Source organism: Cucumis melo, chromosome 6, assembly GCF_025177605.1.
Source record: "Cucumis melo cultivar AY chromosome 6, USDA_Cmelo_AY_1.0, whole genome shotgun sequence".
NCBI lineage: Eukaryota > Viridiplantae > Streptophyta > Magnoliopsida > Cucurbitales > Cucurbitaceae > Cucumis > Cucumis melo.
The window spans coordinates 8,539,119-8,683,297 of record NC_066862.1 but is presented as its reverse complement, the minus strand read 5'-3'; the positions used below and the strand labels follow the sequence as shown (position 1 = coordinate 8,683,297).

Here is a 144,179-nt window from a genome sequence, read left to right as displayed (position 1 = left end):
GGCCTAATTGAATCGAACATCGTGTAAAGACACTGGCTTCTCTAGGGGCTATGGACATGTCTCATAGGAGTTTGAGAGGGTTGAGTGATTTCTGTTGTATAAAACAACAAATCATAGGAGAAACAAGTTAAAATAATTATGAGTTAAAGTACCAAGAGACTCACCCAAATGTCACCCATTGAGGATGGCCCTCCCGTAGTGTTTAAATCCTCATCGAACTCGAGGAACATCACATCTGTCTCCTCGAAACCGCTCGAAAATGATGACATAATACCTATGGACATAGAGAAACAAGCATTAATTGAGCAAATACGAATACCAACTCAGATTGGAAATATAAACTAATCAAATATGTGGATACATGGTTCGTCACTATCATTCGTCGTCGCTTGATCCACTTTGATGTGACAATTGTTCATCACCATCGTTTATGAAGTCGTCAGCGACATGATGTACAACTGATCTTTCAACGACTGTAAGATCAACGTCAAGCTTGCACAGAGTGTCATCCTCAATGTGTTCATCAACTTGGTGGCTGACAACCATTTCGAGTACATTCAGTTTCTCATTCTCAACATCGTCCACTTCGGGCACGTCCCATATATGCTTATTCTAGAACACTTGGACAACTTTCTAATTAGTACCATTTTTAGGTTATCTAGGTAAAATACTTGATATACCTGCATCACAAGAATGATCTATTCCTCGGTGAACAAAAAACGGGACGTTTCTTTGTACCCTAATTCCACATGTGTCCTTTGGTTTTTGTTGATGTCAGTGGCATACCACCTACACTTAAATAGCCTAACACTTCTTCCTATCGAATATTGAACGTGCAACACTTCAACACTTAAATAGGTGTTCTGGATGAAGTGTTGACCAATTAAGTCAAAGTCAAACTTTGACTTTTTTAATCAAAGTCAACTTTTTGACTTTTTACTAATTTTCTCGTCTTGACTAATTCTAACCTCCCGAGTATGAATCCACATTCATTTTTCTAAAATTCAAACAAATTTGAATATAAACCCGGTCAAAGTTTTGTTTCTCAAATTTAAATATCAACAAGTTGACTTTCACAACTTTAACCGTTTCAAAACTTTTCAAGCTTTTAAATATGAATCTATATTCATATTTATTTAAATCATATTTAAACAAAAAGCTTAAAGTTTATTTCTACCGACTTATATCTTATATATTTGTCGGTTTCTCTTTCTTATCTTAATTCGAACAATTCGAGTTACTTCAACATTCTTGTTCTTAGTTGAATCCATATGAGCTAGTAGGGGAACCTAATGGACCTATAGATCATGGGCTCCAACAATCTGAGATTAACTGGCTAAACTCTTTTAGACCAAGCTTAATCAACATTTGTTAACTAAAGAGTCATTCCACTAAAGACTCTTAGTTGCACTCTCCTCACTATAGATATATTTCTGTCCACCTGATATAACCATAATGGGTAAGTCGATCATTCACAGGTTGTTCATAATCTTGGCTGGGTCAAAATACCGTTTTACCCCCAAGATTACATCTTGCTTCTTAAAACCCACTGATCCACTATTGAACAATTAGTTTAAGGTCCAACCTATAAACCATAATCCTTCTCCGGCCAATAAGAAGGTAGGGCCCCTTGTTCAAGACTTGGATTCAGTCCTTAAGGGAACAACCTATCTACTATCCCAGAAGTGGGTAGGAGTGAATTCCATCTTTCACCCTATGTCCCTAGCTATCCACTCGGTCTTACCTCTAAAATGGGAGGCTTATTAGGCCAGGGATATTGAGCTGCCCTCACCTATGCAGATCTAAGAATACTACCAAATGAACAGAAGTTCATAGTTAGCTCAGGATTAAGATCAAGTTGCCTAGGTCATCATAATTAAAATAGTCAGTTTATAGTTTACGGTGTTATAACTAAAAGTGACTACTTCGTGGTTACAGTCTTATGTAAACCATTTACATAGGACGCCCCCACTCCCATGTCTCTACATGAACAATTCAGGATTACATCATTTGTACTAACTACGAAGTGGGCCGCATCCATAGTGTTTATCCTGAATAAGGTGCCCAACCTTATTCATACACTATAAACTATTTGGGCTATTAAATTGAACTTAATCCATGTTTATGTCTTAACATAAAGTTCAAGTGCATTTGATAAACTCAATAAAATAGTCTCGAGACCTAAATTTATTGGTTTTTAAGATTATGACATTCAATAATAAATTTTATTAAATAAAATAACAAAGTACGAGTTTTAGGACACAAATTCCAACATCAACATCTTTAACCAAAATCTTTAAAGACCAAATCCACAAATCCCTTTAAACCGTAAATCTCTAAAGATTTCTTTTCCATATCAATCCAAGATGCATGAAGATAAGAGATTAAAAGAAGACTTTAATAATTGGATATTTCAATTATCTAAATCAAGGGAGTCTGATATCTTCAAAAGGTTTAAATATAGAAGTCATATATAGTATCTAGGGTAGCGTCATCTAAATTAATATAGAGGTATATATATAACATTCTTATAATATTGTACTTATTTAAATCTTGATTAATATATCTCTTTATTTGAGCTCAAAAGCTACGGAGTAGTTGATATTCATCGCAGCGGATTATCAATGTTTATTTTACTCATTGTTCCCTTAATTAACGATCTAACATTAACTAAAGTAACAACCTAAAAAGTAAAATAATTTATTCTACTTTTTCAATTGGTATTAGAGCAGATTGAAAAATTTGATAAGATGTCCAAGGATAGATGTTGGGTTGTCCAAAAATGCAAATAAGTACTTTTCCTGATCGTCTTAAATTAGTTTATAACATAGGAACATAAACATAAAGTTCAAGGGAGATTAAACTTTAACTTAACCTATACGTATTTGTATCCTACTTGGTATGATATTGTGGATCAATAGCCTTAAAAGCGAATGCTTCCATTTGGGTCTGTGTCTTAAGAGTACATTTGGACAAAGGAATTTCAGATATAGGAAGATTTCTCACTACCTAATTCAGTAGTTGCTCCCCAAACAAATCACCTTTTCCAAAAGCGTTAATCATTGTTCTAGTTTCAGTGCTCTTGCTAAATGTCAATCCTATACCTTTCATGAACAATAGCATCTGCTCAATAGGGTCCCCCTCTCAAATAATATAGCTCTGCCCTCTAAAAATCATTGGCTTCATATCCTTCATCATCTCTTCTAACTTCTCTCTTAACTTCAATTGCCACTATAACAAGTCGGGGTATTTCCGACGCATTAAAGCGTCGGAGTCGACTAAAATACTTTGGGAATTGATTTCTCAACGCAGAAAGTGACATCGAGAAGCCTGTCAAGAGCAATGCATCGGGAGATCATTCCCAACGCGCTACCAGCATGGTGTCGGGAGTGAATGTCTCTCGATGTCCTATTGCTGACATTGGTATGACGTCAAAAAACGACGTTCCCCGACATCATCCTGATGCAACGTCAAAAACTGTTGTCTTGACGCTATTCTAAGTGCGTCAGAACGATTTCCAATTGTCAACGCATATGCTGCGTCGGGAAAGATTTTAAAAATAAGTATTTTTAATTTTTTGAAATGTTTTTTATTCAATCGTATTATTCTTTTTCGATTCTAATTCAACTTAAATTGAATCAAACTATAGAAAAATAAGCAATAAATTAGTAAATAGTTATATAAAATACCAAATCCGAATTTTTTTTCATATGTTTACGAATGTTCGAAAAAGTACATAATATAGTAAATGTTCGAAAAAGAATACATAGAAATAAAAAAAAAAAAAACTACGTATGCCTTCTAACAGCCGCGTACGCCATATTACAAAACTGCTTGAGCCCGTAGGGAGATACTCTTTCTCTCTTCCGACAGACATTTTGTGCGTGAGAACATGTTCTTTCTTGTAGTGCTAACGTATACACTACTGTAGTATTTTAATAATTTTGTTACATACAAACAATATGTCTCTAAAGATATTTGAGTAGAATAAAACTATGTTATGTTTAATTTAAGAATTCGCTCACATTAATTTATTTTAATATAATAGGTCTAATTGTGATCCTAGTTGGTTATGAAAATGCAGGTTCAATTCTGAAGTAAATTTGAACAACTACTTTAAATCATGTTGAAATATAGATGATGTTCAAGACTTAGAAAATTAATGTTCTTATATGAAGACAAAGCATCAAATGACGACATCAATATTTAACAAAATTCTTCAAAAGACAACTTGACAAACTTATTTACAAAGGCACTAGCGACACCAACATTTGAAAAAGCCAGAGCACAACATGATAAATGCGACAACTCGAACAACTTAAGTGATGTACTCATCTGAGGGAGTAGAGATAATACGATATTTTTCCCCTTGACTATGCTTGTTAATTTCCATTGTCTTTTCCAAGCAAGGTTTTTAGCGAGAGTTATTAAAGTATATAAAATGATGTACTCTTTTTTTTCACTAGGATTTTTCTCACCATGTTTTTTTCTAGAAGGTTTTAACGAGACATTTATTTTATATAAAATGAACATCTAAAGAAGGACTATTATGAATATTTTAAATTATAGTGGAATATTATTAGATATTCATAACTTTCTTAGATTACATAAATTCAGTTACATTTTCTAAAAATTTTAAAATAGTTTCTTTTTATTTAAACAAAGACAAAATATTTTCTTTTATATTTAAGGAAAGATAAAAGATCATCCTTATTTTAGGATCTTTTTAAGTATCTTTTATCTTTAAAAAGATATATACCATATGACTTCAAGAAGGAAAAATATGATTATATCATTTCATCATCTAGTCCTTCTAGAAATGCTGCTAAAGTTGAGTTTTATGTTTTATTCACAAAGGGAGAGAAAGCTTTTGTTGTTGCTACTGGTTGAGCGGCTGATAGTTGGAAATATTTATATGGTTATTGGAAATTTTAATGTTTGTTTTTGGGATGATTAATGAAGACTTGTTTATTTTGAAGACTTGTGTTATCTGAAGAGATATGTTTTGAAGTTTGCTTTCTGTGTTATTCAAGATCTTGATATTCAAGATCATCAAATGTTGCCCATACAAAGAAAACTATTCATCCTTTATCAAAAGGGGAAGTTTGTTACATCTTTTTCAAATATTAAAGTATTTAAAAGATTTCTTCTGTACATCTTAGTAAAAAAGTTTCAAATTTACCGAGTATCTCTCTCCCTCAACCGGTTTCCTGTCCATCATCCATTGATTGTCTCTCCCCATTATAAAATGATAAGGTATTTTCCATTCACATTATTCTTACAAGACGTTTTCCAAGCTATAGAGATTGGTAAAGAATCTTTGCAAAGCTAGAGGAAAATTATTTTATTTTCAACAAATTCATTTGTGGATTTTCCAACAAGACCAGGATTGGGATTTCAATAACAAATTGGTAAGCTATTAGAGGTAATATTTTAACTAATGATTTTGATGGATAAAATTATTAAAGTAAAGGTATTATGTTTAGGATGTTGATTTAGAACTTGAAATAAGAAGCAAAGGATTTAAACTCAAATTTGAGGCAAGGGTTTTACTATTGGATTCACGACCTGAGTAAGATTAAGATTGATTATGTATTGAGTTGGTTTGAAATGCGTTAACAAATAAGTGCATCCTCGGATTCACTTTTGATTGATGATGTAATCGATCTTACGAAATCACTACTCTTTATAGTACAAGAGTATGACCTAGTGAACCAAGTTGTGGTCCCTTTCCGACTATTTTATGTATGCACCCTTCAGAAAAAGACGAGTTAAAAGAAAGCCAACAAGGGAAAAGAACTCGTGATGCTACCATTGGAACTATCATGATGATGCTTCCACTACCTATTTTATTTTTTAATGTTTTAACCTATTGATAGTTTTATTTTAAATTCATAATTTCTTTTTATGTTTCAATTAGGGTGCCTAATAAATTATTTCTTTAGTGATTTTTTAATGCATTTTGCTAAATATTTGGCTTTCTACGTCAATTGTTTTTATTTTTATTCCTTATTTAATAAGATGAGTTAAACTTTGTATAGTTTTTAAGTTTTAAAATGTTAATCATTTTTGTATAAATAGTGACCTCAACTTAAGTTGAAAAGTTAAATCGTTACAATGATTATTAGCCATTTTTTCTACCATTAGATGTATGAAAGAAAAGTATGCCAAAATTCTATATGTAATGAGTATTAGAAAGTGTGCAGATTTTCTTATCCACATCAACAGTTATTACGAGACAATTACACATTGTGACATCAATGGTCTCATTGAATAATTTGTCATTTTTTGGTACATTAAATTAATCAAAATGTACAGATAATGAAAAAAATAAATCATCTAGACAGAGTACAAAGTTAGAACAACACTGCAAAAAAATGGATCATGAACTTAGGAGGGGGGGATCCAAAAGAAGACTTGAGCTGCACATGATATATATATATATATATATATATCATACATATCTAGAAAGGTTTAATGTATTAGGTTATGAGTAATGTTACTTCTGTTGTTGTATTACCAAGACAGAAGTTCTTGTATTGATATCTAGTGATGCAATCAAGTCCCCAAGAATTCCAAGCTCTGGAAATTCATTCCATTCACTGAGACCAGAAGTTTGAGGTGATGATTCCATTCCCTTTCTTCTTCCTACAATCATAAGATCAAAATCATTTACCAATTCTCTAAGTCTCAATGCTGTTTGAGGTCCATCTTCACTCACTTCCTCTAAAAATTTCACTCTCCCATCTCCCAAACATGTCATTTTGAAATCTTTAATAACTTCTGAATCAAGCATTTTCTCCCATTTACTTGTCCCATTATCCTCCACAGAACTCCCAAGTTTCAATACTGTTAGTTCAATCTTTATGTCCTTTGCTAAGCGCTTTGCAAATGAAATTGCTTCTCTATCATCACTCCCTCCCATGTATATCACACACACCGTATACTCACATTTCACTCCTGAAGATGCCATTGAAGCAATGCTCCCTAAATGCCCTTTATCTGCTAAGATGGCTACTGAACAAGGCGCTTTCTCGATCACACAGCAATTCAAATTCCTCATTGTGTTGTCTTCTTGGTCTATAAGTCCATCACTTGTCCATGTTATGTGGAAAGGCAATATTATGAGAGATGTGATCTTGTCCATTGCTAATTTGCATATGTCATTGTGCATGAACTTGTGTGGTGAGATTGAAGTGAAGCATTCAGCATAAACTGACCCTGAATTATCCTTCTCAAAGTGGTCAAATGAAAGTAGCATATTTTCTGAGTAAGTTTGGTCTCCAATTGGCTTGTTTTCTATTCTATGAGAAATGAAAACCGGAGTCGTTCGCCCCACCAACTCGATCAGATGGAGAGCATAAACCGCAACCGGATTTTCTAGTGTTGGACATGAGATGTTGAGAAGATGAATGAAGCCATAGATGTTCTCATTCTTGTGAACACAAGCAAGGACTCTGAACTCTGAGTTTTGGCTCAAATGCATGATGTTCCTGTTCTGATTGCTAGCTTGTAACTTTGAAATATCATTCAAGCATTTCAACATTATTGGCACAAAGGTTGCAATTAGTAATAAGAAAACTGTGAACCATGCTAGAATCCCCCGACTTATAATCTGCAAACAGAACAAAAAAGCACAAGAAGGTTTTAACACTATTAACAACTAAAAGAAAAAAAATTAAAACTTGGAATATAATTTTTCTAATAAGTCTTTAAACTTGTAATTAACTGCGGTGAAGAGAAAGAAGGAAAAAAGAAAGGGGAGGAAGAGAGAATACATTGTATTCAGTGAAAAGTGTGCAGAAGGACAATTCAACAACTCCTTTGGAACCGAGAATGAGAGATAGCATCAAGGAATCTCTAAAGCTCAACTGGCAATACAATGAAGTAAGAAAGGTACAGAAGAATTGGGTGACATAAGTTACAAATGCAAGAATGATGTTAACTCTCGTAAAATCATCCACAACTGCAACTAATAATATCTGGGACAGATCAACCTGTAAAGCACAAGTAATCACAAAAACAGGCATGAAAAAGTCTGAAACAAAGCATTCCAATTTCTCAATAAGAGAGAATCCCATTGGTCCTCCATCAGTAAGTGACAATCCCAACAAATAAGGTCCAACAACTGCTGGCTGTCCCAACAAAGTAGATGTAACAGCAGAAAGAAGAACCACAAGAAAAACTGTTTGAGTTGTACCGCGACTCGCTGGCTTCCCTTCTGGTGTTTGTTTCATAATCCAAAGCACTGCAGGCCTGAACAAAAATGATACCATAAACACCTGCACGCATAATCCTCCAATTGAATAATACCCTTTTCCAGCATTCTTTCTTGATATTCTTATTTGGTTCGCAATGGCTACTGCACATTGGCTGAACATGTCTGCAACTAATGCCGAGGACAGCCCTAAACGACCGAGTTCTGTGCTTACAATCTTTAGTTCATTAAGAAGACAAGCAATGACTGGAAATGAGATCATACTTTGCATTGAAACCATTAAAGGTAGCTTTCTTATCTCTGAAATTGTTAGCCCTTCTAGTAGAAAAGAACTCACCAAAAGACCACAAGTTAGAGGCATAAGAATTGAAGGTAGTCCAATAATCCATGCTCTTTTCCCTGTTTTCATTGTCATGCTCACATCCATTTTCACCGCTGTTATGAACATAAACAGCATGTATGCAAAATATGAAAACAATCCTAAGATCTCTTCACTCTCTACTCTAAAAAGTTTGAACTTTCCTTTGTCCAACTTGCCCCATGAACAGCCAAATATCAAACCAGTCTGTTTTCCATTGGAAATATCAAACCAGATGTTAGTTAGTATTATATGTATATATATCAAATAATTAGACAAGAAATGGGAAATTGTACATACAATGATTTGAGAAGAAATTTTGGAGACGCCAGAGCGCTTGAGAAGAAAATGAATAATTGCCATGAAAAAACAGAACAAAACCAATTGTAACTCCAAGAGAGGCAAGGAATTGTTGAGCCACCATTCATGCCTATTAATGTTTGTCCACAAACCATCTGAGTTTACGAAAGGTGGATGAAATGTACAAGTTACAGTTGTCAAATTGAACTCCGAATTCGATTCCATGCCTTGTTTTGATTCCATCTTCTTCTTCCTCTTCTTCTTCTTGTTCTTTTTTTTTTTTTTTTTTTCTTATTCTTCAGGTAATAATTAAACACAGAGAAGATAAGAAGGAAGAGCAAGAAGACGAAGAAAAAAGAAAAAAAACTTTATGCTATTTGGTTTCGAAGTTGGCAAACTTTCCAATTTGGTTTGCTAGACAAGCAGTTACCTATAACCAAACAACGCGTCAAGGGGAAAAAAAGAAAACAAGACCAAAGACAAAAGAGAAAGATTTAGATGTAAGCTAAGATAGTTGCGAAAGAGGTTTCTTTTCAGTTAATTGATTATATACCTAAATTTGGACATTATTCAAACATGAACACTTGTTGCATTTTGCCTTAATTTGTCTTTTTTTAGTAGTTCGTTACTCTAACAAAATATACATATCACTAAGGTTTAACAAAAAACTTCAGAGGTTTGAATCAATGATTCTTAGATATATGTTATCAAGATTCTGGTAATTGATTTCCATGGTTATCTAGATGTTTTATTTGGTACCAAATAATTGGTTCAAACACTAATTAAGGTATAACATAAGTGAGTGTGTATATTGTAGCTAAACAAATGGGTTATGCTATCATGTTTTAGATTGTAATGTCTAATTAAATTAGTTGAATGATTCATTGCTAAACAGACATTGATTTGAGATAATGATACTAATTATAACTAATTAACAGTCTTTGAAATCATCAACTTACCATATTTTTTGTGCGAGGGGTTGATAATAAATTTGAACTTTTTAGCTTTAATTGATGTTATTAATAAGGTTTAAAATGCTCTTCATGGTATAGAAATGTAGATGGACGTGTCAATGAAATATCGATGCAACGGATATTTTTAGAAAAATCGTAAAACAAATTTTTTAAAAATAAATTATTGGTATATAAACATAAACGGTTTATCATTTTGATATAAGTTAACATGTTTATTTATTTATTTATTTATTTATTTTCTTTGAGTAGAATAGGGAATAACATTGAATCCATCTCACATTGACATTTATTATTTATTCTTTATATTTATATTAGTGACAGTTCATTGTTTACCTTTTATTTCTACAATATATAATGAAAATGTCGATCCAACTATTATGTAGATTTTGAATCTCTAGAAATGTAGAAATATTGAGATGCGGACATAAGTTTAATACCATAGCTAGATGTGTAATTTAAGAAATCACTTCTTTATCATTACAACAATCACTCATTAATTTATATAGTCATATATTTACAGTCAAAAGTAATAATCAATTTATAGGTCTAAGCACTCCAATAATGTTTATGTTTCTTTTTTTTTAAAAAACTTACATAAATGTAACAAAACTATAAACTATTTACGGCTCGTATAACAAGCTCATTAACGCAAATTATCTTTTCAGAATTCCTTATTTGCTCTTAATCTTTTATAACGATCTTTCCAATATGATTTTCTTCTTCTTCCCAATTTTTTCATGATTTTCGTTTTCCAGTTATTCATTTCGTCTTTTATATATCTTTCATCTTGATATTCTTTGTCTTTTTCGTAATTTTCGACAACATTCGCTCTCATATCCATCATCTTCGATAACATCGTTTCTCTTCTTGTCATATTGGACAATCAAGATCGTGTATATTGCTTTGTTAATATCGTCTCAGTTATTTAGTTTTCGGTGAGTATTCTAAATATTGTTTTTTCTTTGAACTATTTAGTTGATTATAAAATTTCGTTCAGAATTATATATTTCGACGTGAAGATAGAATGTTTAGAATATGTAGGTATTACTGTAAGACATCCTGCATTTAGTTATGAAGATCGTTGAAGATTTTGATTACTGTTTACGTTGATTTAAGAATTTATATTTTAGTATGAATATCGTTTGAGTTTTCTGTTGCTTGTAAGAATTTAAGGGTTTTTTTTTTTTCGTTTTGAACTTTTAAGAATCACTGTAAGAATTGTGTATTTCATTATGAAAATTGATAGTTTGAAGTTTTTCAGGATAATTTTCATTGAATTACTTGATCGTTTACCTCTATCAACATGATCGTTTAACAATATACAACCAATCGTTTTGTTATATGAACACGATCATTCATCTTTATGAACACAAAAATTTTCAATATTTTGTTTGATTAGCGTCTTTAATCGATCGTGTATCAAATTTAATACGATTGTTTAAACGATCAGCGTCTTTAAACGATCGTGTATCAAATTCAATACGATTGTTTAAACGATTAGCGTCTTTAAACGATCGTGTATCTAATTCAATACAATGGTTTAAACAATCAGTATCTTTAAATGATGGTGTATCAAATTGAATACGGTGGTTTAAACAATCAGTGTCTTTAAACGATCGTCTATAGCTTATTCTATATGATGATTTTATTTATTACATACGATCGTCTATTGGTGTTAAACGATAGTTTAGTATTTATTAACTTCTTTGCATGATCGTTTAGTATTCTTTTATTACATCTAAATACTTAATTATATTTTCTTCTTTTCTAGATTAGAATGTCTATTCCTATTATTGTTTCTTATGGAGGTCAATGGAATGGCTGCAATGTTTATGAGAATTACTTAGTGTTCAGAATTTTGATAGATATGCGAGTCAGCTTGTATTCTTTGGTTGCTTTGACATGTGAACAAATTGAGTTGGATGAATCAGTAGAATTATATGTTTTACTTGATTTTGGTAAAAGTAATGTTCAAACTGTGGTGTCGATAAACAAGGATAATGATGTTGCTTGGTATTTAGCTTTTGCTAAAGATGCAACTAGTAGACATCCATTAGTTGCCCATGTAAGTGTTAATTGTTTGGGAACGTCTTCTTCATCTAGTAGTGTAGGGGAGAATGTTGATACGTCACTGAATATAGGTTTTTCTTCTTCTGTTTCAAATGATGAAGTTATAAGAGACATCTCTTATTATTCTGATTTGAAGGAAAAATTTATTTGAAAGTAAAGAAGTGCTTTCAAAGTGTTTTTACATAATAGCAGTGAAGAACAACTTTCAATTTAGGACTACAGTATCAAATTTGAGGTCTCTTTAATTTAGATGTCTGAAAGAAGGCTGCAAATGGTATGTAAGGGCATCTCGTTATAAGAAGAGTGATTTGTGGATGCTACAAAAATACACTTATGACCATGATTGTTCATTGAGTACTGCCCAAAGTTCTCACATGCAAGCTTCTTCAATAGTAATTGGCAATTGTTTGATAGATAATTTTAGATTCATGTCTACTGATCGTTCCATTCCTAAAGAGATTGTGCATAAGGCTCGTACAAATCTTGGAGTTAATATAAGTTACCAGAAAGCTTGGAGGACAAAAGAACATATGGTAAAGATATTACATGATGACACTGTTGAATCGTATGCATTGATTCAAAGATTCTTTGATAAGTTGGTTGAATCTAACCCAGGTATGATCATTTTTTTATATCAAAATTAAATTGATTTGCAAATAGATGTGGATAGACTAATATCACAGTTTATCTAGATAGACCAATATTGGAATCTTTCAGATTCTTTCTGTTCTTTTTTATTTGTGTTGATAGAAATATGTTTTTAATTATTATAGGTACATGCACTGCTTTAGAAATGAATGATCGTGGTCATTCAAGTTTTGCTTTATGGCTTTTGGTGCATCAATTGAGAGGTGGAAATATTGTAGACCTATTATTTCTGTTGATGGAACATTTTTAAAGTGTAAGTTTGTGGCATCCTATTAACACCCTCATCACAAGATGATAACAATCAAATCTTCCCTCTTGCTTTTGCCATTGTAGATTCTGAAAATGATGTAACATGGACATGGTTTTTTGAGAAGATACGAGGTAGTTTTTCAGAGCAGGCTAATTTAGTCATTGTTTCTTATAGGCATCTTAGCATCCTCAAAGGAGTTTTAAGAGTGTTTCTTGATGTTGAGTATTGTGCATGCACAAAACATCTTTTAAATAACTTGAAACTCCATTTTAAGGATCCACTACTTGATAAATATTTCTTTAGCTGTGCTTATGCCTACACTGTTGAAGAATTTGAGTACCACATGAGATGCATGGAGTCCGTTTGTTCAAATATTAGAGATTATCTTAGTAATGTTGGTTTTGAGAAGTGGTCTCGAGCTTATTCACGTAGACGAAGGTATAGAATGATGACATCAAATTGTGCAGAAAGTGTAAATTCAGTGTTTAAAGATCTTAGATAACTACATCTGGCAATGATGCTTTGTTCAATTAGGGATGTATTGAAAAAGTGGTTTTATGAACAAAGTAAAGCTGCTTCTACAACGAGTCATTTGACTTCTTGAGTTGAGAACGTTCTGCGTCTAGAACATGAAAAGTCGAGAAGATTATTAGTAAGATTTTTTTTTTTATCTCGGACAGTTAGAGATAGATTGCTATCTTTGTCTATCCAATAAATAAAGATAGCAATTTATATCTGATGTATACAGAGATTGAAATCTATTTCTTCTTATTTTATTAATTGTCCTTATTTGTGTTATGTATTAGGTTGATCCAGTAAGTACAACTGAATACCAAGTAACGGATGAAAATGAACAGTTTATTGTGAAGTTAAACGTGGGATGTTATAGTTGCCAAGTATGGGATGTTGAAGAAATTCCTTGTGCACATGCTCTTGCTGTTCTACAAATGCTTAATTTAGATACCTATTCTTATGTATTTGAGTTTTATTATAGAGAAACACTATCAGCAACATACAATGGTTGTATTCAACCAGCTGTTGGATCTCATTTTGATTGGAAAGTTGTAGATTCTGTCATGAAAATATTACCTCCAGTCTTGAAACGGCAAGCTGGAAGACCAAGAAAACAAAGAATTTCATATATTGGCGAATTTAGTAGTTCAACCAGATGTTCCAATTGTAATCGTAAAAGACATAATAGTAGGAATTGTAAGCAAGGCAAGGTTTAAACAATTAATGAAAATGCATACTCTCTCTCTTTTATTATTATGCATACACGTTTGATATTAAATTTGATGGAGAGTTGATATCGTTTAGACATTAGATATATAAACGATCGCTTAATATTGTTAATGTGTATTAAGAAGATCGTTTAGACTTTACTAAACGATCACTTAAAGATATATGCACAATCTCTTACATTAGTGTGATACATAAAAGATCGCTTAATATTCGATACATGCACGTTTAGGAAATCGCTTAATATTCTTTTAGATATTACTGTGGTTTATAAAAAATCGCTTAATATTGTTAATGTGTATTAAGAAGATCGTTGAGACCTTACTAAACGATCGCCTTAAAGATATATGCACAATCTTTTACATTAGTGTGATACACATAAACGATCGCTTAATATTCTATACATGCACGTTTATAAAATCGCTTAATATTCTTTTAGATATTACTGTGGTTTATAAACGATCGCTTAATATTTTTTATGTGTACTAAGATGATCGTTTAGACCTTACTAAACGATCGCTTAAAGATATATGCACGATCTTTTACATTAGTGTGATACACATAAACGATCGCTTAATATTTTTTGTGTATTAGGAGGATCGTTTAAACTTTACTAAATGATCGCTTAAAGATATATGCACGATCTTTTACCTTAGTGTGATACACATAAACGATCGCTTAATATTCTATACATGCACGTTTAGGAAATTGCTTAATATTCTTTTAAATATTATTGTGGTTTATAAACGACCGCTTAATATTTTTTATGTGTATTAAGATGATCGTTTAAACTTTACTAAACAATCGCTTAAAGATATATGCATGATGAACATTTTTCTATACGAATGTTTTTATATCTTTATACAATTGTTTTATGATATCTATCTAAACGAATACAAACATTCAGTCAAAAGTACAAGAACTAAATAAACATTTATTTACCAAAAGTATTTATTTATCCAAAGTTCCAGTACATACTGTTGTCTAAACAGTTTCATGTTTTCCACAGTTAGACAATCATGGTCAACATTTGTTACAAGACATTCAATAAATTTTGAACAAAAAATGCTACAATCTAATGAACAACCTTTCTGTAATGTGGTACTGGATCTGACTACTGACCAAGGACTATATTTGAAGTGTTTTGAATGGAGATTCATTCCAATTACAATTGCGAGTGAGGGAATGCATCGTGCAGGCATTTCAAGAGCTTCATCAACAAGTTTTTTCTCAAGATAATTTGGCATTGAGTCGAACACGTAGATCTTGCATTTTCTCATATCAGCTGCAATAGTCAACCAGTGTTCTCTTATGTTGATACAGCCAAACACGTAGTTGGCATCTCCCCACCCTTCCTTGTCTTGGAAATCACCAAAAGCTGTATTAAAATAGTATTCCAAATCTTGATCATTCCATTGCTCTAAGTGTGTTGTTGTAGTTGTCCATTCAGCTTTCTTATTGTCTGCTGTCAGCACATGACTATCAAAAAGTCGTTGTCAAACTATGCAGTGTGGTTTATTGATTCAAGTCTTGAAGAACAAGTAGAAAAAAATTTAGTCAAAATATAATTATACAGTTTAACTTCTATAGAAAAAAATTAAAGAATAACAACTTACTATAAATGTCGAATCTATTATTCTAAAAGTATACTTGCAAAGTTCCTTGATATGCAACATTTTTTCTGCAAGTGGGACAATAGCAAATCCATGGTCTACAAAAAAAATTAAACGATCGTTTAGTGAATAGAAACGAGAGTTTAAGCGATCGTTTAGCAAATACAAGTGATTGTTTACTTACCAAGCGATCGTGTAATATATATAAACGATCGTTTAGTGAATAGGAGAGATCGTTTAGCAAATACAAGTGATCGTTTACAACATTCTTTTCCTTACTAAGCGATCGTGTAATATATATAAACGATCATTTGGTTAGATAAAGTATGTTGTACTCGATCGTGTAGTTTTATATTTAAAATGAAATTTGGAAAGAGTACTGACGTCTCCTATTATCCATGTGTTTTCTTCAAGCTTTTTGAAAAATACTTTCTTTCTGGTTGTGGAGACTACTTGCCTTTGTTCATGAGTTGTTTTCTTTTATCTTTTCCAAGATAAGTATGCCTTCCATAATTTTGGATCCACTTGCCACATGGGATCATATCTATCTACATCTATGATTTCGACATCTAGGACAGTTATTGTAGGTTCTGATATGACCTCAGTAGATGTTTTGGGTGGCTTAACTTGTTGATCTTGATGAGGCACCTTTTTATGTGCTATTTTACATAGTTTCCTTCTCTTCATTGGTTTTTGTTGTTCACTTATTTCCTATAATGCACAATGTTGTTAACTAAGGAAAAAATAAAAAAACAATAATAATTGATGCAAAGTACTTCAGAGTTCTTTTATATACATACCAATAGAGATTCTAAATCAATTGTAGAACTTTCTTTCTCCGTTACTGGTTCATTTTCAACCAAAGTAACTGCTTCATCATTTTTTTTAATCTTAACCTGTTGTTTTGGTCTTTCCTATAATGTATGATATTAGACAATTAAAAAACTATTAATTTAAAGGACTACACATTTTGTTGTGTATACATACTAATTGAGATTCTATTTTTGAAGTTGAGGTAGCTTGCTGCACATTTTCAATTGTTTGATCCTCAGTTACTTGTTGATTTTCTTTTTTTGTCTCAGCTAAAGTAACTGCTTGATCATTTTTTTGTATTTCCTACAATGCATAATATTATATAAGAAACAAACTCTTAATTCAAAGGACTACATAGTTGTTATGTATACATACCAGTTGAGATTCTTCATTTACAATTGAAATTGATGGTGGCAGTTCATGAATTGTACAATTTGATCCAATGGAGCCATTGCAAGTTGTTTGAGAGTACTACTTGATGATGGTAGTATCTCACGAAGTGGAAGAGGTTGGCTCATAAATGGAAGGGTAGTAATCATTTCTGACAGGTCTTTTTCTTTCTGACTTTAACTATTTATATTATTCGATAAATGTCTTATAGTCAATAGCAAGTCTGCATCCCTGCCATCTATGCTAATATCGCTACCTGATTTCTCTTGATGTTCCCTAAAGAAAATGAGAAGAAAATGAGAATAAGAAAAAATACAATTACTTATCTAGAATATAAGCAATTTTCAACATATAAAGCAGTAAACAATGAATGAAATGTTAACCTTTGGGTTTCCTCTTGATGTTCAGTATGTTGTTCTTCAACATATGGCTAGTCATTGGTGATCATATCTTCTATATTCTGATGATCATCATTGTCATTCTGATAAGTATGATCATTCCCTTGATTTTGATTTTGATTCTAATAAACAAATAAAAACGAAAATAAAATTAAAAAATAATAAATTGTTAAACGATAGTGTATATAAAAGTAAATGATGATGTATCATATCTAAACGATCGTGTAACTTTGATAAACAATCGTTGAAGTGTGATAAGTGATCGGATATTTTAGTTAAACGATCGATTATTTAAACAACTGATAAGCGAAATACTTTTTGAAAACAAAGTTTACCTAGACCAATCTCTCCAGCATTTGCTTCATTTCAGACAGCTCTAATGACTGCCTTTCTGATTGTGTCATCCATCCTATAGACTATAGAAGTCAGTATGGATAAATCCTTACAAACTTCTTTTATTTCCTTCTTCAGTTTTTTATAGGATTGTGAATGACTTTGTTGTTCTGTAATGCCCAAAAATTTCAAGGTATATTCTCAACATATTTACCTTATTTTATGGAAACTATTTTTATTTTTCTTGTTTGATGAATGCTATTTTATGTGAGTTTGTTAAGAAAAAGGAAAAGAAAAAATAAAGGAAAATTATATTGGTGATAAAATAAAATAATGATGTAATGAAATAATATAATTATATTATATTATTATTACTATTATTATATTTTTATTTTTATTTTATTAAAAACCTAAATGTCTCATCCCTCTTCCTCATTCAGCAGTCAGCCCCCCTCCCCTCACTTTATCTTCTCCTCATTTTTCACGTGAAGCAGCCATCCCTCTCCCCATCGTCTTCTTCTTCTTTGTGCTTCCTCAACCGCCACTACCTCTAGTCTCTTCTCCTTCTTCTTCGTGCTTCCTCACATCAGCCTACGCCAGCCACGCACCATCCACAATCGAACGCACGCTCCTCCATGAGAATCACCAACATTCTTCGTCCCTCCACGACAAGCCGCACGCTGTTGCAATTTTCTCTTTGTCTGCCTCCCTCTCGCGAATGTCGGTCGTCTCCACTCGTCGTTGCTTCATCATCTTCCACAGAACTGTCAGCTGCTGCTTCCTCCAAGCACGTGTGAGCCAGCCGTCTTTCTCCAAGCCGATCCAAGTGCCAGGCTGTCTTTCCCTGAGTGAGCCAACCCTATTTTCCAGCCAAGTCTTACCTGTTTCTTCCTGATTCACCGTCTTCTGAATCACTAGGTATTCTGCCGCTTCTTGCCTCATTGTAAGTTTCGAGGTAAGAACGAAATCGTGAGTTTCTTAGCATTTTTCTAGCTGAGTTAAGTTTAATTGTTGGATTAAAATGCTGGATTAATTGGGCCCATTGTCATGGACTTTCTTCAAGGTTTGGAAGTAGTTTTCTTAGAACCTACGGCAGCATTGTTTAGAGCTTGATTCTCCATTCTACTTGGGTAAGTTGTGGAGTTTGTAAATTGAAAAGTTCGTTTGAGCAACTTGCTCGTTTTTGTATTTAAACTCCTTATGTTATGTTTAGGTTGATTTGTTGGATCCTAGTTGATTAAGGAACCTAGCTAAATCTCGAAGTAAGGGTTCCACTACTAGACTCAAATTTGAGATTTGAACGTAATGCATGATACGAAAGTATATGTTAGAAGTTGCATTACATTGATGTTTATATGCTCACATAAAAGTAGTAATAATTTATTCTTGACTTGTTTTGGACAACACAATTGATAAGTGTAGTTTTGATTTACATTGATGGGTCATGTTGTTGGCTTATTATAGATAATGAGAAATTGACTGTTATTTGTAACTTGGGTTGTTGTTTGTTTGTGCTGCCATTAGATTAGTGTTACCTGGATGTTCTGTGTAACTTATGCATGTTGTTGAGTTGTATTGTTGGTGGACTATGGATTTCGGACCGTCATGTGTAGGTTGTATATCTACAAAATGGAATATGCTGCAGACTGAATTAGACGTTATGCATAGTGTAGACCACTTGTAGTTTGTGTTAGTGTTTGGGTTGAGGCGATGTTATTGTCAAGTGTAACTACTCGATGATGAGTTAACTTACTGATTAAAAGTAGACTGTCTGACTGATTATACTTAGAGACTGGACTATTAGTTGAGATTGTTATGATATGATAGACTGTTTAGACTGGACTTGGGAATAACTGTTAGCTTTATCTATGGGGTAGTGTACCTTGAAGGCACGGTGTCCTACGGGATCACCACATGTTGTGCATTCTTCGGGATCACTCGACTGATATGTATATTCGACAGAATCACTAGACTAATATGTGTATCCGACGAGATCACTAGACTGATATGTATGTCCTTCGGGTTTACTAGACTGATTGATCTGTGCGTCCTACGGGACCACGAGACTGTTATGTATAGGGTACCCCTTAATAGAAAGCTAATCGTTATTACCCTGTCAGGACCAGTAGTGGTTCTCTTACTGGGTATATTTTATACTCGCTCTTTTCATGATTAACTCTTTTTTAGGTAAAGGTAATGTACGAGGCAGACCGGCGAGGGGCAAGAAGGATGTGTGAAGGCCATACGGGAATGTCGAGTTTTATTGCTTCCGCTAAATTTCTTTGTTATTTTCGTTTTAAGGATTTTAAATTTAATTTTTGGTTAGAACCTTTATTCATTTGTTTCGTTTGAAGTTTCGTCAACTATGTTTTAAAACTTTTGAAATTCATTTGAATTAGGGCTTGAAGACGATTTTATTATATCTTGAGTTTTAATGAATTTTGAACAGGGTCTTTATTGAGTTTTTACGATTGTATGCCGTGACTTAATAGTAAGTAATGACCTCAGATTAGACTGAAAGTTGGGTCGTTACAGTTGGTATCAGAGCCTAAGTTTTAGGTTCTGTAGACTGACTTATGATGTAAGTCTATGTTTTTGTGTCCTTATGGCCAAAACGATCCTTTACCACTCATCAGGTACCCTTTCATGAATTATATATATAACTCTATATGTATGACCTTCCCTAAGTTAAACTAAGAAGTGAATTATTGTTTGGGACTAAAGGAATCACTGGTGATTATTAGGAAAATGCTACCAAGGAGAGGTGTCTGTAGCGGTGGTCGAGGAGGTCGAGGAAGAGGAGCAGGTCGTGTCCAACCTGAAGTGCAGCCTGCCGTTCAAGCTACCAATCCTACTGCACTAATCACTCATGCAGACCTCGCTGTTGTGGAGCAGAGGTTCAGGGACTTGATTATGCAAACACGGGCACCGCAGCAGCCTGGCCCTCCAGCTCCTACTCAAGCTCTAGTCGAACCCCATAGCATGTCGGACTAGCTGTCAGTAAAGGCTACACATTGTAGGATTTTAGAAATAGAATCTTAAGTCATTTGATGGCTCTTTGGAGGACCCCGTCAAGGCTCAGATGAGGTTTTCTTCTGTGTGTTGGGTTTTATGTCCTAAAACTCGTAGATAGTAAATATAATCAATTGACCGTCATTAATAAAGTATTTTATTATTTAATTTCAATAAGTGTTATTGATTATTTTATTAGTTTTGTCTTAATAACCCAAATCCAATAAACTAACATCCTAAGCTGTTTGATGAGTCTTGAACAGTATGTAGAGACATACAGGGATTAATGTTCAAGATCAGCTTAAAGAGTCTATAGTACAGGGTTAAGGTTGGGTACCTTATCCTATTAACACTATGGATACGACTCACTTTGTATTTGATACAGACACATTGATCAAATGCGTTCATGTATGTGACATGCGAGTGAGGGTATCCTATGCAATGAGTTTGCATAAGACTGGACCACGAAATAGTAATCACTAGATGTAACTCCGCTAACTAGTTGGATTGCTATTTCATTAGGATGACCTAAGTAACTTAGTCTTAATCCTGAGTGTATTATGAACTCCTGTTTGCGAGGGATTTTCCTTTGATTTATACGAGTGAGAGTGGCCAGATTGCCGACTCAATATTCTTATCATTTTGGGGACAAGACCGAGTGGAGAGCTGGGAACATAATCACACAAGATGGAATTCACTCCTTCCCACCTTTAGGGTAAGTAGATAAGTGTTCCCTTAAATGGTGTCTCCGAGACTTGAACAAAGGGCCCTACCCTCTCAATGGCACGAGAGGGGTTTCTGTTTAGTGGTTGGACCATAAACAGGTTGTTCATTAGAGGAGCACTGGTATTTAAGGACTAGAGGTAACCCAGGGGTAAAACGGTAATTTGACCCAGCTGGAGTTACGAACACTTGTGAAGGATTAACTTACTGGTATTGGTCTATATCCGTGGACACAGAAATATATCTACAGTGAGAAGAGTTCAGCTATGAGTCTTTAGTGGAGTGTACACACAGTTAACGAATATTGATTAATGTGGTTAATGAGTTTAGCCAATTAATCTCATATCGTTGTAGCTTCTGATCTGTAGGTCCATTAGGTCCCCTTCCTAGCTCTTAAAGAGTAATGAGATTTATTTATATTGGTTGTAATTTGAAATGTTCAAATTTACTTTGGGAATTAATATAATGTATATTGATACATTATAATATAAAGTTTATATTTTAATTAGACTTTATTATATAAATTTAATTTTGGATATGATTCAAAATTAAATTATGAGAGTAAAATATTTGAATAAGTTCAAATATTAGTTTAATGTGAATTAGATTCATATTAAAACTATAAGTTAAAATTTAATGTGTATGTGATACATATTAAAACTATAAGTTATGAGATAAATTTATATTTGAATATGATTCAAATTATGGATTAAATTAAATATAAGATATTTAATTTAGAAATTAATTAATTGGAGAATTAATTATTAGTTTTGTTTAATTTGATTTAATTAAATTAATTAAATTAAAACTATAGGTTATGTGAGAGATATTCATTAAAATATGATTTATATGAAATATTAATTAAATATGATTTAATTATTTAATTATTTATTTAATTAATATAATTAATCAATTAATTTAATTTAATTTATATTAATTTATTAAATTAATAAGGAACGTGGGTGATTTTCCCACGTTCCCAATTATTCTCTCTAACTTCCCTCTTCTTCCGACTGAAGAAGAGGGAATTTTTTGCGTAACAAAAATTTTTTTTTTGAACGGGAGAGAGTTCTGCGAAGAAGTCTATCCATTCTCTCTAAAAAAAAAAATTCTCTCAATTCCCTTATTCCAATTTTGGTTCCCACAAACCATCTCAATCAGAGAATAGAAAGGTTTTCAAGTGGTGGTGCCCCAAAATTTGGTGATTGGTAGATTCAGAGTCGTCAAGGAGCGTAAGTTTTCTTCTCTGTAATTTTTTAAAGCATGTTTAACCAATATTTTTTTGCCAATGTATTGGTATTTTTAAGGTTCTAATTAAAATTGAGTTTCTGTATATTTTCCGCTGTAAAGGATTTTCATCCCTTCACTGTGGATACCATATTTTGGTATATGAAGTGTCTTGACAATCAGAAGGTGTAGTGTGCCATATTTATGTTGATAGATAGAGGCACCACTTGGTGGGAGACAGTAGAGAGGATGTTAAGGGGTGATATGAATTGGATCACCTGGAAGCAGTTCAATGAGAGTTTCTATGCGAAATTCTTCTCTACCAGCGTAAAGTATGTCAAGCAGCAAGAGTTTTTAAACCTAGAGCAAGCCGATATGACGGTGGAGCAGTACGATGCAGAGTTTGATATGTTGTCTCGTTTTGCCCTTGATATGATAAGAGATGAGGCTACTAGGACTGAAAGGTTTATTAGAGGCCTCAGGCTAGATATCCAAGGTCTCATTCGAGCCTTCCGACCAGCCACCCACATCGAGGCACTACGCCTGGCAGTGGATATCAGTTTACAGGAGAGAGTTAACTCGTCCAAGTTAGCAGTAAAAGGGTCGACTTCAGGAGAGAAGAGGAAGGCTGAGCAGCAGCCTATTATAGTGCCATAGAGGAACTTAAGATCAGGAGGCGACCTTTACCGCTTTCAGTAGAAATCTTTTGAGGCAGGGGAAGTTGCCAGGGAGAAGCCTTTGTGTCCCACCTGTGGGGAGCACCATCTAGGTCGTTATTTGTTTGGGACCAGGACTTGCTTCAAGTGTAGGCAAAAGGGGAATACAACTGATAGATGTCCCATGAGGCCTATTGAGATTACTCAGAACCAGGGAGCAGGTGCACCACAATAGGGTAAGGTCTTTGCTACAAACAAATCTGAGGCAGAGAAAGCAGGCACTATCGTGACAGGTACGCTTCTAGTGTTGGGGCATTATGCCTTAGTTCTATTTGATTCTGGTTCATCGCATTCCTTTATCTCTTTTGTATTTGTATCACACGCATGCTTAGAAGTAGAACCCCTAGACCATGTTTTATCAATGTCTACTCTAGGGAGAGTTTATTGTTAAAAGAAAAGATAAAAGCATGCTAGATTGAGATAGTGAGTCACACGATAGATGTAACATTGTTAGTTCTGAATATGCACGACTTTGCTGTAATCTTAGGTATGGATTGGCTAACCGTTAATCATGCTAGTATAGATTGTTTCCGTATGGAGGTGGTGTTTAATCCTCCTACAGGGACTAGTTTTAAGTTTAAGGGAGTAGGAACCGTGGTCCTGCCCAAGGTGATCTCAGCTATGAAAGCCAACAAGCTACTTAACCAGGGTACTTGGAGTATCTTGGCCAGTGTAGTGGATACTAAAGAGGCTGATGTTTCTTTGTCATCGGAGCCTATGGTGAGGGATTATCCAAATGTTTTTCCTGAAGAACTTCCAAGATTACCCCTTCACAGGGAGATTGATTTAGCTATCGAGTTGGAACCTGGTACTGTTCCCATATCTAAAGCTCCTTACAAAATGGCCCCAGCAGAGTTGAAAGAGCTGAAAGTGCAGTTGCAAGAGTTACTTGACAAAGGTTTCATTCAACCGAGTGTGTCACCTTGGGGTGCACCAGTTTTGTTCGTTAAAAAGAAAGATGGGCTGATGCGCCTGTGTATTGACTGCAAGGAGTTGAATAAGGTAACTGTTAAGAACAAGTATCCTTTGTCCAGGATTAATGATCTATTTGACCAGTTGCAGGGAGCTACAGTGTTCTCTAAGATTGACCTTCGATCATGATACCACCAGTTGAGGATTAAGGATAGCGATATACCGAAAATAGCTTTTCGTTTGAGATATAGCCATTATGAGTTCATTGTGATGTCCTTCGGATTAATGAATGCTCCAGCAGTGTTTATGGATTTGATGAACAGAGTGTTTAAGGATTTCTTAGACACTTTCGTGCTTGTATTCATTGACGATATCTTGGTGTATTCCAAGATAGAGGCAGAGCATGATGAGCATTTACGCATGGTTCTAGAGACCCTTCGAGCCAATAAATTATATGCAAAGTTTTCAAAATGTGAGTTTTGGTTGAAGCAGGTATCTTTTCTAGGTCATGTGGTTTCTAAAGATGGTGTTTCTGTGGATCCAGCTAAGATAGAAGCTGGTTGGCCCCGACCTTCCACAGTTAGTAAAGTTTGTAGTTTCATGGGTTTAGTAGGCTATTACCGAAAGTTTGTGGAGGATTTTTCTCATATAGCTACTCCCCTCACTCAGTTGACCAGGAAAGGAACTCCATTTGTTTGGAGCAAGGTCTGTAAGGATAGTTTTCAGAATCTTAAACAGAGGCTTGTTACTACACTGGTTCTTACTGTACCGGATGGTTTAGGGAGTTTTGTGATTTACAGCGATGCTTCTAAGAAAGGTTTGGGTTATGTTTCGATGCAGCAAGGTAAGGTTGTCGCTTATGCTTCCCATTAGTTGAAGAGTCATAAGCAGAACTACCCTACCCATGATTAGAGCTGGCAGCAGTAGTTTTTGCACTAAAGATCTAGAGACACTATTTGTATGGTGAGAGGATCCAGATTTTCACTGACCATAAGAGCTTAAAATACTTCTTCGCTCAGAAGAAGTTGAATATGAGACAGCAGAGATGGCTTGAGTTAGTGAAAGATTATGATTGTGAGATATTATATCATCCAGATAAGGCGAATGTGGTAGCTGATGCCCTTAGTAGGAAGATATCACATTCGGCAGCACTCATCGCCAAACAGATCCCTTTACATCGAGACTTTGAGAGAGCTGAAATAGTAGTATTAGTGGGTGCAGTTACCTCGCAGTTGGCTCAATTGTCAGTACAGCCGACTTTGAGGCAAAAGATCATTGTTGCTCAGAGTAATGATTCATATCTAGTTGAGAAGCGTTGCACAGTTGAGACAGGGCAAGCTGATGGATTCTCTTTATCCTCTGATGGTGGACTTTTGTTTGAAAGGCATTTATGTGTGCCAGCAGACTGTGCAGTTAAGACAGAATTACTGACTGAGGCTCATAGTTCCCTATTTTCCATGCACCCAGGTAGTACAAAAATGTATCAAGACCTAAAACGAGTTTCTTGGTGGTGTAATATGAAGAGAGATGTGGCTGAATTTGTCAGTAAATGCTTGGTGTGCCAGCAGGTTAAAGCACTAAGATAGAAGCCAGCAGGTTTACTACAACCTTTGAGCATGCCATAATGGAAGTGGGAGAATGTGTCAATGGATTTCATAACAGGACTGCCTAGGACTCTGAAGGATTTTAAAATGATTTGGGTTTTCGTTGACAGACTTACAAAATCAGCACACTTCATCTCGAGGAAATCCACTTATACTGCTAGTAAGTGGGCACAGTTATATTTGACTGAGATTGTGAGACTGCATGGAGTGCCAGAATCGATTGTTTCTGACAGAGATGCCCGTTTCACTTTTAAGTTCTGGAAGAGACTTCAAACGGCAATGGACATGAGATTAGATTTCAGTACAGCCTTTCACCATCAGACTAATGGTCAAACTAAGCATTTGAACCAAGTTTTAGAGGATATGTTGCGAGCTTGTGCATTAGAGTTTCCAAGTAGTTGGGATTCTCACTTACATTTGATGGAGTTTTTGTATAACAACAGCTTCCAAGCTACCATTGGCATGAAACCGTTTAAGGCTCTGTATGGCAAATATTGCAAATCCCTTGTTTGTGGGGATGAGGTTGGTGAACAGAGATTAATGGGTCCTGAGTTAGTGCAGTCTACTAATGAAGCGATACAGAAAATTAGAGCACGTATGCAAGCAGCACAGAGTAGGCAGAAAAGTTATGCTGATGTGAGACGGAAAGATCTTGAGTTTGATGTGGGAGACAAAGTGTTCTTGAAAGTAGCACTTATGAAAGGTGTTTTACGATTTGAAAGGAAAGGGAAGTTGAGTCCTCGTTTTGTTAGACCGTTTGAAATTCTGGAACAAATTGGCCCTGTGGTGTATCGTTTGGTATTGCCACCATCACTCTCTGTTGTTCATGACGTATTCCAAGTTTCGATGTTGAGAAAGCACGTGGTAGATCCATTTCATGTAGTGGATTATGAGCCGTTGGAGATTGATGAAAATTTGAGTTATGCGGAACAACCCATTGAGATTTGGCTAGAGAGATAAAGATGTTGAGGAATAGATGGATTCCTTTAGTTAAAGTCTTATAGAGGAATCACAAAGTTGATGAGGCTACATGGGAAAGAGAAGACGCCATGGAAAAATTTCAACGATTAGAACTTTCGAGGATGAAAGTTCCTTAAGGAGGGAAAGATGTAACGTCCCAAAAATTTCAAGGTATATTCTCAACATATTTACCTTATTTTATGGAATTTTTTTTTTATTTTTTCTTGTTTGCTAAATGCTATTTTATGTGAGTTTGTTAAGAAAAAGGAAAAGAAAAGAGAAAGGAAAATTATATTGGTGATAAAATAAAATAATGATGTAATGAAATAATATAATTATATTATATTATTATTCCTATTATTATATTTTTATTTTTATTTTATTAAAAACCTAAATGTCTCATCTCCCTCTTCCTCATTCAATCACCAGCCCCCCTCACTTCATCTTCTACTCCTTTTTCACGTGAAGCAGCCGCCCCTCTCCCCATTGTTTTCTTCTTCGTGCTTCCTCAACCACCACTACCTCCAGTCTCTTCTACTACTTCACCGACCAGCAGTCTCCATCCGCGCCGTCGCCGACACCAACCACGCACCATCCACAATTGAACGCACGCTCCTCCATGGACATCACCGGCGTTCTTTGTCCCTTCATAACGAGTCGCACGTCGTCGTGATTTTCTCTTCGTCCGCCTCTCCCTCGCGAACGTCGATCGTCTCCACTCGTCGCAACTTCGTCGTCTTCCATGGAACTGCCAGCCGTTGCTTCCTCCAAGCACGCGCAAGCCAACCATCTTTCTCCAAGCCGATCCAAACACCGGGGCGTCTTTCCCCAAGTGAGTCGACCCTATTTTCCAGCCAAGTCTTACCTGTTTCTTTCTGGTTTACCGTCGTTCGAATAACTCGCTATTCTGTCGCTTCTTGCCTCATTGTAAGTTTCGAGGTAAGAACGAAATCGTGAGTTTCTTAGGATTTTCCTAATCGAGTTAAGTTTAATTTTTGGATTAAAATGTCGGATTAATTGAGCCCATTGTCATGGACTTTCTTGAAGGTTTGGAAGTCATTTTCTTAGTACCTACGGCGGCATTATTTAGAGCTTGATTCTCCATTCTACTTGTGTCACACCCCCTCCCAGACTATCTGCTACCTTAGACCAAAAGATGGCGTGAAGCCGACGAACAACGCTTTTCTGTACCTGTATCTGTCGACTCTGCTTAAAACTTTCATGTGATGAACTTGCCAATCTAGTATATAAACTATTATACATGCAACAAAACACAGTGGATCCTAGGCTAGTCAAACACATACATGAAGTGTACCTCAAAATTTACCGATTTCACGAGTAAACCTAAAGATACCTTAATCAAAATATAACCAACAAAATTTACACAACTACAGCTCCTAAAGCTTATACAAACTGTGGAGTATCTATAACATACAAGGGTGTATATACATCACAACACAACAGACTCTATGCCCAACTCAAAACACGTACTGGTAATTGATAATGAAGCTTCCGCAGACTAAGGCAGTCTATCAGGCACCAGGAACTCGATCTCTACCTGGACAATGGGTAAAACATTTTGGAAAGGGTGAGCTATGAAGCTCAGTGAGTGACGCAGTTTAAAACTATGAATTTAAAGATAAGAGCACGTGAAAACTTTACACATATAAATCTGTTTATACAAGTCGTAAATGTAAATGTGTAGTAGTAAGAATAGCTTCCTTAAATACTCAGCATGTTCATCATTGAAATCTAGCAAGGCATATCAAGTATATCGAAGCATTTTAACTAACATGACGAATCTACGTTGTGTAGGGTACACCTAGTACAACAAAGTTTACAAGCACTACGATGTAGTGGGGCCCGCCCAACACTCCCATAGTCTTTGTCGTAGTGGGGCCTGTCCAGCACTCACGACAGCATCGTTGTTACGGAGTACACTCAACGTCAACAACGGAATCTAACCAGTGTGCACACGGTAATCTCTAGCCTCAGGCTCAAGATCTCAGTCATGTAGTTAATAAAAATTTCATAAATCATCTTAAAATATTAAAACATGCCTGCTTATAAATTTTACACAAAGCTCGAACTTTACTCAGCTCTTTCGTGGAAAATTGTAGTTCTTAAAACAAAACTTCATACTAATTCATGCTTTGCTTAAAATATTGTGGTTTAAATACTTTCCAAACATTTAATATCTACGTGCTAGCATAAATTTCTTTAAGAAATCTAGTCTCCAAATGTATACTTGAAAATAGTCATGAAATTCAAATACCTTTCTTGGCTTCGTAAATAAACATTTATCGCATTCAATCATAATAACAGTTATGGAAAATATTTCAAAGTTGGTTTTTTCACTCACAGTCTTGGGCTAGATCCTTGGTCTATAAGCTCGGTTTAATTCTTCTCGGCCTGCCAACAACCCAACCGAGTATTAAAACTCTAAACATTCTGATTTCCTAAAGATATACATAACATGTCGCACCAAAGATGACGCTCACGAAAACAAAGCTTAAGAAATAAAATCCTATTTCAACAATTCTCTAAATTTTCCAGATTTCTAACATAAACTTCAAAGGACTATAATTTTCTCAATACTTAACCAAAATGAGTGTTCTTTATATCACAATCTTCATTTTGAGATCCTCTAAAACTTACCTGAAGACATATAAATCTGATTCCCCATTCATAAACACATATAACCCTCAAAACAGAACCACTTCCAGAATCGCGCGCACACGACCTTTTTACCTTTTCCCTAAAATTTAACTGCTTTTTAGTCGTTTTTGGTTTACAATTTCTTCATTAAAGTTGTAATAAATTGAGTAAGCTTTCCAACCATACCAAATAGAGATTCTAACTCCACCGATACACTCTGAAATACAAGAAAAACCAGAGACCTCCTGATTTCGAGTGAAAACCAACTGCCCTGTTTTCTTCATCAAAAAGCGCCAAATATATATCCAAATTTGCTCCAACGTTCTTCATAAAGTTTGTTTGAAAATGAGTTAACTTTCAGTAATCTCACCTCTTAATTCCTTTTGAAGAGTTCAAACCGAATTAAAAACCAGTGATGTGCAGAATGAACTAAAATTCAGCCATGGATACACTTTGCTTGAGTTCTCCTCTTCTTCAACCTCAAAATTCTAGTAAAATTTATCTTCTTCTTCCAAACTCTCTCTTAGAAGTTCTCTGCAAATTGAAGAAGGAAAAAAAAATGGAAGTTGGATGTCTTCAAAATTCTTGGCGGTGAAGGGAAGAGAAGAAGAAGAAGAAAAGAAAAAATGAAATTTTCTTCTCCTTTTCTTCTTTTTATCCTTTCTTTTCTTTCTTTTCTTTAATTTATTTAATAAAACTATTTAATATATAAATATATATATATATATATATATATATATATACATATATATATATATATATATTTACACTTAATTTCCATTTTCTTTTTCTTTTTTTTTCCACATTTAAAGAAATTAAACCAAGAAAATATCGGGTTTACAACTTGGGTAAGTTGTGGAGTTTGTAAATTGAGAAGTTCGTTTGGGCAACTTGCTCGTTTTAGTATTTAAACTCCTTATGTTATGTTTAGGTTGGTTCGTTGGATCCTAGTTGATTAAGGAACGTAGCTAAATCTCGAGGTAAGGGTTCTTACAACTGCACTCAAATTTGAGATTTGAACATAGTGCATGATACGAAAGTATATGTTAGAAGTTGCATTAAATTGATGTTTACATGCTCACATAAAAGTAGTAATAATTTATTCTTGACTGGTTTTGGACAACACAATTGATAAGTGTAGTTTTGATTTACATTGATGGGTCGCGCTGTTGGCTTATGATAATGAGGAATTGACTGTTATTCGTACTTGGGTTATTGTTGGTTTGTGCTGTCATTAGATTAGTGTTATCTAGATGTTCTGTGTAACTTATGCATGTTGTTAAGTTGTATTGTTGATGGACTAAGGATTTGGGACCGTCATGTGTAGGTTGTATATCTACTAAATGGACAGCGCTGCAGACTAAATTAGACGTTATGCATAGTGTAGACCACTTGTAGTTTGTGTTAGTGTTTGGGTTGAGGCGATGTGATTGTCAGGTGTAACTACTCGATGATAAGTTGACTTAATGATTAAACGTAGACTGTCTGACTGATTATACTTAGAGACTGGAATATTAGTTGAGATTGTTATGATATGATAGACTTTTTAGACTGGACTTGGGAATAACTGTTAGCTTTATCTATGGGGTAGTGTACCTTGAAGGCACGGTGTCCTATGGGATCAACACATGTTGTGCATCCTTCAGGATCACTCGATTGATATTTATATCTGACAAGATCACTAGACTGATATGTGTATCTGACGGGATCACTAAACTGATATATATGTCCTTCGGGATTACTAGACATATTGATGTGTGCGTCCTACAGGACCACGAGACTGTTATGTACAGGGTACCCCTTAATAGGAAGCTAATCATTATTACCCTGTTGGGACCAGTAATGGGTCTCTTACTTGGTATATTTTATACTCACCATTTTCATGATTAACTCTTTTTTGGGTAAAGGTAATGTACGAGGCAGACCGGCGAGGGGCAAGAAGGATGTATGAAGGCCATACAGGAATGTCGAGTTTTATTGCTTCCACTAAATATCTTTGTTATTTTCGTTTTGAGGATTTTAAATTTAAGTTTTGGTTAGAACATTTATTCATTTGTTTCGTTTGAAGTTTCGCCGACTATGTTTTGACACTTTTGAAATTGAATTTGAATTAGGGCTCGAAGACGATTTTATTATATCTTGAGTTTTAATGAATTTTGAACAGGGTCTTTATTGAGTTTTTATGATTGGATTTTGTGTCTCAGTAGTAAGTAATGACCTTAACTTAAACTGAAAAGTTGGGTCGTTGCATGTTCTTTGTCATTGGACTTCTTTGATCTGCAACGTTTCTTGTTGGTAATTGGATGCATTTCAGACTGGCAGCCACTGTTTGACTTTGTTTCCTTCTTGGAGATGAGTCTGATTGCTCAAATGATTAATTGTTCATTGCATGATCAGAAGTATTAGTATCACTGTTGTTAATATCTAGAATGGATCCATCGTCCTCCATTTCCATGTTATCATCCCCTCGAATTCAACTCTCCATGAAAGCTTTCTCTTGGGTTGATAGCTTCAGTTTAGGTTTAACAACAGTCTGCAAATGTTACAATCAAAGAATTATTAATATAAATAATCGTTTATAAAATAATATGATACTACATATGGTATTCAATATAAACGATATTGCATTAAGCTAAACGATCGTATATGTTAAAATGTAAACGATTGTGTAATTGTATTAAATGATCGTGTAATTGTATTAAATGATCGTGTAATTGTATTAAATGATCGTGTAATTGTATTAAATGATCGTGTAATTGTATTAAATGATTGTGTAATTGTATTAAACGATCGCTGACAAGTTTTACTTACATTTTTGTTGTCGAATATGTTCTTCTGCAGCATTTTGTAAGATGGAGCTTGTGTACAATTCCAACTCAATATCCTAGGGATTGATCCCTTATTGTTTTTTGTGGCCAGGTGCTACTTGCAGTTGAGAGTACTTCATAAGCCCACACCTAAAACATTTAAACAAATATGTTAAACGTTGATGTTTAATTTGCACTTAATTAAAGTGTATAAACAAATAAAAATCACCTGAAAAGCAAGCACGTAGCCTTTGATGTTGTAGTATGTCATCGCTTTGGAACTTTTAGTCTTCTTTAGCTCGTATGCTTCTTTTTTCCCTTGTAGACTTGTCTTTAAACTCTTGAGCAAACGAGTGTAGAAGAAAGTTGACCAATCAAAGCTCTTAAATACTTCTTCATCATAAACTCTTCCTAAAATATCCATGTCAAACTGTGTTTTCTTATCCTTCCCGACCATCACAGTTTCTATAAAGATGGCCAAGCAACCTTCACAGCATCATGATCATTTGTAAACTCAAAATTCTTGAAAATTTCCTCAACTTCCAAGCATGTTATTATTTTCTTGTTTTCTAATCCGAATAGAAGGCTTTATAGGCGCTTATTATCATAATCTTTCTCCAATGTTATATTGGTTGGCCACAATCCCGTTATGATGTTAAATTCATTTTTGGGTGAAACGGATACTTTTTCCCAAAACTGAAAAACAGATTCCATTTGTGTTGGCTTCTTCAAGTATTTGCCTCAGCAAGAAATGATGGATCAACTAGCCGCTGAAGACCATATTGACATTCAGCAATGGACCAAAAATTGTTTTGTCGAACATCTGCAGCTGTTCCTTGGTCAGTTTATCCTTAATAAGACTGTCAATCTTATGCACTTGACATGAGACAGTGGGAGGAAAGTACTTGTCGCTAGGTACAGCCATCCTGAAAATAATGATCATAATATATTTTCGTTATGTACACGACCGTTTATAAAACACTAAACCATAAACCCTAAAATTAAATTATCGTTTACTTGATGTAACAGATTGTGTAATCCAAACAGAAAGACATTCCTAATATAGTTAATCGGTAAGTAATGATAAATTGAAACATTTAACGATCTCTAGAATAGAAGTTTAAATGAATCTAAAAATCTAAATGCTTGAGAATAACAATTTAAGAACAGAACGATAGATTTCAAGACAGAAATTGAAACGTTTGAAATATAAAGAAGACGAAGCGTAACGTTATAGTATGAAAAGTTCAGCAAAATACCTTTTGACATTAAAGAGAAAAATGGACTGAGAGAAAAATGGAATAGGAAATCTTTGAGATGAAATGTTGAGTGATCAATGCGTTTGTGTATTGCGAAGTGACGAAAAACGAAGAAGGCGATACGTATATATTAGTTGTTTTTACTAAAGAGGCAATATTGTAAATTCGTGTGCTTTTTTTAAAATGTTGAATCGCATTCCTTACTGTTTAATATATATATATAAACGATCGTGTAATTAAGTAAAAAAATGCAAGTGATCACATTGTTAAACAATAGAAAAAACATATAATGTTAAACGATGAAGTTGTACAATTAAACGATCGTGTAGGATATCATTTATAAGATGTTGTTAAACGATGATGTTGTACAATTTACGCGATCGTGGAGTATATGATTTAAGCGACTATGTATTTATACAATTAAAAGATGGTGTTGTTGAATATAAACGATCGTGGTAATAAATGTAATTGATCCCTTTATACGTTTTACAAGATAGTGTAGAATATAAAGAGTGAAATGGAATACAGATTTCTCAAGTATAAAATAAAGAAAATTTTGAAAGTTAAATTTAAAGATTTGAAGTTTTACAAACACTATAAAACATCTTTAAATATTGAGAAATTTGTAGGTCGAAGGATGGAGCAATATCAATGTATTCTTGAGTTGACATTCTTCTTTTGTTTCTCTTGCTACTTTCTTCTTGTGTTGAGACCTTTATCTTTTTTTGCTGACTAACATTATTTTCCTTTTGTATTTCTTTAATTTCTCTCTTGTTTCCTTTTGTTTCAACTTCTTGTGGTTCTTGACTGCTATCAGTGTTAATTTCTTCTTCAGTTTCAGTTTTGTTATTATCAAACTCACCTTCTTCAATCAACTTGTTTTCCTTTTGTTGTATCTTTCACTACAAGAAATCGGGGTTTTCTTGACTCAGCCAAAGACATTGGCATAAAAGACATCGGGAATAAGAGGCTCTCCCGAAGCACCAAGTAAGACTTCGAGAGAAAAAGCTATTCCCGATGCCCAACCTAACGCATCAAGAATGGCATCGGGAAATACAGGTTATCCCAACGCGTAATGAATGCGTCGGGAAAAAGTCATCGAAAATAAGGCCAATTCCCGATGTCATCCATAGTGCGTCGGGGAAGACGTCGAGAATAAGGGGTATTCCCGACGCGTTTAATGAGCGTCGGGAAAAGTGGCTTTTTCCCGATGCCATAAGTGGGATCTCCCGACATTTTCATGCTGCGGGAGATCCCCTATATATTCATTTCAGTTCTGTTTTAAACGGAACCGAAACGAAGAAAAAAACTTTGAAGAGGAAGAGAGAAAAGAAGTTGTGTCATCGTTGCTTTGTCGTCATCCGCTACCGCTGCCCTTCGTTGTCGTCGTCTGCCCCGTCTGCCACCATATAGGTTAGTTTAAATAAGTTTATTTTTAGGTTTTGTTTTAGAATTTTGTTTTGGACTAGATTTTTATTGTTAAATATATTTTTGTATACAATGTGTGCAATGTTGTTATTGTTGAATTGAATTTGAGGGAGGTTATAGTTAAATTGAAATTTAAATGGGGGTTTATAGTTAGATTGAAATTTGAAGGGGGGTTTATGGTTGAATTCAAATTTGAATGAGGGAGGGGTTTATGGTTGAATTCAAATTTGAATGGGGGAGAGGGGGTTTATGGTTGAATTCAAATTTAAATGAGATGGGGGTTTATGGTTGAATTCAAATTTGAATGAAGGGGGAAGGGGGGGAGGTATGGTTGCATTCAAATTTGAATGGGGGTTCATGTTGTGAATTGAAAATGTAATATGTGTTAAGATATGTTTTGGCTATCCTACAGTTATGGTAGCCTGTTTGTGTTGAATAACTTTGTTGTTGATTTGAGATGGCTATCCTACAATTATGATAGCCTTTTTTGTGCTTAATTTGTTTCTATTTTGGGATGGCTATCCTACAGTTATGGTAGCCTTGTTTGTTTTGAATTTGTTTCTATTTAGGATGGTTTCAAGGGGTGGTAGTAGGATAGCTTGTAAGGTAGCATTGTTGGAAGGGGTGGGTAGAATACAAAGATTTTTGAAGTACTTTGTTAATAATTAGGTTGTGTTGACTATCTTGCAGTTATGTAGCCTCTTTAGTTTGAAGTTAGTTTTAGTGAAAATTTAGGGGAGTAAGTTATGGATGTGAGAGAGAGATATATATATGTTTCTAATCAAACCTATTTATATTTTAGAGACTTAAATGATGGACAAGGATTGGATGAAACTTAGAAATAAGTTCTCCTTTGAGTATAGATAGGGAGTGACCCAATTTTTAGAATTTGTCAAGTTTCACGTTGATGCCTACGAACAATTAAGGTGTACATGCAAGAGATATTTGAATTTAAGTTGGAGCTCATTAGATGGTGTGGAACGACATCTACTGACTATTGGAATATCCCCCTCCTACACATAATGAGTGTATCATGGAGAGTCATTAAGCTTTAGAGGTACAGAAAACTTTGAGGAAGGAACTAGTAGTAATCCTTTTGATGAAGGAACTAGTAGTAGGAAATTTAATGAAGAAGATGATATGTTTAGTATGCTAAATGATTTACAAGCCCCCATTGAACATGAAGAGAAAACATAGGACTGTTTGGAAGATGAAATGCCGATGAATGTTAGGGTAGATATAGATAACGATATAACAAACAATATATTTTAGGATTTATTCAATGAAGCACGTAATGAGTTATACCCCGGTTGTTCTGAATTTTTGTCGTTGAATTTTTTGGTTAAGTTGATGCATGTGAAGGTTCTAAATGGTTGAAGTAACAAGTCGTTCGACATGTTATTAGAACTCTTAAGAGCAGCGTGTCCAATGTGTAGTAATACTATCCCTAGTTCATATTATGAAGAAAAATGAAAACATCGTGACTTGGGCTTGGGATACGAGACTATTCATGCATGCAAGTATGATTGTGTATTGTATTGGAAAGAGTTTGCTAATTTGCAACATTGTCCTACATGTGGTGAGGCTAGGTACAAGGTTAATCATAATAGAGGGAAAAATTTTCGCATAAGGTATTGCGCCACTTTCCTTTGATACCAAGATTATAGCGCTTGTTTGTATCGCAAGAAGGGTCTACTGACATGAGATGGCATAGGGATAAACGTGTTGAAACAGATGATGTGTTGATATATCCAGCTGATGCAGAGGGGTGGAAGCACTTTGATTCTGAATATCCTGATTTTGCTTCTAATCCACGGGATGTGTGTTTGGGCTTGGCTTCAGATGGGTTTAACCCATTTGGTCAAATGAGTACCTCATACAGTATGCGGTCTGTTGTGTTACTTCCTTACAATTTGCCACTATGAAAATGCATGAAAGAGACAAATTTCTTCATGTCACTGCTCATACCCGGTCCTAGATCTCCTGGTAGGGAAATTGATATGTATCTTCAACCATTGATTGAGGAATTGGAAGAGTTATGGATTTTTCGGTGTATACATATGACTCTCTTATAGTTCAGTTCTTTCAGCTCTATGCAGTCTTGTTGTGGACGATTAATGACTTTTCGACGTATGGTGACATATCAGGGTGGAGTACAAAGGGGTATCAGGCATGTCTTATATGCATGGATGATAGATCGTCATTTGGGATACGAGGTAGAATATCTTTCATGGGACATAGATGCTATCTTTCAGAGAACCACATATGGCGTAAAAGTAGGCTACACGATGGAAAGGTAGATCGTAGGACTCCTCCAATGGTGATGAATGGGCATAAAATATTATAACAACTAGATCAATTGGAGTTTCCAGTTATGAGTAAACATCCTTCAATACAGGATAAGAAAAGAAAGAGAGCTCTTAATTGGACGAAGAGAAGTATTTTTTCGAACTTCCTTAATGGTCGAGACTACTGTTACGTCACAAACTTGACATAATACACATTGAGAAGAATGTTTGTGACAATTTGGTTAGTACGTTGTTGAACATCAAAGGAAAACCAAGGATACCACAAATACTCGGTTAGACCTATAAGATCTAAAGATAAGAAAGGACTTACATCTTGTAAAAGTGGGTAACCGATTGGTGAAGCCACATGCGAGCTACACTTTGACTAGCAGTGAACGAGTAGAGTTTTGCAAGTTCCTAAAATCAGTTAAGTTTTCTGATGGATTTGTTTCCAATATATCGAGATGTATGCATGAAAGAGAGGAAAAAATATTAGGACTCAAAACGTATGATTGTCATCTTTTATTACATCTTCTGCTACCAATTGGTATTCGACCATTCTTATCGAAAAACGTGTACACTGCTATAATCAAATTATGTAATTTTTTTGTGACTTGTGCGCCAGAACGATAAGAGTAAGTGATCTGGACAGATTGGAAGCCGATATCATAATCATACTTTGTAAGTTGGAAAGAATATTTCCACCTGCCTTCTTTAGCGTTATGGTACACCTTGCCGTTCACTTACCATATGAAACGAAGATTACTGATCCGGTTTCTTACAGTTGGATGTATCCGATTGAAAGAAGTATACGCACGTTAAAACAGTATATTAGGAATAAAGCACGACCTAAGGGGTCAATTGCAGAAGCGTATGTCATGAATAAATCAAGCACCTTTTGTTCGCGTTACCTAAGTGGTATAGAGACTCGATTCACAAGAGATGAGTGAAATGATGATACCATTGTAGAGGACGATATAATTGGTGATTTTGAAATTTTCAAGCAAAAAGTACGACCCTTAGGTGCGTTAAGTGTTCATGCTATATCATAGGAAGAGAAACGACTCTTCCATTGGAACATACTGAACAATGTAGATGAAATATCGGAGTATTGCAAGTAAGCATTCCTCATATTCGTAATTCTTAAATGTTTGTTATACATTGTTCTTACAGAAATTAAACTCATCCTCATCCTCATTAGGAAACATTTGAGGCTTCAACGTCGACATGCTCAAAATGTTATGGATTTGTATAAAAGACATGAACGGGCATTCCCTGAATGGTTTCGAGCACAGGTATATAACAAGTTTTAGTGTGACATGTAAGCACTAACGTATTTAAGCATGTGAGATATTTTGTCACATTCATTTCAGGTGTTAGAACTGCGTGAGTCTGCAAATGTATCTGAAGATTTCTTCTCACTTGCAATGGAAGCATCATTTGACGTTCATTGTTACAATGGATGCATTGTGGGTGGTCTAAGATTTCATACTGTTGAACTTGATTCCCGACATACTACTTAAAATAGTGGAGTAATGGTCTTTAGTGAAAGCGATGCAAGTGAAAGTGACGACAATAATTTCTACGGTGTTCTGGACGAAATGTTACACGTACAATATCCATTGGAAAGATATGTATGGCTATTTAAGTGTCGGTGGTATGACACCCACATAAACAAAAGTCAAAGAACACACGTTGAAGTAGGGTACAAATCTCTCAACACGTTCCGTTTTTGGTACGCGGAGGAACCTGTAATGTTAGCAATTGGAAAGTTGTGCCAGTCATTCAAAATAAGTGTATATGAGACGTGCCAGAAGTAAAGGATGTTGAGAATGAGAACATTAACATACTAGAAGTTATTGTAAGCCATTAAGTGGATGACCACATCGAGGATGACACTCTGTGCAGAATTGACGTTGATCCCACGATCGTTGAAAGATCGATTATGCGTCATGTCACTGACGACTTCATCGACGATGTAGATGAACACTTATCACATGCAAGTGACGACGACGAATTATAGTGACAAACCACGTACCCACATATTTATGTAGTTTATATATTTTGATTCTAGCTATGCGTTCGTATTTGCTTATTCAATCTTTGTTTTCTATGTCCACAAGCATTATGTCATTGTCATACCCACGTCATAATTTTCTAGAGACAGACGCTATGTTTCTCGAGTTTGAGGACGAGTTAGATAACTTTACGGGAGGGTCATCGTCGGTGGGCGACAATACGGGTGAGTATAAGAATTTCTTTCATTTTAACTTACGATTATTTCATTTTTTTTCTCTAACATTATATGTTATTACTGATTTATTGAGTATGGTCGTCTTCTCAGCAACCTGCGACTCCGACTCCTAGGAGACATGCGCAGTCTCAACTCTTAGAGTTGGAGCGCCACGTTGCAGTACATGGGCGCATTCTGATGACGATCGCCCCTGGTGTGGAGAAACCTATTTCCCCACACGCCGTTCGCTTCAGCCAAGCGATAGGTGTGTGCATGCGAAAGACATTTTTTGTCTGCTACCTTAAGTGGGCGGACGTTGGCAGAGAATACATTGAGGTCGTCAAGGGAGACCTCTAGGTAATTAAGTCCACTACACATTTATGATTTCATTTGAAACATATCTAAGTTAACCAATCTAATATGTTATTTTTGTAATGTGTAGCGGTTTTTTGTGCTTGATTTCAATGGTCAAGCAATGAATAGGTTTGTTGAGCATCAAATGCTCACCACCTTTAAAGAGTTCCGGGCCGACTGTACAGACACTCAAAAAGTACAGCGACCCCGAGGAGGCTCGTGCCAACCCACCAAACATATTGGTTGGATGTCATGAGGGTTGACACTTCCTCTACGATCACTACATGAGTCGTGCATTCCAGGTATTTATCATGCTTAATTATGATTTCAATTTTTAATATGTATAAGAGAAATAAACAATATAATTGATTTCATGCAGGAGTAATCACGGACGAACAAGGTTGCTAGACAGAAGCAACCTTACAATCACAGCAGTAGGTCAAAGTCGTTTCTACAACAACAGCACGTGCTCGCTGAGAAGAAAGGGAAGTCGATCGACCGTGTGGAGTCATCTCGAGAAACACACGTTCGAGCAAGGACGTTCGTGTCGCAGGCCGCAGAGGATGCGCATGTAAGTTATTGAACCAACACTTATGCCCTTATTAATTATATCCTCTTTCGTTATATATTTTTGCATTACCAAACTTAGTTTTTAAAATTGTTGCATAATCAAATACTGGAACTCCAGTCCCAGCCTACCCTAGAGGGTAGTTAGCCACTCTCTAAGGATGAAATATGCAATCAAGTGTTGGATAGACGACCAAGCTACTCAAAAGGCCTTGGTTGGGGACCCAAGCCGAAGGCCCGCAAGACAACGAGTGCAAGCAGTTCCACGACATCTTGTATGTCGTCCACACAAAAAGAGGTTGAATTACAATCTAAACTTAATGAAGCTTTGGAATAGATTGAAGTGCAAGATAGAAGTACGCAGCGTTAGCTTCACAGTGGAACGAATGCAAAAGTTGATGGAAGACTTGACTTGGGCACACAAGGACCACCCCATGATCCCTAGCTTTGCGGTACGTATATATGTCTCGATTATTCTTAAGCTTTTACAATGATAGTATACAGTGAACATATGGATATATGTACTATACTTCCCTACTTTTGTATCATTGTAGAACCCAAGGTGTAGAATGGTGCATACGAGCCTCGTTAGAAAACGTACGACTTTGTTTGCGCTTTTTTGTACAATGAGAACTACATTTTTTTTGTATTATGAATGCTATTAATTATGTTTTTTTAACTTATTTGAATTATGAATATTAAATCTTTTTTTTTTTAATTTGTGTTTGTATTTCTTAATTTATTAATTTATATTGAATTTGTTTTAATTTAATCCAAAACGCCGGGAATTTGAGAGTCTACAATGATAAATCGATGAGTGAGGCCTATGTTCTTATCCTTCACTCCTCTCATAAATCGATGCAGAGGCTCAAAGAATTTGAGGGTCACCTGTCGAGAGAGGACTTCCCGGCGCCGATGATTTCGTCAATAAAAACGACGTCGGGAGAGGTATTCCCAACGTCGTTGATTTCGTTGACAAAAACGACGTCGAGATAGGCATTCCAGATGTTGTGTTGGTCACGCGTCAGGAGTACCTATCCCTATGCAGTTCTCCCAACGTTCGTTCCGACGTCGTGAAAAACGTCGACATATCCTTTTTCGACGTTTTTTCACTTTTCCTAACGTTTTTGTGCATCGGGAGTACCCCATCTCTTGTGTGTTTTGTATTTTCTTCCCCTTCTTTTTCTATTTTTTTCTTCAACGATTACAATATTTGCCAATTGAATCTGGCTTCGTTTTGTTTTGTCTTCCTGACTCCTATTTTCTACTTCTTCTTCTTTTTCTCCATCTTTAAATTCAATTATATGAATGTAAAAAGAGAATGTGTTTGTCAAAATGATTGTGCAACAAAATATAGACAGTCGTGCAATATAAAGATCCTTTAAATATGTATATACGATCATGAAACCTGTTGAGTAGCAAAGAATTAAAAAATAATTTTGAGATATATCATCATCTATTCAAGATAGACATGAATAGAAAATCTTTCATTGTCTATCTAGATAGACATATATAAAGCATGCTCTAAGTTTACTTACATTCTCAGATTAAGAAATGTCGATGTTTAGAGTCCTTCAGCCACTTGTTTCCAAACATTCCCATGTTACAATTGGTGGCCCTTCTGTTGCAAGTTTTCTTTCAAACCCAACATCTAAATTGGAAAGTCTTGGTATTTTCTCAAAAGCCCAATAGACTAAAGCTAGGGGAAACCCTTGAAGGTATACAGCATCCTTGTCACTATAGGATGCTTTTTTCAAGAACTGATATGTTAGGATGTATGATAACCTTCCCTATGGATAGCCTTTGAAGATTTCTTCATTATCCAATATGTCTAGATATAGGAGATTTATGTGGTTGTGTTACTGCTTGGGAATTAAAAATGCTTCTAAGATATAGAGGTTAACTAGTTTTTTCTTTCAATGAGTCTTCCTCATTGCACAACGCTTGAAAGTTCTTTCTATATCTCTTCTTGTTATAAAGTCATCATGACGGAAAAGGGCATTTTTCATATCTTTTTCTTTTCTTTCTCCTAGATTTAACTCAGGGAATTTGTGACCTTTTAGTCCAGTCACAAAACAAAAGTCTTTCAGCCCAAATTCTGCTATACGTCCATTGAAGTTGAAAGCAAGGACATTAGTTTTTTTTGTATGGCATTGTTTTTTTAATAGAAAATTCAGGAATTGTGTTGGTATTTAGGCCATTTTAATGTTAAGGAACTGGCCAAAAGGACTGTTTGTCAAAACTCGAGAGAGAATTCTTTTGTTTATTTTTTACTTGATCTAATTCAATGTTTCTAAACTATAGTATACAGTAATTCTAAGGTTTTTTTGTTCATCTTCTATAATAATGTCATTTGGATAGTGTTTCACCTGTTTAATGATATAATAATAGTATGTTTCAAACAAGGGTAAGTTTAAACAAATTTACAAATATAGAGCACTATAAAGAAAAAGATACAGAAATATACAAAGCTATACAGACAGATATTCACATTCTAGTTTGTTACCTTTATTCCTTTTTCTTTCTTTATTTTTCTTTCTTTTGTCTTTGTTTTACACCTTATTGATTTGCTACAAGATACTTGTTGATTCTTGCTCACCATCTATTTGTAAAAAGGAAAACTAATATAAATTATATTTAATGAAATATATACAATCAGTATAGAAACAGACATGTTTGTATGTGGGATAGATCGTGATAGATATAGATTGATGGAAATGAATATAGATTAAGGCCTCTTTGTATGTGATATAGATCGTGCTAGATATATATGGATGATGGAGATAGATCGAAATGAATATAGACTCAGACGTTTTTTATTCTTACTCACCATCTATTTGTAAAAAAGAATAATAGTATAAATTATATTCAATGAAATATATACAATCAGTATAGAAATAGACATGTTTGTATGTGGGATAGATCGCAATAGATATAGATTGATCGAAATGAATATAGATTAAGACCTCTTTTTATGTGATATAGATCGTGCTAGATATATGTGGATGACGGAGATAGATTGAAATGAATATATATTCACACCTTTTTGTATGCAAGTCAGATCGTCGATCACAACAGTTCTGTTGAAGTAGTTACTAGATATAAACGATTGACGAGGAAGACGATGAAATAAAAAGACTGAGCAAGTTATTTCTCCTTTTTATAGCCCCTTCATTTTGATGGCATTTTTGTAATTACGAGTTATTGGAGTTTCTGTAAATGTTTGTTTATACTTATATAAATGATCGTTGAAATTTCTCTACAGGATCATGTATACTTAAACTTTTTCATCATCTTTTACTGTTTATTACCTTATCGTTTATATAATTTACTTGATCGTTAAAGACAATCGTTAAAGTATTTTGTTATCGTTTAGCGTTTATTGTTGATCGTTTATGTATTTGGTAATTTACAAAATTGTGTATCAATTGTATATTATTCTACACAATGCCATCTAATAATCGTTTATTAACATTAGTCGCACGCGTGTGGACGATTAATCGTGCGTTTAATGGAGTATTTTTGGTATTTCGCATTGTGGACCTATGGGCTTTTTCCATTTCTGAAATTGTTCTATAGAGTGTAAATAACTTGCCGTTTTGTTATATTATTAAAAAGATCCTTTTCTGTTTATCAAGAATTAGAATAAAGGTATGGACAAAGTAATGTTTGATAACAATTCTTTTTTCTTTTAACAAAAGAAGGAAGTATAATATACATCAAAATGTATCATGAAAAACTATCAAAAGCTTAAATTATCGAATACAAAATAAGTCTTGATGCAATTCAAATTGACATGGACGATTCGATCTCGATGTCATAAAGTTCAATACCCTGACTCCTTATATTTACAAAAATAATAACAATTCAATCTCATCCGACCTCTTATAACTGAGACATGGTTGTACACGATCACTTTTAGCAAGAGGTCATAATGAAATGGACATAAGAAAAACTACTTTTTTTTTCTAGTTTCTCAAATTTTATCCACTTAAAATGTTGCTTAAAATTTTGGAAGAGAAATTGTTATCAAACAATTGTATTTGTTAAAAAGTTACCAACAAAATGGGAAATAAGTAACGAAAACTTGATCAAACAGAGACTTCATTTACTCCAGAAGGAAAAGAGTAATATTGGCCAAATTTAAATGAGTGCCCAAGGTAACATTTGTCCTTTAAGCAGCAAATATATTGCACCTTGTTCTTATTACTATTATTTTTCTTTGTAGAGATTGCAAAGGAAAGAAAATAAAATTATATAATCGGTGAACTTTGGATACGTTTCAATTATGCATGAGAATAGGTTTTAATTATATATGCTCTTTAGAATTTGAAAGTTTTTAAAAGATGTGATTCTTTGGAAGACATAAGTGATATTATTTACAACTACATGAAACATTAAGATCGCTGACATTGAGACGTGGTTATGATTTATATTAGTATGAATGAGAGGAAGTCCTATAAACAAATATATATATTGAATAAAAAACTAAATATGAGGAGGCGTTTGTTGTATTGCCAATACAGAAGCTCTAATGTTAATATCAAGTGTTACAATCAAATCCCCAAGAAGTCCAAGCTCTGGAAAATCATTCCATTCACCAAGTCCACAAGTTTGAGGTGATGATTTTTCCAACCCTTTTCTTCTTTCTACAATCATAATATCAAACTTATTCACCATTTTTCTAACTCTTATTGCTGTGTAAGTTCCACTTTCACTAACTCCTTCTATATACTTAACTCTACCTTCTCCAAAACAGTTCATTTTAAAATCCCTTAAAGCTTCTGAATCAAGCATTCTTTCCCAATTTTGTTCGTTTTCTTCCATTCTTGAACTCACATATAATCTCAACACTCTTGAATCCATTGCCAAACGCTTTGCATATGAAATTGCTTCTCTGTCATCACTCCCTCCTAGAAATATTACACAAACTACATAAGTTTCACAGTTTTTATTACTCCCCAAGCTTCCTCTATTTGCAAATATCCCTACTGAACAAGGTCCTTTTTCAATTATACCCCAATTCAAAGCTCTTATTGAATGGTCATCTTGGTCTATATGCCCATCAGCTGTCCATGTTTGATGAAATGGTAATATTATGAGAGATGCTGTTTTTTCATATCCCAATTTGTAAATATCACTTAACATGAACTTGTTTGGTGTGATTGTGGTGAAACATTCAACATTAACTGTCCCATGGTTGTCTCTCTCAAAGTTGTCAAAACAGAATTCTATGTCTTTAGATGAGGATTATTCTTGTTGATGGGTTAAGGGATAGGTGTGGTTTTCTTGTTTATGTGAAATGAAACTGGGTGTGATTCTACCAATTAGTTCAACTAGATGAAGAACATAAATGTTTAATGGATTTTGCTTTGTGGGACATGAGAGATTGAGTAAATGAATGAGGCTTGAGTGTCATTGTTTGGATGGACACAAACCAGAACTCTAAGCTCTGAGTTTTTAGGCAAATTCATGATGTTCCTGTTTTGAGATTCATCATATTTTATTGAAGGATCGTATAAGTATTTCACTGGAAATGGCACTAAAGTCGCAACTACTAATATTGTTACTGTTACCCATATCAGAAGCCCATCAGAGATAATCTGCAAAAAGAAAAAGAAAAAAAAAAGAAGATTTAGTTACAAATTTGATCTCATGCTATGAAAAAAAATTATAGTTTAATTCTTATCGTTTTGATAGAATTTATAAATTGTTTCTGTAATTTGATAATATCCCCATAATATCCCCATAGGTAGTCTCTCCCATGGAATTTTTATTAGATCATAGAAAATAAATTTTAACTTTCTTCGAATTTGTAATTTAACCAAATATATCGATGATGAGATGGAGTGAGAGTTTAATCATCTAAAACCTTTTAGATATACATACATCATATCCTCTGAGAATGGTTGGACAAGTAAGTGGGACATAAAATGATGAATACAATTGGGAATGATATTTGCTATTCATTTATACTCTAATTCAAAGTCATGGTTAATAATGGACATAGTCAAGATTTTGGTTAGGAGTACAAGTTCATATAAATACAATTTTATGGATCGATATGATATTCAAATCATATAATATTGTCAAAACGATGTACATTTTTATGATAGAGGGAACAACTTTAGTAAAATTATTAATTTATCAACCCCTCAATTTGTGTGATATTGAATTTTAGAAAAAAAAATATATATTACATCATTGACTATTACGTGTTTAATACGTTATTGGCGATAAAAAGAAATAAAAATTTGAGGTTTAATAAGAAAAAAGTTTATTTTAGGAAAACTTACGTAAATATAACAAAACACTAAACTATTTACGACTCATATAACAAAGTCCATAAAATTAGCTATTTTTTAAATATTTTAGGTTTACCTTTTCGTCTTTCTTTTCTTCCACACAATTCTTCTTCTCTTGTTTCTTTCATCGTTTTCCTGTTGCGATTTCGTCTTTCTTCTTTCCTTTTTTTTCTGCAATTTATTTCCATCATCTTTCTTATTTTTCAATTATTTATTTACGTCATTTACTCTTTTCACATCGTTTTTCTTTTTTCTTCTTCTTTTTTTTTCGCTTTTCCATCGTCTTTCTTCTTTATTTATTTACTTTTTCTCTTCTTTTTTCACTACGATTTCTTTCCATCCTCTTTCTTCTTTTCCTTTTTTTACGTCGTGCGCAAAAAATATCAAAATTTAAAAGATCATGTATAAAAAATCTTGGAAAAAAAAATCATTTAGATTAGACTAGCAAAATGTAAACAATTGTGTAAAAAATGATTGTGTATAAAGAATCTTGAAAAAAATTATTTAAATTTTAGTAGCCAAATGTAAACGATCATTTAAAAAAGTAAACGATGGTGTAAAGAAATCTAAACGATCGCGTACCAAAAGAATTAAAAAAATCATGTACCAAATTTTGAAAAAAAAAATCATTTAGATGTCCCAAATCTAAATGATCAAATCTAACCAAATTTAAACGTAACTTGTAACCATATCTAAACGATCGCGTATAAATTATAGTCATATCTAAACGATCGTGTATAAATTGTGGTCATATCTAAACGATTGCATATAAATTGTAGTCGTATCTAAATGTTCGCGTATAAATTGTAACCATATCTAAACGATCGCATATCAAACAATAACCAAATCTAAACGATCGCAAATATATTACACGCGCGTTGTTGACGGCGTTATTGACGAGACATTTATGGTATTTTACACGGTGGGCTTCTGGACTTTTTTCGTTTTTTGAATTGTTCTATAGAGTAAATATTTTGCCACTTTTTTTATATTTTTGAAAATAACTTTTTTTTTATCTAATACAACGGTTGAGTTTTAAGCATTCTTATATTTTATGAAATTTTTAGATACTGAATTGAATGTTATATATTTATTAAACAATCTGAAGAGATTTATTAGAGTAAAAATTGAAAGATTAGATATTTATTAATCATAATTTTAAAAACAATAAGTACTAACTTATACAAGCTTGAATGTAATTTAAAATAATAATATTAAAATAAATAACAAACCAAAAAAAATTATATACAAAAGTTAGTGTTTATGTACTTTAATTTTCGAGGACTTTTAAAAAATATAACAAAATAGCAAAATATTTACGCTGTATATAACAATTTCGAAAACATAAAAAATCCACAGGTCTATAATGGAAAATATAAAAAATGTTTCGTCAACAACGGTTGTAATATATTTAGTACACGATCGTTTAGATTTGGCTATTGTTTGGTACACGGTCATTTATAGTCAAATTTAAATGATTTATTTTTTCAATTTTATCCTTTAATTTGGTTATCGTTTAGATTTGGTTATATTTGGCTACTTCACCCCAAATCTAAACGATTTTTAAAAAAGATTTGGTACAGGACCGTTTAGATTTGGCTAAACAAAATTTTTTAAAATTTTTTTGGTACACGATCATTTAGATTTGTTTACATGATCGATTATTTTTTGGTACACGATCGGTTAAATTTGGCTAAATAATTTTTTTTTTTAATTCTATTGGTGCACGATCGTTTAGATTTGGTTACCTCAATCTAAACGATTTATTTTAAGATTCTTTATACACAATCTTTTACACATCGAAGAAAAAGTGAAAAAAACGAAAAGAAGAAAGACGATACAAAAAAATTGCAGCAGAGAGGAGAAGAAAAATGAAAGGGCAAACTTTTTGTCAAACGGACCACAAATATTTTAGTAGTCTGATATATTTATGAAAATTTGCCTTAATTTTCAAATACTTAAGGCTTAAATAACCAAATAGTTATAAAATAAACGAGCATTTTTTTAATTTATCAAAATGAACTTAAATATAGCAAAATTTTCAAGAAAATAACAATATATTGTAATCTTACAACTCAATCAACTACACAACTTGGGTTTGTGGGGGCTCGTGCTCCTCGTCTCTTCATAGATCCACCACTGATTGTTAAGGTGATGTTAACGTAAGTTATGGGTCTATATCTTATAATTAGTATTTTTATTTTATGTAGTTCCGGGATGTTTTTCATTATTTTATTCTCCCTTGTAAAGTAATTGGTTGAATTTTATTTTTTGTTGGATTAAACAGTTTTGCTCGAAATTTGTTTAGGACAATCATAATGTGTAACAATTTCAAGAATGATAATAAAATGCACCGCAACATTTAAAAGAATGTAAATATAACAAAGTCTAGATAGATTTCTATCGCTGCTAAACTCTAATTTGCAATATACTCTATCAATAATAGATTTTGAAATATTTTGTTATATTTATAAATTTTTAAAAATATTGTTATACATATATACATATATATATATATATTAATACTTTGAATCTAATTGTTGCGTTGACAACTGTTTTTTTTTTTTTTTTTCTATACGTATGCAATAAAAAATTTTCAGATATTATAATCACAATTTATCTCTATCGCATCGATTTTATAAAATTTATAAAAAGTTGTTCATCCAATATTATATTGCTCAAGTAATAAATTCAAAGTTATGGATCCAACCATCAAAAAAGAAAGTATGTCTAATCAGTATAAGTAGTAACTCATATTCCTCTTTTTGTTCATCATACTTGCATTTGTACTTAAAATTTCTCCCACCGTTATGCTTAATTCATTCATGTTCTTCTCTTTTCTACTACTAAAGTGTAATTTTCTTTCCCATAATCTTAGGGTTTATAATCTTGATTTTTTTTTTTTTTACTTTTTTTTAGTTTGTGATACGCCTGAATTCATGGGTATTATGAAATATTTCTGTGTCCATGTTGAGTATTTTTTTTCTTTATTTATTCATAGAAGTATTAAACATGGATATGAAAATATTTTGCAACAATGGGACAGCTAAAAAGATGAATAAAATGGACAATTTTGTGTTTTTTTCCCGGTTTATTATAAGTTTCTCTTCACATCATAATGCAATAAACGATAAATCTATTCTTTTAAGTATAACAACGACGGTAGATGAAAGACTAAATCTTCAAATTTTAGAAAAATAGATCACATGTCTAGTATCATTGAATTAAGCTCACTTTGACTCATTATCAGGTTGTTATTGAAATCCTAATAATCACATAAAATATTGTTCACTATATATCACCTTGAAGTATATCACCATTTATGACCATGGCTAAAAATGCTTTGCTAAAAGCTGCCATCTAATAACTTGCATGTGACAATCACTCCCTAACTTCATTTTGACCCCAAGTAAGTTTATGTTTAAGCAAACAAAAACGTAGATTTACTATTACTTAAAAGGGAAAAAAAAACTATAGATTTACTAGTCTTAATGAGGCAACATAAAATTGTACTAAATAAGTCTAAAGTTTTTGAAACTTGCTTTTCATACTACATACATAAATTAGGATATATATGTCTTCTATCTAGTTCTTAACTTTCAATTTCTTTTTTTCTTTTTACTTCTTTTATTAGTAAAAAGATGTATACGGTGGCCTTTAAAAAATTCAGGGGTCGGGATTTATTTTTGTTTTTATGTTTTTAAAAATAAAAAATACAAAAAAAAAACTATTAAAATGTGTATAGTATACTTATTTTTAGAAATAAACTATGAATATTTTGTTTCTTATAACAGTTTTCGAATCCTAAACCTTAAATTCTTGTTTCTTTTCGTAAATGTTTTACATATAGCTTTGCAGAAATGTAAATGAGGTGCAAATTTCTTTTGGTGGGGGTGTTTAGGACAATAAGAATACACAAAGGAAAACAATAATCATTGAAGAAAAAGAATGAAAAATATATAAATAAATTATAATACAAATACAACAGATCACTTTCTACAAATGAAACCTTTGCCAAGCTTCAAAAAAAAATGGCAAATATATAGAATAAGACAACCACACCCTCTTTCCTTTCATCTCATAGACTTGAAAATAAAGAAACTCATAGGTAATTGTTCTTCTGTTTTTTCAATGGATGATGTACGTTAGCACTAAAGCCACCAGCATTAGAACATATGCTATTCCTTGGTCTATTGTGGTTCCTGCAACATATCAAATCCCAATTGTTACTTTTGGAGACTCTTTCTTTAAGGTAAAAAAATCAAAGTTCTAAAATGGTAAGACAGAAAGATGAAAATGCTGATTTTGTATTCCATCTTAGTGGTTGGCTGGGAAAGACCAAGAAAAACTGTTCTTTTTTAGGTTAGTTCTGCTGTTCCCATTTAATTCCAGCAACTTAAATATGCCTTTGAAATTAACTCTTTTCTTCAAAATAGCAGAGGCCGTTTTTTATTTAAGGAGCTTTAACTTTGTAAATTTGAAGATGAGAGTTTAATTTCAAATCCATTCTCATATTCCCCTGTCATTCCCCCAAGTAAATTTCTCAAGAAATCAACAGAAAAAAATAGCAGCTTCTTGAGGGAGAAAAGTGGTAAATTTTGTTTTTTTTTTTTTTTTCAAACAAGGATCCCATCCAAATTCCCCAAACCCTATTTCCAATTCAAAGATACCCAATTGAATTTCAAACCCATTTTCTGGATTTTCTATCTTTTTCCCACAGAATTTCTCGAGAAACAAACAGAACAGATAGAAAACTAACCATCGCTAGTTGGAGCTGGAGCTGGAGAAGAAGAAAGTTCAGCTGAAGATACAGACAGAGCAAGGACATAAAAGACAGCAATAAGCACAGCAGCATAGATTCCAAAACAAGAAGCCCTCAAAACAGCCATCTCTGTCTCTCTCAGAAGAACCCTAGAGAGAGACAGAAGAACAAGAAGAAGAAATGCGAAGGTTATGAATGAGGAGAATGGAAATGGAGGAATTGGGGATTTAATACTGTTTATGTTTGAACCGTAAGCTTTGGGAATCCAAGCAAAGCCATGTGATTCTTCATTCTCTCTTTGTAAAGATTCCTTATTTTTTATGCTTTTGCTGTGCTGGATAGACAGACTGTTAGTTGATTGTGCTGGAACTCAATCCTTTGCTGGCAAAGTTTCTTGACTATTTTTGGCTTCTTTTTTCTTTTGTGCTGGAACCCTTTACACCAATCTTTTGGCTGTTTATGATTGTGTTTAAACAATCATGCTTCCCTTCTGTTTTTGTGTTATAATTTGAAATTCTAAGGTTCAAAACTGACAAGAGAATGTTGTTTGAGTTTGTTCACTAAACTAAACATTTTTTTATTCCACAACTTGAGGAAAGATCGGTATTTTTGTATGGATGACTTCTTTCAACTTAGTTTTCATAAATCTAAGGTCTAAAGGAGAGTTTAGATCATTGAGTAGATTTAATAAGATTAAGTTTTGTAGAGTTGTAAAATAAGATCTCTTAGTTTTCCAAGATCATTGTGGAAAGGGATAAAAGAGAGATTTTTTTGGTAAATATGAAAAATGAAAAAAAAAACAAAAAAAAAAAAACAAACAAGTTTATTCGATAGACCTGAAATTTTAATGGTGTTTATTATTGAAGTTGAGTTGTTTACACCAACTTCAGTCAAAAGAATCTAAAATTCTTTTGCATTTTGCTTACATCATCCTCAAGTGAAATTAGTAAAAGAATCAAAATATATACATGTCTTGTGGATGAGATGACTTCTCAATTCTCAATCTTACTTACGTATCTAGATCCTTAATTCACATTACTTTATTTTCATCCCATTTTGTTTCCTCTATGCTTCTCCATTCTCGATCTCACTCTCCCTCCTTGATCTCGCTCCCTCTTTTTGATCTCACTATTTGATCTTACCTCAATCCACACTTACTCTCCATCTTCTATTTCATTAGGATAAAGAAATATATGAGAGGTTGAATAAAAATGGGTCATTTTAGTAATTTCACCATAAAAGTACATAAAAAAGTTTTCACTAACTCTATTCTTTTCAAATTTATGTTTTCATGTTGTCTACTAAAAAGACCCAAAACATAGATTACACCCTTCCTTGTCCAATCCAACATCTATTGAACAAATGGAAGTACCTAACTCAAGCTTAATGCAGCTAAAGTCAAACATCCACTTAGAAATCAAGCACTTCCACTTTCACGTCCTTGGGTCCTGCGCTACAGCCTATTGATCCTTTTTCATGTTGTAGAATAAATTCTTGTTGCCAGTTCATAGAAGCTTTATATTGTGATTGATTGATAAGCAAAGTTTTATACATAATTCCCTACCTTCATTTCACTATGTTTTTATCAAATTTATCAGCAAACTGTTTGTTGAGACCATTCTGTCATCACATGGGCTAACTACCAACCCCAATCATTCTCATTCAACAAAGATTCTCTTTTCTTTCTTAATGATTATGAGTCTCTGAATTAACTTAATCAATATTTCTAAGACCTTTAGCATCCTACCATAAACTACGGCTTTAGCAAATAAACTCCTTTGGTTATTGAACCTCAGTTATACTTTTAAGAAATTTACCAAGACATCTGCATTCAAACATAAAAATGGAGGGTCCATTCCAAAAAAAAACTATTACACAAAAATGTTCTACTTTTCATTTCAAAACTATACTTGAGAAATGTAATCAAATACCTATGTAAAAGATTGATGTTATTGTACAGTGGTTCTGGAAAGAAAATATTTATTTGGTTGAAAAACAAGATTGGAAAGAAAATATTTATTTGGTTGAATAAATTTATAATCAAAATCAGTATAATGAGATTCTATCGATCATGAACCTAAATTGAACCTAAGTTGGTTTTAAACGTAATTAGATTGACATTTATTTGGGTATTTTACGAACATCATTTAATCAAAAATTATATTATTTACAAAGTAATTGAATGAATAACATAATCCTACTCTTACTATTTAGAATCAATTGGTAATAATAATAGTAGTTGTGATAAATTTATAATTCTTCTATTGTAATAATAACGATAATGGTTGTTGTGGACAAAGATTAGAAAATCATTCAAAAATACTTGAAAAGGCTAGTAGCCTCATGTAATCTTTAAACTCAATCAGATTAATCACTCTTTACTCTGCAACCAGATTCTATTTGCTAATTATAAATTTGACAGCAGCCCCTACATTTCATTATAATTACAGAACACAAGTAAACAATAACAAACGTAACCGAATAGGCCCCTTTTTCAGATTACTTCTTCATGAAAATTTTAGTTTAGAAAACTATCTAGAATCAGCTCCAAAGCAGGCCTCATTTGACTCAATCAAACTACCATCAAGGGTACCAAACATGTAACATAGACTAAGACAATGAAAATAAATAACTACCCTGAATGCACAAAATTTACAATCAGATCGACAGGTTACATGTCATGTCAACCAACTATGGTCTATCAATATAGCTTTCCTCCTAAGAAAGGTCCAACATAACTATATGTTTTATGCTTTATGCTATTTTCCCGCAAAAAGACCCTTTTTGGGAGTTTCTTCAAGCGGAGGGCATTCAGTCTTACATTTGACTATGAATTTGTTTGGCAGTGGAACCAATGACATAATGTCATGCAAGTAAAAAGAAAGGATCTTCTTTATTTCCATAGATCTCGAACAACTGCTTGGAGTAATGTGTGGCTAAATTTCTGCACAGCTCAATCGCCTTTGGGTCGTACTCCTCCAACTCTTTAACAGATTTGTTGAGATTACCTTGTGGATCGCCATTGGTGAGAAACTCAGCCAAACGGGTGCCCCTATTAGAGAAATTACAGCGACTCAACAAAATTCATCAACAAGTACCTTTGGTGTAATCTCACTTTTCTACTTGCACAAACTTTATAACAGCAAACATGCCACAACACTAATTTCTTGCAAGTGTCCAACTTTTTAGATAGATAGGGGCAATTGCAAATATAGTAATCTGGGTCAAAATATTAATGAATTTAGCACAATACAAAAGAATTTACAAATATAGCAAAATTTAGATCCAGCTCACTGTCTTATCAACGTTAGACAACATTGCTAAAAGGATTCTATCAATGAAAGAGTACTAATGATAGTCTATCACCGATAGATTTTGCCATTCATGAGAAGAAGAAATTGCATGGTTATTTGTTGATTGCATATTGTAAGAACCTTAGTTATGGTTATTAGTAGAAGATTAGTATGATTATTGGAAGGGGAAGATTAGTAAATACCTATAGATAGAGGGTGTAAGGTTAGAAGGAGAGTGAAGAATTTAGGTTGATCATAGGCTCTTGGGAGATCATTTTTCAACCCTCTAGAATCTCTAGAATCTGCTGAGAGTGTTACCTTTCTTTTACTTTTCATTTATGTTATTTTGCATAATATGATTGTATTGAGATGTTCCGTGAAGTAAATACATAAACTATGGAGATCTTGTTCTGTTTTCTTGAATACATTGTGCTGTTGGGATTTTCTGTTTGCAGGAAGAAGAATCCTAACAATCTTATTGAAAACATGTGCTTGAAAACATGTGCATAACCATTAATTGTTTCTATCAATCAAACGGATATATTTTGCTACATTTTCAATTCATTAAAAACGTTGCTATACATTTAATTATTAGCCCTAAAAGTGATTTTTTTTTTCAACTAGATTAAGATATTCCATGTGCATTGTTTGCAACATGTTTTTGAGAAAATGTATATGGAAGAAAAAATGCAAGACTGTACTAATGGCTCAAACTCAAAATGACAAAGAGCAAAACGGTAGTAAGCATTGTTTAGGTGCATTAAGTTACTAAACAGAAAGAAAACAATCATAGTCATTGAGTTGGAAATCGTATATACCTGATAGCATCGAACTTGCTGAATCCTCTCTTGTTAGAAAACAACGTTTCTTTACTTATTTTCTCCTCAGAAGTTTGCTGTCTATAGAGAGCACACACAGCCTTCATACACAATTCAGGATCCTTGCCAAAAGATGCAAGCATATCAGCCTCATACTCCCATTTCAACTCTTTTTTTCTCCTTCCTAGCTTAGACATTATCTCATCGTATCCTTCACCGCCGTTCGATAAATCTTCTGAATCTTCTGACTGAGACGTGCTTCCAACGTCTGAATCATCAGAGCTCTCAACAATAAATCCTTCAAAGCTATCAGTATCACTCCCAGCGACTGATGCAACATCTTCCAATTCGTCTTCAGCGTCCGTCATGCCATTCTTGATACCAACAATCTGACTTGCAGAGTTTTCCTTTTCACTTCCTTTCTCGTCGTAATTTCTTAATGACACTAACCGCCTCCTTGTAGGGATTGCACTAACCACAACTTTGTCACATGTAGAAGTAGGGTCATTGTTCAAGTCCGAAAGTACTTGTGTACAGTTTGTTTTCTGAAGAAATCTGATCTTCAGTTTCCCGATTGGGACATTATCGTCGTCATCAGTTTCTGTGTCGCTGGTCAAAATATTCAAAGCCCGTTTCCTTTTCAGAGTTGAATTAGAGATAAAATCATCACTTAAAGCTTCTACATTTTCCGCATTGTTTGTATGGCAATCAGACTCGGTTATTTTGTTTCCATTGTCTATTTTCTCCTCAAAACAAATAGATACACATTCACTTAAATCTTGAGGGGCTGAAACACAAGCCTCGCTCTTTTCTTGAGTATGAGAAGGCAATTTGGCAATGATTACTTCATCATCACTATCATCAATGTTAATGACGCCATGTAAAGGTCTAGAAACACCTGGAGTTAATGGTGCCATCTTTTTGCTGGGACTCTCTTCTTCGAAACTCAACTGTTTTCTAACTCGATTACCATGCTCAAAATGAGATTCTATAGTACCACGTTTTCTTCCTTGCCCAAAAGAAAGAGTAGGATTGGGTGATGAGCCATTTGGAGGCGTTCCTATCATTAGAGTATATCCACCAAACACAAGGAAAAAAGTTGTTTAGAATTCAGTCATCTAGGAAGAATCAGGTTAAAAGTAACAAGAAATTCATTTAACACATGCGCTGGTTAAAATCTTCATGAAGACACATCAAAGATATTAAATATTTTACAATCAAATCCTTCACATCACTGTCTTGTTGAGTGGTTGTTTTAGAATCTGTTTGGATAAGTGTGTTATTGAATTTATAAATAAAGAAACCAGAGGAAACGTAAAGCAATAGAAAATCATTTAACACATGCGCTGGTTAAAATCTTCATGAAGACACATCAAAGATATTAAATATTTTACAATCAAATCCTTCATATCACTGTCTTGTTGAGCGGTTGTCTTAGAATCTGTTTGGATAAGTGTGTTATTGAATTTATAAATAAAGAAACCAGAGAAAACGTAAAGCAATAGAAAATCAACACAAAGACTTACGTAGTTCATTAACAATGCGTTAACTGTGTCAATGGATAGAGCAGTTCATTAACAGTGCGTTAACTGTGTCAATGGATAGAGCGAGACCCAATACTTGGTTGTTCATAGTTCCAGAAAGGCATTCCAACAAATTGTTTTTCAAAGAAGTTATTTTTATTCAAACTATTTTGATTTAGAAAAAATAGGACTATCTATAATAAACTATTCTTAAGCGTTTGTCCAACACTTCAAATTTTTAGTTTAAAAAGGTTAAACCAAACAACCTTGGTGCTATTAAGAGAAAACAATAACAATAATAAAAGAAAAGGAATACCTGCTTCAATGTTACTAATTTCTTTACTAAAAGCATAATGATTAGAGGCCACACCATCCGAAGCACAAGTTTCATGACTCATTGATAATCCAATTCTCCCTTCAAACTTCCCACAAAGCACTGGCTTCCCATCACCTTTTCTTTCATCCATTTTCGAAAACTGAATCTCCAAGTGTTTGAACTTACCTTTCCACAGCTCAGCCTCATTTTCAGCGTTCTTCTTCTCAACAGCCAAAACATTATTCTCAATCAGAAGCTGAAAAATCTCCTCTTTAATTTCATTATTATCAACTAAATTCACAACTTCCATCTTTACATCCTCAAAACAAATATTTCTTCCATCTTTACCACAACTAACCTGCTGTCCACGTTCATGACTCTTCTCCATCCAAGCTTTTAGCTCTGTTTCAATGACTGATTTTTCTGACTCCAACTTCTTCATTTGGCCCTGAAGTAATTCATACTCAATCTTTTTTATTTGAATCTTCAACTCTAACTCTTCACACTTATTTTCAGCTTTTTCACACCTCAATTTCAGTTCACTGCACTTGCATACATCTCTTAGTTCTACTTTATGCCTAACTTCCTCCACATCCATCTTCACATCCAACACAATCACAAAAAAACTGGATCAACTCTGAAATAAATAACACTGCAAGTATTTAGGCCACCAAAGCCATCTCCAATGGCATACCTGAACATTAAAATGAATCAAAACCTTAACGAAATACAAGAGCTTATAAACTGATAGTAGTATAGTTTAATATTGGAGAAACAGGAGGAGGAAAAAAAAGGGTTTATCTTTTTTGTACATTTTTTCTGTTTCCTGAGCAACAAGCAAAAGTTTCAGACAACCAAAGAACCCCACATCAAAAGATTAAATTTTACGGGTTACCCAGTTTGTAAGAGGAGTAAACTACTTTGATTTTCTGTTTGTCCTCTCGTTTCCGAGATTTCAGGGGAACCAAACAGATTAGAATAGAATGAAAATAGAGAGAAATGCGCAAAGACAGAGAAGCGTATACGTACAAATCAAATGTGGGTTCGGCCAAATAGCTAATGTGGATTGGGATTGTGAGGGTTTAAAAAATGGCGTAATGAAATAGCTGTGGGTGCGATCAGAACATACTATGTACAATGCCATGCTTCGAGAAGAAGAAAAGCCAATGTCCGTTTCTCAATGCTCTTAGATATTTCCAATACGATTAGACACGGTCTCTTCTCTTCCATTCCAAAAGGGAAAAAAATGTTTTTTAAAATAAGGAGAAAATTAATGTTAAGAACAAAAGTTTAGAAAATATTTAAATATATTAAAATACTCTATTTGTGTTTTTAAAAAACATATCAATACGTTTGGTTGCAATTCCATCACGAGTATTTTTATATAATGGGTAAATATCAAATACTATGAACTAATAATTTAAAAATATTTTTTTTGTTGAATTTTTCTTTTTGAAATATGATTGTTAGTCATTAGAATTAGTCATTGGAGATAATTAAGGCAATTGGTCGCTAAAGTCGGTTGGTCGTTTTTTGAGTTGCTCAGTGGAAGTGATCACCTTAGTCTAGTTGCTTTATGGTGGTCTTTGGAGTGGATACCAAAGTTGGTTATCAAAAGTGGATAACATAATTGTTGATGGTGCTTGTTGGAGGAAGTTAACAAAAATTTTCGTTCGAGTAGATTGCCAACAACAGTACTCGAAGGGGGTGGCAAATGGTAGTGTCGACTATAACTACAACTATGATAGAAATGTGGAAGAGAGATAATGAGGGTGGTTTGTAAAAGTTAAATCAAACACACTATAAATTTGATTGATAATATACTAATTGATAAGGAAATTAGACTTTGGATATAAACCTCCACAACTTTGATTTTGATTTTACCTCAAAAGATGTTAGTCCAATGAAAATAATTATTTTCAGTTATATATTCATAATAACTTTACGTGAAACTTTGTTTGCATTCTGTAATGTGATCAAAGTCTTACATCGATTAGATAACGGATGATCATGGATATATAAGTAATGACAACTATCATGAAGGTGTATACCCAAAATGGATAGTATCATAGTGTGGTTTAATTTAAGATACAAATATAGTCATTGACACATTTAAAATTGTAAACATTTATTTCCATGTCACCTTATGAATGTTGTGGTTGTCTATTTCAAAGGTAAGTGGTTTATAAATAGTTAAAATATGCTTAGGTGATGTTTCTAATTAAATCCAAGTTTGAGAAGGTACAAAAGAAACTAGGAAGGACGTTTGAGGTGTGGGGTCGGTTATTAAAATCAAAGGATTATAATAGTATGTGGGTTATTATAGTATGTGTTTGGGATGCAAATTATTATAGTTTAGGTTATTATAACATGTGTTTAGGATGCAAATTATTATATATAAAAAGTGAATTCTTTTTTGCAATACACATATGTTTTTAAAGTTATTTTATTCAATCTTATTAATTATGTTGTTCATTTAATAAATTTAACTATAATATTCATAAAACAATTTCCTCATTTGTTTAGGTGACTATGTTTGAAATTATGAGAAAATAATCTAAATTTTTAGGAAATGAAATTTGTCCCAATTTTTTAAAAATTAAGTTTTTAAATTCTTTACTTAGGTCAAGTTTATATGCAATTACTAACATAAACTTATGCACGTTCATTATCAAAATAAACTTAGGTAAAAGTTAATTTTAGTCTTGCTTTGTTTCCTTCTCTCTAGTTTACTTTTTTTACTTTTAGGGGTTGTTTGGGACAAAAAATGACTTATAATAGTCTGGATATTATAATAGTACGAGGATTATTATAGTCTGTGTTTCGAGTGCATAATATTATAGTCTGTGTTATTATAGCCCGCGTTTGGTGTGCAAACTATTATAGTATGTTTTAGGGATGTAAACTATTATAATCGGATTTTTCACTCTTTTTTTTTTGTCTACAAAAATACACATTTTTCTTCGATTGATTTTTTTTTAATTTGGTTATTTAGGATGTTTATTTAATAAATTTAGTTTCAAACCGAGGTTTTCACTATACATGAAGTACAATTTTTCTTACATGAAGCTAGTAATTTTGCATTTCATTATAACCATAGAACACAGCAACAAATATAATCAAATGGACCATACTACTTTTCAAATTACCATTGATAACTAGATTAGAATTTTTTAAAAAAAAACTAATGTATTTTTAAAAGTAACGTCAAAAATAGAGTAGGAGGAAAAATATTAACAAAAAATAAAATAGTTTGGGCGAAGTTGTGGATAGGTATACAACTTCAATGAGATGGCACGTGGACCCTACATCTTTTTTTATTATTTAATATATATATATATATATATATATATATATATATATATATATATATTATTAAATATTTAAATCTCCAAATTCCAAATTTCAAAAATATCTTCCCTTATTAAATATCTTTCCAAATTCCAATTTTTAATTTTCAAAAATATCTTTTTTTATTAAATATATTTTCAAATTCAATATTTTAATCTCCTAAAATATTTTTCCAAATTCCAAATTCTAATATCCAATTATTTTAATATATATATATATATATATTAACAAAATATGTTATTAAAAAATATATTAAACAAATATTTGCAATCCACTAATATTAACAAAATATCTAATTTTTTTTAGAAAGTTATGGGAAGAATAATTCTATTGTATGAAAATTAGAATATTTTGTTTTTTAGAATCAAAATATATAATTCTATTGTACGATAAGAATATCTAATTTTCAAAAATATCTATTTTTTTTATAATCAAAATAAAAAGAGTTATAGCAACAAATAATTTTGTTAATATAGGTGGATTGCAAATATTTGTTTAATATGTTTTTTTAATAACATATTTTGTGAATGGGTCTTTTTACAAATAGAACAAAGCGGCAAAATATTTACACTGTATAAAATAATTCTGAAAACAGAAAAAACCCACAAACCCACAGTGTAAAATACAAAAAATGTCTCATCAACAACGTGCGCGTAATATATTTGGTATAAAACGCGCACATAATATATTTGGTATAAAATGCGAGCGTAATATATTTGGTCGTTTAGATTTGACTATTGTTTGGTACACGATCGTTTAGATTTGGTTATTTAATTTGGGAATTATTTTTTTTAATTATATCGTTTAATTTGGTTATACGATCGTTTAGATTTGATCATTTAGATTTGGGTAGGCAAATTATTTTTATTTTGGTATACGATCGTTTAGATTTGGTTATTTAATTTGGAAATTATTTTTTTTAATTATATCGTTTAATTTGGTTATATGATCATTTAGATTTGGGTAAGCAAATTATTTTTCTTTTGGTACACGATCGTTTAGATTTGGTTTTTTAATTTGGGAATTATTATTTTTAATTATATCGTTTAATTTGGTTATACGATCGTTTAGATTTAATCATTTAGATTTGGGTAGGCAAATTATTTTTCTTTTGGTACACGATCGTTTAGATTTGGCTAAACGATTTTTAAAATTTTTTTTGTACGCGATCATTTACTTTTTTTTATACGATCGTTTAGATTTGTCAACACGATCATTTATTTTTTCAAGATTCTTTAGTATACGATTGTTTAGATTTGGATAAACGATTTTTTTAATTATTTTGGTACGTGATCGTTTAAATTTATCTAAACATGATTTGTTTTTTTTTTTTTTTACTTTTTTTTACACGATCGTTTACATTTGGCTACTCCAATCTAAATGATTTTTTTCAAGATTCTTTATACACGATCTTTTAGATTTTGTTATTTTTTGTACACGATAATTTAGATTTGGTTACCCAAATTTAAATGACGTAAAAAAGAAGAAGAAGAAAAGAAGAAAGACGATGGAAAGAAATCGCAGAGGAAAAAAAAGAAGAAAGACGATGGAAAGATTAAACGACGTATAAAACGAAGAGGAAAAGAAGAAAGACGATGGAAAGAAATCGCAACAAAAAAAAAAAAAGAAGAAAGATGATTGAAAGAAATCACAGTGGAAAAAAGAAAAGAGAAAAGAAAGAAAGACGACAAAAGAAATCGCAGCGAGGAGGAAGACGATGAAAGAAATCAAAGCGAAGAGGAGAAGAAAAATGGAAGGGCAAATATGAAATATTTAAAAAATTGCTAATTTTAGAGGCTTTGTTACCCGGGTCTTACATAGTTTGGTGTTTTGCTACCTTCCTGAAAAGTTCCCTTTTGTTAATATATATCTTTTTTTAAAAAAAATTGGAGATTGGAATTTGAAATTTGGAAAGATATTTAATAAGGAAAGATATTTTTGAAAATTTGAAATTAGAATTTGGAAATATATTTTTGGAAATTTGTAATTTATAGATTTGAATATTTAATATATATATATATATATATATATATATATATATATATATATATATATAAAATAATGAAAAAAAGAAAAGATGTGGGGTCCACGTGCCATTTCATTGAAGTCGTAGACCCGTCTACGATTTCCAAACAAAGTCGTGTACGGGATATACGACTTCGCCCAAATTACTTTATTTTTGTCAATATTTTTCTTTCTACCCTATTTTGAAATTACTTTTCAAAAATACATTATTTAAAAAAAAGATTCCGCTAGATTACGTTTCCTCCCAAATAAATATGGTCTTAATTCATTTTTCGTGTGTAATGAAAAACGAGATACATAAAAATGAATGCATCTTGAGATTTATCTAAGCATCTTTGTTTATAATTTTATCACAAAAAATTAGTACAAAAACCTACATACTAAGCATCTTTTCCCTTTTTACCATATACTAGTGTCAACTTTAAAAAAGTTTAACGAGTAGTAATGTAACTTCAAAAATATTTTTGAAATAAACTACAATAGCATTGGCTTTTATAAAAAACAATAAATTCCAAGATAATTTTCTATAATTTAGTTAGAAATCAAAACCTTTATTAATTAATGTTAAAATATTTGGATAAGATTGATAGTAACTCAAAGGTTAGTATGTAGATTTTAGGTTTAAATTAAAATGACTTCAGTAAAAATATTAAATTCAATTGAATAATTTAATAATAATAAAATAGTAATTTTAATCTATTCTTTTTGCAATAAGCTTTCTTATTATAATTAATCTAATAGAAAAAAAGAGTTTTCGATGATGAAAAATAAATTTTTAGAGTTTTCAATTAACAAATTTAAAAGTGCAAAAGAAAAATGTAAAAGAAAAAAATAGAGAGAAAGGAAAAAAGAACTAATGGAGAGAGAAGAAGAAAGGAAGATTAGGAGATTCCAAGAAGGAGCATCGGGGAGTGAAGGGGTTTGAATAACCAAACGCGGAGTATACTACTCTATTTTACTTTTTGGGTCAAATAGGTCTTAAAGATTTAGATGTCGTTTGGGGGAAGGGTTGGGTTATGGGGGTTAGAGTTATGATAAACCTAGGATTATGATAAAATGTGTTTGGGAGAATGATTATGGAGGAAGTGTTATAATAAAATGTGTTTGGGAGAATGGTTATGAAGGAAGTGTTATGATAATGTTGTGATAAGATATGTTTGAGAGAAGTGTTATGTGGGTAGGGTTATGATAGTATTATAATAAGATGTGTTTGAGTGTTATGAAATTTGTTATATATATATATATACATATATATATATATTTAATTCATATTATAAATCCAATACACAAATTTCATATATTAACTTACCAAATTGTCATAGTTTTCGTAGAACAATTTGCCTTAATGTATGTAAATACGACGTTCATTTTTAACATTTTCCAAGTAATCGTTACGTGCGAATAATTTTTTTGTTTTTAAAATTCATATTCTAAATCCAATACACGAATTTCGTATATTTAATTTACCAAATCGTCCTAATTTTCGTAAAACAATTTGTCTTAATTTATTTAACTACAATGTTCATTTTCAACATTTTTTAAGTATACGTTATGTTTCAATAAATTGATTTTTATGAATATGACACGCACGCAACCCATAAACATATAAATAAATGCAAATAACAATTGGAAATACGAAGTATTGGAAACGAAAAATAACAATCAACGCTTTTACCAACTATAGTTTTGTTTTCTAGTGAAAATTACAATAAATCTAGTTTTAGGTTTCTCTTCAATTTATTTTAGTCTACTTTTAAAATATTAAATTAAATTTTTATTTTTTTAACGGTGATTTATATACTTTCAAAATATTTATTTCAATCATTTTGCAACAATTATTGGGTAAAAAATTCATGATCCTACTGCCTCTATAACAAAATATTTGTTATGTTAATTTAACCAAGCTTAATTTAATAACCAAAATAACATTATGAAAAATATAAACAAACCGCCTCTAAATAATAAGATCGTTGAAATTACCACCAATTGTTAATTTAATCAAATAGTTCTTATAATTTTTTAATTGTTGTAATAAATTTATGGTAGTTTGTTAAAATGTTACCATTTTTTTTATTGAATTGACATTCCTTAGATATTTAAGCTAATTAACAAAATAAACTGAGGTTGAGATTGATATTAAAATTTTAATAATGTAATTGTACCAAATTTCATAACTTAAAAATAAGTTATGATTTTAAAATAAAAATATTAAAATTAACAAAACTCATAAATATAAAAATTATAAATGAGAAAAAAATGAATTAAGGAAGAGTTGAAGAAGAGTTCAGGAAAAGTTGAATAAAGGTTGAGAAGTGTTGAAGAAGGATGGGAAATTGCCAAAAATAGGTTAAAAAAGGAGGGTTAAATGACTTTTGGGATAACTTTTCAAAATAAAGAGTTTTAGGACAATTTAGGTGTGAATGGACAAAAATGCCCTTCATTAAATTTCTCTTTCTCTTTTCCTTTCCCTCTTCCACGTTCGCTTTCCCTTCTCTCCACGATCGATTTCTCTTCTCTTTCGCGTAGAGTTCCCTTTCCCTTCTCTTTCGCGTAGAACACCTGAAGCTACTCTGGTCATTCGTCGCTCGCCCTTCGTCGGTCATCCAGTGCATTTCGTCGCTTCTCTTCGAACCATTCAATCAACTTCGAGCGTTTTCTTTTATTTCGGTGAGTTTCATCTCTAACCCATTTTCAATTTATTTGCTGTAAATGTTTGGTTAGGGTATTTGTTGCTAGTTTCATTCGCAAATGTCTGGGTTTTGGAATGGACTTATTTACTGTAAATTAGTTTAGTCAAAGTTTGGTTTAGGTTCTTAGAAAGTTGAATGGGTAGTGAAAAATGAATTGAACTAGAGGATTTAGTTGGATCAAATAGAGGAGGAGTAAGCAATAGGAATAGAAGGAATAGAGGTTTTTTTTTCTTTATCTCGCATGTATCTTGCACGCATCTGGCACATTCCAAACTTTCACTATTTATTTCAAAATGAAATTGGTACACCTCCTAATCCATTTAGAGCGATTCTTTGCATGTTTAGTAAATATATTTGGCCCTCATGTTTTATCTCACACGTTCCAAACTTTCACTATTTATTTCAAAATCAAATTGGTACACCTCCTAATCCATTTAGAGCTATTCTTTGCATGTTTAGTAAGTCTCTTAGGCCATCATGCTTTATCTCGCACGTTCCAAACTTTTACTATTTATTTCAAAATCAAATTGGTACACCTCCTAATCCATTTAGAGCTATTCTTTACATGTTTAGTAAGTCTCTTAGGCACTCATGCTTTATCTCGCACGTATCTCGCACACATATCGCAGTTATTTTTGTTATTTCTTTGCATCTTGCAAACATCTCGCACATATCTCGTAGGTTCTTAAGTTCAAATCAATTTTTGCAGGAACTAAAAAACCTAAAGTAGTTTAAGGATGACACATGTTCGGATTTTAGTGCGTTACGGTAGTGCATGGGATGAGGGACGAAGAAAATATGAAGGAGAAGTGTTAAAAGGCATTGTTGTCAGTAAAGAAATAACACACAAAGATTTACATGATGAATTATATGACCTTGCAGAAGTTGACCCTACAAAGTTCGACATAAAGATAAGATGTATATATGAGATAAAAAGGGAAAAGGAAGCTCCTCCATTTGAGTTAAGCAATGACTGTGATTTGAAGTTTTATATTCTTAGTGAAAATCCATTGGAGGTCCCCCTATACCTATCATTTGAGCCTACAAACAATCAAAGCAAGAAATTGTTAAACAAAGATTACAATTCAGTATCTAGGAGCAACCAAGTTCAAAATTTAAACTCTCATCCTTCAATTGGAATGGATACATTACATGGCAATGAAGTTGATATTAGTGAACTTCAGGTTGGCTTGTGTGAAACATGATAGAGACCAATTCGGCTATATAGAAATCATACGAGTCATATCATTCAAAAGATGATACTTTTACATGGGAGTCAGTTGAGATGAACAATGAATTGTTTGACATCCCACAACAAAGAGATGCTCCTACAAAAGATTGCAAAGGAAAAGGTAAAGTTGACTACAGCTTCTCAAAGGAAGTGGTTGGTTCGAAGAAAGCTCTAAAAGTGAGGAGTTGGATGTAGGACAAATATTTTTTTGCAAGAGAGATTTGTCAATGAGATTAAGTGTGTTGCAATGAAATTTTCTTTTCAGTTTGTAGTAAAAAAGTTTATAAAAGAGGTTCTTTTTGTAAATACATCGACAACAAGTGTGGTTGGAGATTGCGAGCGGTTAGACTGAAGGATTCAAATATATTCAAGATTAAAAAGTATGTCAAAGTTCATTCATGTTCTCTTGAGTTTTTGAATCGTGACCATAGGAAAGCAAAATCTTGGGTTGTTGGAGAACTAATAAAGTCCAAATTCAAGGGAGCCAGTCGCCTATACAAACCACGTGATATCATAGAAGACATGAGGCAAGACTATGACATAAATATGAGTTATGAAAAAGCATGGCGTGCCAGAGAAAATGCATATGAACGAGTGCTAGGGTCTCCTGAAGAGTCATATAATCTTTTGCGTAGATATGGTGAAGCACTCAAATTTACAAATCCAGGTACAATATTTCACATGGAACTCGAAGATGATCGTTTCTTTAAATATCTTTTTATGGTTATTGGTCCATGTGTCAGAGGATTCTTAAATTGCATTAGATCGGTCATAATCATGGATGAAACATTTCTTAAGAACAAATATCGGGGTCAGTTGATAGTGACCGTTTGCTTAGATGGTAACAACCAGATTTATCCTCTAGCCTTTGGAGTAGTTGATAGAGAAACAGATGACTCAATATAGTGGTTCTTAGAAAAATTGAAAGGTGCAATAGGGGAGGTGCCTAACCTAGGCTTCGTAACAGATCGAAAAACATGCTTCTCCAAGGGTATTTCATCAGTTTTCCCCTCTGCATTCCACGGCTTTTGTGTCCAACATTCGACTCAAAATTTGCATGATAAATATAAGAATGATATGGTTTCTACTTTGTTTTACAATACATCGAGAACATATCGTGAATCAACATTTCTAGAAGCGTGGAGACATCTTCTTGCATTTCCTAATGGTTCAGAAAAATACTTAAATGATGTTGGAATAGCATGGTGGTCTCGTGTTCACTGCCCAGGAAGACGATATAACATGATGACAACAAATATAGCAGAGTCCATGAATTCTATACTGAAAGAACCTAGAGATTTGTCTATTGCTTTATTCCTTGAACATGTTCGAGCTTTGCTACAACATTGGTTTTGGAAGCGTTGAGAAGAAGGCATTAAAGTGACGTCTACATTGACCAAATGGGCAGAGTTAGTTATTCAAAAGAAACAAGAACAAACTTTGACAATGAAGGTCAACCCAATTGACTGTTACCAATTTCATGTCAAAGATTTAGATAAGGAGGAGGTCGTAAATCTTCAGACTCAAGAATGCACTTGCAAGGAGTTTCAAGCTGAGCAACTACCATGCTCACATGCCATTGCTGCAGCACGGGATTGCAATATAAATGTTTATAGTTTATGTGCTAATTATTACACTAATGAATGTTTGTTGGTTGCATATGCAGAGGTCATCTACCTAGTTGGGAATCAGTCAGATTGGAAGACAAGCGAAGACTACATACGTATGACTGTTTTACCTCCGAAAGTAGTTAAAAGAGTTGGTCGATCAAAGAAAAAGAGGATTTCAAGTATTGGTGAAGCTCCAAAATTGCATAAGTGTAGTCGATGTAAACAAATAGGTCACAATAGATTAACGTGTACGAATCCAATTTCATATACCGAGAAGTCGAGCATACAAGATTAGAAATTTCTCTACCAATGTACTAATTATTATACTAATTAATGAATGTTTTTTCTTAATGATGTGTCCCAACATTCTTACTTTATGTGCTTCCAGATAGATGAAGAAGACGAAAATAACAACTGGATTATTCATTTAGGAACACAAAAAATTGATTTCACGATCGTTTAAAAACAACTAAACGATCGTTTAAAATAACTAAACGATCGTTTAAAATAACAAAACGGTCGTTTAATTTTATTAAATGATCGTTTTTATATTTCACACGACTGTTCGTTTAGTTTGTAATTCTTTAATTTATATATTTTTTAATTATTTGCTACACAGCTGCTTTCATGATCGTATATACATATTTAAAAGATCGTTTTGAAATAATTACACGATCGTTTAAAAACAACCAAACGATCGTTTAAAACAACCAAATGATCGTTTGAAAACAACCAAACGATCGTTTGAAAACAACTAAACGATCGGTTATAAAAAACTAAATGATCGTTTAACGTAACTAAACGATCGTTTAATGTAACTAAACGATCGTTTAACATAACTAAACGATCGTTTAAAATAACGAAACACAACCGAAAATTTACAATATTGCCCCTTTGGTAAAAACAACCAATATATATGTTCCGCCTTCTTCGTTTTTCGTCACCTCGCAATACACAACCGCACTGATCACTCAGTCCATTTTTCTCTCAGACCATTTTTGTCTCAGTCCATTTTTTTCTTCAGCGTCAAAAGGTATTTTCCTGAACTTTTCCTACTATAACGTTACACTTTTCCTTTCTTTATATTTCAAATGTTTCGACTTCTGTCTTGAAAAACTATCGTTCCGTTCTTAAATTCTTATTGTCAAGCGTTTAGGATTTCAGATTCGTTTAAACTTATATTCTTTAGATTGTTAAATTTATTACTTGTCGATTAGCTATATTTTCAGGATGGCTGTACCTAGCGACAAGTATTTCCGTGCTACTGTCTCATGCCAGTAACATACCTGAACAAAAATAACTAAACGATCATTTAATTTTAAATGTATGCATAAGTTTTGAAGTAAGAAGTAAGAAGTCACATACCTATAATGCATGCAGAAATTCATTGATAGTATATTTTTTTTTTGTCTTAGTTGATTTCTTCTTTCCCTTGGCATATTGCTTGTCCAAGGCTCTTTTCAAGACACTTAAACGATCATTTAATTTTAAATATATGCATAAGTTTTAAAGTAAGAAGTAAGAAGTCACATACCTGTAATGCATGTAGAAATCCATTGATAGTAATTTTCTTTTTGTCTTAGTTGATTTCTTCTTTCCCTTGGCATATTGCTTGTCCAAGGCTCTTTTCAAGGCATTTAGCATGTGTCCAAAAACAATCCCGCCCCAATCATAATTATTAAATGTATTCCAATCATCAGCAATCTTGAAAAAACCAATGTCGACTTTGGTTCGCCTATCTTTTCCTGACAAAGATAGCTCTATAAAATAGACTAAAGCTAATTTCACAATATCATCGTCATCACCCTTGTATTCCAAAAATATATCCTCTAAGTCGCTTACATAAATACACTCCTTGTCTTTGAAAATTTCTCCAATAATCTACTATTCCCAACCAACTGAATAGACTCCTCTTTAGGACCCCATAGACCCGTTATGATGTTAAACTCTCTCCTACCGAAAGTACAGACAACGCCCCCTAGTAAGAAACTTATATAATCCTTTCCTTTATCTTCCACCTCCCTTAACAATAAGTAGTGGATGAGTGGCCCATTAAAGACAATATCTAGGTCCAAAAAGTGCCCAAACTTTGTTTTCCTAAATAAGGCTAATTGATCGGGTTTGAGTTTGACCTTAATATTATGTGTTATCTTTTTCTAAATGAGACAAACTACTTACTAGGGCATAAAAATGATAGGAAGGATTAATCTTGTACAAGGGTTCGTCGGTCGATGTCGATGTCATAATTGAAGCCTGAACAAAAAGAAACAAATTCAGAGTTAAAGAAGGGATCCAAAGAAAAAGGAGCAAAATGCCAACTATATTTAACTTCAATTCATTTCACTACCCATTTAACTTTCTAAGAATCTAAACCAAACTTTGACTAAACTAATTTCCAGCAAATAAGTCGATTCCAAAAAAGCCTAAACCAGACGAATGAAACTCACAACAAATACCTAAACCAAACATTTACAGCAAATAAATTGAAAACGGGTTAGAGATAAAACTCACTAAAATAAGAGAAAACGCTTAAAGTTGATTGAATGGTTCGAAAAGGAGAAGCGACGAAATGCACTGAATGACCGACAAACAGTTGGAGTATCTTCGAAGAGCAGAGCGAGAAATTTCAAAAGCCAACAAAAGGAGATTTTTTTTTTTTACTTCAGGTGTTCTACGCGGAAGAGAAGGGAAAGTGAACGTTGGAAGAGAGAAAGGAAAGAGAGAGAGAAATTTAATGAAGGGCATTTTTTTGTACATTTACACATAAATTATCCTAAAACTCCTCATTTTGAAAAGTTATTCCAAAAGTCATTTAACCCTCCTTTTTTAACCTATTTTTGGCAATTTCCTAAGAAGGATTGAGTAAAAGTTGAAGAAGGGTTAAGGAGTGTTGAAGAAGGTTTGAGAAGGGTTAAGAGGCTAAAATTAGGGTTACATAACCTTTCCCCAAACGAGGTTGGATTACATAATCCTAACCCCTATAAACCAACCCTTCCCGAAACGACCCCTTAATTTTTAATTTTTGAAAATTAGCACGATAAAATTTTTGATCACTAGCCACTCTTTTATGCTAAGCTCATGTTAGCTGAATAAGGATTCATTTTAATGATACTTCGCTCTATCACCCATTCTTCGAGAGCAAATCCCATCTCCTTCATTTCTTTTCCCCCAGAAAAACAATGCCCATTTCAGAATGAATGTCTTCAAATATCATCACCACTGTCGCCCACAGATTCTCGGAAGCCTTCTCCTAAATCATTTCATTGGTGAATGCCCTTCTATCAGTTCCCGAAATGGGTCCAAACAATGCTTCGCCACTCACTCAGAAGATCAACACATGACTGAATTCATGGAATATTTAGATTCCCTGAAGAACTACGAGAAATTGGGTGTGCCCAGAGGTGCAGGCACTGATTCTGATGATGGGTTTGACCTGGGAAGGATGAGAAGGCTGATGGAGCGACTGGGTAATCCACAATCCAAGTTTAAGGTTGCCTTGCCTCTTAGTTTTCTTAGTCTTTACTAAATCTTGCAGTTTTGGACTGACACAATTCATCTGTAGCTCAACTGAGTTAAATTAGACTTAAAAAGCCTAAAAAAAGTCGGTAGATTTTTAATCTTTTATTCATACTAATACTCATCTCATGGGAAATGATATTACCTATGTTTGAAAATTTCATATGAGAAATGTAAGGTTATATTGACTAATGGTAGGACAATTTTAGGCAATTCACATTGCTGGAACGAAGGGAAAAGGGTCGATTGCGGCATTCCTTTCGAACATTTTACGAGCAGAGGGATACTCAGTTGGTTGTTATACTAGGTACAGCCCTTTTGCAATAATTATCAAATTTTCTGTATAGTCTTACTCGGGATTGATTTGAGAAGGTTTAACTTCGTGATTGTGAATTTCTTCATGCGTAGTCCTCATATTGAAACTTTAAGGGAACGTATTTCACTTGGAAGATCTGGAGAGATGGTCTCTGGGAAGGCACTAAATTCTCTTTTCAAAAGGAATAAAGAGGTTTTTGATCAGTCAGTAGAGCTTGAACATGGACGTATAAGTCACTTTGAGGTATTAATTCGGGCTTCTGTTGTTGTGATTGAAAATTCTCTAGGAACTCAAATGGCTTATTTGCTGCTTCTGATTCTTCTACATGATTTTATTAAGCAAAATGATGTTCCATGTCTAAGTTTTCACTTTGTAAATTTGTGTGTCATGTGATCTTTAATAATATATCCTGCATCTTTTTCTTTTTTCTTTTGGTTTCATCTAGAAAGATATAAATTTTTCATGTCAATGATAAACCTTTGAACTCTTAAAAGTTCATTGGACCAATTCAGTCATTGATGTTTTCTTTAATCTTTTAGACGAGCTGATGAAATTCTCCCAGGTCCTTACTGCTATGGCATTCTCGCTCTTTGCTCAAGAGAATGTTGATGTTGCAGTCATTGAGGTTCACTTTCTTTTAACTAATTTTTTTCCTTGACAAGTATTTTTGTTTGTTTCTCCAGCAAAAACTTGTAAGCCATTGACAGTATGTTCTTATTTTAACGGAAACAGGCTGGACTTGGTGGTGCACGGGATGCGACAAACATAATTTGCAGCTCTGGACTTGCTGCTGCAGTCATAACTTCGATTGGAGAGGAACACATGGCTGCCCTGGGTGGCTCTTTGGAAAGCATTGCAATGGCAAAGGCTGGAATAATTAAACGTGGTTGTCCAGTTAGGTTGTTTTCATGATGTAATTTTGATGCTGTTTGACTTTGTCAAGCTTTTGATATTCATTATCCACGCAATAGTTAGTTTTTCTTTTCTAATGAGTTGAAATAACCTACAAGAAGTGAAGAGTTGACTAAAGTCAGCCCGAACTTGCATAAGATCAGAGAAATGTTTTCTGAATGGCTGTAATTATTGTTTGAAATCATAATTGTGGTTGAAAGACTGAACTGAAGTTTTTGTCATAATGAACTTCAAGCACCACACAAGAAAACTAAATTGAAATCTGTTTGTCAAATTATATTGTCATATGGGAAGGTATCAAATTGGTCTATTGCAGTAAATGACGTAGAAGAAAATGTCCCCTAACGTGATTGAATTTTCTCTCCTAAAGTTGTTGATGTTAGTCTATGTGTTTGTTTGTCTGTGTCTATGTGTGAGAGAAGTTTATTCTTCAACCACTATTGTGATAATATTCTCCTGATTCATTCTCTTTTTCGTTCTGAAATTTATTCCTAAAAGGCTCCTGAATTTAATGTCAGACAATTCTGGGTGGTTCATTCCTTCCAAGAATTGAGTACATTCTTCGCGATAAAGCATTGTCCATGTCTTCACCTGTAATAGCAGTCTCAGATCCTGGAAACAGAAGTACCATAAAAGGTGTAAACATGCTCAATGGAGGACTTTGCCAATGCTGCGACATAGTAATTCAAATAGACAATGAAGTATGGCTAGCTCATGTATTCTTAAACAAATATAATTTCACTCCTTGAACTTCAAGCAAGAGTTCTTTAATCTCTTTTTCAATGCAGTTCGTCGAGTTATTGGATGTCAACCTCCGCATGCTTGGACGTCATCAACTTCAGAATGCAGCCACTGCAACTTGTGTTATTCTTACTCTCCGCAATCTAGGTATAAATATCATTTTGTATATTTGATTTGATATCCGTACTTTCATTTAGAGAATAAATATGTGATGCGTAATGTATTTCCATGACACGTTTACTTAAGGTGCATCTACACTTTCTTTTTGAAGTTTCTGAACAGTTTGTGCCCTTTGCATGTGAGACCTGTGCAGACAGGATGCTTTAGAGACAAATGTACTAAAGTCTTAAAAAAAGATGATAATGATGCAAGATAGATTGTAGTTTATTTCACTGAATACTTTTAATATCTCCCTAATGAGAAATAATTCAGGTTGGAGAATTTCGGATGCATCTATCAGGAGTGGACTAGAGCAAACATTCCTTATTGGTAGGAGTCATTTCTTAGCAGCCAAGGAAGCTGAGGTTCTTGGACTACCTGGAGCAACAATATTGCTGGATGGAGGTGCATTCATATTTCCATTGTGCTCATGACAATTTGGTCTGTTGGAACCTGATCATTGTGCTCATGCTGCGTCTTCTCTATCGTATTGTACTTAAAGATTTTTGGCAGTTTGATGTTCAGTTCATGGGCTCTCTTTTCACTGTTATTGGTAAATGTTTATAGTTGGTCTGCTGATGCCTGACGCTTGAAGGTTTGCAGAATATTGTAGATCAACTTAGTGTTTTCGACCTGCATCAACTGATATATATATATATTTGAGTTATGTTGTTCTGGATATTGGTGCTATGTCTTGCATTCTTTTAGACTGCATTTCTAATTGGTTCTTTAATTTTTTCACAGCACATACCAAAGACTCTGCTAAAGCATTAGTGGATACCATTCAAATGGCTTTCCCTGAGGCTCGATTGGCTCTTGTGATTGCAATGGCTAGTGATAAGAATCACGTTGATTTTGCCAGAGAATTCCTTCAAGGTTAGCCTTCTCCTCTGCTAAGAGTTGGTCTCATATTTTCTTCAGCACAGAAGTTTCTTCTTGACTGTAAATTCTTCGATATTCTTGGAACTTTTGGATTATATAGGCCACATCTGGTTCTTATAACCATGTTTCTTTTGAATCATATGAGAATGTCTGCAGAGATAGATTAGCTTAAGTGTGCACAGATTGAAATAGATGACTGGAACAAAGTGTGTTTAACAGAAGTTGGTAAGAGAAAATATGTTTAAAGAGTGAATAAACTAAAACTGGTAGCGACATTTTTGTCTAGTGAATTTATGATAGGTTCTAGAAATTTTCATTTTAGTTCTTAAATATTAGTCGAGGTTTCAAATTTTAGTTAAAAGAAGCTTAACAAACGAAAACAGAGAAAACTTTATCTTCCTTATTTATCAAATAGGAGACTGAAAATGAGGTGTGGACTCCATCAAATCACATGCTTCCTCTTCTACCTTTGCTCTCCATTTTCTAAATACAAAATGAAACCTTTAGTTGAAGTAATGAAAAGTAACGAATAAACTTTCCCAAGGGAGAAATAAAAAAGCAAAGAGAAAATATACATAAAGTGAGCTTACTGAGCACCCAAATTAATACAAATATCCTGAGAAGCAAAATCAATCAATAATTTAGGAAAATGATATCATTGATAAGCTTTTAATTTGGAAGTATTGAAGCCCTCCAGGCAACCCTGCTGCTTATTCTCTAAAGTCTTTTGATTATGGTCCATCAAATCTTAGAAATGATTGCAATTTAAACAAAGCAATAACTTTTTCGAGAGATTTTGTTTAATTTTTTATATGTTATGCGATGTCATGTAATTTTGTTCGTATCTGTCTACTTTGATGATGTGACAGTGAGATGTAGCAATAAAATGCTGACAGTCGGCAGTTAATTGACTTTCAGGTGGAAAATTAGAGTGCGTTGTCTTAACTGAAGCCCACATTGGTGGAGGCAAATCAAGGACAACGTCAGCTGCTTTTCTAAGAGACTGCTGGATCCAAGCATCCATTGAATTGGGGATCCCTATTTCTTTAGAAACTAAAGATGCAGAAGTTTCCTTCACAAGCAAACTCGAAAACAGACCGGTATTGACTACTGAAACCTCGTTATTACACGCCATAAAAATTGCTGCTGAGATTCTTAAGCAAAGAACGAAAGGACAGCAAAGCCTTGTCGTAGTATCTGGCTCTCTGCATGCTGTTTCAATGGTGTTATCTTCTCTTCATTCTTGAAGTCTTTATTTGTAAAAGCACTTCTTTTGTATGTACTTTGAGCATAGTTCTTGAATATTGCAGATTATTTTCTTAGCATATTTCTATGAATTATCTGAAGTGTGGCATTAGTGGCAGGGAAAAGTAATGAAACAAACCTTACAAAGGGTAAGTTGTTATTGCTCTACTTTCTGAAACTATAGTAGAATGCTATGAAACTCAGCACGGAGTGATCCATCCAATGTTTACAACAATGATAAAATTTTCGGAATTTTGCAACATTGAGAAGTGTTCGAAAGTGTAAAAAAAATGTCAAGCAAATGAAAAAAGTCATTGGAGAGGTTTGTTCAGAAAACTTCGTCAAGAGACTTTTTGCCAACGATGCTTAACAAGTGTTAAGAAGAGGGTTCGGCAACCTTCAAAGGGATCAAGATGCAACATACCAGTCTAAAATTTTGGAGCACTTTGTGTTAGATTTTCACATGAAAGTACTTTGTGTGAATATTTGTGAGATACTTATTTTATTAGAATAAGAAAAAACAAATGGTTATCTTGGATTCAAAGAGACAAGATTTGAGAAAGAATGGGTTTAAAAAAGTATAAATGCTGTTTGTGTTAATTACTTGATGGTTTCAGAAGTTGAGAGCTATTCTGAACCCTATTGTTGACATTCCAATTGCTGTGTACAGAGCCCATTAGTGAATCATAAAGAGCAGACTGAAAAAGAGAGGTCTAATGTTGGGTAGCCTTTATCTTTCGCTTTCTCTAAAGCTTTTTAAAGCTTCTTTCCCCATTTTCTTTAATGCATTTTGATATATTTTATTTTACCTCTAATTTGGTAGATATCTTTTAGAACTTAGATGTATTTATGTTTCACTTTTCTATGCAACCACGCACTAAATCTTAGCCAAGCTAAGAACAGAAAGTTAATTTTTATCGCTGTTTTTCAGCTCATTTAGTAACCCTTTTGATTTTTTTCTTGTGATATTTTTGAGTATTTGAGCTAGGATCCTACGACATTTGAAAGTTAAGAAAATTCATAAAATATTAAATTCTAAATATGTGGCTACCATAGATTAAATTCATTCCCTCTTAGCTCGTTATATTTATTAAATATAAGTTTTTTATTTACTATAAGACCAACCTATTGTTGCCATTTGGTTTTTTATTTTTTGTTTCTAAAAATTAAACTTATAAAAAATTAATTATACCTTAAATGGTCTTGCTCTATCATCTCACATCATCTCAATGTTATCAACAACCAAGTTCTAATTTTTTTTAAAAAAACAATATAATGTTATCAACAACCAAGTTCCAAATTAAAAAAAAAAAAAAAAAAAAGCCTTGTTTTTGTTTTTAAATTTCATGTTAGAATTCAACCTCTTACTCAAGATTGATGGAAGCTATGGTAAGCAATTGGACTTACTTTTCAAAAGAAAAGGAAAAAACTAAAATTCCATTTCAATAACCATTTCACTTTGAAAATTAAGTATATAACACTCATTCCACTAATCTATTCTTTATTTATGCTCTAAAAAACCAAATCAATTTTTTGAAAAGGAAAAACAAATGTTTTGAAGAACTTGTATTTTGAATCTAGAGTTTGGTTAAGATTGCAACTTTTGTACTTGAAAATGATGTCCAACATTATAAAAATATTAGAAGAAATTAATTTAATTCTCAAAAGCCAAAAACAAAAGCGAAATAATTTACCAAATATACCATAGTTTTTAGTTTTAAAAAGTTGGATAAAGTTGCAAACGTTTGTGAAAAATATTTGAATAATAATTAATCAATTTAATTTCAAAGATTTTTTTAAATATAGAAAAATGAATCAAAATATTTACAAAATGTAGCGAATATTTTTCATATTCTATTAACGATAGACATGATAGGTCTCAACAGTTTTATCATTTACAATAATTTTTCTAAATTTGACTGTTTTACATGTTCCAACAATATAATGTTTTGGATCTTTCGTCAATTCATGCACACAAATTTGGTATGTTATGTTTTTGAGAAAAGAAAAAAAAAGAAATATATTAGGTTATAGTTATAGTATATATGTTTTTCTGTCTTGTTTGAATTGTCATATTTGCGTGTACATATATGTCTTTTATTATGTCGTTGTCTTCTCGCATGAAATTGATTGATTTCAAAAATCAACTTAAGTTTAAATACACTATGAGATTTGGTATAAAACCAAATATGGCATCATATAATGATTCGAACTCTTAGCAACATTTAAATATTAACTTTCAATGATGTTATTACTTAAAATCCAAATCTAATGGATAAATATAACTAATTTACTATCTAATCTTTTGTAATATTTGAAATAAAAACTTTAATTAAATCAATCATGGGAAAACACAATTAATACAAAGAGAAACCAACCAAATTTAACATTTTTTATTCTACATTTATGTAGAATTCAAAACTCTAGAAAAAGGAAATTAGAGAGGAAAAAAAACAACACAAAAATGTTAAAACTGGCTTCCACTTTGTTTGTTGCATATAGAAAAAAAAATGCTTTTTTTTTTAATTTAAATAATTTCAATAAAATCTATTTAAAATCTATTTAGAATACTTGTACTTTTTTTCTCTTCCTAAAATAACTTATTTTCAAAATTAAACACTTAAAAAATTAATCCAAATATATACTCGTTGACCATTTAAGTTATTTTTTATGTTTTGAAATTTACTATCAAATAATGGAAAAATTAAAAACGTTTTTAGTGTAGCAAGTTGATTTTCAATTTACAATTTTAGAGTATATATAATTTTATTAAATACAGTAAAAAAATGTTTCGAATTACGGTATGTCATTTTTAAAAAAGTGAAAAATGTAATATATTATAAATTATGTACTATATCACAAAAAATAGTTATATATATACAAATATTTAACGTAACAACTGTTCATGAATATATTAATGTTTAAGGTTTAAATGCCAAGTATTATTTAGTAACCATACAGCTAAGCTTTATGTTTAAACAATGGTTTAAATTAAAAATTAGTTTTAATTAATTTGAATTTGCTATAAACACATATATGAAAGCATAAAAATACAAATTTACTTTTATTCATTCTCTTTATTTTCAAATTTATGTTTTTTAAATTTAATTACCAAACATTAACAATTTCTTTAAAATTATCTTGAGCTTATCTCTAGCCCTTTTTGTGTTCGTTATCTCAGCTTCTTGTACTCTCTTTTTTATCGTTAATGAAGCGGGGATGATGAGAGTACTAAGGGGTGTCCACCTAGTGGAGATGTACGAGTGCACCTACTGACCCAATGTTTTTCTTTTAAAAACAATTTCTTTAAAATTGAAAACTTTAAGTTAAAAAAATCCACATGTTTGAACCAAAATGAGATTTTGTTGTTATTGAATGTTTATATATAGAAGAATAAAAGAGTTAAATAAAATAAATCATAATAACATTTGATATAAATTCTAACAACAAGGATATATAATTCAACCAATATATGTTTATGAATTACTATTTCCATGCAAACTTAAAATTTACTTATTGGCTTTGGAGCAAAAGAAAAGAGAAAAAATTACTATCTTGTATATCAATATTTATCTTACCTTTACGTATGAATTTTTTTTTTTGCCTTCCAATTAAAAGTCCCAACCAAAACTAATAAAGAAATCATTACCAAGTGACTAAGGTACAAATTTGTGGAACTTCTATATTTGTCAGGTCGAATGCCACTAGTAATTATATTTTTACTATATACTATTTTAATCTAATAACATTCACCTCTTCTCTTCTTTTTTATTAAAAAATTTAAAATATCATATCTTACATAAAATTAATATGGAAAATATTTTAGGTTTTTAAAATTAGGAATTGAAATCTAAATATCCTAAACATGGTTGTTTTTCTTTTCTTCTTCTTCTTCTTCTTCTTTTTTTTTTTTTTTTTTTTAATAAAAGAACGCTCCAATAAGTTTAACTGGACACTGCAATGAACAATGTTATAAAAATTAAACACTAAATTTTCTACAGTTTTCCAATGAAGGGCAATTGGAAATAAATAGGAGAAAAGGAGTTTAAATTATTGTGTTTTTATTATTATTATTTTGAGAATTGGGTATTAAATATGAATGATCATTCTCAAAGGACCCACAATCCCAATGAGCAAAGTCTAGAATACTTCTAAGTTTTAAATGATGAAATGACTCAAACTCCATATATGCCATAGAATAATCTCATCAAGTTTTTCTTTTTTTTTTTTCTTTCCCTTTTTTTCAATTAAAAATAAAAAAATTTAAAAAATATTCTTGTTTGTTTACATCACTCAAAAGTGACCACTCTTCCACAACTTCAAAAAAATAAAAAGTTATTTCTTGTTTATTACTGATAATTAAGATTCTTTTTTCTTTTCTTTGGTAGCCCATGGATGGACCTCTCTCTCTCTCTCTCTATAATTTCAAAGAACTGATCATCCTCTTTATCATTGGAGATTCCTTTTTGTATATAAAAAGTCAACTTTTGATGCTCTCTGTCACATTTTGATTATTACCATCGAACACAACAAACAAAATCTTATGATATATAATATAATGGAATAATTTAAAACCCCATTTTCATCCATTTTTATTTGTTTAGTTTAAGAGTTATAGAGATGCAATAATTAGAGGGAGCTGAGAGTATAATTTCTTAGTTAACTTTTCACTGATTTTTTGGTTATCCTAACTTTTAGTAGTTGTTTATTTTATTCTTTTTAACTTTTAGTTCTTAAATGAGTTTGTTGTGGTGCTTTGGCTTGTATGACTTAGGGTTTTAGATAGTAGCAACTAGCAAGTTTATTTGTTATTTTGAAATTAATTGCTACAAGTCATAAACCCACCAACATTTACTATATGAACTCATGTTTCTAAAAGATTCAAATTTTTAATTCAAATCAAAATGCACTTGTACACAAACTAAGGATATAGTATGTGAACTCATAAGGCTACTAAAGATGTATCAATTTGGTTAAAATATATTACGGTATATCTCATGATCATTCTCTTATCCTATTCAAAGTCGATATAAATCTTAATCCTCCAATCCAATCCTATCCTATACATATATAAGTTTTCTAACCGTGCCCTCAAAAGAAACACACACCATTTATTTCTTTTTTAAAATGATACAATGAACTTTATTGAATATGAATATAGAGAGCATATCTTTCAAAGACCAAAGTTACATAAAAATATGTTTGTTCAAGAAAAGTCGTGAAAGAGGTAGCAAAGAGATGATTAATCATAGTGTTCGTGTTTTGATACTGTTTTGAAAGGACTAAAAGTCACTTTTTCCGTTAAAAATCTCACTAAAACACATATTTTTTATCCACCTAAAATTAAATCAGTGTTTATTTTTAAACTTAAAAGCATATTTTTCATACTTTGATTATATTTTATTTTAAACTATTAAAAAAAATAATTAATTTTAAATATATATATATATATATATATATATATATATATAATTTTAACGACTTTCAAATTACTCTCAAATATACCCTTCAAATATATCCTCCCAAATTCAAGTGTCATTTTTCATAGCTGTTGTTAAAAAGTCACCAACCGCACAATTCAATTTTAACACAGAAACATTTTGTCTTTTCACACTATCGAACATATACTTTAGAATCTATTCATCATATTTTACATAATCAACCACTTTTATGGTAAAAACTATATATATAATACTTCATATACATTATCACCGATACCAATTCTATAAAGTAAAACCCAAATTAATGCACATCACAACCATAAACATGAAATTTCAAAGACAGAAACAGAAACCATATTTCTTCTATAGAAAGAAAGGAAAGTTACAATAATTAAAGCCACTAATACCCAAAAAAGGGATTAAAAGTTAAAGTGATGAAAAAATGGACTTTTTGATAGAAAAAGATAAAAATTATTGAAGAAAAAATTATAAAAAGAAGACATTCTTTTAGGTGAAGAGAAGGGGTGGTGGGGGGTGGGGCTAAATAGGTATAAACTCACCACTGCATTTTTCCAACCACCAAAAACCTGACTGGTCATTCCTCACTAAATGAACAAAAAGTAAAACCCTCTATATTTAAGTTCTTTTTTGTCTTTTACTTTCAAAAAAATTGTACCCAAAAAGAAAAAAAAAAAAAAAAAAAAAAAAAACACAAGAACCCAACAGGAGCATTCTGTATTAATATTATAAATGTGTTAGATTTCATATGTTTGGTTGGACATAACAAAATTTGAAGCCTTTCAAACAAACACACAACTACTGCTCATTATAGTATGCATGTTGTGTCCCTTTTCCTTCCCCCCAAGAAAAAAATTCACATTTTTACACTTTGGATTTGTCATCTTATGTATAAAACAATTGGAAGGGTTGGTGATTTTTTATTTTTGAGATGCCCAAAAAGTAGGGCCTTTTGAATTTGTGAGAGAAAAAGAAATATGATGAACCATTATAAAGAGAGTATTGTACTATTTTATAAAAGTAAAAGAAAGTGGTAGAAATATGGTACATTTTGCCTACTCTCTCTGAACTTATAACAAAGAGTTTGGTCCTACACCTTTGTCTCAACCTACTATATACATTTAATTTTAATTAAACCAATTCATTGGGAGAGACCAATATTCTTACCCTTTTGTTTATCTTCATGTAGTCTGGATCACCTTTCATTTCTACGTTTGTTTAAGCATATGTTTGTAAGTGATTTTGATAATTACTCTCTTTTAATCATTGTGAATAAATTTATGAGAAATGTGTTTAAATAAAGGTATAATGTAAACGTTGAAATTGATTTTAAGTGATTAAATGTATCTTTCAGAATGAATTTAAACAACATGACAGAAGTGTAATTTTATTTATTTCAAAATCAATTAAAAAACATGCATAATTTAATCACTTAAAATCAATTTAATTATTCATTTTATACTTTTAGACGTAAATTTAATACTATTGAAATTGACTTTGAATGATTAAAAGCATTTTAACTATTTCCTTCTCCCATTCTTTTTAAAAAATCAATGTTGAGGAATTAGTAGATACACCGGTCCAGATGTCTCAATTAGGTTGACACATTCGTAACGTCCTCGTTATCATAGTTGACAAAAAGATCAAAGAGAAATTTGGAATTTGAGTTGCAACCTTTTGTGTGTGCAAAATTGTGAGCTTTTCTTTGGGAGGGGGATTGTGTTCTAGGGCTTTGCATGGGAAATTTAATTTTAAACCACCATATGGGAAAACTATTAGTTTGTAATAATGGGAGAAAAGGGGAAGATTTTTTTTAGTGAATGAATGTTAAATAAAGCTAAAATGAAGAATAATAATAATAATAATAATAATAATAATAATAATAATAATAATAATAATAATAATAATAATAATAATAATAATAATAATAATAATAATAATAATAGATAATGAAGGAGGGACTAGCAGCTTCCAACGGTTACAGGACATGAATGGGGGACAAGTCATCCCCAAATGGGACATCCAAATCTAATATGCAATCAACATTGTGGGACCCAATTCCACGTCTGACACCTGTCCGATCTCGGCCACACACAATTCCCGAGGTTGTCTAACATCTCCCCGTAACCCTAAAATCACGACACTAAACTCCATCTCAACAAAACATATCTAGCAAAAACAAATTATTCAACTACATCCCCACAACATGATTATTTCTTCAAATTAACTCATCATCATACATTTTACAATGTAAAACCATCCGTCACATACTGTTTTAGCGCGTCTAAAGGTTAACTCTACGAAAACGAAAGAATGAAACAAGGAAGAAAGAAGATGAGAATGAATAGAAGAAAGAGGAAGGAAGGGTTTTAATTAATGGTGGGAGAGTAATGTATAGCTCATACATTTCGTGGGTGCCTATTCAATGAGGTATTCAGGTTGGGAAATGAATGAACGTTTTTTTTTTTTTTTTCATTATTATTACTATTTTATTTTTTTTAGAGTGAGAGGACCCATTGGCCCATGCAATTAAATATATTATAATTACTACTTCTTTTTATGCATTTATTAGAAAAAAAAAAGAAAAGAAATTCTTGTTTTTAAATTTTGTCCCACATTCCACATCCATAATGGTGTAGGGGGTGCTATAAATGATACAGGGACCTTATTGCTTCAATCTTAATGTAGCTTCTTATATGTTCATATATGTACAAAGTTTCTAGCTTTCTTACTTTTATTTCCCTATATTTATTATGCCTTTTTAAAGTCTATCATACATACGTTGTGAAGATGCTTTTGTATATATATTTGAACAAACAAACATCCCTTTTATTATAGAATGGATAGTTGTTTGTAATTGTTATGTCGAAATTAAAACTCATATACATATGCAATCTCTAAACTTCCCACTATTCAACCTCCTATTTTATATTTTGAATTTTCCCTTTCTATCCCCTTTATTTCTTCATTATAATCTTAACTTTACTTGGTTAAAATTTGAATGTTTCGTACTTGGACTTGAATTATTGTACCCCCATAGTTATTTTTTTTACTTAGTACAACGGTTAATTAAATAAAGAAAAGGAATTTAATTAGGGTTTTCTTAGACCAATTAAGTTCTTTGAATAATATGTGTTTTATTTAATGGGAGATGAGGGTTCAATTTAATTAATCTTGTTTTTGTAGAAAATGTATAATGGAGAAAAACTCTAATAATAATGCTTCAAACCCTATATCTTAAATATCATACAAACTAACAATTATTGGTTTTTTTTGTCTTCTTATCTAACTCTTTTTGTGTAATGATTATGATCTAAATATGTATATTTATATATTAATATAATGGAAAAACTTGAGAACTGCATTATTGTATTTTGAAGGATTTAATTGATATTTATAAGTGAATAGCTAAATGTGAATAGAGAGAGAAGAAGGAGAGGGTTGTTGAGGATGGTAAATGTCAAAATTGATGGATGCTACTAAGAAATGGACTCATTTGTAGAGAGAAGTAAATATGAGAGAAAATCCAAAGATTCTATCTATGTAACTTAGAGAGAGAGAAAGAAATCATTATTGAAAAGATAAAAGAAAAATACAAAAAAATATTCCCTCCTTTCCTCTCTTCTTCTTTCTCTATCTTCACTCAAAAACATAATTTAAAAAAAAAAAAGGAGAGAAAAAAAACCCATATTGTTGAAAGTTAGCAATTACTTCTCCTCCCCATTTGTCACTGACTATTGCCAGCCCTCCCCCTCTGCCACCTCTGTCCCCTCACCCCCACATATTACTTGCATTAAAAATAGACACTAATATGATTAAATAGTAATTTAAATCTAACTTCAATCTCATTTGGATTCAAAGTTTGATGGCTCCAACACTTTCAGATCCATCCCATCTAATCTAGTAATGTTTTCAAGAGTAAACGTTGTTCTCTTGCAAACTAAAACGCTTCATTTCAGCATAAATTATTATAGAGTTATCAGAATAGATAATAAGTTTATTTTTTGTATATATGTCTTTTTAACCATATGACAATGTGATACGTTATGAAATGGGGGGGGGGGGGGGTGAAATAAATGAGAATTGCAGGTAGGGGAGAGAAGAGGAAATGATGTGATGAAGATGGGTGTAAAATGAGAGAGAGAGAGAGAGCAAGTTGTGTTAGTTTTGTTAGAAATATTGAATACCATATTACTTACGTCGCTTTCATCATTAATTATTATATGTTATGAATTTCTGAACCCCTTCTTCAATGTCCACAATGCACGCCATCTCCGTGTTCTCTCTCTCTCTAATATATATTTATATATAATACTAATTACCAATACCCCTTTCTTTCTCACTTTTCTTTTCTTTTCTTTTCTTTTCTTTTTTTAAATACATCTTTTTCAAATATATATATGCATGCATGCTTTACTCTTTCCTTCTTTCCTTTTTTTTTTCTTTTAATTATTTTACGTCATAACATCATAAACAAAAATTATTTTAAATTACAATCTGTCACGATGTATTCTATTTTAATTTATTACGATAAAACCCATCGTATAGGTATTCTTTCATATTTTATTTTATTTTGTAAATATATATATTTTATTTATTTTGGTGTATTTGAAATTAGTTTTAATTATAAAACTAATAGAAGTTCTTTTGCTATCTTACTGTGAAGTAAGTATATATATATATATGGGTAATTATAATAGGTAGCAATTTTTAGAATAATTATTAAGTATGTAGCAATATTTTAAAAAAATTGTAAATATAGCAAAATCTATCAGTGATACACTTCTATCGTTGATAGACTCTTATGGTTTATCAGTGATAGACCAACATTTGCTACATGGTCTATCAGTGATAGACTCCTATCATTGACAGATTTTGACAGATTTTGCTATATTTGCAATTTTTTTAAAATGTTGCTATATACTTAATTATTTTGAATATAATTGCTAAATTTGCAACTATCCCTATATATATACACACCTGTTCAAAATTGTAGGAAATATAATTATGAAATTAAATTTTAAACTTGATTTTAATAGTGATTAAAAAATTAGGTTAAGAGTAAAAGTAATCTTGAAACTTATATCCTAAAACTTAAACAAACTTCATATATCAAAAGAGAAAAATTATTAAAATTTGAAACTGATGTACTATATGCCACGTTCAATCATTTAAAAATTAGATGAGTAACATTTTGAAACTTATGTAATAAACTAAGAATTAAATGCATCTGTTTCTTACTTTCCTCTAGCTCTCCTCTTGTTCTATTGTTTATCTAATACCAATTAACATATTTTTGGTATGAGGTATGATGATAGTGCTATAAACTTGTCTAATGCTTTCTGGCAATTTCTATGCCTCCAGTAACTTATTCCAAATAAATGTTGAACTATACTCTTAATTACTTGAATTAATATATTTGAGTTGTATATAATCTTGTTTTCATTTTGGTATTTATATTTGAGATTTGGTAAAATGTAATCAAATGAGTGTTCTTGAAGTGCTATTAGTGAGCAGAGAAACTATCTTTTTTTAAGGAACTAAAACATTATACAATGTATACAAGAAAAAGAATCATAATTTAGAGCAAAGTTCACTCATTATTGAGCAGAGTGAAACATTCAAAGCCAATTATTTTACAACTTGTGACGCTTTTATGTAAAGCTAATTCAGGAGTCACCACATTGCCTTTACGATTGACAAAGAGAAAAACTAACGATTACATTTTACTATGGAGATCACAAATAGTATTAATCGACAAAAGATTGAATCTTTCTTTTGTATAACCAGAGTTTACAAACAAAATATTTCAAAGTTTTTGTGTCTGTTGAATTTTCTCCTTAAGTGCTCGGAAGAAACAATAATTTTAACTTTTAATTGCATTAACTAAAACCTTAAACTAATTAATAACTTTAATACACCATTCAAAACATTTAATGGTCTATTAATAAAGTATCATTTTTCTTAAATAAATTAATAAATAAAACTTATTAAATGTTCTAGTGGGTTATCTGATCAATTAAAGAAAAAAGTTTCTTTTTTCTTTTTCAATATCCATCGGATAAATCCAGTTTTGATATAATAAAAAAGACCTTATAATTAACTATTGACCTCTTTGAGCTTTGCTTTGTGTGCATATTTCTAACAGATCGGATGGATCTTTTTGGTTCTAACACAATGGGAATGCTATGAATGTGTCCACAATCTGTAGTGGAGATGTTCTAGTGCGTTTATTGATGATCTCTCGAAAGTATTGTTGTTATTAACTCAAATTCATAAATAAATAAATAAATAAGATTAATCTTTTATCATTTAAGCATGGGTTAATTAATTATAGAATTGTTGGGATGAATGAGAAGTAAATGAGATCCATATATATTAAGAAGTAGTGTTTTATGTGGGGGGAAAAATGGAATGGAATTGAATTGACTGCAAGAGAATTGAAGCTTTGATAAATATACAAGTGAGAATCAGAAAATGGCAGAGAGAAAACAACAATTGCAAGTAGGGGAAGAAAGAAAAAACAAAAGAGGGATTTTGAAGAGTGGATGAAAAGGCATATAGGTTAATGTGAAAGCTAAAAATTAATGTATTTTAATTAAATGCTGCATTCATGTATACCCAAAACTACGAGGGAATGTTCTCATTGCTATTATATAGATTTCAGGACCAAATATATTAACACTTTACACTCACACTTCTCATACTAACCCCTTACCCATGCAAATAACTGATATTAACACACAACCACACATATAACTTTTTTAAGAAAAAAGATACCGATTAGGTCAGCACAGGTTCAACATTATATTTTCATTAAATGGACACCTTCCTAATACCCTTATCATCCTCATTTTATTAAGAATAAACACACGTACTTGAGAGACACAACTTTTGTCTAATTATTTTTGCTTCATGAAAATTTTCCAATTTGATTCAATACACCTAGTACCAAATGATACCAACTTATCTTACTAAATCTTTTTATGTTTTCATGATTTTAATTGTTCAACCAATCAAAATCTAAATTATTTTTATTAAGGTAATGTCGAGTTCTTAGAGTTTTTATTTTTATTTTTAAAAAGAAAGCTTTTAGGATAAGTAGATGCACCCAGACAATTCTACTATGTGGACATTTTCTTAGCACCCTCTACATATTAGTAATACGTAGTAGTATGTGTCTATTGGTGATAGAGTCTATCAAATTGATAGATTTTGTTATATTTTAAGTTTTTAAAATTTTTAGCTATACATTTAATATTATCCCTAAAAGTGTTATCCATTGCAATTATCCTATATTCTTTTGTGCTATTATTTTTTAACATGTTTTTCACTTACATAATTGTATCTTACCCAAAAAAGAATTGTATTACATAAGAAAAACACATAAAGTTATCACCTTTGACATTTTATTGAACATTAATCAATCAAGTCATAATGATTAGGAAATAATCGCAAAATCTTCAACACATTTAGTTGTTTTTGGGTGTCTCTTTTGTAATTACTGATACTTCGATTATTATTTTATTTTTAGATTGGAAGACTTTTCCCTAGTTTTCTAGCAACTTAAAAAATGGTCATGAAATAATAACAAAAACAGCAATGATTAGATAAAAGTGGGTTGAAGTTGATGATTATGAAATTATTATGTCACAAATGGTGTCTGATTTCTCTCTGTCTCTAGTACAAAATGGTACGAGAACAATTAAGCTTTGCAAGATGAGAAGTGAAAGGCAAAGCTGCATTTTCCAAGGTGATAAATAGATACAAATATAGTGAAAGAACCAAATTTTATCGAACAATCTAATAATGCAAACAATTCTTCAAAACCATTTTAATTCCATTTTTATAATAACCCTTCTCATCTTTGTATAATTTGGATCCATAATGGTATAATCTCATATTTCATATCTTTCTCCTTATTGAGCCGTTTGATCCTCAAATATCCAACGGTCAATATTTCAAGAAATAGCCTAATAACTAGACGAAAAGAAAAATGGTGTTTGATGGTGATAGTTTAGTCCCTTTCATATTCTCCCCTTTCCCTCTTATTTACTTCCCTTTTAGCCATCCTTTCTTGATCTTGACAATATATCTCTTTTCTTTTCCTCCCTTTTTTCCTTCCTATCTGGGTCATTTTCTTTGCCTCTTCTTTCCCCCTTTTTCTAGACAACAAAAAGATCCTAACTTTGTGTTTTTCTTTAAACAAACAACCATGGTTGATACTTTTGCTGATCTCTTCCAACAAAATGATGAATTTGTCGACCATACATTGAATCCTCATTTTGAGGGAGATGACCTCTTTAGCATCTTCGAGAGTTTGGAGAACGTTGCTGAGTTCACTATGATCGAAGATGATACTGAGCCTGTTAAAGATGGGGAAGAAACTACTAGCTTGGTCTTCTCTGAGACAGAGCTTGAGACTTCGCCAAAAACCAAGCGGTTGAAGACGATAGCGGCGACGTCTCCTACTGCTGCAATGACGTCGACCGGTCTTTCTTCCTCGGAGGATCCAAACCCTGATGGACCTCAAAGAATGTCGCATATTACGGTGGAACGTAACCGTAGGAAGCAAATGAACGAACACTTGACTGTCTTGAGATCACTCATGCCTTGCTTCTATGTCAAGAAAGTAAGTAAATCAAAATCTTAGTGTTTTTGAGTTGAGTAGTGATTTAACCTAAGAAGTCATGTTGTTGAAATTTTTTACAATATCTTCTCCTAGTTATCTATATTTAAGCTAAAAGGGTTTTTGATATATATTTAAGGGTTTTTGTGGAAGATTTTTTCACTTGTGAATCTAATAAATGTGTTGAATAATAATATTCTTCTTCAATGTTTTTAATTATTTAGGGAGATCAAGCTTCAATAATTGGAGGGGTGGTGGAATACATCAAAGAGTTGCAACAAGTTCTTCAATCATTGGAAGCCAAAAAGCAAAGGAAAGTCGTTTATAGTGAAGTATTGAGCCCTAGGGTTGTTTCAAGTCCAAGGCCTAATTTAGCAATGAGTCCAAGAAAACCACCACTAAGCCCTCGCCTTAACTTGCCAATCAGTCCAAGGACTCCACAACCCACTAGCCCTTATAGCAAGCCTCCTCCAAGGTTGCAACAAACTCCCTCCGCCGCCACCGGTGGTGGTGCCTATAATAATATCTCTTCAAGCAGCTCTAGTACCACCAATATGGCTAATAACAACAACTCATTAGAGCCATCTCCTTGTAATTCATGTTCAACCACAAATTCCTCAATCGATAATAATAACAATAATAATAGCAATAGTAATAGTAACAACAATAATGATCTTGTGGCAAATTCAAAATCAGCCATAGCTGAAGTTGAGGTGAAGTTTACAGGTCCAAATGTGGTTTTGAAGACAGTTTCTCCTCCAATCCCTGGTCAAGCTTTCAAGATTATTTCTGCACTAGAACAACTCTCCCTGGAAATTCTCCATGTCAAGATCACCACCCTTGATGAAACCATGTTTAACTCCTTCACAATTAAGGTAACCCTTTTTATTTACTTTATATTATTCACTATTTTTACTTAAGGAAAAAGATGTTTTGAATAACAAAATATATAATAGCTATCAAATGACACATACTCTAAATTTAGAGATCGAAAAGGCATATTTGATACCAATTGAATTATACTCACCTTAAGGTCGTTTTTGTTTTAATTTCATAATTTATTTTGATCTTTTCTAACTTATTATTCTTTATTTGAAATTAAGAAAGAATTAAAGAGACCAATTTGAGTCAAGATTTTAGAATGTTTCGATCTACTAGATGTTCTATCATTAATTATCCTCCTAAAAAAAGATTTGAATCAGGGTTGAAAGATTTCATCTGGGGTTCTTACTTAAAAAAGAAAGAAAGAAAAAAGAGGGAAGAATAAGAGAGTTATGTGTATAGTAGTAGTATAGGGATAGTTACAAAAATTCGATTGAAATGAAATTTGGGGTTACTTCTTGATTCGTGTATGGAGTATTTCCTTTTGTGTATTAGAAACTTTTTAGCACAAACACCAAAGCACTCCATTTTTTGGCATCTTCAAGGTTTGTTTAAGCATACACATGGCTTCCATGCATGCCCAGAAATGGCTCAAATTTCCACAGCTGAAATCATAACTTTTTTTCCTTCTTTCTTTTTCTTTTTCTTTTTTTTTTTTGCTGCATGTTTTTTCAGATAAGAAAAAATTTCAACTTTATAAACAAATTTTGCAAAATCTTTCTTTTCCGATGATTAACTTCAATTTTAAGTTGAATTAATGAGTTAATTTGTTGTGTTGGTTTTGTATAGATTGGAATTGAATGCCAACTTAGTGCAGAGGAATTGGCTCAACAAATTCAGCAAACGTTCTGCTAATTGAAAGTTTGTTTGAATTATTATTAATTATTATGGAAGGATAATTTATGCATGGAAAAATCCCACATTCTCTTTCTACACAAAAACAACAGTACGGATCATCAGAAATAAAGGAGGAACTTTGTGGTGGGGAACCCATTTTTAGTCACTCTTTTTAACAAAAATTAATATATATATGTAATTCTCTCTTCTAATGCTAATTAGCTGCTCTTAATCTCTCTCTTTTCATTTGTGTGATTGTGTAATGTAATTCATAGATCATATCCAGAAAAGCTACCTAGCTTTTTTGGTTTACTATTCACATTTTCACTACATGTTTTTGTTTATCAACTCTCTCTCGGCCTTATACTACACTTTTTCTTTTCCAATTTGGTAAAACAAAAATTAGTTTCTTTGAAAATATGTTTAATTAGTTGGGCGAATCATCAAATGAAATATGTTTAACGACGAATAGTGATAGTTTGGTTTTTGAAAATTGTATACTTTTTTTCTTCTTCTTCACATTCATCCACAATAATTTTCGTTTCTAATTTTGTAATGAAACTGTTACTAAAGCCAAATTTTAAAAAGAAAAAGAAAAGTTAGTGATGTTGTTTGATAATTATTTTACTTTTTAGTTGTTTTTATTTTTCTATTTTTTTTGGAAAAGAGAAGAGATAGAGGCACAGTGAATATAGACCATAATTTTTCTTTTTCTTTTTCTTTTTTTTTTTGTCGTTTTAAAATATATCAAAAAGTTAGAATTTATTAATAATAAACATTGTATCAGTATTAAATTCTAATATTTTTAATTTGTTTGTTATTTAAAATAATTTGTTTTATTTTTAAAAATAAGTAACATGTGACTGTGTTTTGAAAAAAAAAGTTGAAAACAGAAAGAAAAATTATTTGGATGGAAAGTATGATTAAAAATATGAAATAGTTGAGATATTGGGTGGACTACTACTCTCTGTCTCATGTACAAAAGTCTCAGGAAAAAAAAATCAAAACAAAAAACAAGTAATTTTAGATATTAATCGAATTAAAGTTTGAATGTTTAAGTTATTATCATATATATATAAAAAATAAAGTGGTTAAAACGAATTATTTGATATCAGATTTGTAATAGAAAGAGGAAAGTGAATAGTATTTTGTGAGTTTACCAATATCTTATCAAATTAGGGTTTCTCTTTTTTTTTTCTTTTTTTTTCCAAATTATCAAATTAGGGTTTAATCACATAAAATTATAAACAAACATTTACCAGAATTAGTTAATACAAACTATGTAACAGTATGATGACTTGAAAAAAACTATTTTAAAATGTAGCAAAATATCCTAGTTTATCTAGGATAGATCGTATTATCATGTGTATATAGACATCAATAGTATTCTATTTAAACAATGATATTTTTTGTCACACCATGAGGCAAGTATTAGTGATATATAGGGTTCCATATCGAATTTCAATTACTTTGTATTTGATCGAATAATTGTTTAATCTCTTATAGACTCCGATATATATTAATTACTAGCGTAAAGTTTCATCTCAGAATCAATAGACAATAACGAAAGGAATATCTCATCTATCCAACATAAGAAGCGTAAAGTTCCTCAAATTTTCTGGATTAAGTGAAATAACTCCCTCTTTAATCTGAATAAATATTTATCGGAGAGATGTCATCTAATTAAGTAAGTAAAAAGCAATTCTTAGAGTGTATTTTACCACATTATATTGCACTATGACCAATTGATGCATATAGCTAGAAAGATGTTGATCTGTGATCTAAAGGAATATACCTCTCTCCCGTAATTGATAAATTGTGAAAAAATTTTATGTAAAAGTTTGGCGAGCATGATTTTAATTCTCCAAAGTGAGAGGTTGCAACATAACCAAGAATCATTCAAATATGGAAGTAATTATAATGAGTCAAAGATGGAGAAATTAGGAAGAATGTAGGGGAAAATGATTGATGGATATAATACACAGAACTGTCAAAAAGAAAAAACTCAGAAAGTAAAAAGATCCATTACTAACAAAAGGATAATTAACTATGTCTTTACTAATTAATAACACAGTAGAGATGTCTCCAAATTTTCTAAACTAATGTAGGACTTAATAATTGCAATCCTAACACAATAGATCATATCACAAACGTAACTTTTCAAGTTTCAGTATCTTTGGAAGCAAAAATTTTACTTATTGATCCAAATATCAATAATTGGGTGCCAACTTTTGTTGGGAAAAAGGAAGCTAAGTTTAGGTTGGCAGAGAGCAATTAACATAAAGGTGAATCTATGTGCAATATATGCATATATATATATATATATATATAGCTTCTGTGTATTTCTGTCAACACAATTTAATTTCCCCCAAACCCTAGTGAAAATAATATGTGGGCCTTTAAAAAATTAATAAAATTATAATAAATAAAGGGTTTTTTTTTTTTTTAAAATATAACAAACCAAAGAAATATTGAACAATTTTGAAAATGCCCCAATCAACATATTTGGGTCAATCGTTTAGATCATTTGGCTACACATCGTTTAGATTATTTGGCTACCATCATCTAGATTTGGCTCCACAAATCTACTATGTTTAAATTTGGTTAGATGTTCGTTTAAATTTGATAGCCAAATCTAAACAATTTTTTCAACATTCTTGATACACGTCACCTAGATTTGGTCTAACTAAATTTAAAGATTTTTTTTTCAAGATTATTTGCTACAAGATTTAGATTTGACAATTTTTTTTCAAGATTCTTTGGTAGGATTGTTTAGATTTGAAAACTCAAATCATTGTCTACTAATATCCCAACAATTTTTTTTAATATCTTCTATATTTGACACACAATCTTGAACCAAATAACACTTGAAAAAAATAATATAAAATTTATGATGATTGAAAACAAAAATATGATTTAAAAAATACAGAAGAAAATTGTAGAAGAAGATAGAAAGGAAAACAAAAATTGTAAAAGAAGAAGAGAAGAAAGAACATGGAAATAAAAAGCAAAACTAAAATATTTAAACAAATAGTCAATTTTATGAAATTTTTTATTTTGTTACCCGAGTCATAGTGTTTTATTATATTTATGAAAATTAACCATAAATAAAACTAACTTAAATCTTTATCTCATTGTCTTTGCATTTATATTTTAAGTGTTAAAATTTGTATAATTTGAGATGATCCAACCCCTCCAAGTCAAACAACATTCTTTAACTTTATAAGTTATATTCACAGCTATATTGATTTGGTTCAATTTAATTAAGTAGGGAATACAATTTTTTTAAAAAATATATATTAAAAAATAAAGCATTAATTTAGGACATATTATTTTTTAATAATTATTTCGACTTCTATTGTAATTATTTTGTTTTTTTTTTTTTTTTACTTTTGAAAATCAATCGTCTTTCTATTTTTATTTCTACTCCTATTTGAATCTTTCTTAATTACAATAGTCTTTTTGTTGTTTAATATTTTTTAGTCAAATTCTAAACCAACAAAATGTTTTAAAAATTATTTTCTTTAGTTTTCAAATCGAGATTTGGTTTTTTAAATAATGGATGAAATAGTAAATAAAGAATCTATATTTTAGTTTTTTTTTTTTTTTTTTTTTTTTGAATATTAATTATTTTCTTTAAAAAAAGAATTCTTACAATGATTTATAATATTACTTAAGTGTATGAGCTAATATTAATTCTTAACCACATTGTTTAGTTTTAAAAAATTACTTAAAAATAATAATAAAGAAAAAGCATGTGGCTTTTGGAAATGGACCTTATTATTTTATAGCATATAGTTCACCATGGAAAAGAAAAAAATTGAGGGATGCAATGAAAACAAGTATAGAAGTGGGTATGTACATTATATAGGTGGGTTATATTGAATTAAGCTATTAAATGTCAAGCCTTTATAAGGTACAACCAATATATGATATGAAGTGAAATAACTATCTCAATCTCTATGATCTTTACGTTATCTAAACCTAGATTCTATGATATATATATATTTATAGGTTATGTGGACCAATCCTTTCTCTTTGGTTTGATTATTATATTGATTTATACGTTTTTTTTACTTTAGTTATTTTGAGAATATGTTTGATAATCATAATTATTAATTTTTGGTTTTTTGAAATTGTATTTTCTTTTTTTACAAATTTTTATTCATAATAGGAATTGTTTGAATTCATATCCCAAAATGATCAATTCATAAAACATATGTATAGAATTCATATCCCAAAAAGATGCATCTCTAAAAACTAAATAAATAAATAAAAAAAAGGTAAATAAGTATAGAATTTATAGACAAGTAGCTAGTGTTCTAACCTAATTAGCTTACTTAATTTTCAAATCTCAAAAGATTATTAAAGAATCTTAAAAGTCTCGGTTTAGTTCAGAATATGGATTTTTTTTTTACATTTTAAAGAATTTTTGAATTAACTAAATCTATCTTTGGCAGACCATTCGAAATTTCAATTTTGTTTATAAAAATTATTTATAGATGATGTGATCCAAACAATGTAAATTTTTTAAACGTCTTTTATGTTTTATTAAGAACATTTTTAAAAGTAGAAAAATATTAAAATTATTTATAAAATATAGTAAAATCCATTTGTCTCATATAATTCTTTTGAGTTTTCTGCTATATTTTGTAAATAGTTTCATTTATTTTTCATCCATAATAATTTTTCTTTTTATCCATAATCTTAATTTTAAAATTTAAAATGCAATATTATATTGGGTGTGTGAAGTTTTATTGCTATTATTTTGAGTTAATGAAGCTTCACATTGGTTTTAAAACAATTCTCAATTTCTTCCAATAAACAAAGTCCTACGAACTATTTTAAATTTTTTTTTATTAGAAGTAAGGAAGTCTCTAACAACTTTGAATTGAAAAAACATAAGATAGTTGTGGCTTTTGAGTTTATCATTAGCATTTTAGCACATAAAAAGGACAAACAATCCCCAAAAGCCTTGGGCCTAGTTTTGTTTGGGTTTCCTCCTTGTTTGGCCCAAAACACAACGGACTCACGGCTCATTATTCTTGTAGATCTGTAGTGTTCTGTACTACTCTCTGGGCCTTCCTGGCCTCACCCAACAAAAATATTTATGCAACAATCGTAATTGTAGGCTTTGGAGATCCAACCTTCCACCTCTCATCCTATCGAGAGCTCACCTTGTAATAAAAAACAAAAAGATCCGTTCCTATATTTTGCTACATTTACAATTTTTCTTTTAAAAAAATATATAGTTATATATATCAAAATTTTGAATCTAATTGTTATAAATATCAACCCATATTTAATAGCGTGTAAATTTCAAACAGGATTATTCTAACCTTCTAAAAAATATACTGTTATTCAAACTTTTTCTAGAGATACAAACCTACATATCTCAAAAGATGGGTAATAATCCTCAAATAAAAACCACTATACGTAAGTTTTTGAAAACTCTATGAAGAGCTACCAAAATTAGAAAATCATAGTATCATGATTGTTGAGTCTAACAGAAGTGAGGGAGATTTTAGGAGAAGAAGTCTGTGTTGTCAAATGAGAAAGTTGGCTCCATTTGAAGTTCACCAAAAGAGAAATCTAAGGCAGTAGTAGTTTGAGTGTTTAAAGCTGAAGTTGGTGAGGAAAATATCTCACAATTGTTTGGCTGCAAATTATTCAAGTTCTGATTCCCAACAACAAACCCTTCACTCAACCCACTTGATGAGGCAGAGAAATAGCTCAACCCGGAACCAGATGTTGTTGGGGACAAAAATGAAGAAAACTCGGTGAAGTTCACGTCCACAGTCGACGTTGAAGCAAACTCGACACGGTCGTAGCATAAAGGATGGAATTGTAATGTTGGTTCATGAGTTGTGTCGAGGTTTTGAGTTATGACTCTTAAGGATGACCATGAGTCCAAGAGAGCATCAGGTGATGTTTGTTGATTTTGGGCCTTTTTTTGGTCGGGTAATTCTACTACTACACCCTGATTTTGTTGTTGAAACTCTGATGTTGTTGTACATGGAGTACTGAGGTTTGAAACTTGGCTGCAGCTATGCTTCCCTCTGTACGTTATTTCGAAGATGGTCGGGTCGTCGTCCGACCGTTGAACTTGTTTGGTTGCTTGACAACCTTGGAGGTTCCTGTGTGTGCATCTGTAATACCCTCTGCATGTCATTTGTCAACAAACATGTTAATTCTAAAGCAACTTAAAACTAAATTTAATATTGTACCATTTAACGATGATTAGAAAACTTTAAGCTAATAGATGACACGTGACATTCGTATGTAAACCAAAACCATTAAATGAAAACAGAGGAAAAAGGGTTTGACCTTGGATGTTTGGCACCAAGAATGCCTTTTTGACCATATTTCCTCCAGGCAAATCCATCATCAAGAGACCCTTCAATGGCCATCCCAGGACTAACTTGGAATTTCTGTGTCCATGTTGGAAGAATGTTCCTGAAATTACATTAAAAAGAAGAAGAAGAAAAAACTCTCAACTTTACCAACAATTTCTAATGAACAGAATAAAGAAAACAAGTTGTTTCTATTTTTCTGTTTACCTTTTGCGAAAAGAATTAGCATTGGTTATATCAAATGGGTCTTTAAATTCACGGTCCGAATCTTCACTCCTTGGACTTCCACCATTGAAAGAGGAAGGAGATTCATATATATTTATTTGAGCTCCATATGAGTTAAGCAAAGACAGTGCCTTTTCATATGAACATAAAATCTTCTGAACTAATAGTTCACAACCATCATTCGAAGAAGAAGAAGAAGAAGAAGAAGAAGAAGAAGAAGAAGAAGAAGAAGCAGCCATGGATGATGATGGTGTTGATCTCACATTGAGTTGAATTTGGAGTTGCTTTGCTAATTCCATCCCTTTAAGTAACTCATTTTTGAGCTTGTTTTGATCCCATTCCCCAAAATTCTCCATATTCCTTATTAAAAGTGGCTGTGATATGAATATCCAAGGAAAAGAGAATGTGTAAATTGTGAAATTTGAGGAATAAAATCGTGTGGTATTTAAACCAAAGAAAAGGGGTGGGGGGGGGGGGGGGGGGGGGAGAGAGAGAGAGAGAGAGAGAGTTTGAATGAGTGATTAGTCTTCGGTCATAGATTCATTGCTTGTAAATTGATTTGTGAGAGATTATATAAAGTCTAAATGTTGACCAATTCCACTTTATAAAGAAAAAACAGGGCAAATTAAACACAAAAAGTGAAATAATGCTTTCCAAGTTTGATTAAAACAGTGGGTTTGTGACCTGATGCGAATCATGTGTAAATCACAGTAAGGAATCAAAGGAATGATTAAACTACACTACTACTTTCTATAGTACCATTGTACTTTTTTTATTGTATTTTTTTTTAAAATATCATAATTCATTTTTTATATTTGTGATAAAGTGTGATGTATAAAGATTAGTGCATCTCTATCCATGATTAAACACTACTTCTCTTTCGATTTTAACTTTTTTTAGTTTAAGTAATTTCCTTTTTATGTTAATTAGTACACGTAATTTTAAAATATGTTATCGTATAATATGGCTCTCACTATATATATATATTTTTTTTATTAGAGTATACGTGTTCGAAGTTAAAATGTTTGAATCGAACTAAAAAAAATAGATTGGATAGACAAAAGGTTTAAAAGTTATGTATAGAATTTGTGTGTGTGGTTTTTTACCTAACAAATATATGGGAAGAGATTCTTTTTATCTTTTTTTGAGACGCAAAACATAACAAACAAATCAAATCAAATAAAGGCCTGAAAAAGATATATATAAAGGAAAATATATGAAAACAAACTTTTAAATCTATGGTTAATTTAAATGTAGATGAATGAAAGAAGATGGAGAAGAAAGTGAAAGGAAGGTTGATGAATTATAAAAAGAAATGAAGAGAGAAAAGAGAGAAGAAGGCATAAACGCGTAAAGATGTATTTCTCTTCATTCAAACCCCAAAATTTTGAATTTGGTTGGAAGCGATTTTGCCAATTTCTTCTTTTGCCATTTTAAACCTTCCCTTACGTCTATGCCTTGGCTGCTTTAAAACCCCCCCTTTTCATTCAAAATAAATAGGAATAGTATGATATATATAGCCATTAGACTCTGTATATTTAGACATATATAGCACATTGGACACTGCAAAATAATTTATGCATAACTCTCAAAATTTATCTATCATAAACTATATATATCATTGATAAAAGTCTATAATCATTGATGATCATTTTTCTATATTTTAAACTATTTAAAAATGTTGTCATACTTTTAATTGTCACCCTTAAAATTTGTATATATATATTTGGTATTTGATTTTGGATATAGCTTCTATTTGATCCCCAAGTATTTAGTCTCTAGGTTGCGTTTTGGTTTTAATTAAGTTTTCAAATTTCAAAATATTATAATTTTATCCTTAACATTAATTTGAGTTTTGTTTTAATGTAATTTTAGGCATTGACATTTATGCTTTTAGCCTCAATTTTTATGTAGTGAAATTTTAAATTAAATTTTAATAGTGATGAAAAAGAGTGAAGTTTAATTTATTAGAATTTTTTTAAATTAATTAATAAAAATTAGTATTAAAGATGGTCGAAAGCAAGTATTCAGACAGAAATCAAGGTTAAAAATGTAAATCTTGAAACATGAACTAATTGAAATAAAACTTATATCTTGAAAATAAATTGTAACATTTAGAAATTTAAAGACTAAACTAATAAAGAGGCACTTGCAAAAAGGTAAAAAAAAAAAATTAATTAAGCTTATATACCACATGTTTGTTGTTTGCAAAAAAGACACAAACAAATTCAATTCACAAATAAAATAAATAAAATGTCGCAAATGCTCTTGCTAATAGTATACATTTGATACACCATTGATATACTTTATAATGATGCATTTGACTAATATGCTTCATATATTTGTCAATCACACAGTTTTTTTTTTTTTTTTTTTTTTATTTTGTTGATAAACTTGATACACACATGATTGATATATATACTTGATATATTCAATAATTATGTACTTAACTGATATATTGTTGCTAAATTTGTCAATCATTCACTTGTTTATATTGTTGATACTTGGTAATGATATACTTAACTGATCTCCTTAATAAAATTTGATTATGATCATGAGAATAGGTAAAAGAATAATTAAAATTCTAAAATTGAAGTTTTTGTCATATTTGCAAGATGTTAGCTATGGGTGACACAACTACTACGAAATTGCATATTCAAATTACCACTCATCTTAGTTTTTCTAAATTAAAACCAAACTCAAAACTTAAAAATAAAATATTTAACATCTTGAAATCTAGAAACCAAAATTGTTACCGACCAACTTTTTACTATATTTATTATGTTAAAAGAAAATGAAGCAAGTTAAATTATTAATTACCCCCAAAATTTAATTTGAATAATGAAATTTGAACAACATTTCTTTGTGGAAAAACTTCCGATAACTCTCGTTATTTTAACATATACTTATTGCGATCCCAATATAAATTTACCTTCATAAATATTTATAGACCTCATTTTGATGTCAATAAATTTCACCATATTTTAAAATCATGTTGACGTGACACACAAGAGAAGTGGATACAACATGAAAAAAAATATCATATAAGAAAAATTTTCAAATTTTATCGCTTATTATCCTTCGATTCAACTTAGAGTGTGTTTGGATATTATATATCTATGAAAAAAAAATGTCTTTCAAGAATACATTTTTTAAAACACATTTTTTAAAATGAATTTAAAAGTTAAACACTCACATGTTTTGTTAGATATTTTTATAAGTATTTATATACACAATTCTATTTAAAAACCTATTTCCTCAAATACTTGGGGTTGGAGTGTTTTCTTTAAAATGAGTTACTTTTTTAATTTTATTTTTTAAAAATGTATTTTGAAAAGTTACCAAACACTTTACGATTTTGTAAAAGGATTTATTTTCAAATTTAAATACTTTAAAATGTAATCCTAACACTCTTAAGCTACATATTAGCATTTTTAACAAAATCAATTCACGTTAATTTAATTTATGTAAATAATGTTAGTTGATTACAAGACATGTGTTTTTATTATATGTATAGCATTGTTATAATCATCCATCATTTGAAGTATAAATATCAATATAAGTTTTTCAAAGAAATTTAAAAATCATAATTGAAATCTAGGAAGGGAATCCTTGAGCTCAAATCTAAGACTCTGTCCTACAAAATTAAGAACGAGTACAGAAATTAAATATAATTGTTTTTCTTTTCTTAAACAAAGCAATGACCAATGAGGAAGCAGCTGGCTAAAAGTTAATGTTCTTTAATTAAAACATAAATAATTCTATTTCTATTTTTTATCAATACATTTTCCAAAAAAATTAAACAAAAAAGTTTAGAAAAGAGAAATGAATTGAATGTGTAAAATGTGGACCAATTCAAATGCAAATAATTGGAAGGTAAAAAGGGAGTGTTAATTAAAATAAGAAAGAAAAAAGGGAGAGAATATGTGATGAAACTAAAAAGAAAAATACTAAGAAATTAAAGAGTCAAGGAGTTGACTTTTGATTCTTTGCATTTTCTTTTAGCCGTGTGGTGACCATTCTAACATATCAAATCTCATTGACCTTCTTTTTCTTACTTCTTTATTATTATAATCTCTCTACTACACTTTCTTCTTCTATTGCTTTTAAAGATTTGTTCAAACACATATTTTTATCATTATGCTTTTGACCAAATTTTATACGGACATTCTTTTTTTCACTATACATTCGTGATGTTGCGAGATGGTTGTTGGTGTGGATCTTGGGATAACTAAAACTGTAATATGTATCGCAGTATATGACTACTTTTTAACATAAGTTTGCATGACCTTACTTTTAAATAGTCATTATATTCAAATTATACTTTGGAGTGTTTGGTTGTTAAAAATTAAAGTTCAACTACTATATATATATATATATATATATATATATATAAAGCAACATAAAATTAGAATTGAAAAGTTTTGTAACTTACCACCTTCTACAATGGTCAAAAAACAACTTTTATTTATTACATATCTTTTACCCAACATCACTAGCTTTATCATTTTTCATTTTGTTCTTAATGCTATCAATTTCCATCTAATTCAAAGCTTTTCAAGATGATATTGGTTCATTCAAAGTTGCAAAGAATGATGCATATGTAGTGATCGTATCTAATATCTTGAATAGGAGTTTCTGTCTACTAATAGTTCTATCGAGGCCAAACTATTTGTGAAAATATGTGTATTGTTAGGGTCTTTTTTTTTTTTTTTTTTTTTTCATTTTTCTTATTTTCTTTTATGATCAATGTATTATTTTTTTTTGTTTAAAATATTTGTTAAAAGAAAATGAAAATTACTTATTGTGGACTTGCAAACTTATGTGTTCTTCGTTGGGAAACTATTGTGTAACCTAATGTCTCACCAAGATTATTATAATATTTAATTATCAATAAAAAATCATAAATAATTATAAATAATTCATGCGAAATATGAAGAATTAAAATAAAACAAATTTTCATATATATATATATATATGTATGTATGTATGTATATGTATATGTATATATGTATGTATGTATTATTATTATTATTATAAATTATAATATAAAATCAAATTACCAAAGTGCATTATATTCTATAAAATCTATATTTATAATATAATAAAAATCATAGATCGTTCAAGAACATTTCTTTTTTCTTTTACATTTTAAATTTTAATGGATTGCAAATATATGCCATTTATTTGGTGCTAACTTACGTCAAGTTTTTAAAAATTATTGTAGTATAAATTGATTGTAACAAATGATTATATGTTAAATGCATATACTGTAACCATATATAGCATTGTTATAGTATGAAACATATATATAACATAGGCAAAAAAGTTGCGTATCAATACATATGAACAACAAATTATGATTGACATGAAAATGTGGAATGTAGAGCAACAATAGACACATTATACAAATGAAATTAAAAAAAAAAAAAGATTGGTTTATCTAACTGAGAAAAAAACAACGAAATAAAAGGGCAAATGATGAGAAGTAATTTTAATCAACCATAGAAGTTGATTTTGTTGATAAAAATGTATTATGATTAAATAACATTTTCCACAAAATCATTTAAAATGAAAGTTTTCTAAATGAAGGAAAAAAAAAAAAAAAAACTATACCACGCAATATAATAATACAAAAAGAAATCAGACTAAAAAAAAGAACTAAGAAATTTTTTAAGTTCATTAATAGAAGTTCTCTTGTTATTTTTTTGACTTAATCTCTTAGCTGGAAGACCTTTTTTTTTCTCATTTTAGTATTGTTGATGTACTAAATAATATGTCATTTAAATTTATTATGAATCAATATTAAGGCTCATCACATCACATGAGATATCAAAATTATTTTATAAAATCTTAAAGTATTAAACTCAATTGAAACATTTTTCTTTAAAAAATTAGATATTAAATTGAAAACAAAAACATCATAAACAGCTTATACCAAAACTTCCAAATATATATATATACACATACAAAAGATAATATCAAGAAGGTATAAACTTAATCTTAACAATATTTCACTTAGATTATATTAAATTAGTAAACACAAGTACAACACGTGGTCAAATATTAGTTGGTTCAAAAGTAGGTATATGAGTTTAAATCTCTTTCATTTTAGGGTCCAACATAGTCTATTAATATGTCAAAAATTGAATATAATTAATCCACCTCCATTTTATATACTTGAATAATATTTATGTTTATTTCATCACCTGAAAAAACCATTATTTCTAACATTAATTCACTTATTGATGATCTTATACTCTTATACTTCTTTTGTCCCTCATCATGTGACAGACAAAGTTGTTTATGTATAGTTCATGAAGTTTCATAAGTTCATAGTTTGCCCACATGTCTTTTAGCCAACAGTCTCTTCTTTTTCTTTTTTCATTTTAGTTCTCTTTTTTAGGGGTAGTTTAGTCACCTGTGAATTCTTTTTCCACATCAAAGACCTTTGTAATTTATTTAAGATTTCATTTTGATATTTGTAATTTAACTTCCATCCCTCAACCTCAAATGAATATGTGTGTGTGTGTATATATATATGTGCTCCTAATTGAAAACATTATTGTTAATGTCTAAACATTTCTTAATATTCTTGAAGTAGGCTGAGAAAAAGAAACGAAAATAGTATAAATTGTATGGTTGGCCATTTGAGCAACGTGTGGAGTCCAAAGCCATCACAAAAATTTGGTCCCAAAGTTAATAACAACCACAAGTCTATCCATTGCATCATCCGTTTAAACTTCCTCCAAAATATCTTCTCCTCCACTCATCAGCTGCCACGTACTATTCACTCTCTGCTCTGACATTAGCCACGTCACCTTTTACTCCACTTTCTCCACCGTTGATTCATACCAAAACCCCTCTCCTCACCCTCCATTTCTCTCAATTATAAACTCAGATTGTTTTGTGGACACCAAAATTTATGTATGACACTGTCATTTTAAGCTTCTTCTCTCTGATTCTGGCGAGCCAAAAGGAAACAAAGGAAAAAGAATAATAATAAAAACTGTGTTTTTGCCTTGATCTATTGAAGGTTAGTGTTTCTCAACTTAGTTTTCTTTTTCTGTTTTCTTTTGGATGAAGCTATTAATTCAATCTTCTGGTTGTTTTAATGGGGAAATTTTAGAGAATCTTGCTTTTTGTGGGAACCTTCTTGAATATGGGGTTTTTAGGTGCAAATGGTTGGATTATTGTGTGTTTATGAATATTGTCTTTTAGATTAGGTTTCCCCACAATAAACCCACATGAATAAACAGCTAAAAGTTTCAAGCTTTGTAATCCCCCAGTTTGTTCTAACAGTAAAGAAGATGAAGTTTGGGAGGTGAAAGCACTTGTTGAAGTTACTTTTAAGGAAAATGTTGTTAGCTTTGTGCTAAAACTAACACGAAAAGTGGTATTTCTTTTAGCTTTGATGACTATTAGCTAATTGTACCAAAATGGATGCTCTTAAGGATTTATGCTAATGATTTGTTTGGTGAATCATCCCCAAGCGAAAACTTAGTCCTTTCCCTTGTGAAGACTTTTAGCCATTGTATTCTTTCAAGGCTAGGATTAGAATGATAAGAATTTCATTTACCATTTTATTTTAGGCTGCTGGAGCTTCTATATTGATTTCCTTTTCTTGTTTTTAAGGCTACTTGGTATGGGAGTTGTGACTGTTTCAAGCTCTGCAGCACGAACTCCCTTTCGGCTGAGTGCAAAATTTTCTAATCACGGTTCTACATTGAAAAGACCATCGATTGTTGCTTTTAAAGCAGATAAGCACACAAACACGACACTGGTCTCACCTCACGAGCAAGTAACACTTCCTGTGGAGAGTAATAACAGAAGCAAGAAAAGATCAGGAAATACTAGCAAACCGTTGAAGAGAGTTAAAGCTGTCCTTATAGATGAAGCTACTTCATGTTCTCTGGATTTGGATTACAATGAGGCTGCTGCTAAACTTGAAAACATTTTCAAGCTTAGCCCTATGACAGAGGATTCTGATATGGAAAGTAAAGATGGCAGATCAAAAAGAGGACAGCAAAGGAGCAAAAAATCAGACAAGAGACCAAGTGATGGCATTGTCAGGAACAAAACTAAGAGGATTAAGCGACTAGATCTCGATAAAAGGATTGCATTGAAAAATAAAAAGGAAGGCAGAGCGGTTGCTTTATTAAAAAAACAAAAAGATACCAAAAATGAAGCTGATGAGATTGATGGTCTGCGATTAGATCTTGAAAAGAGGATAGCATTGAAAAGTAACAAGGAAGGAAAAGCGGCTCCTTCATTAAGGAAACAAAAAGAAACCAAAAATGAAGATGATGAGATTGATAGGCTCGTAAGAGACTACTCTGCTTCAACTGATTTGGTTAGCTTAGACTGGAAGAAAATGAAGATTCCTCCTGTTCTTCCTTCATCAGAGCATACCCGCTTGTTCAAATTGGTTCAACCAATGAAGGTGAGGCACAATAATTCGAATGCAGGAAACTGATTTGAATGGAAGTTTGAATAAAATTCATTCTTGTTCATTGTCAATTAACGCTTTCCTCTATTAGGCACTTATTGAAGTACAAGAGGAGCTGCAGAAAGAGTTGGGAAGAGAACCAACTGAAGCAGAATTGGCAAATGCGACGAATATGAATGTAATTCAAGTAAGGAGACAACTGGAGGTTGGTCGTGCTGCCAGAAATAAGCTCATTAAGGTAAGAGTCACTTCATTCCACAATTAAAGCATCATTGCTTCAGGCTTCCATGATACCATCACAGCCTTCAAATGGCATACGAGGATATATGTTCAATGCCTTTTCTATCCTACGAAAATAAGCTAATTTCAATTCTCATCCATCACCCATGGAATTTGTCAGAAACCTACAAGATTTTTATGATTGATATGTTTGCTTGCGATATTCTATGTAATCACTACCTAGGATAACCTATTGGAGTGCAAGTGCAACTAGACCGAATATAGTTGTTATCAACTTGATATATATGTACAGTGTCTACTGCGAAAAGGATGAAACTAATGGTTAGATTTTACATCTATTGCAGCACAATCTACGCCTTGTATTATTTGTAATCAACAAATACTTTGAAGATTTTGCAACTGGGCCAAAATTTCAAGACCTTTGTCAAGCAGGAGTCAAGGGACTCATTACAGCAATTGATCGATTTGAGCCAAAGAGGAAATTTCGGCTATCGACTTATGCTTTATTTTGGATAAGGCATGCTATTATTCGGTCAATGACTCTGTCAAGCTTCACACGTGTCTCATTTGGACTTGATTCGGTTAGTTCTTAGTCTACATCAGCCTTTTCATTCCTCGACTTTCTATCACAGCAATGGATTACTTGCATTGCTCAATCATCATTGTACTTTCCTTCCTGACATCAGATTATTGCTGCTAAATGTGAAACAACTAAAGAAGTTACCTTAAATAGAGAAGAAACAAAGATAAACATAAAGGCAATATTTAAACTTCAAACTAAAATGTCATATTACTAGTTTGGACAGCTCTACGAAATAATTACCTAAGAAAAAAGAATAAGATACCGAGGAAAACTTGAGGGCGTAGATTCCTGCCACGTCTGATGGGGAAGGAAGGTTTTCGCTCCATCTAGTTGTAGTTCAAAGAAAAAAAAATACGACTCTTAAAGAATTGAAACTCTGCATTTCAACTCACTGAAAGTGCAATAAAATTCATGACAGAGTAGTTAGAAATTTTAAAAAGCAAGCTTTACGATAAATCATCTAGCTCAGACTGCAAGAATTTTTTTACAGGTTCATGTTGGCATCAATTAAAAAGTTGAATCGAATCTCATCACTTTGTTATGGTTTAAATCTAAAGGATCTTTTAAATGATTTTTGGTGCATATGATGGCATGGGTTATTGAGATTGGACCTTTCTTAGTGCAGGTAAGAGTTGAAATTCAAAGAGCTAAACTTGAGTTATTATGTGAGCTTCATAGATTACCAACCGAGGAAGAAATAATTGCAAAAGTTGGCATCTCACCCGAGAGGTACCTAGAAGTAATGAGAGCTACAAAACCAGTTTACTCTCTCCATTCAAGGCACTCAACTACATCGGAAGAGTTGATCAATGGGATCACTGATGTAGAAGGCACGGGAGGCGACAACCGAAGGCAACCAGCTCTTCTGAGGCTTGCTTTAGACGATGTGGTAATTTTCTCATACAAATCTTGTTAAAACGTTCCTTTTCTCCTCTAAAGCACGATGTTTATTTTTATTGTTTTTTATATATGCATTCGCTCAGGGCAACCTGTCTAGTCCTACAATATTAGGTATCAAGAAAACTCGTACAATATTAAATTTTATGTAGGCAGCCACTATGGATTGAAACCCATTAACTCTTAGTTCTTTGTCAAACTCAAACATTTTATTTACTACTAGGTCAACTCAGGGTGGTTCCCTCTGACCACAATGTTAATCATCTAAAAAGAATGTTTGGATTTGAACATAGCCGGAGATGTTTTCTTCCATATTTCTGGCTAAATATATATCACGCTTGTTTCCATGATTTAACTTGTGAAATATATCCGGTAGAAATGCATTCTCATCATGAATTCAAGGTGAAACGCATCTTAGCAGTATGGTATACATCTGTTTTGTTTGTTTGAGATGCAACTGATTTGTACTGCACTAATTTGGACAGCTTTTGGTAGATTTCTTAGGCATTCCTGACTTGGGATTACTGTTAACTCAAAATTGTTGGGCAGATGGGAGCCATTTTTCTGGAAATGTCATACATTGCTGATATTTATATTTAATTAATAACATGTACTTAAAAACTTTTTCAGCTTGATTCTCTTAAGCCGAAGGAGAGCTTGGTGATCAGACAGAGATATGGCCTTGATGGCAAAGGAAACCGAACATTAGGTGAGATAGCCGGAAATCTAAATATTTCAAGGGAAATGGTTCGAAAGCATGAAGTGAAAGCTCTCATGAAGCTGAAGCATCCTGCAAGAGTCGATTACCTTCGTCGGTATTTAATCTGAACTGATGAGAACATCATGCTTTGTTTCAATGATCTTGTACTTTGGATAATTTCTTATGGGCAAAACATCACAAGGGGCAAGAGATTTGTATCCATATATTTGTAACTACTTGAATATAGAAACCTCACACCATATGATTCATATTTTGAAGGACATACAATTGGTAGCTCTGCTACTTTCTTTGTAGGAAGAGAAGGCAGTTCTATAGGAGAAACATAGCAACTAAAAGACAGGAATGGATTACCCCCACCCACCCCCCCTGTATACATAGTATAATGTTCTAGAAATATATTATACTGTTTATAAGTTACACCCTCTGACTGCTTTCTTAGTTTCTTCTGCAAAAAGGAACAAAGCAAGAAAAGCAGAATTAGTGGTTTTCACTTTCCAGTTTCATTTCTTCTTATCTTTTGAGGAAGAAACTTCGTTGGCTATCAGTATCAACACGAGAAAGGGTACAGCTTTTTCTTTTGAAAGAGATTTTATGGATACATTCAATGTGTAGTCACATCATAGATATATCTATAAGCTCAACCATTCCATAGAGACATTTAAAATGGGAAGACTAGTAAAAGTTTTCATGTTTCAAGACCGGCCCTCGTTCTCAAAATTTGTTGAAATAGTTTTCTTGATCCTTCTTGAGCGAGATCGAGATTTGAAAAAACCAAATTAACTTTACATCTTATATCTAAACTATCAATTGTTTTGGATTTGATATAATTTCACCCAACATCGAGACTCTACATAGTTATTTTTAAATATTACGTATATTTTTTCATTCAATTTTTGGTGGTTTGGTATGAAGACATCGTAAATAAAGACGTCGGTAGTTGAGTCAGCGAAAATGATTTGGATGTTAAAAGAATATCTTTAAAATCGAATCATCTTCGTATGGTTTGACACTTTTTGTTACATCCTGCATATTAGATATGTGTTTATAAATTGCATTTACGTTCAAATCTTAATGAGAGAGAATATTGAGGATGCTATAGAAAGTATTAAATTTATAACCTAACAATTGTCTGAATCTTGTGATAGTCAGACCCAGAGAAATGGTTCACCTTCTTAAATATGAGCAAAATGGGAACTCCATGGTTAAAATAAAACAAACTTCAAAATGTAGGGTCGAAAATGGTAATTTAACCTTATTATTATGTTTTGATTTTGTTGGATGGTTATTAGGAGACAGTGTTTTGAATATAGATCTGACTTTTTGGATTGAATACAAGCAATCTCTTATGTCAGACAACTCCTTTGATGGATTTTCCTACTGAAAGGGAAGTTTGTTAAGAATATGGAATATGAAATCTACACTTCATTCTTTCCCTTTCTGGAAAAAATAAAGAATTTACTTCTCAATAAAGCTTCATGAATTTCTTTGTTTCACGAGTAGTTATGCCACCAATACCTATTAAATAATAGTGGAGCTCACTTCATTCAAAACAATTACAAGCCTTGATTTTTGAATGAATGAAATTTAATTGGTTATAAATTTCTCATATAAGCTTGAAAAGTTTCACAAAATAAAGAGATTTTGTAGTGACGTGGATATATCCATAAATCTAAAGTTTCGATATCAATATTAAACATCAACATCTTCTATAAATGTTAAAAAAAAACCAACCATAATTATATTCATTTAGTTTTACAACTTAATTATTAATCTAGATAAATAAATTTTGTGACTTTGAAATGTCAATCAATATCGATATTTTATTGATGTATCCATAAAATAGAAATTTAGATATAAACATCTACGAAATTTTAACATGTCATCACTTCAATCAATATCAACATTTTCAACTATGGTCAAAGATTAATATCCATCAACATTGAATTTAACTACATAAGCCTAAGCCACTCATACATACCTCAAAAGCTACAAATGCCTAAACCTAAAAACCTATTTCGTTAGGAAATCCAAGGTTGCTTTTTCAACTGTAAAGCACAAACTCGAAGTTATCAACTCCATAAATCCAACATTCCGAACAACAGTTGCATATTTGGTAGTAGACCAACCCACTTTCCTGCTTGCAAGAGTATTTAGGATCTTTCCATCATTTTTTTTACAGTTTTCAACATGATTTGATGAAGAAAGCTATCGTCAAATCAAAGAAATATCAAATATTTTTTTATGTTTATGTGGCCCTGGTTTCCAGATTAGTTACAAACATGGTGATATACTCCAACCAACATTACGTGATAAGTAAAATATCCAACAATAGACAGACAATACTTAAATCAAGATATGTTTTGTCCCAGTTTCACTATCCGAAACTAGTAACCAAAATAATTAACCAGTAAACTCATAATGTTTCATTGTGCGTACAACCATAAATCCTACACTACCTAGCCAAAATCCTGGAAACGAAACAAGGGGCACTTCTATACTTCTTATTCTTGAATGGGTGTTGAATTCCTTTGTAAAGACGGGTACTTCAACCATGGAAGACGGCAGCCTATAATTTAAACACAATTAACCAGCAAAGGGAGTAAGTGTGAGATGTGTATTGAGAGAGTAGTATTACTGCCAGTCTGGTTCCATAACAATGTAGATCCAATATGCCTTGGTGTGTAATATCACAGCAAATCTCATCCCCACCCTTTTCCATCCAGAACAATCTTTAAGGATTTCTCTTAGACTATAGGCTCGGTCCAATCCTGAATGGCAAGCCCTTCTGAGACATCAGCTAGAGATTTGAGATTGCATTTGATCAATGTCTCTACAACGAAGCAAGTCTCGTCCTTTGTGTTTCCTTCAGGAGTGTCCACCACAAATGACTCAACAACAAGAGTCCCAGGCCTTCCTTCTATGATTTCTGAATGAAGGGAGATAATTGAAGAGTAGTTCTGGAGAAAAGGCAAAAAAGTTGGTCGGATTAGGCATGACATGGACCAAAAATCAGCAATTGCAATGAAGGTGTTTGATCATGCACTATCTCACTTGGTGATTTTACTAGCCTTCTTCTAGGCGATCTTATAGAGAATAAAGGGTGATGATTAGTTTCAGTAAGAGTTGTCTTCCCAGACAGCTGCAAATTGTTCAAATTCCTAGTCGAATGTGTCAGAGGGCCTATTTGTGCCACCCCGACCCCCCCCCCCCCCCCCCCAAACCATAAAATGGTAGAGAATCAAATTACCACCTGGTCACTTTATTATGTTACTTAGCCTACGCCATTAAAGTAAAAATCAAGAATGTTCAGAGAATTGAATTGTTCAAAAATGTGGAATTTCATCATCTGTTAAGAACATTTGCAATTCCCCAAGTTTGAAATATCCATTACTTTACCAACTAATTCTCAGTTAGGCAACCTGAAGTTCCTCACACAGATTAACTAGAACCCAGAAGAGTTGTCAGGATTATGAATAAAATTTGGTAGACAATGCACCTCATGAATACGACTAGCACATGAGAACGATTTAATTGAGAAAAAATATTTGTGTGCCAATACCGCATCTTCATAAATCGCAATCACACAGAGGGAAAAAAGAAGCATACCCTAAGCCTGTGATCACCACCAACTATCCTGATGCTAAGGATATGTTTATCATCATCAAGAAGTTCCAACCTTTCGGTGCTTGTGGTGGCTGGGAGTCCAGACTTGACATCAACTTCTCTAAGACTTCCAATCTCAAGATTCCCCTGCACTACACACCTGCTTATAAATGGCTTGTACTTTTGGGGTTGATCAAATCTTCTCACCAAAGACCAAACCTGATGAAAATTAAATTAGAATGTGGATGTCCCCAGAAAATCCAGCTGCACGTGGTAGAAATCTTGAAATAACCAAATTCCGGAAAAACATGATAGTACAGTTCTAAATTAGTTTAAAATTGATTTTCTCCGAGTTTTGTTTCACTTTTTCAATTTTGAGTATTCTTTCAGTTTGACATATTTCCAGAGTCCCCATATGCGTAGTATTGAGTGTTGTCCAATGTACTAGTGATAAGAAACCACTAAACCTCGCAAGTTAGTGAAAATGAATAAAAAAAAAAAGGTTTGGCTCAATACTCAAAACTAGTTTAGCTGATAAAACCTCTATTTCTTCACAACAATAAATCCTTTTCAAATACTGTAGACAGTTACATATTCAAAATTTTGGCAACATAGTTGACCTAACAGCTCAACTATCAGACTACAAAAACAAGCAATAGATCTATGGGTATGCTCATTTCTGAGAAAAGAAAAAGGCAACCACTAACAAAGTGACGGAAGGAAAGTGCTGGAACTAGATTCACCTTAAGCTTAAAACTCAAATTTTTGTTTTGTGACCTGTAGTGATTTAGCTAGACTATTTGAACACAAGAAATTACCGGGATTATAATCACTGTCGATTACTCAGTAGAAACAGAGATAAAAAAAAAACACACAATGGATCATTAATCTAAACAAAAAACAATGGAAATACCCCATAGATCTCCAGTAAACACACACACACACAAAAAAAAAAAAAAAAAAAAAGAAAAGAAAAAGGAACAAAATTTGAGGACGACAAAGAGTAGTAGTTCGATCCAACAAGGAATTGACATTCAACGATTAAGAAATAATAGAGAAAGAAAAAGAACACATAAAGAGAAGGAAACTGAAAAGGAATCTCACAAGAGGAACAGGAGCTTTGATGTGCTTGATTAGCACGGAGCTGCACTGATTGTCAGCAGGCTCATGCCTGTGATGCCTCCTAATACACTCCCTCTCCAAGTTGCTAAATCCACCAGTACCACTCATTTTGGAAAAATAGCTGAGCTACAAGAAAACCCACAAATCAAAAAGAGGGTGAAACCTAAAAAGGGGTGGTGGTCATGGCTATTGGTACAAGGATCGGAAAGAGTGCAGAATTGGAAGTAGGTCGCATTAGAATTTGGAAAGGAGAGGGGGTGAGTGGAGTTCCGGCAAAGGTCAGATGACCGGAGAGGAGAGAAGGACGGCGGAGAACGTCGTCATTGAGTTGCCTGATGAAGAGGGAAGGGGACAAGAAATATAACCTCACGTTTCTCAATCATCCTCCTCTCTTCAAAATATAAAAAAAGAAAACCCAACAGCTAAAAGTTTAAATATTTATTATTATAAAGATACTGAAAGCAATAAAATCTTGGGATAAATTATTAGTTCTACCCAATAATCTTGGACTCTAAATATTATTATTTTTAACTATAATAAATATTTTTTTTTCTCAATTGTTTGTTTGTTTTATTATTTTACAACTTTGCATTTTTCTTTTTAATTTATTTTTTACTTCTCTCTCTCTCTCTCTCTCTCTCTCTCTTTTACACCATTTTTTTTTAAAATCACCTCTTTTCCATACAACCTTAATTTTACTTTTTATCACTTTTATAAAACTAAACATTACGTAAAACTAAACATTCAGTTTATTAAAAGAAAAAAAATCATTTAGTCACATTTTAAATGAATTTATCTTTTATACATCTTATTAAAAAACTTCGTTACATCTTTCTATAAATATTTCTATTTTTTTATTTTGTGTATTATTCCAAGTATTTTGTTGCATGAGAGGATTAGAAGGATACTGGTAATAAGGCTTAAAAGATGAAGGCATCATAGGGTTGAGAAAAAATCTACTAAATATGGCAAGCATGGACGGTTGGTTTTCCTCATTTTTGTTGAAATATGGAGTTTGTTTGTTTTTCTTTTTTTGAAAACTGAAAATATTGTTAACTTAAATATTGTTTTTTATTTTAAAATGTCATTGTTGCTATTTAATAGAGTTGTAATTTTTGAAAATGACCCTTGAAATATATAGTCTTAATAAAATAATTGTTTCTAACTTGAGGGAAAATTGGTTTTACTTTTACTTTTTCACCAAACAAAATTCAAGAAAGATTTCAAATTGAACTTTTCTAATGCCTCTAACACTTTACAAGTTAGGTTCCAATGAGATGTGAGATCACGATAAGAACCTTGTTCTTCAAAGATGGAGATGTCGTGTAAGATTCCAATCCCTAGTCTTTTAAAAAATTATTGTTTGCATTTTTTTTTATGATACTGAATAAGTTTCATTGTCAATTGAGATGTTCAATTGTCCAAATATGAAATAAAACAATATTTTTTTTCTTACAAAATTGACCATTTCTATTAAATAACTAAATTAAGAAACTCAATATGTTAAAGGGAGAAGTTAACATTTCGGAAGAAAAATAATGAGGCCAAATTGAAAATTGAAAATTACTTAAATCATAATGAAGTAAAAGGCTTAGGGAGATGACATTTCACAATACTTATTCTAAAATGCATCCCTAAATATCAGCACCCCATCAGTTTTCCTCCCCCTTTCTTAATGATTTAAAAACTTGCCTAAACTCATTTTAGAGTGATTCGATTTCTAAGTGATCAGATTAAGATAATTGGAACTTTGGAGGAGTGAAAACGGTAGGTTTAGTTGAAGAAAGTAGGCTTTTCTTGGAAGAAAAGAAAAACAAACTGCCAAAAGAAAGTATGGCTTTTCTCATCTATCATTGTCAACCAATGACATTAGGGAAACAATTCCAAAAATAGCCCAAAAACTCATCCAATTTGACCATAAAACCTATAATAATAGCCAATACAAACTTCAATTTTTGTGGTCTTTTCCCATTTCTCAAAGTTCATGTTCACGCATCATTATGTTCAATGCCAAACTCTTTCATTGGTCCTTCCAAAACCATTACTATCAATCCAACCAATAGCCGTCTGAAGGCTTTATTGGGACTGCTGAAATGATCAAACTTATCCAAAACAGTCACAAACAAAATATCACTTCTCCAAAAAGCCAAATGTTTGCACTGCCAGTGCCAGTAAAAAAAGAGAAAGAAAGAAAGAACACTACTTTACCAATTTTTCTATTTTCCATGGATCTACTATAAAGAAGGTTTGAAAACTTTCCCTAAATTCTTTAAACTTAACTCCAAGTTTAAGGATTTTGTACAGAGATTCTCAATTCTTTTTCTTCATTTTTCTTCTATAGAGGCAGGTGAACATCATTTTCATAAAAAGGTAACAGAAGCATTTCTCATCAAATTAAGCAACTAAAAGCCATTAAGCCATTTAAACCCATGTTCTTGGGTTCAGAAATTACCTTATGAGATTCCCAAGTTCATAGAGTTACAGAGTACCCATGTGGATGGAGTGAAGAACCTACCTCCCTATGTATGACAAGTGTATAATTTAGCTCAATTTACAGCAATGATTTCAAACAAGAGTACCTTCCTACAAGCTAGAAAACAAGTGAATTCAGAATGTTTGTTCCTGTTTTCCCCCAAAATAATAATAATAATAAAATCTGGCCAATATGTTCTGGTCTGAGTCTCAAATTAGATTCTTCAAAAAAGCATCCATTCCTTTTACTTGGCCCATGCTTTTTTAATACAAAAGCTACCAATATGTTAAGTTACTCCAAAATTGACAATTGCTTCAAATATCAGCTGATGAGAATCTTCTACATAAGGAATGTTCATTAATTTTAATATATAACAGAAAGGTGCTTCCAAAGCTATTGGATGCATCTTTAAACCCAGTGCAATTTGTCTCTTAGTGTAGAATCTCAAATTTTCTAAACTAATATTGCCGCTGCCTTGTCCACTAAAATTGAAAAGATCACAATTCATTAACAAGTAGGTACCTTATATTATTGTAAAATGCAATCACATATTCCACGAACATTTGCCTCATTCCAAAACGTGTTCAGGCAAACAACAGTTAAATCACAAGCTAACCTACTAGTGGAGTGTAAAATAAACTTCAAACTCAAAATGGTTCATTTAACGTAGGTTTATCTCTTGCATCACTTAATTAACGATCAAGGGACTGCTGAATAAAAGTTCAGTGAGAAGAAGTTTTGAATAATTAGTCTTTAAGTTTTTGTTTTCCCTCAGTTTCCATACTTCATTTTCATTGCTTGGAAAGATTTATTTTCCATAAAATCAGAACATGGTTTCTTTTACCAAACACTCTAGTATAAATTTTATAACAATTTCAAAAGCAAGTATATAAAACTATTTTGAATATCTCCCAAAGAAGTCTTATTCTCTTTTTTTTCTTTCACAGATTTTAGTGCAAAGGTGGCTCAAGGTAATCCGTGAACAAAAAGAATACCATATCAGAACTTTACTTTAAAATATCATATCATTGGCAAGGTATTTCTATATATATATATAATATAATGAAAACTACCAGAATCACTTAGCTCCATCATTCTCCAAATCTTTGATATCAGTATCAATGAAAGTACCAAGCAGTAGACGTCTCCTAAGGTCTTTATCTTCTAAAATCAGAACCTGAGTAGAAGCAGAGTAATTTAATTAGTGATATGGGTCATCCGATCTTAAGTTTTAAGTAAAAAGATACCCATTTCTATTTGCTGAGACAGAATCGAACAACCAAGGAGTTCCTAAAACACAGCATCCAATAAACTTAAATACCATAAAAGAAACTGGCGTTTGTCAATTTGTTGGACAAGTCTTTTCACAGGAGAGACTCAATGCTAGGAGTTTAAGAAAAATAAATCGTAAATCTCACAATTTTTTCTGCCAAATGTCAAATAATTAGATAAAACACAAAAGGTTCTCCTCTGAGAAGAAGACACTTGCTGACTACTCTGAGTTATCTACGAGAGCTTTTATGCATAAAAGGAATAACGTTTAATATGTAAAAAAAAGCGCACAGAAAGAATCCAAAACCTTCAATTCACCTTTATGCAGAACCAGGGATTCCACCTATATCCATCATTGTTTAAACTTTCTTTCCAACCAGCAAAAATATCGCACTATTGGATGGATAATCAAACAAAAGTAATAAAACAATCACTTTCTATGGCAAAGAACAGAACAATTAATCTACATTTCCCCACATAAAGCATCTCCTCATAATTTTTTTTTTAAAATGGTTTATCCTTTGGATTAAAAAAGTGAAAGATACCCAATCAATAGCATAAAGGGGGACTTAAAGGGTATTATTCTTTTCTTCCTTTTGGTTTTTGTCCTTTTTCTCTTAGATTTTCATCTTTACTTTGGGGGCTCATATCTTAATCAAAGAGTAGGGAAAATCATTCGAGAATTGGAATATTCAGTTCATAAAAAGAAATCGATTACTCCAATTATTCATTCAGAAGCAAATGTGTAAATAAATAGAAAGGCAGCCGCTAAAACCCCATCCCTTCTTTATATACTCCAGGACCATTTTCTTCTCGACTTTATTCCTGAAATTCAAATTCCGGAAACTTATCGACCTTTCGATCCATAGAAATGGATTGATTGTATCAGAAACAAAATCTTTGATTCTCTTATCAAATTTCAATTACCTTGCGAATCGCGAAATGTCGTTTCTCATCAGAGTGCGGTCTGTGGTGAGGCTCGTGAAATTCCTTTGCCCAGAAATCAGAAGTTGATGATTAACGATAACAAGTGAAGAGGAATTGAATCGTCACGGTTGCCGCGTTGATTCTTACAAGTGAATATAAAGTTATGAATCATATGAACATGGAGCTTCCCGCTAGACCAGATTGAATTGGGGTGGCCCATTGAAAAGCATTTGTTGGGCCACGCTCAAGCCCATTTTGAATTTGAGCGATTTTGATATAGAAAAATATAAAAATTCAGTGAAAAAAAAAAAAAAAACAGTAGGTCTATTTCTTAAAATTGAAGCAAAACTGTTTTCCCTTTGATATGTTAGATAATTATCGTAATAACTCCAAAATATGTTTGATCTTTTGACACTCACTTCTCACTCTCACTTTGCTTACCCATTTTCAATTCTCGCTCCATATATTTTAAATTTTCATGGTTATATATCATTTTATTTTTTTCTCTTGTTATCTCATATTTAACTTTCTCTAGTAATGGAGTAAGAATTTTAAACACAAGTGTTGAGTTATCGAAAATGACAATGGGAAGAAGTATCGAGATGAATGAGAGTGAGAGTGGGTAATGATAATCGAGCTTCAAGCTAGGACATCCCACAAGTGCTTCAAAGTATATTGTTGTAATTTCACCATGTAATAATACAAACATAAAAATCAACCTACTTAACTTTCTAAAAACTTGGTATTTTATCATTTGGGCTTTATAAACTCGATACACAAAATTCTCTTTTTTACTTTATTTTTATTTAGCTTCTCTACAATTCTCTCTAATGTAAAAGGTACAACTTGTTGTTTGTACTGGATTAATAATGCATGCATTACACGTGGCTAATAATACTTAAAATAGTAGCATGTGAAAATGTATAAACAAATTTACAAGTTAACCTAATGAATTTATTGATGTTTTTACCGATTGAATTACTTATAATTAGTCTAATTTTTAAACACTTTTTAATAAAATATGAATTACATCATTATCGTAACTGTATAAATGTACATGGTAACTTGGCATAAGATGAATGTGCAAATCAAATTTAAAATTTTGTGTGTTATTTTAAAAAAGTTTCAAATTACTTGTACAATTACTTTTAATATAATTTTAATATTTATTACTTCAAATATGTAGATACTTTCATACATGTATAGATTTAAATATAATTCTACAGTGTTTTAGGTTGACTCTTATAACTAATTTAAATAATAAATTTTAGAAAAACTCAATAACATAAATGATAAACCTAATCTTAGCATTATTAGCATTTAGCAGACATTTAACCAGAGTAATGTTTCTTGAAAGACAAGTAGTTGAATTTTGGTAGAAAATAATCTAAGAGATGCTAATCGAATAGAAACTAAATCTAATCATTTTTTAGAGTTTCTTTTTCCTATTTTTAAAGAATTTTAAGAATTTCCCATCTTTTTTAATATAAAAATTGAATTGAAAACCAAATAGTTATCCTTCAATCAATTTAATACGTTCTATAATTCAAAATTTTTGTTGCAGCATTTACGGAAAGTTAGTTTTTATATTTAAATATGGGAAACTTACGTATAACACCAAACTATTTACGGCTAACAAAGGATCTAAATTAGTTTTTGTTAAAAAATATTCTAGGTTTGTTCTTTTCTTACTTGCGATTTCTCTACAATTTCTTTCATCGTCTTCCTCTTTGATTTTTTTCTTCGTCTTTCTTCTTTTCCTCTTCTTTTTTTTCTGCGATTTTTTCCATCATCTTTCTTATTTTTCAATTATTTTTTTACGTCGTTAAATCTTTTCATCATATTTCTTCTTTTTTTTTTTTTCACTGTGGTTCTTTCTATCGTATTTCTTCTTTTCTGATTTTGCAATTTCTTTCAACCGTCTTTTTTCTTTTTTGATTCTTTTTTACATTGTTTAATATTTACATCTTCTTCTTTTTTTATTCTTTTTTATGTCGTTTAATCTTTCCATCGTATTTCTTTTTTTTTTTTACGCACCAAATGTAAAGGACTGTGTAAAAGATTGTGTACAACAAAATAACAAAATCTGTATAAAGAATCTTGAAAAAAAATCATTTAGATTGGATTAGCCAAATGTAAACGATCGTGTAAAAAAAAATAAAAGATTGTGTATAAAGAATCTTGAAAAAAAAAAATCATTTAGATTGGAGTAGCCAAATGTAAACTATCGTTTAAAAAAATAAACGATCGTGTAAAAAAAAAAGAAGATCGTATATAAAAAATCTTGAAAAAAAATCATATGAATTAGAGTAGGCAAATGTAAACGATCGTGTAAAAAAACCATCTATTATGACAGTTGATTTTATCCCAAAATGAAAAGAGGGAAGACATAACTGTCATAAAAGGTCAAAAAACGCGTTTTTGGCGGGGAAAGGCGGAATTTTTCGAATTTGAAGAATTTATGACAGTTTTTAAGTGTCATAAATCTATGACAATTTTTAAATGATCAATTACAAATAATTTTTAAATGTCATCAATTATAAATGTCAAAATTCGCGTTTTTGATGGGAAAAAACGCTATTTTTGGATTGCACTTATACATGACAATTATTTGTTGTCATAAAAGTCAAATTCATTAAATAATTAATAAAAATATTTTTTATTCAAATTTTTTAAAATAAAAGTTAATTAAAATACATTTTAATAAAAAAAAAGAAACCCTCATCTCCTTTTGGGACGATTCTTCTTCTCCTTCCACCTCCTTCGATCTCTTTTCGATCTCTCATCTTCTTCGATCACGCATCTTCTCCGATCATGCATCTTCTCCTTCTTCCGACTTTCATTCACGAAATTTGGACCTCATCTTCTTTCATTCTCCTCTCAAACTTCAGAAACCCGTTGTCATCTCTTCCATTCTCTCTGTCGCTCTCTTCTGCTCGCCATCTCTCTCTTTCGTCGTCTATCACGCCACGACCGATAGATTACGTACTCGCACACCGACGACCAATAGACTAGTACAAAAACCCTTATCTCCCTTCTTCACGCAAAAACCCTTATCTCCCTTCCTTAAACGGTGATGCTTCTTTGGTTCTCAAGTCAGATCCGAAGTCGTGCCTCTGCTGGACGGTGGAGCTTCATGAACGATACGTTGACCCTGTCACTCAGCTTGGCGGCCCAGACAGTGAGTTTGTTTCTTCTTCTTCTTCTTCTTCTTCTAATTACTTCTTTTTAGTTTTCTATCTGAAATTTGGGCTCTGTGTTTGTGCAATGTTTAAGGGATAGTTGCAAATGTAGCAATTATATTCAAAATAATTAAGTATGTAGCAACATTTTAAAAAAATTGCAAATATAGCAAAATCTGTCAATGATAGGAGTCTATCACATTTAGACCATGTAGCAAATGTTGGTCTATCACTGATAAACCATAAGAGTCTATCAACGATAGAAGTCTATCAACGATAGAAGTTTATCACTGATAGACTTTGCTATATTTGCAATTTTTTTTAAAATATTGTTACATACTTAATAATTATTCTAAAAATTGCTACCTATTATAATTACCCAATGTTTAATGTAATGTGTTGGGATTTTTTTTTCTTCTTTTTTTGCAATGTGTGATTAACCTAGAATTTGTATAACTGCTCAGAACATGACTTCTGAACAATTTTCAATATCTCCAAATTGTTACGGGCAAAGCCACCTACCTTTTAATTCTATTTTTCTAGCGACTCTATGAAACTTTATCTCTAACACATATTCTAAGAAGTTAACAACAATTATGCCATTGATCTGTCAACATGGTGTCTAACCTGTAATCTTTTTAACAACTAGTTTTTCCTGCTCGTAGGGGCATGAAAATGAAAGGGAGAAGCTAATCATTAAAATGGAAGCTGTTATACAAGAGAAGGCATCATTAGAGGCTAAATTAGTTGCTTTGAAAATACAAGTTAACAGTCTAAGCTTGGAAATAGAAGAACAGAGGACCAAGGTAAAAGAAAAAACTTAAGCTCATTTAAGTAGTAGAGCAATTATTGACTATATTTACCTTATTTTCACAATTACAGGTATTTTCTATAAAAAGTAATAATGGTCATGCTCAGTCTATGGAGAAACTTAAAACATTGGAGGCTCAACGATCCAGGTAAGTGGCTATGAGTTAGAACTTTGATTTTTAACTATTAAATTATTTCAAATGACTATTAAATTAAGTTACTACCCCTCTTGACAGATGCTTAATTGATTGTTGTATACTTTGGAAGATTATGCTAAAATCATTACCATCCTATCCTTACTCTTCTCAAATCTTCTCTTTACATATGAAGCCTTGAGGAAAGGGTGAACAAGAAGGTAATGGCAATGTTTGAGAAAGCGGAGGAGTACAATGATTTGATGTCAAAGAAAAACATTATCGAGTTTAGTTTCGTCAATCATGCATACATTTTTTTGTCTTCGTTTTACTAACTCAACTCTACTTTTTAGTACGTGGATTGAACTTGTAATTTAACATTTTATCTTTTAAGTAGTCGTACCGATCACGTTAGGTCATAGTTTTTGTTTTTACTTTTCTATTTACAAAATTTACGGGAAGAAACACTCAAATCTTAAGTTAATTTTTTAAAAAACAATAAAAATTTTTTAAGACTGTTTTACTTTTATTTAGTCTTTTTAAATTTTGGCGACATGAAATATAGAAATCAATAGATTGGTAGGTGTAATGTTTATAGTCTTGATCGATTTTTAGAAATGAGATTTTTTGGCACGTAGGATAGCCGTATGTTTAAATTTCTACATCTCTTATATTAATTATCTTTCTTTGTTAAAAACAATTCTTTTTTTCCATTGATACTTATAGGATCGAGGTGTTGAGGTTGAAGTCAATAGCAAGAGCTGCAAAGGTAGCAGGAATATTATTTTGCATTGGTGGTGTTGCGATAATGGCATTTTACAACGACCCCAATTGAATTTGTTTAACAATCACCATCATCTCTTTCCTATCCATAAACCTAATAATAATCACCATTCTTCTTCTCTTCCATTGCCCAATTCTTGGTTGATGGGTTGCTTTTTGATGCTATCTTCCAATACCTTATGGAGTGTTTGGGTTGTTCTTCAGGTATCAATTTTCAAATATTCTTCTAATCATTTGTTTGGATATATCAATTTTTGTTACAATAATTATATTATTTGAAAAAACAGGCATTGGTATTGAAAAGCTATTCTTTCAAGCTTCAATTGACAAATCTTCAATGTTTATTAAGGTCATTTCAATCATTTGGTATTGCCATTGTAATGGAAAGACAACCTCATAAATGGAAACTTGGTTGGAATCTTCAACTTCTTGCAGTCATATATTGTGTAATTTTGTCTCTATATCCACTTTAATTTCCTCCTTTTCCTTAGCTTTTTTATTATTTCTTGAAACTAACCCTAAAGTATCTAAGTTATTAAGAACTCAGCTGTTTGATTAGAATTATAATTTGGGTTCTAAAAGAAACAAACTTCAAACTATTAGCTTGATATATATATGGGTTTCTATGACAGTTGGGTATAGCCAAAATTGAGGTGGAAGGTGAAGAAACTATCATAAATGCTAAAAAAGCGCTACGGAAAGGCTTATTGGGGATGGTGATTTGAATTTGGAATATCCTTGTTCGTTTTGTCCTTTGGAATTTGATTTGATTGAGCTTTGCTGCCATATTGATGACGAGTATCTCGTAGAAGCCAACTTTGGGGTAAGAAAATTCGCTAATATGTTACTTTAGAACTTAGAGTTTGCGTTTTTAAGTTTTAAGTGACTTTGTTTATTCGGTTCCCTCAGTTTCAGTAGAAGATTCGATAGACTTTTCTTAATGCTTGAGCTAAAGTTTAGAGGGTCTATCTGTTTAGTGTCGTTCAATTGAAGTAACCTTACTTGGTAATAGCACCTAAATAGTAGAAAATTGGGATGACTCTCAATATTTGGTAGAAATTTCATTTCTAACATATCATTGATGGATTTAGATGGCAGTTAGTTCTCAGAATGCTTGATTGTATTCCTTGAGTAATAATGAACTTCAAGCTCAAGTCATAATCTTGTTGACTGTTAACAGTTCATGTTCTTATGTTTTTTATGAAAGTTTTTTTTTTAAAAAGCTTTTATCGTCTACCTGTTTCATGAACGAGAAGGTCCTTTCTGATGTATCATCTTACTGGCTGTTTATGGAATTTATCATCATCTTTCAAATATGTTATAACCCACTTACTAATAGGAGATGATGTACTGCATAGTTGCTTAAGTATTATTTTTTGGGGTTTGACTTGTAACGTTATATTACTATGACTGCCTTTAGCCTAGGTGCCTTGGTCGTATTTTGCTTATATTTTTCAATTCCAAGATATACTCGGTTTGATATTGTACTTGAGCACTTGTCTTGCCTCTAGTCAAGAATGTTTGCCTATGGTTATTGGTTAATATGTTGTACCAGTGACGAAAGTTTAGAATTCTTCTACTTCAAATCCCAGCACTTCATACTCCATTTTCATTCAAAAGGTTGGTTTTCTCTCCTTTTGTACTTTGTGCCAGTGCATCGTTCGATCAATTTTTTTACTTTTAGCCATTGATATGCTTGTAGGTGTTTTAGCTTTGAGTTTTGTTAAGTATGTGGCTGAATTTAGTGTTTGCGATTATGTGTTCTTGAAGTGTGTATGTAATTTAGGTAAGTTTGTGGTTTGAATTTGGTGTTTGCGCTTATGTGTTGTTGAAGTGTGTATGTAATTTAGCTAAGTATGTGCTCTATGTTGTTGAAGTGTATTATTGATGTGTGTTGTTGATCATGAAGTGTTGTTGAAGTGTGTTGTTGATAAAAAAGTGTTGTTGATGATGAAGTGTTGTTGATAATGAAGTGTTGTTGAAGTGTGTATATAATTTAGCTTAGTTTGTGGGCTGAATTTAGCTAAGCTTAGAAGTTATTATTCTTGAAGTGTGTATGTGCTCTATGTTGTTGAAATATGTTATTGATCATGAAGTGTTGTTGAAGTGTGTTGTTGATCATGAAGTGTTGTTGAAGTGTGTATGTAATTTAGCTTAGTTTGTGGGCTGAATTTAGCTAAGCTTAGAAGTTATTATTCTTGAAGTGTGTATGTGCTCTATGTTGTTGAAGTGTGTTGTTGATCATGAAGTGTTGTTGAAGTGTGTTCTTGATCATGAAGTGTTGTTGAAGTATGTTGTTCATCATGAAGTGAATGTGATGTGTTTATGTGGGTGAATGTGTTGTCTTGTTGAATCATTTTTTTTCCTTTTCTTTTCTTATTAGGTTTTTCCACAATCCATTGGAGCAATGAAGCCATATTTACGCCAATTCATTGATGTATAGGCTTTTTTGTAGGTTTGGTAGGAATTTTTTTTTGTTTAAATGTAGTTATCTAAATAGTTTGTTCGTACCAAAACACATTTGTACCAACAATTAAAGCAATATTACAAAGTGTGTTTCTTTCTATTAAAGCGTTCACCGTTTCTCCATATGTGAGTGTATTGGTCTGTAATGGTATGTATAATGGCAGGGCGACAAGAAATACATGATTCAATAAAAAAGAGGACTGTTAAAAACAGTGACTAAAAACACAACTATGACATTTAAATTGAAAAATAAAACTGTCATCGAAAAAGTTTTATTGACAGTTAATTAAAGTCATGGTAAGTAAAATGATGACAGTTAAAAAGTGTCATAAATGATAAATAATGACATTTAATATCAGTCATAGAATATTAACAATGACAGTTATCCTCTGTCATAAAATGTAAACTATGACAGTTATAAGTTGTCATAAAATATAAACAATGATAGTTATTAACTGTCATCGAAAATAAATAATGACAGTTATTCTCTGTCATAAAATGTAAACTGTGATAGTTATTAACTGTCATCGTAACTAACTAATGACAGTTATAATCTGTCATAAAATATTTCATTCGTGACATTTATTATATGTCATGAAAACCGCATTTCGTGACAGTTTTATACAACTGTCATAAAATATTTTCTATGACTGCCACATCAACGACTGCAAAAAAACTGTCACGAAAACCTTTAATGAAAACATTTAACTGTCATTGTAAGCCCTTTTCTACTAGTGAAAGTAAACGATTGTGTAAATAAATCTAAATGATCGTGTAAAGAAATCTAAAAGATCGTGTACCAAAAGAATTAAAAAATCGTGTACCAAATTAAAAAAAAAAATCATTTAGATTTGGGTCTCCAAATCTAAACGATCGTGTAACAAAATTAAACGATGGAATTGAAAAGATAAACTGTAGCCATATCTAAACGATCGCGTATATATTGAGCCATATCTAAACGATCGTGTATAAATTATAGTCATATCTAAACGATCGCGTATGTATTGAACCATATCTATGTTGGAATTTGTGTCCTAAAACTTGTATTTTGTTATTTGATTTAATAAATTTTATTCTTGAATGCTATAATATTAAAACCAATAAATTTAGGTTCTGAGGCTATTTTATTGAGTTTGTCAAATACACTTGAACTTTATGTTGAGACATAAACATGGATTAAGTTCAAGTTAATAGCCCAAATAGTCTATAGTGTATGAATAAGGTTGGGCGCCTTGTTCAGGATAAACACTATGAATGCGGCCCGCTCTGTAGTCAGTACAAACGATGTAATCTTGGATCGTTCATGTAGAGATATGGGAGTGGGGGCGTCCTATGTAAATGGTTTACATAAGACTGGAACCACGAAATAGTCACTTTTAGTTATAACATCGTAAACTATAAATTGACTATTTCAATTATGATGACCTAGGTAACTTGATCTTAATCCTAAGCTAACTATGAATTTCTGTTCATTCGATAGTATTCTTAGATCTGCATAGTTGAAGGCAGCTCAACATCGCTGGCCCAATAAGCCTTCCATTTCAGGGATAAGACCGAGTGGATAGCTAGGGACATAGGGTGCAAGATGTAATTCACTTCTACCCACTTCTGTGATAGTAGATAAGTTGTTCCCTTAAGGACTGAATCCAAGTCTTAAACAAGAGGCCCCACCTTCTCATTGGCCCGAGAAGGATTCTGGTTTATAGGTTGGACCTTAAACCAATTGTTCAATAGTGGATCAATGGGTCTTAAGAAGCAAGATGTAATCTCGGGGGTAAAATGGTTTTTTGACCCAGTCAAGATTATGAACAACCTGTGAAGGATCGACTTACCTATCATGGTTATATCGGGTGGACAAAAATATATCTATAGTGAGGGGAGTGCAACTAAGAGTCTTTAGTGGAATGACTCTTTAGTTAACGAATGTTGATTAAGCTTGGTCTAAAAGAGTTTAGCCAGTTAATCTTGAATCGTTGGTTCCCCTTTGCTTTTCTTTAACTCCTCTCATCTCCTTATTAGTCAAGCCTCTATCTGAATTTTTGCACAGGAAAAAGAAGGAAGGGCAGTAGGCGAAAGGAAAGGCGAGATGATGAGGCGAATCCATCCGCTAGGCAGGCAATTAATAGCCTATAAAAGAAATGAAAGCCAATGGGATTTTCCTTTATTGATGAGGGTATGTAAAAAACGTATAGAACAAAAATAAGAAAGATATGATATGCGACTACTACTATTTAATTCTTTGAATGATACTACTTTTGCTACCTTTTGAGCCTTTTATCCTTTTTTCTTGAAATCATTCATCCTCTTTTCTAGTTTTCAAGCAGAAGTCACATTCAGGTGGTTCTTAATCATTCATAGATCATAGAAAAATCAGGCATTTGAAAATATGGGGAACTAAAACCATGGGAAAGATGTCAATGACCCATAGGGTAGCCTATGGGTAGATGGAAGTTTTCTTGTCAAAGATTTGGAAGTCTATAAAAGAGAAATTGAACGCTCAAACTCTCTTTACTTGCTTGACCTGTGTAAACTCTCATCAAACCTTGAAAGTCAAATCAGGGTAGAAAAAGATAAAAAAGATATCCCGATCATTTAACCCATGGAGTGGTATCGTTGATCCCTGACCTTGAAGCCTCAATTGCCTAAGAACTGATCTTGCAAGAAGAAGAGCGATTGTCTGTCGAGGTAGGCTTCGGAAACCTTTCCTTATCGTCGAGCTCTGTAACCTCTTTCTTTTCTTCGACTTCGAATGAAACTGTGCTCCTTCTTCCTTTCGAACCATCCTTTTGATAGGCTTGATATTTCTAATAAAAGATCTCTTATAGAACCTGACGAATCCAAAAAACCGAGCACCTTTCCAGGGAAGTCAATGAACAAGTAAGGTATTCATTCAAGTTGATAGACCTTTTCGCTTTTCCCCGACTGATTCATTCTTTGCTCTATAAACCTACTACCTGCGGTGCTACAGGAAAGCAACTATTCCCTAGATACACATATTTCATGAAATTGGAATGAATTTGAAAGAAATTGTATTGAGAAGAAAGTGAGATTGTCTTTTTTTGTACTAAGCTCTTTAACCCAATGGTCGAGTCTATTACATAACCAATAAACAATCTAAAAAGAACCACAGAGCGGGAATGTACTACATAACCAAAGGTCGAAGACTGAGGCTTTCTTCTGAGTTTAGGCAGGAATCAAAGGCACTACTTTAGTAAGCAGGAAGCTAGGATTGACTTTGATGGTTGGGATGACGATCAAGGCTTGCTGGTTTCACAAAAAGAAAAGGCTACTAGCTACGCCGTCTTGGCATTAGCTGCTTTATTCCTCATCTCCCTTTTGTGCATTGATTGCACTAGCTCCATTCTGAGCTTCATTCTGAGCAACTTTCATGGTATGGTATTACCGCTCCATGGGTTGGATTGCATCTTCCTTCCTAACTGCCTCAATGAACAAGGGTCGAGCTTAACTTTAATGAACTGATAGAACTTCTAGAACTCTATCCTTTTAATGTTCCTTGCTTTAACAGTGGATAGTCGGACCCTTCCTTTAGGAGCAAAGAATTTGCGAGGCGAAGGACTCTGAAATCTACCATATGAACTTTTACGAGTCCTCCGTTCGTCGTTAGTCGTTTGAAATCCATATGAACCTATGGAATGAAAAGCTTAAATTTTGAGATAATTCTTTGACTTTATTCAATGATCGTCTAAATGTAATGGTTCTGACTTGCACTCCTATCTCAGCCCTTGTTCATTGATTCAGTCTCGCCTTAATTCTTTAAGCATCTAGACCCTTTATAATTGCATGAGCCTCTGCTAGGAGCAAAGAATTTGCGAAAAACCTTGTCACTCTCCTTTCAGTCAAGCCTTTGTTTTTCCACTAAAAGCCTAGTTGAACCTTGTTCATTGATGGACTTGTTCATGGAACTCAGATTTGCGGATAACTCAAACTTAGAGGTCCTTACTTAGAAGAAGGAGGGGGAATTCCCATGGAATCTGAGAGTCACATAACTTCTTTCTTGAAAGACATGCTACTTCTCGCTCACAGTTGGGTGTCAAAGAATGAAGAAATATGACTTGAATGAGGTAGGAGGAAGAGGGATGCTCCATAGAGGGAGGACGCCCCTCAAGCCAGAGATCATCGAAGAGGGGATAAGTTGCTCCATGTGTGAGGGATAAGTAGTCCTAATAGGATAGAGCCTGTTAAGGAAGAAGGGGAGGTTTCAACCCTTTCCTTTTTGTAGCAGACCTTGCTCTTCTTAAACCTTCCACTAGGCTTTCTCTTGTAAGGAAGACGTAGCGGTAATGTGCTCAAGAATGAGATCTATAGGCAAGGCACGTATTTCTCTTTATTTACTAAAGCATGTTCCCCAACCTTTGTGAGAAGACAGAGATCTGACTCTTTCATCATGCTACCCATAGAAAAAAAAAAGGAAGAATATGACTAACAACATAAGAAAGAAGACTAGGAGCCCACGGATAATATGGATACAAACAAGTCATTCGGACCAATTAAGCTATGTAGAACAAAAAAAAAAAAGGAAACCTTCCATATTCCTCATTCATTCCACTAGAAGAATATGAGGATAGGCTTTCATTTGAATCATTAAGTAAAAGATGGAACTAATAGGCTCAATTAAATTAAAGACGCCTGGACCAAAGAATTTACGAAAGGAGAGGCTCGACTGAAAGGCGAGGAGTTGAGAGTGGAATATACTCCTAGCAGAGGGATCCAGGTGACTTGTTCATTCCACTAATATGGTAAGGAAGAAGGTTATAAAATAACTCGACTCCCACTGGGTGCTTTGAAGAAACTCGACTAAGAAGGAGAGGAGAGGGGCGAAGCGAATTCCTTATTCTTAGAAGGAGCCCTTAAAAATTAGAAATAACTCGACTGAAAACAATATGGAGAGGTTCAAGGCTCATTTAACTGACTGAGGTTAGGAAGGAAAGGGTCAAAGCCCTTAATAAAAAAAATAAGGACTTATCTTTTATTAGGAGCCCTTAGATTAGAAATAACTCGACTCAAAATGAAAGGTGCGAAGTAGCTCGACTAAGAAGGAGAGGCTTGACTGAAAGGCTTGGCGCAAAGAATTTGTGGAATGAAAGCGAAACTCCTTATCCTCTGAATTTGAAGGCTCAAAGAATTTGAGAACTACCATAAAAGCCTAGGCTTTGTGGCCCCATGTAGCGATTAGCCAAAAGGAATTCGAATCTCTAAATTTTAATGGATTAAGAGCCATGTTTGCTCTGTAGCTGCAGTGGTAGTTGATGTCTCATCCTTTCTTTTAGATTTTGCTTCATCGGCTAAGCTAGCTCTCGTCCTTTAGCTGGACAAACCTTCTTTCTTTCATTTCATTCATTCCCCATGAAAACCGTGAAAAGGCATGAAAACGTAAACCACTGAATTTAGTCACTAAGAGAAAGTTGCGACTCGACCTACTCCATGAAGGAAAGAATGCCCAACGGAGGTCTTTGTTTAAGCTATTTCTTTGCTTTAGTATTGAATAAATAAAAGCGAGAAGCCATTTCTGGTTGGGGAAGAGTGGACTCGCCCTCATTTAAGAGAATTGGACACCCCACCTTGGCAAGCATAGAGTCAGCAAAGCATCGGGTAAGGGGACTCAAATGAGACAGCAGCTATGTCTATTGAAGTACCACTTCTTTGAATGCGACTATGGATTCAATTAATTCACGTGGAATCAAGTCAAATAACAAAAATAGAGACTAAGCAGAGTACATAAGTATGCCTTGAATGCGGCCTTACGATCTGCTATAAGATAAAAAGCAACTGAAGAAAGAAGAGGACAAGAAAAGCAACTCCAACACCCACTAGACCACTCTCGCGCGTAGGTCTCTCCTTCTCTTCCCAACCGCGTAGTGGGGTTCAAGAAAGAATCCTCAATCTCTCTAAACATTCTATCACAATAAACTAGATAAATAAAATAGAATATAAATAAAAAAGTCGGTACTCATTAGTTTATTGGAGTTTGATTGGGTTTGAGTTTGATTATATTTGAGTTTTGATTGTATAGTTTTGATTGGAGTTTTGTTTGTTGGTTAGTTCTTCCACCTTTTTTTTTTTTGCTTTCATGAAGGAGTTAGAAATGAGATAGAATAAATGGGAGATTAAGGTGATAAGAGCTTTATGGGGAAAGAAGAAACCTACTCGAGCTGGGATAGGATGAGGCACAACAAGAAAAGAAAGAATTGAATATGGATCTTTGCTCCTGCTACTGCCTTAGGCTATTGCGAAAACTGAAAGGATGCCCAATCCTACCTTTCTTCTAACCTATCCTGCCGAAAGAGAGGGTGCTGCTGGGCCTGCTGAAGTTATACCTCCAAATTGCTTTCTTGTTTTCATGTGATTTGACCACGTAGGAGGAGCAAGGAGCAAAGAATTTGATGTTTATCCATATCTTATTTATTGGATGAAGACCTAGTGAGGGAGAATCTCAAGTTGAGTCACTTTTGATCCATAGCTTTCTTTTATATATTATATAAAATGCTCATGATTTCGATTTACATCTTCAGTCACTTTCTTTCGCATGAGTCCGTTAACTCCTTACTCTGCCTTGTCGTGTAGAAGGCGTAGAAGTCAACTCCTCTTCATTTACGCTCCTTTTAAGAATAATGATAAGGACTTCGCTTTCATTCAAATTCTTTGAACCTTTCCTTTGAGATTCATATGGATTAAATTAAGGGTCTATCTAAAGGACTCAGAAATCCATATTTAAAAATTAGGCCCCTCAACTTGCACTCCTTAACAGAATAAGGAATTCGCTTCACCCCTCTCCTTCCTAATCTCATTTGAGTGACTTCGCCCCTCTCCTCTCCTTCTTAGTCGAGCTTTTTCGTCCCTTATCATTTGGAGTCGAGTTATTTCATAATGTAGTCCTTTTAAGAATAAGGCATTTGCTTTCAAATTCTTTGAACTTTTGATTTGGAGTCGAGTTATTTCTAAAAATAAAGGGCTCATTCTAAGAACATTTTAAGTCGACTTGCCCCTCTCCTTTCCTTCTTAGTCGAATTTCTTTGAACCCTATTGTTTTGAGCTGAGTTATTTCTACATATAAGGGCTCCTTCATAGTCGTTTCGCTTCGCACCTATTCCACCTTGGTTGTTGTAAAATGTAAGTTTTAAGACGAAGGTTCATATAAATTTCTTTCATTGCACTCCTTATAAGGGATAAGTATTTCTTTTTGATTGAGGGCTTCTCAAATTCTTTGATCCTTGAAGATCAATATGGATTTCCGACTCTTCCTACGTAGCTTAATTAGAACTACCATAAATTCTTTGGGCCTTAGTAGCTTAATTATTTTTTTTATCCATATTCACTTTTCTTGTTAGTAGGTTTGTTAAGGAGTTTCGAATCGAACCATATATTTCTTATAATAGGGGATCCCCGTATGCCTTCCCAGTTGGAAAAGAAGGAGCTGGCAGTTTCATTCAAGGGTCCTTAGCTCGGGTTTTTCCACTTTGTTTAGTTACATGAGTAAGCTCACCTCGTGGCATTCATCAGATTGCGTATGGAATCAAAGGAAGTGGCAGGCAGCAGGGAGGAAGTTGAAGAAGTGAAGGCGGCTCGACGACGAGATAATTGTGTAGTTTCTATCCCTTGCTTTTGTTCTATCTTTTGTAGTAGTTGGAGCTGAAAAGCTATTATTTTCTCAAGGAGAGGTTAAGTGAATAGTCAATTTGAAATGGATGGATGAATAGGACAAAGAAACTCGTGCACAAGAGAAAAATGCTAGGGAAAAACTCTCAAGAAATCGTAGACGAGACACGCAGTCACTCTTAAGGAAGCTGGAGAGGATCTGGTCCTAAATAGACACAAGCTCTAAGAGAATTGTGGTTGTTCTTGGAAAGCTCTTTTTCTATTGTCAATTCACCCTTTACTCGATCTCCGAATCGTAGGAATCGAGTTGGTACACTGCAGGTCTTAGTTTTATAAGAGGCCACTAGCCCAAAGGAATTCGTCTTTCTTCTTTGGTCTTTCTTTTTTTCTTGAATAAATGGAAACGAAGAAAGGATTCAGAGAATCAATGGAGGATGAGAAGAGAACAGGATCGTGACGCCTAAATCCGGGGTCAGATAGAGTGAAAGGTAAGTACCATAACTCAAAGAGATAAGGTGATATGCAAATCCCAGCCTCAAATGAGCACAAGCTGTGCGACGAGAGCCACTTGATTGGTAATTTTCGTCTTCGGAATTGGAGATCCGTCCAAACCATAAAGACATAAGAAAACCTAGAACTTCCATTGACGTTTTATGGAGATAATAGAAAACCATTATGGAACTCTTTTCTTGGACTGATTATGGAACTTGAATGTTATGGCGTAGAAGGCTAGGCTTTCTTGGAGACAATTTTTGGTGTAACAACCAATATCTTTTATGAAATTTTATCTCTATCACCAATGTGGTGGAGATGTTCTATTTATAATAGGTTTTGGAAGTTACAATTAGTTATGTAACTGTTAACAGTTTTTTTACTGTAACAGTTTTACAGTTATTTGGCTGTAATAATCTACTGTAACAATCTTACAGTTTAGGCTTACATCAAATCCATCCTTCCAAAACCAACTCGTCCCTGAGTTGTATTACTTAGCTAATTGAAATCCATCAAGAGCATAGTAGGGCTTCAAATCTGCTATGTTAAAAATAGGGTTGATGTGTAGGTCGTCTGGTAGTTCAATTCTATAGGCATTATCCCCATATTTAGCTAATATTTTGCAAGGCCCTAACTGTCTGTCTTTTAATTTGTTGTAAGTCTTTGTTGGGAACCGGTTTTTCTTTAAATGAATCATCACAAGATCCCCTTTGAATTTTATCTCTCTTATTGTCTCGTCTTTATCTTGTTTATAAGATAAAGTGGTTTTTTTTTTGTAGATGATCATGTACCTCTTTGTGCAGATTTTGTATTATGTCAATCAAATTTTCTGCTTCATTGCTAATATCTACATTTGATGGTAGATTAGCTAAGTCAAATGTAAGTCTTGGGCTTCTAGTATAGACAATCTGAGAGGGGCATCTCCTGGTTGATCTATTTTCCATATTGTTGAAGGTGAATTCAGCTTGAGCTAGTGCTAGGTCCCATTGTTTGGGCTTTGAGCCACTTAGGCAACGAATTAGATTTCCCAAAGTTCTATTGGTGACTTCTATTTGGCCATCTGTTTGGGGGTGAGTTGTAGTGCTGAATTTAAGGGTGGTGTCTAGTTTCTTCCATAGAGCTCGTAAAAAGTGGCTAAGGAATTTCACGTCCCTGTCAGACACAATAGATTTAGGTATTCCATGGAGTCGACTATCTCTCTAAAGAAGAGATTAGCAATATAGACAACATAATTAGTCTTCTTGCAGGTAGGAAATGGGTCATTTTGCTGAATCTATCTACAACTACCATTATAGCATCATGTTGTCTTTGTGTTTTAGGTAATTCTAAAACAAAATCTATTGATAGATCCTCCCATATAGTTGTAGGAATAGGTAGAGGGCTGTATAATCTAGCATTAGTACTTGTGCCTTTGGTTGTTTGACAGATAATGCATCTCTTTACAAAATTATTTGTATCCTTTCGTAATTGTGGCCAATGATATCTAGAGAAGAGTATATGAAAGGTTTTGTCTTGCCCAAAGTGACCAGCTAGTCCTCTCGAGTGTGCTTCTTTTAATAAAGCTTCTCTTAGAGAAGTGTGGGGTATGCATAATTTTTCTCCTTTAAATAAAAATCCATCAATCGTAGTAGTATGAAATTCTCCTGCTTCGAGATGATGAATGCATTTAAGTCTGGTACATGCTTGAATGCCATTACTTCTGTTGATAGTGTAGAAAGTAGTGAATGTTTTATACTTAGTGCATCAGCCACTCTGTTTTCTTTTCCAGCTTTGTGCTTGATAACAAAGTTGAATCTCTGTAAAAAGGAGATCCATCAATCATGCATTTTGTTGATAGCTTTCTAGGCTTGGAGGTATTTTAGGGAAAAATGGTCTGTTATTAGGAGAAACTCTTTAAACAGTAGGTAATGCTCCCACTATTTTAATGCACGAACGAGGGCATACATCTCTTGTTCATAGGTACTCCATGTCTACCTTGATGGACTGAGTTTCTTACTGAAATATTCAATAGGATGGCCTGTTTGAGGTAAGATAACTTCAATACCGGTTCCACAAGCATCTACAGCAACCTCAAATGGTTGGGAAAAATCTAGGAGTTTCAAAACTGGATTGTTACTCAGCTTTTCCTTCAATAGTTCAAAGCTATATTGTTGTTTATTTCCCCATAGGAAGGTTCCTTTCTTCAAGCAATCTGTAATAGGTGCAACAATGGTGCTAAAGTTGTGAATAAATTTCCTGTAGAATGATTGTAAGCCAACAAATGCTTGACTTCTTTTACTGAAGTAGGTATAGGCCAGTTTTTTATAGCTTCAACTTTCTTTTCATCCATTAGGATATGATTCTTCCTAATTATGAATCCCAAGAATGCTATTTCTTCCATGCAAAAGATGCATTTCTTAAGGTTGATATATAATTCATTCTTGACCAAAGCTTCGAACAATTGTGGTAGATGCTCATGATGTTCGTCAAGTGTTCTGTGGAAAACCAAAATGTCATCAAAATAAACAATGACAAATTTATTAAGGAAAGGGTGAAGTATTTGGTTCATGAGCCTCATAAAAGTGCTAACAGTTTTTAGAGGTTCTATTTATAATAGGTTTTAGAGGTTACAATTAGTTATGTAACTGTTAACAGTTTTTTTACTGTAACAGTTTTACAGTTATTTTGCTGTAACAGTTTTATAGTTTAGGCTTACATCAATTTCTTATGGAGGCACAAATAGATTAATGAATGAGTCTTCTTCTTCCGTCCGAACGTAGAAGGGTCATATGTAGTTTAATAAAATATGATCCTTTTCCTTGAACTTTTCACAACTTTTCCATTCTTTTTTCCTGTTATGACGGGTCCGAAGGAGTCATGAAATGGAATATGAATCTGTGGAAAGTCCTCTTCTTTTTTACCAAATGCCACCAATTTATATATTATGTCGGACTTGTTTATATCTATATGAACTTCTTTTCATGTCTTTTTTCTGTATTTTAGGTCGAGTTTGGACACTCTTCGAACTTCTTTTTGATGAGAAATACCTGGCTCGTGTGGATAGACTTTCTCAACTGGATCTTGTCTTCTAGACTGGGCAAAACCTATCGTAGCTTTGCATCATGGAGTGGGGAACATAAGAAACTTCAAGAAGAATTGCATTTTGATGCCTTCTTCTCCGTCCTTTGTAAGTGCCAAAGAGGTATTCTAAGGCCTCCAGGAAAAGAACCTCGTCTCTCACTCTTTTTCGGATCAGAGGGAGCCTCATGCTTCGATAGCCATGATCTTTTTCATCCTATCTTCTTTAGGAAGTTTAGGCTTGATTCCTTTTCGTTGATGCAGTCATTGTAAGTTCTTGAGCTGGTCTTTCATCTTCTAATAATCTTGGGAACGAAGGCACATCATGCCTGCTTCGATCTCTTTTATCATTTAGGATATTAGTTCATTAACTCAGAATAGAAGGACTTAAGAAACTATTGCTGGAAGAAAGTAGGTTGCTTCTGCCATTCAGAAATTATGGGGTTTGCTTTGGTTTTTTTTTTATGTTCATGAAAAGATTTAGTCAGTGATCCACGTAGCCTTTAAACAACCACTTTCTCTTTTATTAGGAGCATAGTGACTGAATCTGCCCTTGAAACTGAATCAACTTTCCCGGATGTTTCTTCATCTGCTTTTTCGAAGCGTAGCGACTGAATTAGCTTTTTGAGATAGCTACTACCTCTATGGGGCCAACCTTAGACCACTTTCTTTCTCCTTTCTTTTTTTGGAGCTACGCAGAGTAGTGCCTTCGCCTCACAATATTCTTTAAGCCTTGTTCTTGTTTTTTCACCTTTAGACTGTGATTTTGCTTTTTCTTTATGGTTTAGAGATGGGGTATACTAACTCAGCTCCTTGAGGGGAGCTTCATTGGCTTTATCTAGGTTATGCAGAGCTTTTTCCTTCGCTTTCTGTCTAGTTGGCTTGAAGGTTTTATAACCATTAGGAACAATAACCCCCATGGAGCGGTGGCTTCGCCTTTCATATTTGCCGACTTTTGAGATCTTTCTTTGCCCCTCATACTGATTTCTAGACCGACCTCTTCCTTCCCTAATTTCCTAAAACCTCACACTGACCTCTTTCTTTCCTTCCACTTCTTGTACTTGTAGTTTCTTTTCCTTCCTCAAACCTCAAATACAAAGTATATGTCAAGACCCAACCTTCTCCCCAGAGATCTTGATGGTTGTATTCTAGCCTATGGATAGCTTCTGACTTTGCTCATTTCCAGTGAAGATTGAATCTTAGACAGCCTAAGCTAACTCTGCTGTAAGGACAAGAACTGAAACAAGTCAATGGACAAGGGTATAATGAACCTCAGTCATCCTTCACCCGCACTGAAACTCTGATTCACTCAAATAGGCAGCAGTTTACGAGGTTCTTGTTGTGGTTGCTGGAGAAGTGAGTTTCCTTGAACTACTTATTCTAGCAAAGGGCTAGTGAATACCACAAATAAGAATGCTACCGCTCCGTGGGCTTCGTCCGGAATTAAGAATACCACTTGATCTTAGAAAGAGTATAAGCTTTCTGGAACCTTTTAGAATTAGAGATATTCTATCCAATTCTTGCTTCTTCTGGTCCCTTACAATAAAGCGTATTAACTCAATTTAACTCATCTGGAACTTTATTTTAGAAGGAGTCATTCAATGGAATATGAACCTATTCAGTCGCTTCGATCATTCCACTAAAAGACTAGTCACTTGGACCAAATTAAACCAATGAGGACTAGCTTAATTAGTTTCCATATTCACAAATCTACCATATGAACTTTGATGACTTTCTAATCTTAAGGGCTCCTTCACATTGGTAGAATAAGGAATTTTCATTCAAATTCTTTGAACCGCTTCATGGGTTTTTTAAGTCGAGTTATTTCATAATGCACTCCTTCATAGAATAAGGGATAAGGACTTCCCTTGAAACTCCTAATGGAGCCTAGCTTGAATTCCAAAAAATAGCCATAGAGGGGATAGGTAATTTGTATGCTCTTTCGAATTGACCGCTACATGGGTGGGTCGACAACAGCTATCCTAGAGAAGGAATCTTCTATTAAGAGTTATGAGGTCAAATGATCTCTTGAGTCAGAAAGGGAACATCATTCATCTTCTTTAGTATGCATCAGGGAAGGTATAATACAACAATAATTTTGGGAGATTGAGAGTGAGTATGAGATCTTCTTCGTAGGACTCTAAGTTTGCATAGAAATATCGATTCTTATTATATTATCATCACTCTCTTCTATTAAAAAAAGTGGAAAAGTATGTAGGAATAACTGTTCTCATTTCGTAACCGAGAACTACTGCTACGTGGGCCCTTTGTGTTAGTCTGTTAATATGAGCGATTCGTTGCTAGCGTGGAAGATTCTCCTTGTTCATTGACTTCTAGTTGTCCATCTAGAAGTGGTTGGTATAGTGTCGGGAATGAGCTCTTTACCAAGTGGTTGAAAGACACCAAACAAACCGTTATTGGCCTCTCTTTCTTTTTCATGTTAATGATTTGATGTTCTTTCATTCAATCCATCCATTGCACTAATTCAATAGAATAGGGAGCTAGCTAAGGTCTGCGATCTAGGGAGCTATCAGCCCTTATTAGATTATAGGGAATTTTGTTTCATCAGTGGCAGTCCTTGTTTTTTTTTTAAGTTGTCTTAACGAATCAATGAATAAGGGAGGGAATGAGATTTGAGTTCATTCAAAGGCTAAAGGCCCATTTCAAAGCCCCCATGAAAATAAAAGAAGGGAGCATGGGTCCAATCAATTTCCATGACATTCTTTCAAGATGGTTTAGTGAACTGCAAAAGAAAAGGTTTCCCCATTGCAAGGTATCTTGATCGGTCAGAGAATGAAAGGAAAGTGGAACTAGATGATGGAAAGCATACGAACACAGCGAAAAATAGGATCGAAATTTTACCCTAGATGCATTTCAACTAATTTAGATGTTAACATGCTTAAGACAAAAAGCCCTAATTACACTAATTAGGGTTAAGATAAAACACTTACCTTTGTAGCTTCTTGAAGCTCCAAATCTTTTCCCGAACTCAAATCGGACCACCACTAGAGTTAACCCCTCTATACCCTAGACTTAGAACCGGGTTGTGGGACCCGTTCAACGAAGGAAATAAAAAAAGATGGATGGAAATTGGAGAAAGAATTTTAGGGTTCGAGATTTAGGGAGGGATAAAATTTAGGTTAATTTGTAATTCAAAATTACAAAATGGCAAAAATCTTCTTCAATTTGAAAACTGCCCCTTAAATAGACTAATTACATGCAAAAATTGCATGTAATTGAATTACTAAAGCCCAACACCTCACAATCCACTAACCATTAGTGGATTGATTCACCATTCCATTTTCTCTTAGTGGGCTTGGTGTCATCACCATGAGCTTCCATATAGCCCATTAAGAGTTAGTGAGATTATCCAACAAAATGTTGGATTTTCCCACTAACGTTGGTCAAGGGGCAAAATGGTCATTTGACCATTCTAGTCAAAGTTAAACTTTGACTTTTTTAAGTCAAAAGTCAACATTTTGACTTTTTACCATTTTATCCATCTTGATTAATTTCGACCTCCCGAGCATGAATCTGCATTCATTTTTCTGAAATTCAAATCACATTTGAATATAAAGCAGGTCAAAGTTTGACTTTTCAAAGTCAAAAGTTAACATTTTGACTTTTCACAACATTGACCATTTCCATCAATTTCGAGCTTTTGAATTTGAATCCATATTCATATTTTTAACATTTAAATCACACTTAAACATAAAGCCCTATAACCAACAGCTATATCACATATATTCGTCAGTTTTTCTCTCTCTACCTAATTCAAACAATTCGAATTATTCCAACATGTTGTTCTAAGTTAAGTCCGTATGAGCTAGCAAGGGAACCTAATGGACCTATAGATCATGAGCTCCAACGATCTGAGATTAACTGGCTAAACCTTTTTAGATCGAGCTAATCAACATTCGTTAACTAACGGATCATTCCACTAAAGTCCCGTAGTTGCACTCCCCTCACTATAGATATATTTGTGTCCATTTGATATAACCATGATCAGTAAGTTAATCCTTCACAGGTTGTTCGTAACCTCGGCTGGTTCAAAATACCATTTTACCCCCGAGACTACATCTTGTTCCTTAAGTCCCGCTGATCCATTATTGAACATTTGGTTTAAGGTCCAACCTATAAACCGAATCCCTCTCGGACCAATGAGAGGGAGGGATCCCTTGTTCAAGAATTGGATTTAGTCCACAAGGGAACAACCTATCGATTAACCCTAAAGCGGGTAGAAGTGAATTCCATCTTGCATCCTATGTCCCTAACCATTCACCCGGTCTTACCCTTGAAATGGAAGGCTGGTGGGCCTACGCCATTGAGCTGCCCTCACCCATGCAGATATAAAGATAATACCGTTTGAAAAGAAGTTCATAGTTAGCTCAGAATTAAGATTAAGTTACCTAGGTCATCATAATCCAAATAGTCAGTTTATATAGTTAACGATGTTATAGCTTAAAAGTGACTATTTCTTGGTTCCAGTCTCATGTAAAGTCTTTACATAGGATGCCTCTACTTCCATGTCTCTACATAAACGATTTAGGATCACTTCGTTTGTACTAACTACAAAGCGAGCCACATCCATAGCATTTCCAGAATAAGGCACCCAACCTTATTCATTCACTATAGACCATTTGGGCTATATACTCAAACTTGATCTAAGTTTATGTCACTACATAAAGTTCAAGTTTACACTAGATAGCCTCTGGACCTTAGTTTATTGGATTCAAGATTATAGTATTCTATTTTCACTAATAAATCCTCAATAACCACTTTATTAAAGAAAAAAAATATAGTTTTAACTACAAACTACGAGTTTTAGGACATAAATTCCAATACTACATAGGTGGGAATTCTCCGTTTAGGAAAATCCGCCTTGCCTTGGGATAATAACATGCACAAACTAGTCTTTTCACTGTCAAATCAACTGGTTTCGCTCTTCACCCCAATCGACCATAGACCAATTCCCCTCTAAACCTCGAGTAATTTCATCTTGCATTGGAGGGACTCATTCACGGTGCCTTTCCTTTGTTAGCTTCATAGCTAAACCTGATAATGCAATTAACGAAAGGGTACTACTTTCTTTTTGCCGGTCCAAGGAACTCATGCATCTTTGACTCCTCGCTCTTCGTGTGCCAGCTCTTTCCATAAAAAGATTGATGAATTCAAAAGGCTTAACGAGTCTCCCATCACAGAAGACTCCCAGAAAGTGAATATGGATGAATCAGTCCCATAACAAGATTGAGTTCCACAAATTAGTCCTTCGTCTGCAACTTTGAGTGGAATTCAAATAGAAAGCTAATATGACGGAAAATGCAATATTCTTTGCACCTTCGGAGGGAGCGGAAAGAAGAAGATCACACTGCTCCTACTCAGCCTCTGTAGTTGAATCTCCCTTTTCTTTTTTGGCAGGGTCCAAAAGCAAGAGGAAGAGAAGAGGAATTCTCCATTCCTTTCATAGGAAGTGGCTAACCTATCCTCCGAGACTGATTCAAGGTTCTTTCTAGAAAAGAAATGATGTATTTCAGACTTTCATTCATTCAAGTCATACTTAGTAGGGATCGAAATCAATCACTGAAATCGAAAGAATTTTTCCCCGTATCATGATCTCTTCTTGACGCTTCTTCTTTACTCATAATACTCTTTCCAAAAGCCAGGTAAGAGGTAGTGGTAGGGACCTCACTATCCAAAATGAGTGGGGTCTTTAGATTATTAGGATAGAGAAAGGCCCATCTCGAAGCGGTTCCATTAGATCAAGAGTCAGAAGTCTCAACGGGTGGAATATGCCTTTGCCGAAGGCCCACGGAGCGATCTTAATTGAGTTATTCTCTCACACACCTGATAAAGCTATAGGTTAGGTGAGGGGGATCAGTTCTTTCATGAAATAGATGAAGAATGAAGAGCTAAGCCATCCGCATCAAACCCTTTATTTAGGTTCTCTCCCTTCGTTCTTTTACTTTGAATGACAGACATCAGGAAGGGGGTATGAATGAGACTTAGGAAAAGAGCAGCTATAGAAAACATGGCCCACGGAGCGATTTCCGCAAGATCTCTTGCTCAAGGATGAGGGAAGAGGCTTCCTATTGACCTTGCTCTTTATACTGATGCTCGATGAACTTATCCTAAACAAATAATACAGGTCTTGAATACGAAGCCAAGGAGGATTTGACTCTCGTTTTAAAGTTAGGTTTGAGACCGGTGTAAGAAAAGAAGTATTTGAACCAATCCCAGCTCTGTCTGGATGAAAAGTTTGAACCTCTTTTCTCTCTCCCGCAGAGTCGAGTCAAAAAAAGCGTATTCTGATTTTGAGTAACTCACTTCAAAACTGTGGGAAGGATAGCGGCTTAGTCAAGATGGGTCTGGTCGAGCAGCTTCTTTCCTCTTCCGAAAGAGGATAGACTGATCCCCTTTCATCCTGTTTTAGTTGGACGGCTACTATTCGAAATCACAAGCTTTATGGGACACAACTACTTTCTAGTACCCTTTCCAACTCTCTCTTTCAGTATTGGGATAGTGATAATCGTTCTGTGGGTGTTTTAGTCTCTTCTTAGCAATGAAACCTATGAAAAGAGTTTTAAGCTCATAACCAAGTGGAATTTGAAGATTTATGAAAATCATCGAAAGGAAAGAAATAATCAGATATAAAGAAAGCTCTTCTTCTTCTTTTTCTTCCTTTCTAGTTCTGGCTAGTTCACTTCTCATGGGTGAAGCCGTTACCTTCTCCTAACTCATCGAGAAAGCGGTTAGATTCCTGAATCGAGGAAACTCTGTAAAATAGTTCCACTCCTCTTCTTCGTTAACTCAATCTCATATTTATCCTAGTCTATTTCCACTCCACTCCTATCTTTCACTCAAGTAGGGTCTGATCTAACTAGGGTCAGTCAAGCCTCTTTTGATTACTAGACAAGAGCAATTA

At 32.6% G+C, this 144,179-nt stretch overlaps 9 protein-coding genes and 2 long non-coding RNA genes across 13 annotated transcripts; 4 read left to right on the top strand and 7 right to left on the bottom strand.

Moving 5' to 3' along the window:
• Positions 1-6,266: 6,266 nt before the first annotated feature.
• LOC103485746 (cation/H(+) antiporter 4-like) lies at positions 6,267-9,177 on the bottom strand. The gene is made up of 3 exons (XM_017043920.2): positions 8,877-9,177; positions 7,779-8,783; positions 6,267-7,615 (listed from the first exon to the last, which is right to left on the bottom strand). Exons 1-3 carry the CDS (start codon positions 9,117-9,119, stop codon positions 6,500-6,502), a joined length of 2,364 nt encoding a protein of 787 aa, XP_016899409.1. The 5' UTR covers positions 9,120-9,177; the 3' UTR covers positions 6,267-6,499.
• A 35,663-nt stretch (positions 9,178-44,840) lies between these two features.
• On the bottom strand, positions 44,841-46,322 carry LOC103503023 (cation/H(+) antiporter 4-like). Its single transcript, XM_051086625.1, is given in 4 exon segments — positions 44,841-45,460; positions 45,677-45,770; positions 45,773-45,955; positions 46,242-46,322. Coding segments are annotated over 4 exon segments (978 nt in total).
• A 4,270-nt stretch (positions 46,323-50,592) lies between these two features.
• On the bottom strand, positions 50,593-51,934 carry LOC103503022 (arabinogalactan protein 41). Its single transcript, XM_008467169.3, has 2 exons — positions 51,417-51,934; positions 50,593-50,859 (listed from the first exon to the last, which is right to left on the bottom strand). The coding sequence occupies exons 1-2, from the start codon at positions 51,544-51,546 to the stop codon at positions 50,786-50,788; spliced, it is 204 nt and encodes a 67-aa protein (XP_008465391.1). The 5' UTR covers positions 51,547-51,934; the 3' UTR covers positions 50,593-50,785.
• On the top strand, positions 50,858-51,793 carry LOC103503021 (uncharacterized). Its single transcript, XR_001764638.2, has 2 exons — positions 50,858-51,248; positions 51,378-51,793. It is a non-coding gene; the product is annotated as an uncharacterized LOC103503021 (long non-coding RNA).
• A 2,091-nt stretch (positions 51,935-54,025) lies between the features above and the next one.
• On the bottom strand, positions 54,026-58,575 carry LOC103503017 (uncharacterized). Of its 3 annotated transcripts, XM_008467165.3 has the most exons (5): positions 58,399-58,570; positions 57,728-58,063; positions 57,370-57,589; positions 55,531-56,590; positions 54,026-54,471 (listed from the first exon to the last, which is right to left on the bottom strand). In XM_008467165.3, exons 2-5 carry the CDS (start codon positions 57,965-57,967, stop codon positions 54,285-54,287), a joined length of 1,707 nt encoding a protein of 568 aa, XP_008465387.1. In that variant the 5' UTR covers positions 57,968-58,063; positions 58,399-58,570; the 3' UTR covers positions 54,026-54,284. The 3 variants fall into 3 exon arrangements, with proteins under 3 accessions (XP_008465387.1, XP_008465383.1, XP_008465385.1); XM_008467161.3 differs by having other exon boundaries at positions 57,370-58,063; positions 58,399-58,575; XM_008467163.3 differs by lacking the exon at positions 58,399-58,570 and adding an exon at positions 58,182-58,391 and having other exon boundaries at positions 57,370-58,063.
• A 12,801-nt stretch (positions 58,576-71,376) lies between these two features.
• Positions 71,377-76,215, top strand: LOC103503019 (dihydrofolate synthetase). Its single transcript, XM_008467166.3, has 10 exons — positions 71,377-71,766; positions 72,002-72,099; positions 72,201-72,351; positions 72,671-72,733; positions 72,841-73,002; positions 73,539-73,721; positions 73,809-73,908; positions 74,194-74,325; positions 74,665-74,796; positions 75,721-76,215. Exons 1-10 carry the CDS (start codon positions 71,470-71,472, stop codon positions 76,047-76,049), a joined length of 1,647 nt encoding a protein of 548 aa, XP_008465388.1. The 5' UTR covers positions 71,377-71,469; the 3' UTR covers positions 76,050-76,215.
• A 13,371-nt stretch (positions 76,216-89,586) lies between these two features.
• Positions 89,587-92,198, top strand: LOC103503016 (transcription factor SPEECHLESS). Its single transcript, XM_008467160.3, has 3 exons — positions 89,587-90,138; positions 90,360-91,010; positions 91,807-92,198. The coding sequence occupies exons 1-3, from the start codon at positions 89,722-89,724 to the stop codon at positions 91,870-91,872; spliced, it is 1,134 nt and encodes a 377-aa protein (XP_008465382.1). The 5' UTR covers positions 89,587-89,721; the 3' UTR covers positions 91,873-92,198.
• A 5,001-nt stretch (positions 92,199-97,199) lies between these two features.
• LOC103503015 (probable WRKY transcription factor 53) lies at positions 97,200-98,838 on the bottom strand. Its single transcript, XM_008467158.3, has 3 exons — positions 98,415-98,838; positions 98,182-98,310; positions 97,200-98,015 (listed from the first exon to the last, which is right to left on the bottom strand). The coding sequence occupies exons 1-3, from the start codon at positions 98,786-98,788 to the stop codon at positions 97,379-97,381; spliced, it is 1,140 nt and encodes a 379-aa protein (XP_008465380.1). The 5' UTR covers positions 98,789-98,838; the 3' UTR covers positions 97,200-97,378.
• A 6,450-nt stretch (positions 98,839-105,288) lies between these two features.
• LOC103503014 (RNA polymerase sigma factor sigE, chloroplastic/mitochondrial) lies at positions 105,289-109,570 on the top strand. The gene is made up of 6 exons (XM_051086964.1): positions 105,289-105,468; positions 106,068-106,875; positions 106,973-107,119; positions 107,466-107,702; positions 108,330-108,593; positions 109,232-109,570. The coding sequence occupies exons 2-6, from the start codon at positions 106,078-106,080 to the stop codon at positions 109,427-109,429; spliced, it is 1,644 nt and encodes a 547-aa protein (XP_050942921.1). The 5' UTR covers positions 105,289-105,468; positions 106,068-106,077; the 3' UTR covers positions 109,430-109,570.
• A 2,095-nt stretch (positions 109,571-111,665) lies between these two features.
• LOC103503013 (abscisic acid receptor PYL8-like) lies at positions 111,666-115,917 on the bottom strand. The gene is made up of 3 exons (XM_008467156.3): positions 114,030-115,917; positions 112,929-113,144; positions 111,666-112,279 (listed from the first exon to the last, which is right to left on the bottom strand). The coding sequence occupies exons 1-3, from the start codon at positions 114,153-114,155 to the stop codon at positions 112,067-112,069; spliced, it is 555 nt and encodes a 184-aa protein (XP_008465378.1). The 5' UTR covers positions 114,156-115,917; the 3' UTR covers positions 111,666-112,066.
• A 1,339-nt stretch (positions 115,918-117,256) lies between these two features.
• LOC103503012 (uncharacterized) lies at positions 117,257-118,942 on the bottom strand. The gene is made up of 2 exons (XR_540700.3): positions 118,720-118,942; positions 117,257-118,617 (listed from the first exon to the last, which is right to left on the bottom strand). It is a non-coding gene; the product is annotated as an uncharacterized LOC103503012 (long non-coding RNA).
• Between the last annotated feature and the right edge of the window lie 25,237 nt (positions 118,943-144,179).

Excerpts from the sequence above, each read along its gene's own strand:
- LOC103485746 (XM_017043920.2), bottom strand. The coding sequence starts at position 9,119 with ATGGAATCAAAACAAGGCATGGAATCGAATTCGGAGTTCAATTTGACA. Across the intron at positions 8,784-8,876 it reads AAATTTCTTCTCAAATCATT|ACTGGTTTGATATTTGGCTG; the intron begins GTATGTACAATT and ends AATGGAAAACAG. Across the intron at positions 7,616-7,778 it reads CACTTTTCACTGAATACAAT|ATTATAAGTCGGGGGATTCT; the intron begins GTATTCTCTCTT and ends TTCTGTTTGCAG.
- LOC103503022 (XM_008467169.3), bottom strand. The coding sequence starts at position 51,546 with ATGGCTGTTTTGAGGGCTTCTTGTTTTGGAATCTATGCTGCTGTGCTT. Across the intron at positions 50,860-51,416 it reads TCCAGCTCCAACTAGCGATG|GAACCACAATAGACCAAGGA; the intron begins GTTAGTTTTCTA and ends GATATGTTGCAG.
- LOC103503017 (XM_008467161.3), bottom strand. The coding sequence starts at position 57,967 with ATGGATGTGGAGGAAGTTAGGCATAAAGTAGAACTAAGAGATGTATGC. Across the intron at positions 56,591-57,369 it reads AATTAGTAACATTGAAGCAG|GAACGCCTCCAAATGGCTCA; the intron begins GTATTCCTTTTC and ends CTCTAATGATAG. Across the intron at positions 54,472-55,530 it reads AGCAAGTTCGATGCTATCAG|GGGCACCCGTTTGGCTGAGT; the intron begins GTATATACGATT and ends TTTCTCTAATAG.
- LOC103503019 (XM_008467166.3), top strand. The coding sequence starts at position 71,470 with ATGAATGTCTTCAAATATCATCACCACTGTCGCCCACAGATTCTCGGA. Across the intron at positions 74,326-74,664 it reads AACAATATTGCTGGATGGAG|CACATACCAAAGACTCTGCT; the intron begins GTGCATTCATAT and ends ATTTTTTCACAG. Across the intron at positions 74,797-75,720 it reads TGCCAGAGAATTCCTTCAAG|GTGGAAAATTAGAGTGCGTT; the intron begins GTTAGCCTTCTC and ends ATTGACTTTCAG.
- LOC103503016 (XM_008467160.3), top strand. The coding sequence starts at position 89,722 with ATGGTTGATACTTTTGCTGATCTCTTCCAACAAAATGATGAATTTGTC. Across the intron at positions 90,139-90,359 it reads CTTGCTTCTATGTCAAGAAA|GGAGATCAAGCTTCAATAAT; the intron begins GTAAGTAAATCA and ends TTAATTATTTAG. Across the intron at positions 91,011-91,806 it reads TTAACTCCTTCACAATTAAG|ATTGGAATTGAATGCCAACT; the intron begins GTAACCCTTTTT and ends GGTTTTGTATAG.
- LOC103503015 (XM_008467158.3), bottom strand. The coding sequence starts at position 98,788 with ATGGAGAATTTTGGGGAATGGGATCAAAACAAGCTCAAAAATGAGTTA. Across the intron at positions 98,311-98,414 it reads GCTAATTCTTTTCGCAAAAG|GAACATTCTTCCAACATGGA; the intron begins GTAAACAGAAAA and ends ATGTAATTTCAG. Across the intron at positions 98,016-98,181 it reads CTTGGTGCCAAACATCCAAG|AGGGTATTACAGATGCACAC; the intron begins GTCAAACCCTTT and ends AATGACATGCAG.
- LOC103503014 (XM_051086964.1), top strand. The coding sequence starts at position 106,078 with ATGGGAGTTGTGACTGTTTCAAGCTCTGCAGCACGAACTCCCTTTCGG. Across the intron at positions 106,876-106,972 it reads AATTGGTTCAACCAATGAAG|GCACTTATTGAAGTACAAGA; the intron begins GTGAGGCACAAT and ends TTCCTCTATTAG. Across the intron at positions 107,120-107,465 it reads CCAGAAATAAGCTCATTAAG|CACAATCTACGCCTTGTATT; the intron begins GTAAGAGTCACT and ends CATCTATTGCAG.
- LOC103503013 (XM_008467156.3), bottom strand. The coding sequence starts at position 114,155 with ATGAGTGGTACTGGTGGATTTAGCAACTTGGAGAGGGAGTGTATTAGG. Across the intron at positions 113,145-114,029 it reads TCAAAGCTCCTGTTCCTCTT|GTTTGGTCTTTGGTGAGAAG; the intron begins GTGAGATTCCTT and ends AATTTTCATCAG. Across the intron at positions 112,280-112,928 it reads GTGGTGATCACAGGCTTAGG|AACTACTCTTCAATTATCTC; the intron begins GTATGCTTCTTT and ends CCTTTTCTCCAG.